Genomic DNA, 121,896 nt, shown 5'->3' with positions numbered 1-121,896 from the left:
GTCTGTAGCGAAGGATCTCGCTAACCGCTGAACCGATTGGGTTCTCCTTAACTGGGTAGCTTCTCATAGGTCCCGGGAAGGTTTCATAACTATTTTGGGGGAGGGTACCACGACCCTCCCAAGAGAAATCACCCCTATAAAAAACCACCAAAATTTTTGTTTACTTTTTCTTTTAAAATCTAAAATAAAAAATCCCCTCTCCTCAAATGCCCCTAGAGGCCTCTAGGGGCGTAGCCGCTAGTTCATTTATATTAAGATTATTCAGTTCTGACACTATACAAGTGTTAATGTCCGTTTGTTCTACCGTTTCAGTGCTTCGCTTTTATGGATGTTGTCTTCCTTGTTTATAAATGAATTAAACATTAGGAAGGAGGGGTATTTTCCCCCTATCCTAAACACCTGTGGGGATCCCTTACCATGCGGAGCTACCCAGTACCCAATAAAACCTAACTTATACTGAGCAAACAAACAAAAAACTACCCCCCCCCCATCCTCCTCTTAAATTCAGTTTTTAATAAAATAAGGGGGGAGTCGTTGCTTAACAAGACACTTAACGGGAAAACGCCAATACGTTGAATGGACATGAAATGTGAAGAAATAAATAATGAAAATTAGAACCGCGTTCTCTTTGATGTTGGACAATTTATGATTCGGTGGCAGGTTTCAAACATGCACGCAAAATTGTTCATAAATTCATTAGGTTGTCTTTTTTTTCTGTATGGTCTCAGGAGCGAAGCGAATCTATAATTCACTGAGTTTGTCCGCCAGTTTGTGAATAACGCTGTTGGGGAAATGTAATACTCGGCTGCTAATTGAGATAGACAGCAGATTTTTTTTATGATTCTTCAGCATATAATTTATTGTGATTTTCGTCTGTCCATCAGTCAAGCTTTAATAGTTATTTCTTTCATCGTATTATAAACCGCTTTCCGCGGATATAGAATGTACAATTATGGTTTTAATCTTATGATTGTACATTTTTATATTCGTAGAAAGCTGGATATAATACGATGTCTCGGGGCTAAAAAACTGGTTTTAATCTTATAATTGTACATTCTATAACCGCGGAAAGCTGTTTATAATACGATGTGAGAAATAACTATTCAATAATTTTGAAAAAAAAGTTATTCAATATTTTTCCCCTTAAAACTGAAAACTGTGCATCTGCTCCATAACTTAATTTGTCTGATGGTACATCCATGATTATTTGCGCTTCCCTACTTAAAGGGATAAGACAATCGTAAAAAAATGTTGTACATCCCAAATGATGAAACACAAAAATTAGTTCTTCTAAAGATTACAATCAAAAGTTCTCAAAGTTAACGAATAAGAAAACTTTGGGGACTAGTGGAATAACAGCTTAGTCCCGATTCTCTCCCTGCTATTTATAAATGCTGTCAACGTGTCTTCCTTGTTATTTTTTGTTGCCTTGTAAGTAAACCAATAACCTCAATTTTAATTAAGAAATTATTTAGAGAGAGGTTTTATTTGCTATTTTAAAAAGTAAATATTTTTAATTTTGTTTATTAAAGAGTTTCATATAATTCAAAACGATTTTATTTGCAAGTTTAAAAAGTAAATACTTTAAATATAATGTTTATCAAAGATTTTTATTAAATTCAATACGACTTAAGGCCTTTAGCGTAGCTTCGCTACAAAAATATGTGTAACCCCCTTCCTTATTACACTTCTACTTCGACACAGAGCTTTGTGCTATTAATATGATTCACATATATCCGCAAGATCCCGTGTTTTACAAGAGGACCGAATGCTATACCCTCTCCTCTTCAACTTTAAATACAAATAATTTAGATTAAGATAGTATTCAAAAAAAAAAAAAATGCTATCGATAAAATTTTTGTTCCTGTCTCTCTACATTTTTCAATTCATTAAGAAGAACTTAAGAAACATTATAAATTAATTATATTTTTTTATCCCCAGGAGGCCGAAGCCATAATGAAAAATAGATTATTTACCAACTAACAGACAAATAAAGTTGTTCAGCAACAGAATTAAATATTGTGGACAAGGAGGGGTTCAGTTTTATAAAAGAGGAAATTACCGCGTATTTTTATTGCAGTTGTGAGCAAAATACAAAATATCAAACTTAGTTCTTACATTTATACTTAATATATAACATAAATTAATTTAATCAAAATATTATTTAATTAGTTATTAATTAAATTATACAGATTTATTAAGATTGATGTGAAATAAAAACAGTAGAAATTCGATGATAAATAACAGTTAATAAATAACATCTAAGTGAATCTAAGAAATAACAAGGATGTCCCTATTCTAAGACTAAGAGTCTTTTACAAGAAATATTTTAACAAATCCATTTAAGTGTCTAATGTGTTTACGTATAATGATTTTTCTACAAAGCTACTTTTTCTTTATCAGAATTATATATAAAGATAATTGGTATCTAAAGGGATAAGACAATGGCCAAAAAATTGAGGTACATCACCAATGATGATACATAAAATTACCCCATTGGTAAATTATAATTAGCGATTGAAACGTCTGGTCACTGTACTTAATGAACCAATTAATCAAAATTTAATAAATAAGCCAACGACTAAGAAAACGTTATTATAAAACTTCGAGAATTAGTGAAATAAACAACCCAATGTCCCCTCCCTTCTGAAAAAGACTGAAAAATAATTATCAGTGAAAAAATTTCAGGCTAACAAAAACAAGAACAAAAATGAAGCCTGACCCGCGCAACTATTTCGACGGATTCGACACATTTTATGATCCTGACAAATATTCTGAGTTTAACAAGCAGTCTCGGAATATTTATGAGAACAACTATGCTGAAACTACCTCCAGGATGACAGGTACGACTAGGCATAAGCGTGCTGGAGGGGGGCTGTGAGTAAGGTTTAGATCCGAAGTGAGTGTCAAACCCACCTCATCCAAAACTCTTTAAAAAAAATTCTAAGCTCTAAGTATACCAATATGTATTAGGCTGACTAGAGCACTCTCATGGGAATGAAAACCGTACTAAATAATTAGCCAAAAGTGCAAGGCCCCAAACTCATCATAAGTTGGTTGAGCTCTCTGGTTGAAATTTCATTCCTGACTCGTCATGGGGTAGCAATGGGTAGGGTGTTGGCCTGGTAATCTAAAGGTTGCCGGTTTAAGCCCCGCTACGTGCAAAATTAACTCTGATGAATTGAGCCATGCTGATGAGCCCTAAAAGGGCGAAACACTGTGTCTATGAATATATATGGTTTTATATAATTTTTTTTTAAAAATGGTATCTAGCCAAGCAATAGTCCTGCTGGACAATAGCCCTACGGGATGCTCCAAACCTTTACTTAACCTAACCTAACTCAAAATAAATATTACAAGAAAACACTAGGGAAGCACTATGGCGCCTTTGTTTGTGGTGTTATAAATTTACAAATATGTATTATTTTGAATATATATACTTTTAAACATGTAAATGTACAATATGATGCCGAATAACAATATTTTTTTTTTGCAGGATTCATAACATTAATGGCACATTGGAGAGGATCTGTTTTTAAACAAATATTTCATAATATTATCTGCTTTATTGTTCCATATTTTATTATAAGGTATAAATAGTTTTTATAAGCGAAGTTTTTCAACATATTTGGTCGATATGTCCATCCGTACGTTATCGTTATTTATTCATGTTAAAATCATCCTACTACATCGAATTCAAACTTGGCATTATGATTCCCATAAGAATTAGGCAAAGTTTAGAAAGCTTAGCAACTGTATATCTATTACTAGAAACATATTGAATTTAATGTTAGAATGTGATTTACTCGGCTGTTATCCAAGATACGAGGCTTAAAGTGTTAGTGGCCTACCATTTACTTTGTAATACTCCGTCAGTCTACCTGTAATACTTTGAAGGACATCAAGCTAGGAAAACGTATTTTTCTATTGTTATTAAAGATAGAAAGCTAATTTTTACTGCTCAGATTCGTCTCACCGATGAATATCTACTCAGTTGTCTGTCTGTTTAATTGTTTAAATTAACTTGTTTTCATTTTTTTGTACTAAAATCTTGTCAAAATTAAAACGTTTCATAGCAACAAAAAATATTCTGGTAATCTAATACATAATACTATAATCTTGCTAAGTAAATATTATTCTATTTTTGTTTTTACTACGAAAGTTAGGTAACATCCGCTTTTTAACGAATGCGTATTGTTTTGACATGAAACACGTCTCCTACAATTATTTGTTTCCCCTATTCCATAACGATTATTCATCTGTTAAAGATATTTTTTTTAAAAACGAAGCTTTTCTATAATTAGGGTCAGTATGTCCGTCCGACAGTGCGTCACAGCTAGCTCTTTTAGTTAATTAGGCATGTTAGAATTGTCATGTCGATTTGAAACTTTGGATGATGATGCAAATAACAATAAATTACTATCTTTGAATCGTAGCAATTCTATACTCATTACCAGAAAGTCTGTACGTCGATTTGAGACAAACTGATTTTTAACTGTTATTTTTGATGTTATTAATCTATTAATCTGAACATTGGGCGAAGCATCTCTATAATCAAGTCCTAATAGTGTGTGTATGTAAGACAGAAGAAACTTTTAACACATATAGTCGCAAATTAGTATACAGTATACCCTTAGGAGTAAGCTTTAAAAGCACCAGATCTTTAGAAAAAAAACTTTCTGTTTTTTGATTCTTCTTTCTTATTTCTCTAATTCTCTCAATGGTTGATTGTTTAATTTGATTCACTCAGCTTCGCCATTGTAATTTCGTAATTGTCCTTGTTGCTTTTCATCCTACACTTATGAATTTAACGAAAAATAAAATATATAATATTCAATTATTTTTTTTTCGAACCAAATTAATGTTTTAGTTAACTATAGTACAAATAATATTTAATGTCTAATTTTTCAATTGTTAGATATTAACACAAAATTTAATAATCAAATCTACGATTATTTTCCATTGATTCATATCAAGCATATTGTATCAAGTAAATATTTTGCAGATAGTACAAAGTTCGCCTACACATAAATTTAATATAAATAATGAAAACTAAACCAAAGTCATTTTAAGAGCAGATGTTATGTGGTCGGTCAAGAATAAATTCATTGGAAAAATAACGAAACCTTTCATTTCATGTGTTTTTATATGTTTTAATATCTATTTTATTCGGTTATAGTCTCAGTCGTAGCAACGCCTCTTAGGGGGCGTTTTGTCGTATTTTTACAGTAGCTTTTGACAGGTTAATTTAGGTAAGTTAATTGCCCCGCATGTTCAGGCAATTTTCTCTGCAGGTGCTAGAAATAGAAATAGAAATTTATTCTTGTGTAGCATAACTGACAGACCGACGGAACATGTAAGTTATATTTACTGGATGCTCATTGGTATGTTGAATTTACAGCCGTCTATATTGAATAGCAGCCCAGAAAATCACATTTCCCCCAAAATGCATTGCGGACTCACAGCCTAGAGAAGAAAAGTAATAAAATATAAGTGTGTCCTTAAACAGTATTCAGACAATATTGCTACAAATTAAAAAACAATTTCGTTTAGACGTATAAATCTATGTTTTTTTTAAAGAAGCTATAACATTCCACAAGTGTGGATATTTGTTTGCCTGTCTGATTTTAAAGCATCGATTTTCTGGATGTTTACATATTTGTTTTATATTTTAGTTTAATATACCACTATGTTCTATGTGCAGAGAACGCCAACCAAACCCACAGGTGAGACATTTTTTGGGGGGCAAATTTGTGACAATTTTTTAAAACATTGTATGACTCAGCAGCCGCGCCTCAGCTTCAAATTTAAACACACAGGTTTAGACATCCAGCTGAATTTTAAAGTTATAATGTGAAAATTTTTCTGAGGCTTACACGCGGCTGGCGCGCGGCTGCCGAGTCCTAAAAATTTATTCCCTTTTGAATTACAACAGTTTGAAATTTACTTTTTAAGTTACCACCAGGGAGGGAAAGGATAATGGACTATAAATTATTTATTAATGTGTTAAACTTTGGGGACTTTTATTAAAGCTTGATTGGTTGAATCAAACAAGAAACAATTGGATATTCTATAGGGTTATTTTGTTCAGGATCACTGGGGATGTACATCAATCTATCGTCCATTGTCTTATCCATCATACTAATATTATACAACAATATCACATCCCTACATTTTTGCTATTTATAAGAATGTGATGATATGCAGAATTGCATGCACACCTATTTCAGGGATCTTAAGGGATAAGACAATAGACAATAAATTGATCCTCAATGATGATAAACTAAATTACAAATGTAGATACAAATTATTGGTTGAAAAGTTTAAAAAGTGATAGTTTGAATATGCTAATCAAGATTTAATAAGAGTAACAAAGTTTCTTCGCCAATTTATTGTCCATTGTCTTATCCCTTATGATTTGAATTAACCAATTTTTAAATATCACATATAATTTCTTATTTATTTATGAACTTTTTTTTTGATTTTCATTCACCAAATTTTTTAAAAAAATTTTTTCACAAAAAACACACACTTTTAAAAATGTTTTTTTGTAGATTAGCTTAACTTAAATTTCACAGAGTTAGAAGTGCATTTTTCCATAGAATGAAATAATTTTTTCGAATGTAAAAACATTATCTCTTTTTATTCAACTTTTTAGTTATAATGATTTTTGGAATAGGACAACATTGAAATATTTTGATCTTTTTGAATTATGGAAAATGTTCATTTTAATCACTCTGTTTACAGTATGACACATAAAAGAAATATTTATTTGCGCTGTTGTAGACTTTATTACTTAGCATATAAAAAATAGAATAAAAGGCTGAGATTAACTTTAATTAAAGTTGATACCTGAATTTTATAATTAACTTGATATATAGGACTAACCCTTTTATTATTTTTAGTTTCCTAATTCTCAATGTTACCTATTAGATAGTGAAAAAATAAATTTACTATTTTGTACTTTAAATAAATTGTACACTAGAACATTTTTTATCCATCTTATAAACACCTTTTCATGACTTATGACCGTTTTTAGTCTTGTTTAAACGTAAAGACATTTAGGCTACATAGTTTTTTATGTGTCATACTGTATAATAATATTAATTTTCTTAGACAAAATTTTGAGCTCTTTTGTGTGTACATGAATAAATACAGGCACAACATTTTTTTACATTATTTTTACATACACTAGTTTTTTACATTATTTTTACATACACTAGTTTTATACATAATTCAAAATATGTAAATACATATATTTTTAAATTTTGGTATTTTGTTTAAGACAAAACTTTGAGTTGTTTTGTGTGTATATGGATCGTTACAGGCATTCGATTTTTTCATAAATTTGTCACAAGCAAAGCTTTACTACATTGCAGGTTCGGTCCGTCCGTGCGTTACGGTTAATAGTTATGTGGTATGTCAGAATTTGCATTAACATTATTCCTGTAATAGATAGGTACAATTTAGAAAGCGTAGCAACTCTATATTACCAGAATGTCCGTTTTAAAAATTGGGTTGTGTGTTTAGAGGTGTCAACAACCCCCCCTTAAACTTTAAATTGGGAATTTTTGCCATCCTCTTTTTTACATCCCCTAGTAAATCGCTGTGCATGCGACTTAACCCTTACAGATCGGGGAGGGGGGGGGGGGGTGGGCTCAAAGAGCCCCCCCCTCTAGTTTTTTCAATCTCATTTTTTTTGTAGGTAAGATGGAGAGCTGTAACTTCATGACTTTTTAAGTTTAGTAATTATACGTCGGCAAGAGTTGATTTTATTAGGATATCTGGTCTGTGTCGGTCGTAGTGTCCGGTCAAAGTCGGTTGGGTAGCAAAAAAAATAGAAAAAATTCTAAATAAATCTTAATTTCTACATTATGACTTTTGTGTATAAGGTAGAAACCTAAAAATTTTTTGGTGAATACTTAGATATCAATGACCTTCTGAGAAAAGTGGTGTTATGACCGTTTGACCGCTCCCTGACCGACTTTATGACCGATTTTTGTCCGGCTTTTACTACAGACATATATCATGAATATCGTGGCTTCTATTACAGCTAGAGACCTATAATTTTTTTTGGTAAATCCTTGATCAATAGTAAACAGATAAAATTATTAATTTGCGCCGCCAACCGCCGTTTTACCGCCGTAACCGCCGAAAATGGCGGTTTCCGTTATTTGCCGTTTTTCGGCGATGATCAGAAAAAGTAATTTTTTTATTATGAAAAATAAAAATTCGTCCTAAAATTTGGTCATCCTAGCTACAAAATTGGCCGCTCTACAGCTGTTTTAAAATTTAGCGGCTGGTCGCTAAAAAGCGGCTAAGGAGCGGTCTGACTGCTATGACTAGAAAAAGTAATTTTCTCTAAAAATACACATGAACCACCAGAAAAAAATTTTACGTCTTTATCTGTACCAGGAGCCCGATCTATTAAGGTGGGAATTGGGGCCCGATCTGAAAGGGTTAAACATGATTTTTTACGGTACGGAAAAAAATCCTGATAAGATCCTATTCACAAGGTTTTAAATGTGGATTCTAATGACAAGGTAAATGTTACATGTTACAAGCATCTCTAATTAAATCTAAAATTATGTCCATATTAAGGATCCTGTATTTATACGCGGATTTGTTTTGTTAAGACTTCTAAGTCATGTTTAATACAAAAACTTTGTTTGTTAAGCTTTGCTTTTATGGATGTTGTCATCTTTGTTAGTTAGAAATGGGGCGATACACTTTTTTTTTACAAGAACGGTTATTTAAAATAGTAGCGAAATATTGACTATTTTTGTTTGGATTCCAATTAAAATATTCTTTTTTTATTTTTGCATATATAGATTTTACAAAACAAGGATGACAGCGAGCTATGAAATCATAATGTAGAACAAACGAATATGAACATGAACGTATGATATCAAAACTTATATCATACAAAAGATTGTTGTTAAAAAGAAAAAATAGCATGTTATAAATGGACTTTCTTTAACGATTATTGAGTTGCCACGCTTTAAAATTGTACCGAAATGTTATATGAATATTCAGCCAAAGTTTAAAAAGGACAATTCTGACAAGCCCAAATAAACTTAAAGAGCTAACTGTGACGTACGGAAAAACGGACATACGTAAGACCCACTTTTCTGTATACAATAATATTATGTGAGTCTGTATGTTTGTGAGCCTATGATAAATAATTTAATACCTTATTCCTATTATCCATAAATTTAGATAATTTTAAATTCTTATGAAAATAAGACTCTCATAATTTTTAATAATTTTTGAAGTACAGTTAAGTGAAGATTAATTTCGAATTGGAAAATTTTCATTTTAACAAGAATTCTCGTTTCCAATATTTTTATATATTTAATAATAATAGTCATGCTTTCCATTTTTTTATACCCACGTGTCATTTTTGTGTTTTCTCGGGGCTAAAACTCTGGTTTAGGTTTAAGTTACCATCCACAAAAAATAAAAGGAGTTAAACAGAGATTCTCTAAAAATATTGGACTACTGGTTTTTGAGATATTACTGGACAATAACCACACAGCAAATTCTCAGATTCCTATATCTTTCCTATTAGTTTGTATGCCTCTTTTTGTGAATATGACTGGTATCAACAAATATAAAATTGTAGAGTAACTTCGTTGCTAAAAAAATTACCAAATTTGAAATTGAACGCGTGTATAATTAATGTCTAAAAATCAATGATTTTGTAAGCGATCGAATTCCTCTTTCTTTCCTGGTTGGCTTCTACGTACAACAGGTTAGATTACCATTTTAGATAGATCTGGTCAAATATTTCTGGGATCGATTATCTTCAAATATTTCTGGGATCGATTATCTTCAAATATTTCTGGGATCGATTATCTTCAAATATTTCTGGGATCGATTATCTTCACATGTTCCTAGGATCGATTACCTTAAAAAATGAAAATTAAAGTCTGTGCTATTGGTCAAACGGCTGAATGTTTGTACACCACTATAACCCACTGAAGAAGGCCTACACATATTCTTAAATAGCCAGTTATCTCGTAGCGAGCATAAATGCAAGAATAGTTTTTTCTTGCATTGTATTATAACCAGCGTTCCGCGGATATAAAATGTACAATTATAAGGTTAAAGCCAATTTTTATATTCGTAGAAAACTGAAAACAATACGATGCTATCTCCCTGTGTATCATTAGCATTAGATCTTGGCTATTATAGATTATTTATATGCCTTATTATGCCGTTTAGCCGTTTGGCAGTTAGCAGTCTTTAAAGTTTATAGTTTTTTTTGAGATAAAATATCCCAGGAACCTTTTACCGTGAAATGCACCAGATTTTGGTTAATTACAGGACAGCTACACTATAACTAGGTCCCGAATGTGACTATACCAAATTTTTCTTGTTTTCGTAATTTGCCATTGTCTTATAGTTAGTGTTACTCTTTATATCGCACATCTGAAATAGGAGCTGTAGGTACAATTTTGGATTTCTTTATTAATGACGCAGTTTGGGCAGAAATTCGAACCTATGACCTATTCTTTTTCTAGGTTGTATCTCGGTGGTGGGACATGTTCACATCTCTACCCTTCCCGGACAGATTAGCCCTGAAACTTGTCAGGAAAGCCTCCTTTACAATTTCATATAAGTTGTTCTTTACTATATTTTATCTTAATATTTAAATTTATCAGTTGCGCTTGGATAAAAAAAAATATACAATGTTATCCTAATATAAAAAGTAACATGCTGTTGGTCTTAGGATCTCGCTAACCACTGGGCCAATAGGGTTTTGCTTCACAGAGAAGCTTCTTATAGGCACAGGGAAGATTTATAACTATTTTGGGGGAGGATACCTCTACTATCCCAAATCGCCCTGAAAGAGAATCCGTCCCCAAAAATTTTGCCAGATTTTTAAAGATATGAAAAGATATCTATAAAAAATAAAAATGCTTTTAAGCTTATTTTTTCCTGTCATGAAATGCTATTTATCTAGGTATTTCAAATGTCATTCTGAAATAATTAATTCTATTCAGATCACAATAATACAATAATAAATAAAGTTAAAAAAATATATATCCGATATTTACACTTGTATATAAACAATTTATTTTATTCATTTTAATATGAACTAGCGGCTACGCTCCTAGAGGCTTTGAGGGGAGGGGATAATTCGACATGCTCCAACTTTTTTTTCTCTCTTTTGGGGTATTTTTTCAGGGCCGATTTCTCTATGGAGCTTAGAGGTACCCTACCCTAAAAAGTTAAAAGCAGGAACCATTTTTAAGGTCTTTACTTATGACGCAGTGTTGAGAGCCGAGATTGGAACTCGTCACTTCCCCGACGCTCAACGAAGCTTTTCTATAATGAGGGTCGATCCGTACGTCCGTCCGTCTAGAGCGAATATATTTTTTTTTGTTAATTTAGACATGTTAGAATTATCCCATCGATTTTAAAATTTGCATGGTGATTCCTGTATTAGTTAGTTACGATTTAGAAAGCTTAGCAACTCTATAATCGTTACCAGAATGTCCGTACGTCCATTTTAATCATGTTGATTGACAACAAATTTTAATGTGATAAAATTATCCGATTCATCTGATTTTTGGAAAACTGATTCCTAAGACAGCAAAGTACAATTTTATGAGCGAAGCATCTCTATAATCAATTCCTAAAAACGTAAGTATGTCCTTAAACATTATCCTGTAGTTTTTCAACAAATTTACTTAAAATTTTGATTCGACATTTATATATTTATGTTCTGATTTTTCAGTTCTGACACTCTACAAGTGTTAATGTTCGTTTGTCGTACCGTTTTAGAGCTTCACTTTATTGATGTTGTCATCCTTGTTTTTTAAAAAATAACTACGCAAACATTCAGCTAATAAATTATATTGAACCAAATTTTTCCACTTTAGTTAAAATAATAAAATAATATCCAATTATATAATTTATTCATGTTTTCAGGAATTTGAGAAATAAGAATTCTTAAATAATTTTGAAAATAATTTGTCATAAAAGAGTGAGAGATTTTTTTTGTTTTATTAGAAATACAGATAGACATTTTACATTTATATTTTTACTGTATTACAAATTTTTATTTTTTTTAAATGACAATTATAATAATGCCTGATTATAAAAATTATATTTTTAGATTATCTAATTTCTAAATTTAAATATTACTTTTAGCCAAATTGGTCTAGTGGTTAGCAATATCCTTCGGTACAAACACACACACACACACACAGACACCTAGACATCCTGTTACTTTTTTTATGCCGTATCCCTAGATCTTTGCATATCATTTTCTATACTAATATTTGCTGGTTTAATATAATATTTGTTTTTTTTGATATTTTATAAATATTAATAAAAGGAGGATTTTTTAGCTACTGCGCAGGCAAGGTAATGTTTTCCGCATCATATTAAATACTTTTTTTACAAGTCGTTTTGGCCTAAGGAAAAGTAAAAAAATTAGGGGGGGGGGTGATTCTAGAGCTTTTTATCCAAGGGGGGGGGGGTATTATTAGGTATCCTCTCACAAAATGAAGTCGAACCTCCACTTTCATTTAAGATTTTTATTTGGACCTTTGATAAGCCTCACTGCGAAGGAGAACCATATTAGTCCAGCGCTAGTTAGTGATCTTTTAATCTAATCTGATAATCATTATTCTATCCTATTTTAAGGATTCCTTCAAGAAAAATCTGCGACGCACAGTAATGAGATACGTCAATTTGTCCACCATTCTGGTCTATAGGCTTGTTTCGAGGAAGGTAAAAAATGCATTTTTTTACTTGGATCTTAATCCATATTATCAAGCACTCTAATAAAGGGAACCTGGTAGCTGGCTAAAATAACGATTCCACCCCCTTCACGCAATTTCCTCCTCTATTATATGAACGAACTGACCAATAAGTGATGTCCATGTTAGCAGCATTATTAATGAAAATTTTTTCCTTTCATAATATCCACGATAATTATATAACCATTGGTAAAGATAGCTAAATAAAGTATACTAATTGAAAACGTAGAACTATCAATTAATAAGTTTAATAAAAACTTCATTGTTAAATAAAGTTTATTACTTAATTTTCAGGTCTATTTTTTATTCATCTAAACTAATTTTTGATTGTACAACCTTCGTCTTGACGTCATAACTGTTCATGCCATTTGATTGCGCCTGTTTAAGAGCTAATGCTTTTCCCCAAAGTTTTACTATCAATGCCACACGTCTTACATAGCTGCAGTAGGTTCTATTTTAAATGTCGTAATGAAGTCCACCCTGGAATCCTATACCTTTACTTTTTATTTAACATAAGGCTAATACCAAAAAGCTTAACATAAAGAGCAACTGCCTAATAGAAATTATATATCAGTATGTCTTCTAAACCAAAAAATATCTGGTTTTCAGCCATATTGAAAAAATCATTTGTAGCATCGTATTACAGACAACTTTCCACGAATATTAAAATAAAATCTTAAAATTAATAACAGTTTTGTAAACCCGTGTACTCGGCCAAACATGGCCTTATAAAATTAGTTTTAATTTTTCATTTTAATATCCAAGGAAAGCTGTCTATGATACGATGCGATAAATAATCATTTTAGGTGCTAGACCGGTTTCCCACCATGGAATCTCTGATCACAGCAAAGTTGTTAAACCCAAGGGAAGCTGAACGGCTGTCAAAGGTTTACATTTATTTTGAAACCATGGATCTTAAGGGATAAGATAATGGAAGATAATTAGATGTACACTCCAATTGATGATAATCAAAATTACCACACATTTGGTATAAAACTGTTGGTTGAAATGTTTGGACACAATCAACCAATCAAAATTGATGGACATTGCCATTGATGAAAAACCCTCATCTAGATTAAAATAATTGGTTCAAACGTTTGAGCACTATCAACCAATCAAAATTAATGTACATTCCCATTGATGAAAAACAAAATGACTCCTTAGGTGGATTAAAACTGTTGGTTGAAATGTTTGTACACTACCAACCAATCAAAATTGATGAACATTGCCATTGATGAAAAACCCTCATCTAGATTAAAATTGTTGGTTGAAATGTTTGGACACTACCAACCAACCAATCAAATACAATAAAAGTATATACCCAGAGTTTTCAATAGTAATCAGAAAATGTGATTATAAAACTTTGGCTGCTAAAATGTAGTTAACAGTCCAATGTCCTCACTGGACTTGTTCTTATATCATTTGTTGATTTTTGGAGTTCTAGACGTCCAAGCTTTTCCACTAATAACAAGAAGTACAAAAGGGTTAATATATAACTTCCTAGAAAATCTTTGATTTTTTCAAATGTTTTTTTTGTTTTTTTTTGTTTCCCTAAAGTGCCTCTAGAGGCCTCATGTGGCGTAGCCGCTAGTATCTTATAAAATAAGATCGTAATTTAGAATTGTTTAGAATTTACTAGAAAATAATATTTTTTGTATTTGAAACAAGAAAATAATAATGTCCGAATAATAAAATGCAATTTTTGGGAATGGTACCTCAATCCTGCCAGCCCTGGACCCCCTTCTTAAAAATAACATTTTTTCAGGGTTCGGCAGCCGCGCCTCAGCCGCTCATAAGCCTCAGTTTTAAACCTGCTGTGGGCAGAAAAAGAAATGCCAGAAAGAAGGATTGTCTGCTAAAGAGAAGTTTTATACATCCATCTGAATTTTATAGAAATAAAATGACGATTTCACTGAGGCTTACTCGCGGCTTACGCGCGGCTGCCGATCCCTGCATTTTTTACATTAAAAAATGGCAAGGGGACGGTTGGCCTACCGATCCCCCTACACTAATATGCACCTAGAGGCTTCTAGGGTCGAGCCGATACAAAACTTTATAATATGTACTAATGATTTTCATTTTTTAAAGTTAGACAGTAGGTACAGCGTTCTTTTTTTGTTACAAAATACAGACGGACGGGTGGACGAATCTAAGAGAAGCCACGCTTCTGGTAGTTATTTAATACAGAAAGTCCTTCAACTTTGTTATTAGCTTATTTTATTATTTTAATAAAATATGATATTTAGTATTTTATTTATTTGTTTAATATTATTATTTGTTTTTTTTTTTAATTCCAAATATTCTGTACATTTTTATTTAATATCTATTTACAGTAAAAAATGAAACCTTATTCCAGTTTGGCTTCAAATACCATTACTTTTCAATGGATTAAAACCAGTTCTGAGCAATAATAAAAAAAATAATAACCATTTTCCACAATACAGAAAATATTTGTTTAGGTCAGATTAATTCATGTTCTCTCTGCTTTGGTTAATCGAATATTAACATATAGATTGTCAATTCGTTGACGAGCAGGGATAGTGTAATGAAATTTGAAAAAAACATGTCCGCAGACAAAAAGAAATAATGGCTTTACACAAAAAAACGTCTAGCTGTATTTCTGCCGGTTGTAGAAATGCCATGTACCTTTATACTTGGTAACCCCGCAAGGTTAGTGCCCCTAAGGCAAAAGAAGAAAGCTAGCATCCCTAAATTTAAAATTTTCAGGTTGACCACAAAACGCCGCATGAAAGTACATGGACCCCTGTTTTGTGGGCGCTGAAACTGATTCAGAGGGCCAGGGAAGAGGGAAAGGTAGAAATACTTATTTAAAAGTAACAGGATCTCTGTCTGTCTGTACCAAAGGATCTCGCTGAACCGGTATGGTTTTCATTTATAGTATTATTTGTCAAAGGTCTTTAGAAGTTTTTCTTTTATATATTTTGAGGGATGGTACCACTAACCCTACAAAAATTAACATTAACATTTTTTTCTATTTACTTTTGAAAACAGCATTGAAAATGGGATAGGGTTGAATTCAACAGCCACCCTTCCTCCCCCCACCAAGTACCCCTCAAATGTGATAATAAAGTCAAATAAACAATTTACGTAAATATATAAGCAGCAAAGTTACTCTATAAATACAAAAGTGTCTCTTCCTTTTCCATGACTAACTACTAAGGTTCAAACATTTAGAAACTATGGCACAGGAAAAAAAGACTATCCGGGTGCTTTTTACTATGAATAATACAGATATGTATATGAAATATGGGCGTGCCAAAGGGGTATGTTAGGATATTTTTTTATTGATTACTAAAGTAAAGCTTTTTTGTTCAAAAAATTTCAAAGATATAAAAAAGAAATTGTGTACAATTTAAGGAGCTTTATAACAAATATGCCAAATTCAGCAATTTGTACATGTAACAAATATAAATTATTGTTTTGGCAATTATTTTTAGGAGTAGTAAAGCATTCATTCATAAAAATTACAATATAACTATACGTTTTTATCATAATATTGTAACTTATTTTTTCTGTGCTACTCTGTGGACAAATTATCATTATTCAGGTAAAAATAGAAGCTCCTGTGTACGCCAACTTGGTATCCAGCTTCGAGTATATTGAACTCGCTAATAGGTGAATTATGAAGCAAAGCTACTTTGCAACTAATATCTGTCTGTCTGTTTTACTGCAAGATCACTTACCACTCTAATAATACTTACAACTATGGATGATAAATCTTCCAACCTCAATTATGATAAATTATGACAGCATCCATAAAAGCGAAGCTCTGAAACGGTACGACAAACGAACATTAAAACTTGTAGAGTGTCAGAACTGAATAATCAGAATTTAAGTGTATAAAAGTGGAGAAAAAATTTTAAAAGTTAATTTGATAAAAAACTGCTTAAATACAGGATATTGTTTAAGGACATACTTACATTTTTAGGACTTGATTATAGAGATGCTTCGCATATAATATTGTACTTTGTTGTCCTAGGAATCAGTATTCCAAAAAAGAAATTTTTAGGGATTATTTTTTTGGGGGGATAAATACCCCAACTAAAATGTTACCTAGCGCACCCCCAAGGTATGGGGGGGGGGGGGGGTAATCACCTCTTTACCTCCCCTCTTGGACGTCCTTCAGTTTATGATTTTTTTTGAACAATTTTATTCTCGATTTCAACATCTAAAAATCGCCTTGTCCGTATTGCCAGCTTCTCTACTTATGAATGTTGTCATCATTTTATCACCTATATCCTTTTTTTCCCTTAAAAGTTAGTATTATAACACCAAAAAAGTTACATTTAGATAGCAATTTTTCTTTCCATTAAAAAAATTATGAAAAAAGCTTTTATTATATTTTTTTAAGAGGACATATTTTATTTTAAAATATGCTATATGATTTTTATTACTTTATGAAAACTTATATTTTTAAAAGCGAAGCTTTTTTATAATTAGGGTAACTCAATCCGTCCGTAACGGATAGCTTTTTTCTTAATTTAGAAATTTTCTATCGATTTCAAACTTTGCATGGTGATTCCTGTAGTAGTTAGGTACGGTTTAGAAAGCGTAGCAACTCTATAATCGTTACCAGAATGTCCGTACGTCCATTTTAAACATGTTGATTTTTAACCTTTTTTATGTGATAAAATCATCCAATTAATCTAATTTTTAGATTACTGATTCCTATTACAATAAGGTACAATATTTTGAGCGAAGCATCTCTATAACTGGGTCGTATATGACCCAAAAAACAGTTTCTAAGAATTATTTTATAAAATAACAAGTACTTTTCTTTGACCTTTATGAAAAAGAGAAAGTTATAAAATAACAGTAATAAAGTAGTAAAATCCGTGGAACTCGACCCTGTCTTTGTTCACTGGGCCTAAAAACATAAATAAAACAAAATCACCCAACATAACAAAGACTCGGACGAACACTCCACTTTAACATACATGAAAATCATTTAAATAAAACATTCGCTATCCAGTTTCTATATCCAGTTTTATCCAGATATGTTAAAATGGCCTAGTTAGAATAAAACGCGCTACAACCTTCTATTTTTGCGCAAACAAAATCATATTGCAATGGACAGACAAACACACTTTCTACTTTGATAAACGTTTCCATAAAACAACAAATTTACCACAAAAAGTGTATTTTTCTTCTTTGGAAAATGGATAGGTATAAAAATTATATCAATTATCAATAAAATTGTATAACAATCGAATAAAAATAGATTATCAAAATTTGTGATTTTAACATGTAAAAATAAAAATGATAACATTTTAGATATTATTGTAGATAAACCAGTAATTTTAAATTATTAGTAATGATATAGTGTATGTTAAATATTTTTTCTATAAAATGTGTGATTTTGCTAACTTTTACTATAAAATTCTCACTGTATTGTTCGGGTATATATCACAAAAAGGGTTAGCTCACCTTCCACATATTAAAAACTTTCACTGACGGTGTCTATAAATATGAGAAGACAAGGGAAGACATCATCAGTTTTCAGGGTACCACTATCTCAGGTTCAATTTCTAAATCTTGCAGCAAGCCCGTTCCTCTGTGATGTAAACTCGTACAGCAACAAAACCTGTAATGAAATAGTCTTTAATAATTAAATTGGAATTTTAGAACTGTAAATAAAATACTGAAACTTAAATGGAATTTTTTCTTTTTATTTAATCTTAGGGTTTAATCCCAATATTGTTAATAAATATGTAAAGCAGAATGTCCTCCGCTTTTGGCTTATTAAACATACGTCTGGGTTAAAACCCAGGCCAGAGGAAATAACGTCCTAACATATTGTTTAATAAACTTTGAAGGCCAGGGATAAGGGTTGGCAGTAGAACTTGAGTAGGAAAACTGATAGTTTTAGGGCGGACTGACTCTAAGTGTAAAAAGTATAAATAACTTAGTCTCAATCTGACCTAAAATTTAGGACATGGTACAAAAGGGTTAAAAAATACATTGATATTTCTGACGGGACGGTTAAATCTGCTGTATCTACGAGTAAGTGAGAGTTGTAGCTAGGTGACACTAACAAATCTAGCTCCTCGGGACCAGCGAGACGTCCCAGAAGTGGTTCCGTTACCGGTTTCATCATCACCCGATCAAAGTAAGTAACCATAGTAATAATAGAAATTTTTTTCCAGAGGGGGATATTTTGGAACTAGCTAATCTAATTGAGTAAAAAAGGCCTATTTACTTGAATAACACATTAGGCTGTTTCAAAATACGATTTTTTCACATTTTTACCTATTTTTTCTAAATAGATAAAAAAGTGAATACCTCCCCGGAATTACTATTCTATTCTCACAAAAGGACCAAAACGAGAAAATAATAGTAATGTAGGATACAAATGTAATTCATATATAAACTTACCAATAAATATTCAAAATAGAACCAGATCATTATAACAAAACGGACAGCTAAGGCAACATAAAGTAGAAAGAAGGTCAGGGCCCAGACAAAGGCAGCCTCTGGCAACATAATCGCAAAACAACACCTAAAATAAAATAAAATTATAATGACAAGCAAAGTTAGAGATCATATACAATCATTGGATGATGATCTATATATTGAAGATCATCCCTTTAACCAATATCCATTTAACCCAGAATACGCACATTCCAGCGGTAGCGAAATATATCTCCGTGCAAACGATTTTGACGGAGATATACAATATCTTGAGAGAGCTGAGTCTCGTCAAAATATAAATTCCGCTACCGCAATGTCGCTATTTAACAAATTAAAAAGCAGGACACAAAACATTACAGTACAAGCCGATGTACACAAGGAGAATAGGCCAGTAGCCCCTCCGCGTATTAAGGAAGAAAAACTAGACAAAACTAATAGACCAATCAAAGAAAATATCCCAAACGACATTGACTCATATCCAAAAGCTAGAGGCCTACCATCAGACTACACAGAATTTGAATATGACGCAACTGACGTAGATGAGAGAACTAAAATAGATAAAAAAGGCAAAAACAAAAAAAGTCACAATAAAGATCCTAGTGACCAGTCAGATACAGACAGCAGCTATAAAAGAAAAAGAACTAACAAGACAAAAAAGCAACAAACAAAATATGACACATACAGCAGTGATTCATCTGACAGTGAGTCTGAAACTGTCAGACAGACAAAAACAAAAAAGTATCACAAAAATGACAGAAGTGATACAGATGACACAACAGATAATGACAGACAAGACACAAAATACAAAAACCACGGCAAGGACCAACGTGGAAAGGACAATGACAAACGCCGCAAAAATGACAAAAATGACAAAAATGACAAAAATGACAAAAATGACAAAAATGACAAAAATGACAAAAATGATAAAAAAGATAAAAAAGGCAATAAAAAAAGAGAAAACAAACAAAGAGAGAGAAAAGGTCACGGAGATAGCAGTGACGATAGTAGCACAGACAGTGACAATGACAGAAAAAAAGACAGAAAAAATAAAAAGGATAAACATTATTGGTCTAGTAGTTCGTCAGAAAGCAGTTCGTCAAGCGATGACGAACGCTCCTATGGCTATAAAACCAAAGCTGAGAAAAATACCAACCTGTTAAAACAATTAGAACTATCAGATAGCCAAGTTCACCAACTTAAGCAGTTACTAACATCCACTAACTCAGCTGTAGATCTTAATATAAAGAAAATTATAAAACTTGTGCCTAAATCACTAGTTAAAGGACCATGTGATCATTATAGAATTAGCAAAGAGATAAAGGTGCTCGGTAAGATACCGAACACCTTTTCTGAAGCTACTAATCCTATACTCTTTGTAGGATCCTTTTCATATATAAATGACTTTAAAAGGCCTTTTACACACTCAACATACAATAATCTTCTGGCTCATTATTTCAGCCCAGAGGCCCGAAATAAAATGGACCAATTAGAAATAGATCCTAATAGCTTAAAAGGGACTGAATTTGTGACCAAAATTATCACAACAATAGGAGGTGAATTACTTACGTCTTCGGACTATGAGAAAAAGTTCCATACATACAAATTCACCCCTAAAGATGAGGATCGCCCTAATGTTTGTGCCATAAATTTGGCAGCGTGGCTAAAAAAGACTGGACAGACACCAGAGGCTCAAATGAGTAAGCTAAGGGAAAAAGTGAATAATTATCTTATCCCTAGTAACTTGCAAAGTAGTTTTATAACTGCAACTAACACCCCAGACTGCAACCTTGAAGTTATTCTAAACTGGTTTAGTGTTAACAAAATTTTCTTTGACCAAGCCATTGAAAGGAAAAGGAGAAATAAAGAAAGGCCCGAAAATAAGGCAAATATAGGTCAAATACAGGGAAAAAAGGAAAATAAGTCTAACCCAAAACCAGTTAAACAAATGCCTATAACTGAAGATAAAAAGGTGGACACAAATGAAAACCAAAATAAGCCAGTCCAAAATCAAAACTATAGGCCTCCAAGGAAAATATTCCCCCCTTGCCCTCATTGTGCAAAAGAAACACATTTGGAGGAACATTGTATGCGACATCCTGACCCAGATCAGCGCCAAAAGAATAGGGATTGGGTTGAAAAGAAAAGGATGGAAGCAGCTATAAGACTACAATTAAAATGTCTCTTATGCAATCAGGACAGCCACGCTGCCGATACTTGTCCTATTTTTAAAGGGGTGACGCCTTGCCAAGATCCATGCAAGAGGTGCGAAAAATACGGTTTATTCCGTAGACACCACCCCATAAATCACTGCAATATCCCAGAAAAAAACTAGATAGGCAGCCGAGCATCTCCCAACAAGCCCAACTTAATGTAAATAAAGTAAATATGTCCGACACTTATTGGGAAATGCCCGGCGGTTGCCGCCAAGAAAATATAAATGAAAAAAACTCACCATTAAATAATATTCAACACGTTCCACTCATGGAGCCAGATACAAACACAGAATTAACGTCTCAACCTAAAATAGATAACATAATAGAATTAAACCAATTAGAACAAGTAGGAAAAAGTCTAAATAACACGAACTTAAATTTTGAGGAATTACAAGATACTGAAATTCTAAATCAAAAAACGCATGAGATAACAAAAAATAAGGACGAAAATTCGGACATTGATGAGGAAAACTTATTAGAACCATTAAATATTCATGTAAATAAAATCGATAAGGAATTTAATGATATGTTTTCTATAACTACAAGTAACGTGTCCACCCCCAATTATAGTCGGACAAGCAGTCTCGAATCACTAATAACCCCTTCATTATATATGGATGATAATAACGTCCAAACAAATCAGTCTGATGAAAAATCAGAAGACGAACAAATAGATATAAACAAAATAGAAAACAATCCGGATAATGAATCATTAAACACAGACAATAGTAACGAGGACAATGAAGAATTGCCAAGTGACATTTTTAAATATGACATTGATGATACAGACTTACTAATGGAAAACTGTAATATGAGTCGAGCGGAAATAAAAGATGAATTAGAAAAATTCATAAACAATAGCGATGACGATATTAGTATTCTATCAGACAAAGAGGACTGTATTAATGATGACAATATAAGTACAAATAGTACAAATTCTGAAGAATATCTAACCAATTTAAGCGAAATCTTTAAAGAATTTGAAGAAAATAATAATACGGACAATATAGAAGAAAAAATAGAAAAATTAGCATACGTAGTTGCTAATATTAACTTAAATGACGAACAAACAGACAAAACCTCTGATAAAGAAACAGATATATTTACCTTATTAGAAGGTACAATAAATATTGAAGGGAATAACGCACAAACTCCAGACAATTCAGTAACCCTAAGCCAATCATTGTTCTCTGAAACACAATACATAGATCAATACAAAAAATCAGAGGAAAACATTGAAAACAATGATCCAGAAAATAATAGCATATTCAATAAAATGAAATCAAAGATTAAAAATAAACTAGAGGAAAACACACTGATTAGTACTTTGTTACTGATAATGCTTATTAACTCTCTTGGTCACTTTGCGCCATGGTTAATAATGGGTATAAGCACTATGCTATACTGTTTTAATTATGGGAAGTTAAAATTGAGTGAGTGGATAAGCACGATCAGTAACAAAGATGAGAAAATGTTTGATCTGAATAATATTGAAGAAGGCCTAAAAATCAAAACTATTCAATCAAACATTTCTGTACTCGAAAAAATCGAGGTACCCTATCTAATCAATAATCAGAGGCACATTTCGGAACTTGATTGTGGGGCAGCAGTCAACTGTATATCAGCCAACTTACTTAAACAGTTGCTCCCCACATACAAATTCCTAAAAAGTGCCAAACAATATCGCCTTAATTCGGTAGAAGGAGCCAACATAGAAGTTGAATCCTGTAAAAAAATACCATGCATATTTGACGACGTAGGTAAAGTTTTCCTTGACTTTCATATACTAAAGGAAGATAATATTAGCCTTCTAGGACGCCCGTTTATGACCAAGATGAATATTTCATTAGAAGTTAAAGGGGAAAAAATAACAATAAACCTTAACCCAGTGAAAAAAACTAAAGAAGCTAAAATACCATATTGTGTAAACATCAACAATATTAAACTCAGTCAAGGGGAGGAAAAAGAGGAAATATTTAGTATAAAAAATAAAGGTCAAGAAGAACTCTACCTACCTCATCATAGCAACCACAACAATATAAGCATTTACTATAGAATATATAAAATTGATCGCAAAAACAGCGTGACTCTCGGTGTGACCATAAAGAATGTGGGAGAGAACGATCTTGTCTTGAAAAGCGGAGATCTCTTGCTTGGATTAATCCCTTACACACCTGAAAATAAAAAAGAACCAATTAATAAAATTAAAGGTTTTAAAAAAAGTAAGATAGGATCTATAAGAAAAGTTGAGACAATGGACGAAAAAAATCAGAATAATGAGCAATCTAAAGACCTAGTAGTACAAATGAATTTTCGTTCTATAGTTTCAGCCATTTTTATTATCCTACAACACTACATAAAAAATAATATAGTAGCAAATTGTTTAACCAAACTAGTAGAAAGTTTCCCATTTGAAGTGAAACTAAAAAATTGAAAAAACCCCAGCCTAAGACTATTATATTTGAAAAGGACCAAATATATAAAAGTATTCAAACAAAACTTAAGATAAATAGTATATTTTCTGCAGATGAAAATAGCGCTCTCTGCTTAAAAGATGTAGAAGATAAGTTTATAAATAACAAAGAAGGGATTGAAATCACCGCTCCACTCCCCCCTCCGCCATTAACATTAGATGAAATTAAAGCAAAATTAGATTATATAACAAATGAGAATCATAAACAAAAAGTAGCCGAGTTATTACTAAAGTATAACTCGGGTGCTAGTCACAATTTTGATATAGGAGCTTCAAATGTAGAAATGGACTTCCCTTGCCCAAAAAACTTTAACCATAATACCAAAGTTTATAACTTAACTTTAGTAGATACCCTTCACTTAAGATATTTTATAGACCTTTGCATTAAAATGGATATAATAGAATGCTCGCCACCAGACCAACAATTTGGTTCTCCAGTATTTGTTACAGGGAGAAAAGACCGGCAAGCTCCCCCCCGCATAATAATAGATGCTAGGCAAGTTAATGAAAGTATCCCTTATAATGTAAGTAGTATAACAATGGATCCCATGCAAACGCTTAAATCTATATTACCCCATGTCCGATATGGCACTTTTGTAGACATTAAAAACGCTTTTTATAACTTAAGATTATCAGATAAAGTTTTAGAAAGTGGTGTAAGTAACATAGTGACTAGTTTTGGGTGTTTTCGTTTCAAACGTGCTATAACAGGATATGCAGGGACACCTAGTTTACTTTTACACTACATTTTATCCAATATCCATATAAATAAGATGGGTCTACAAGAAATTATTGAATTACTTCTAGTTTGGTTTGATGATCTCTCAATGTTTTCTTGGAAAGAAGAAAGCATTGAGGACCATCTCGCCAAACTAGATATACTACTTAGTAGGTTAAATAGACTAAATCTTAAACTAAATCTAGATAAATGCAAATTTATGGTAGATCTAAGCAAGGAAAAAGTAACTGTTCTTGGTTACGATATAGGAGAAGGGAAAATAGTAATCCCTGATAAGAAAAGAAAATTTATAGCTAAAATAGACAGACCAAAAAACTTAAAAGATCTGCAAAGCTTTTTAGGAAATCTTCAATACTATAGAAGCCTTTTATCCCTAACAATACATGGACATATGAATGCTTTATATAAACAAGTAAGAAACTTTAGTTGGGATGAAGAAGCCGAGTATAATTTCCAAAGCATAAAAAAGATTTTCTTAGAAGATTCCCTAAGTAATGACGCAGCCATCGATTGCGATGTTCAACTGCTCTATACCGATGCGTCTAAGAACGCAATCGGTGCAAGTTTAATAGGATATAAAATAAGGGACTTAATACCAGTTAATCTCCCCCCCTTTTTAGAAATGCCAGAAAAAATAAAGGCATATTTAAATAATTCAAATGAAATTGGTATAATACACCAAGATGAAGATTATTTATCATTGTTTCATAAAATTTCTAATTTCTTAAATATTGACAAGAATGAAGATTTTGAAAAATGGAAAACAAATTTTTCCATACATTATACAATGAATGTAGAATTGGCCTATCTTCTTGAAACAACAGAAGATAATGTAGAATTGGATAAATTACAGAAAAATAAATTATTCGTAGAAAGAATGAATACTTTGCGGGCTGGGGGATACCCGCAAGAATGTCCTTTTTATCAAATGTTCCTATTTATGTCGTTTTCGACTTTCAGCAAACGAAAAATAAAATTAACTTACCAGTCATGCAGAGACGGGAAGTTTATTGACCAAGATCTCCATCGTCGATTTTCTCAGACAGAGTCATCTGAAATAAATATAATACATTATAATGGGATATATTATTATATTGGCTCAAAAGAAGATGTTAAAATAAACGAAAAAATCTACAAGAAGGTAGACAAAAATCTAGATATAAGTGACAAAGAAATATATTCTCTAATAGAAGAATCAATGAAAAAAGGCACAAATGACATAAAAAATAGAGGGAAAATTTTAGGATTCTTCTCAAAGACAGTTGCCCCAAATGTTATGGAGCAGACAGGCATTGTCTATCTAGAAATCTTAGCAATATTTGAGGGACTTACTTTCTTTGAGACGGACATAAAGCCTGTAAAAACTTTAGTATTGACAGACAACATTGCTTGTTTTAAAATATTAAAAAATACTAAAATAGAGAATAGAAAGTCAAAATTAGATTGGATAAGTCAAAAAATATTATTTTGGGTAGGACGATATATTTCATTTTTAAGTATATCAACAAAAGAGCAACTCGCTGATTTCGTAAGTAGGCTCCTGCCTGAGCAAAAAGAAAGACTAAATTTCATAATTGACAACATAAAACCAATATACATAGGAAAAGATTTTGAAATCTACGAACCCACACCCATTGCTCGTGACCGAGAAGGGTTTGAAAATAAAAATAACCAAGTAGATATTCGAGCCATAACAAGGGGAGTGGCGGACAAAGCTATTAAAAAATATGAGGAGTTGAAAAAAACAGGGAAGGCAATTAAAGAAAAAGTGATAAGTATAATGCCTGAAAAAACGCCGACCAAAAAACCTATAAAGGTACAATACCCTACTCCACAACATATTATTACTGACATAATAAGTAATAATAAAGAAAAAAAGGTAATAAATACTCCGAAGAAAGATATTACAAATCAAATTTCTAAGAAAATTGAAAGTAAACAATTATCAGAAAAAACAGTTAGCAAAAACAATGAAATAATAATAACAGAGAATAAAACCAATGAAATTAATGATCCCTTAACCCCTGAAAGCGAAGATAAACTTTCTAAAAAATCTGAAGGAAAAAAATTAGAAAGTAACATTAAAATACCAGATAATAAATTATCAAATGCGGGAGAAAGTATGAATAAAAGCACCCTTTCCCCCAGCTTAGAAAATACTTTCAATAACAACATAATAAATTATGATGACTTGAACTCAATATTACATAGTTCAAATCAACCAGTGCTTGCAAAAAGTTTAAGATCTTTAGAACACAGATTAAATAAAAAACCAACCAGGGAAGAAAGGGAAATCATGCGAAAAGAAATAATAGAAAAATATCTAGACCAATCAGTAAAACTACAAGATAACTCTAAAGAAAACGAAAATGAATTTCCCAGTCATATAGAAGACGAGGAAGATGACAGCATTATATTAAGGCCTAACGCTAATGCAACTTTTGAAAGACTTAGAGTATTCAATAAGTCAACCTTTATAATGTTACAAATAAATGAAGGCATGAGTAACGATGTTTACCCATTTTCTTTAAAATACTATAATAATAAACTAATTTTGCCTTTTAAACTTTATGGATATATTGCAGCACTAACGCATGCTGATATGATACATAGTGGAATTCAAAAAGTATATGATAATATAAAAACAATCTACTATGTAAAACATAAGTCAAAATTATTTGAAATAATAACAGCCCAAATATCATTATGTTTCACCTGCCTGAAAAGCAAGGCAAATCATATGAAATTAGAAAAACAAACGTCAATAACAAGAGCAAATTTTTATAGAAACAATATTGTTACTATTGACATTCTAGAATTTCCAAAGCGACTAAATGAAAACAAAGATATGAAACTAGAAAATATCGCAGGAATCTTAGTTGCGATGGATGTAGCAACACAGTATCTTACTTTATACTTCCTGCCAAATCTTAAACAAAAAAGTGTTGAAATGGGCCTAGCTAATTATATTATGATTCATGGACAAGTCAGATTTATATGGTGTGATAATGGAACAAATCTAAAAAACAAGAATAATACAGAACTACTGAGACAATTAGGTGCTAGATTTTTAGATTCGGCTCCCTATAAATCCGCAAGTCGCGGAAATATAGAGAACCGTATCAAAATAATCCAAAACTTAATAAGAATAGCTAGGGCCCATGCAGGAAGTATAAAGATCAAAACTGCGTTAAGCACACAAATCCATATTGTAAATACAATGAAACTGATAGGAACCTCCCTCTCACCGTACAACTTACACTGGTTAAGTCTGTACGGTTTCGAGGGAGGGATAACTCAAACAGACGACTTATTTAAGCCTCAATTTAGCTTTGATGAAAAATCATTAGAAACAAGGTTTGAAGAATTTCAAAAACCATTCAAAAGCTTACATGACGAAACAAGAGAAGTAATTATAAAAAGACAAGAAAAGAAAATTAAGAAGTTAAATCAATATAGATATCCACATAAAATAAAAATTAACCAATTTGTGCTACTCAAAAAAGACGCACAAAAAGGACACGTATTTCATAAAAACAAACCATTATTTGACCTATATGTTTATAAAGTAAGACATGTGGGAAAAACACTTATTACAATAGAAAACATAGTATCAACGGCTATAGCGAGAGTAAATCCGACACAGTTAAAAGTGATTAAGACAGAATTGATTGGAAATTATCAACTACCCCCCAAAATAGCGAAGCACTTTAGGCTCGTCACTATTGACGACATTGAAAGATTCAATGAAGTCAGTAAAATGAACAAATATTTTAAAAGATTACCAAAAGAAACATAATTATTAAATGAGAGCTAAGAGACTAACTAAAATAAAATAAAAAACTTACCCGATCAATTTCCTCGACTTCAGATATGGAGACACAATCAAAAATTCCTCTCTCCTCAACTCCCTGCTGGGCGGCGGTAACAAGACCGGTCACCGCCACACCAGCGGCCGAGCCCGAAAAATCTAAAGCAGCATATATGGGCTCGGCACTTTCACGTCCTTCGTTCTCCATAACCACGAAATGAGAGGAAAGCGGTCCCAAATTTCTTGACTCGACACCTCTAATCCGAGCATCAGATATCTCTCTGAGGTGTTGGGGCCAGCTACTAACCTCCAGCAGAGCATCATGGTACCTAAGCGCTAAGAAACTTAATCGGCCCTTCAATAAGTCATTCTCATGAGACATGCGCTGAATAGTACCACGATGCTCTACAACAATACCACTAAGCTGATTGTTAAGACTGGAGATTTGACGTAACAAACGGCGTTTAGTTAGACAAAGGCTCATAGCACTCCAGGACAACATCACCTGAAAACAAATAAAAAATTAGAACAAACACATAAAAACATTAAAAAATATCTCCCTGTCCTAGTAAAAGAGAAAGCGAGTTAAAAAACACTCCCATGAATGTAATAAACATAAAAAGTATAAGACCAAGCGAGTACAGGAATGAAGGAATATAGAAAAATATTTAAATTAAACCAAAATAAATTATAACAAAACAATAAAATAATTTTAATATTAGGAAAGATAACTTATTAGAATAAATAAAAAAAAGATTTTTAAAAAATATTCCTACATTCCTGAAAACTAGGTACTTTGTGAGTTCAAAGACCTGAAAACCAAGCAACAAAGGGTTCAGTTAGTCAAAACCTTTTAAACATAGTGTTACAACATTTTTAGTTCTATCAATTATCAAAACTATATAGTAATAAAATAGAAGTTTCTTATGTTTAAAACTTACAGTAAAAAGACTAAGGCAAGATTTTATAATCTGAGGAAATAACGTCCGCCGCCTTGTCTTTCCTTTAAATAAAAACTTATTTCAACAAATGTAATAGACTTCTATAGTAATAATTAATGGGAAAATATTTATAACATTCAGTAATGATCAATTTTCAGAATATTGTTTTCTTAGTATGCATCCTTATCGGTGTAATTGCTTCTATTTTCTCAATAAGATGATACCTACCAGGCCTATCTCAGTTCATCTTTGCTATAATATGACTAGCGATATGACTCGCCAATATGTCGACTTGTACTTGCTATTCATCAATTATTGCATAGAAGATCTTCAGACTATGCTAATCTGGGCCACTAATAAGATCCTAAGGGCCAGATTAGCAAAGGCTATGAGACGGGCAGGGGAGTTAAAGTCACTATATGAGATAATAGGAGCACAAAAATATGAAAAACAACAACAAGCCGTAGAAAAAATGATACGCAAGGCCGAGGACACGGACGATTATTTCTACCGTGTTAAGGGCTTGTGGGAGGAGTTCGAGCGTTTCCCACCCAGAGGCTGGAACGAAAGAAACCGTTCACATAAAAAATAGTATGATTATGCCCGATTTAATGTAAATTAAAATTTCATTAAAATGTCAAATAAAATATTAAACAGTCCATTAAAACATTAGCAGACGCATTTAAGAAAATAATTGATACGAAAATTGATTTATATTGTTTGTAATCATATTTTTAAAAAAATCAGGATTAAAATATAAATATTCACCCAAAAAACCTTGTTAATATTATTTAATTTTTATATGTATTTAAAATCAAGGAAATAATAGTCATAAAAGTAGCGAAAATAAAACAATAAATAAGATTGAAAAGCAAAGGAAACAACTTGCATTAATTCATACGCGCCAACTTGCAAAAGACACACACACCTATGCTTCAACCAATAGGTTACACACACACACGCCAGCCAGCTGGAAGGAAAGTACAAGTAATACAGTTTAAACACACACATTCAGATAGACACAGTGCCACACACACACACCATAGTACAAAACAATACACACACACACACTCGCGCTAAAAAACGAAGGTGAAAGTACAAATAAAACAACACACACACGCAAACCAAGGTAGCTTAATCTCTCAAATTAACCCAAAAAAGGGGAGGTAAAAACCCCTAGACACACAAAGCGCAGAGCGCTCTAACTTCTCTCTTCAAAACACCTCGTAAAACCAATAATAAACGGTAAACTGAAGAGCAAATCATGGATTAAAAAGTCCGGTAACAACTAAACACAATACAAATAAAATTCTCTTTTCCCCAAAGGAAAACTAAGAAAACACCAAAAATAAAAAAACAAGGAAAACTATTTCCAAAATAGGTCAAAATTAAATAACGAGTACACACAAATAACAAATATTAAACTAAATAAACAAAAAACACTAATTAAAAGCATAATCGATTAATTTATTTAAAAAACAAATTAAAACAAATAAATACATTTTAAAAAAAATAGAGATTTCCAATCAAACTAGAGAACATGTCTCACAACTAGTAGTGCAGATGGAACAGTTAGTCTTCTCCTTAATTCTTCTTAAATATCCACGTAGCATTATGGTTAATGACAACATTCTTCCTTTCACAATAAACACATCCTCAAATGAATAAGGCCGATATTTCAATATCATACACAGAACATCATACAGCTCCATCCGAAGCCAAAATCTCTCATCCTCAGTACTTTTATCCGCATAAATTCCTTTTTCTATATTCGAAATCCAACTCCGCACTTCAGATTCATAGTTAGAACATAGTAAATTAAAATCAACGGTAGAACTCATAGCCAGACTTTCCAAACCAACGTTACAAATACAACTAAACCCAGACACAGATAAAACATAAAAATAATCACCTCTTTTAAAGTAACACCCCCAACCAACTAAAACAAATTTTTCAAGGACAAAACATGGCAACAACACAGCGCACAATTAGGACAACTTCAAAATCAGCTCAAATAATAATAACCAAATGAAAATAAATTTAAATTAAAACCTCACAAATTAACAAAACATAACAAATAAAAACAATTTTCCATAATCTATTGAAAAACATTAAGAACAATACAAACATATAAAATACAATCTTTATTAACAAAGTAACAAATTAATTTATAATCATATTGATAAAAAATTCTTCGCGTAGTCGTAAATATTCATCAATAATAGGTCTCATGCGAAAAACAAAGGTTTCGCGATCGTCACCATAGCTGGGATATTGGGAGAGAAAGACACTATATAGGCGTTCCAAACGTACATGAAATCCAGTAAGGAAACCTTCCCTAACTCTCATAGGCAATTCAGGATTGTTGAACCTGGTCACACTCTCGTATTTAACTTCATCCAACACTTTATCCAATAAAATCTTAATATGAGTCTGCAAATTATCGAAATTAAAATCATTTACAAGTAAGGCTTGAGAATTTGCCAGCACATCTTCTGCAAACGACATCTTTCAAACAGAATATATAAATGACTCAAACACCAAATAACCATTCATTTTTATACCAAAATAACCAGGTGCGTAAAGCTAGGAATACGAATCAAGCTCACGAGTAAACCTCATTAACCTGCCATTAACTAAATTCTATTGGATAACAAAATGATAGTGCGCTAAATAACAGCGGCAAGCCTAACATTACAACTCTTTCCAACACAAATTCTACAATATAAAATAAATCTAACCTTTATAACAATTATTAATAAATTACTACACCGTTTAAAACAAATAAAAACAATTTTCCACAATTTATTGAAAAATTAATTTGGAAACATTAAAAACAATATTTTCAAAGTCAAGGAAAACTGCCGCTGGTTTTCTCACAGATTCTGTTGGAAATTGAATCGAATCTTAGACGTATATACGCAATGTAGTCATTCGAATATTCGATAAAACCATCCCCAAAAGTATCAGGTTTAGAATCATCTGGAGTGAAACGGCTGACCCACTCAAATTCTAGGTCCAGCAACTCTCTTCTAAAATTATCGCGATCAGTTAGAGAAGCTAAATCTCCAAATTCGCCGTTTTGTAAACCCACCACAAGTTTGGCTATATTTCTAGTGAAATCGCCATAAATAACTTTTAGAGCTTCGCGGCTAGCAAATGTAGACATTTTCTCAATAAGCAACCAAACACAACTAAAATAAAACTAAACAAACCAAGCAAACATCAATTAAAATACAAAGATAAACAAATTCACGTGCAAATTAAACGCGCCAAATAACAAAGGTTTAATACACCTGGAGAAATAAAAAACACCCCTTTTTTAAACCAATTAAAATAATAACTAATCTACATAACAGCTGCGGGCAGCTAGACAATAAAAAAGGCGGCAAAATAATTAAACAAATCTTAGAAAATATCATATAAAATAAAATAAATAAAATAATTTTCACATTTATTAATGTATATTTGAAACACAAATAATTTATTTAAACATGAAAAACGCATAGTTGATGAATCTCTACATCATCTTCTACAGATTTCAACTTAGCAAGTTGAACATCCTCAGTTTCTCCCGGTAAAGGCCGACAGAGCAAGACCCTTGCGACTAAAACTTCTTGAACACCCATTAGTCTAACCACCTCCTGTCTATCAACGGTAGGGTCAGAGGTTTCAACCCTCATTTGCAAATATCTATGTGCATTCCTCATGACGTTAGTCAAATCCTCCCAAATTAATCTAACAGATTCGCTTACAGCCATTCCTTTTAATATATGCTAACAAACTGAAAGTAAAGCCAAATCCAGAAAACATTAGAACTCTGTGAGCACGCCAGATGAAAATAAGCGCGCGCAAGGATAAAAAAGCCATCCATAGAACGAAAATAAAATAGATCAGAAGTATTTTCGGGCACACAAAACAACAAATAAATAAATATTACAAAATTTATTCATAAACTATGGCAATAAATTTTATAAAACACTAATTTAAAATCATATTAGAATAAAATTCTTCACGCAGTTGAAAATATTCATCCAGAATAGGTCTGGTACTAGCGACAAAAACTTTGGCGCTCATCACCATACTTTGGTTGAAGGGCAAGAAATCTAACATACAGAGTATCCAAACGCCCAAAAAACCTAGTAACCCAGAATCCTTCCCTAACTCTCCTAGGCAACGTTGGATCATTAAATCTAGTAAAACTCTCATAACGAGCTTCATCCTGAAACTTTTCCAATAAGAAAATAAAATTCAACTTCATACTCTCAAACTGGCTATTATTCATCTCAAAAGCTTCTGCTTTCTCCTCCTCTGTTAATGACATTTTTCAACCAGAAAACAGAAATGATAAAACTATACCAATTGCAAACCATTTTATACCAAAAAATCAAGCATATAAACAAAACACTCGCACACTACTCACAAATAACAACTCTTTAACCTGTTTTAAACAAATTCCTATTGGACAAACTACAACCAAGTTTCAATCAAAGAGGAACAATAAATAGCAACCAACCAATGTCCAAATAAAACAGTAAATAACATAACAAGAAACCATGCGCACACAAAACACAAAAGAATTAAAAATAGAACTCACAAACAAACATCATAAACACAAAATAGGGAAAATGTACCCCCTATTTCTCTACATACAAAGGACAGAAGAGAAAATAAATTAAAACTAAAAATAAACTATTTCAACAATAAAAAACTAAAAATAACCCAAATCCCTCCCCACCCAAATAAAGACACTCTAAAAAACAGAAATTTTTTTAGAGGGGGATATCGTAAAAAACACAAAAGATCATAATTCCTCCAAACGAACAAATAAAAACATAAAATAAAAGGCAAAATAAAATAAAAAAGCCGAAATAAAAGGTTAATAACTGCAAAAAAGTAAGTAAAAAAAGGCACATCATACATTATAAAAAAATAAGTTATACTTGGCCAAGTGACTTTCCGAAAGGTTTTTAGGGAAATATAACTATGCCCAACACGAGTGAGGGATTTATCCTGGACAGAGGCTTACAAGTAGTTTTATAAATCCCGCAACTAGTTTACTATGCTCACTAAAAATTAAGGAAGTAGCTAGCCTGTGAAAGAGCGTACGTAGTAATCTAACCCCTTGGGTAGTTCACACCACGAAAGAACATTGCACAAATCCCAACTAGCCGAAAATAATTACTTACCAAAAAAGCAGCCAAAAACCATAGAAAAACCACACACCCCGCCAGCATTACTCCTTGATTAGCCGGCGGGACAAAAGCGGAAATCAAATCCTGCAGAACTTCGTTCACACTCGAACCGCTCATAGACTTGACAGTCAAATCCGAAACATTAGGAGGAACACCAGATCTAAAATAAATAAAATAATGAAAATAAATAAATCAAAATAAATAAAAAATAAATAAAAACATAATTCAAAATCAAAATTATAAGAAAAAACCCTAATCACAGAAAAAATATCCAATCAATCAAGAAAGAAATTAAAATAAATCAAGAAAACATTACCCGCAAATAATCTCTCTCACGGAACTAACATTACAATAAAAAAGATCCCAAGGGGAATCACTAACCCCTTGGAACATGTCATCATAGTCGTAATGATACAACATCGTCTCATTAGCCATTTTTTCACACAAAACTTAACTAAACTAAACTCACCGATTAACTGAGGAGCAGAGAAAAAACGTCCCAGATAAGACGGTTGAATATAAAAACAACACCAGATCTTCAGAAAAAAGCCCAGAGAAAACGGCTGGATATAAAAACAACATCGGATCTCAAAAGATCCATCAAACAATCTAAAATTAAAAAAGAAAATTAGAAACAAAAAACTAGACTAAAATCAATAAAAAGAGTAAAATAAAAACAAATACTTATAAACAAATACAAAGTAAAAAATTGAGAAATAAAAAGAATGTAAATATTTTTCTGTTTTGTAGAAACACTAAATAAAAATCAGGGACTAATCCACAAAATAAAGACCTAAGACATAAAAAGTTAAGAAATACTTACTTAAAATTTACATAATACGGCACCGCCCCTCCTCTACCTCTTCAGGCTCCTCCGCCACCCCAATCTCCACGTCGCCTCGCCTCTCCACGCCGCGTAGGCGGGCCAAGACATGATTAAAAAACATGTCTATGACCCACCTACATACCCTCTCTAGTTGCTTCTTCGACAAAACTGAAAATAAAATATGGCAGTTAATATATTAGTAGAGAATAAAGCCCCTGAATAAAAACAATAAATTATATATAATATCTATTAAAAACTCAGCAAAGATTAAAATATATTTTTCAGTTCTTGGACAGACATAAGAATTCAAGAAAATGGGAGACATAATTATAGGAGGGTCTTATCTTAACAGAATAAGAAATAGGTTAGTAAAAATGAATTTTGTATATTTCTTTTTAACGAATGTACAATACTTATATCTCAATACTCAAAGGCCAGAAAAAATACAACAGAAAAAAGATTTCTTTACAAATTTTAAGAAAAATCTGACCAAGGACTCAAAAGTATACATTAATTTAACTGGTAATAGTCTTTACGAAAATAGAACACGAGATAAACATTGTAATCCCATGACCAATTCTGCATTTGATGAGTCAAAACAAAGTAGATATTATACAGATATGACCTCGCTAATCAATTTCATTATTAATCAATATAAAGCCATAGGCGTATCTGGAGAAGAACTATCGGAAAAAATCATCATCTTGCCCACCCTGCCTCGTTTTATTTTCACGTGCTGTCAAAACCAAACACACATTAGACAAGATCATAAACTAACTCAGGATGAAATTAACACACAACAAATTAAAATACAAAAAGAATTCACAATAAAAGGAGTCAAAATAGTGAATGTAATAAGCATAAAACACATATTGAATTATTTCATTACAAGACTAAAACTGAAAGACATTTTCGTTAACGACATGGATCTAATTAAGAAATTGACAAAGAAAAACTTTGAGTTCTCATTTAAAAATCTTTGTACGAACAAAAAGGCTCAGCGTATAATTCTTAAATATATCCTAGACGGAAACGATAATGGTTTACATCTAAAAAGAGAATACAACCATATTTGGGCTGATTATCTTTTTAGATTAACTCAAAAAGATTTTAATCCACACCAAACTGCTACACAACACTTAAAAAAACTTTATGATGACAATAAAAACTAAAATTTTGTAAGCTGAAAGTTCTAAATAGATGTTTCCTTAAAATAAAACAATTAAAAATCATTTTAGGAATGTATTCCCTCCTACTTGTGATAACAATTTTGACGAGAGGAAATGAAGCCTTACAGGATAATCAAAAAAGGTATCTTTCCCAAAGTCATTACCTCCCAGTCCTAAAATATAACTCCTACTATGCCGATAATGTCACCCTTAGCCTAGATATTCTTGGGGGAAATTTGCTAAAGAAAATATTCTCAGAACAAGTAAATGTAGGATGGGCTAGGAAACTGGAAATATTCTTTGGACAAACAAACAGGGAGGCACCTGAGGCAGTAAGGGATATAGCTATAGGATATTTAAACTTGGACAAAACATTGAACAGGATAGAAGAAGGAACAGTAAAATGTCACTTAGCAAATTTAGAAAATCTAATAATAGAATTAGACGATATGATAACTAATACACAAGGAACATCTAATGAACAATCAGCTCGCAAAAAACGACAAACAAATAATGATCTTTCTAGCACAGACACACCTATGCATTTTCCTACTAAAAGACCTCGACCCGATAACGACAATCAAAATGACCCTGTTACAAAAAAGCCACGCATGGAATATCCCCTTTTGCCAATGCTCCGAGTCTATGACATTATTTATGACCAAGAAATTCCCACTTTATACAGGGATAGATCAATAGAGGATCAAAGGATAATTAGTATCCAGATCTATAGCTCAATCGACCAGGTAAGGGAAAAAGGACAACTAGGAAATCTTATTCATAAAGCAAACTGGGACATACCCACGAATTACAGGAAAAAAATACTTAAAGCAAAGGTAATAAAAAAGGTATGTGAAGTATTGGGAATGACTGCCATGCCAGATGACACCTTTAAAGAATGGTTCACGGATAGGTATGGTGGAACTAGACGACCCCCTGCAATTAACAACCAACAGGGAAACATGGATAATGATAACTCAAATAATGTACAGGATGAGGAAAACAATTTAGATTTAAATAATTTACAGAATAATAATGACCCCCCAATAGAAAACAGTAGCGAAAATATGGATCAAGTAAATAATGTCACACCCACACAACAGGTAAATAATTATGACCAAGGACTAGATCAACCTAATGAAAATGTGGAAAATGTCCCTAATGGATTAGAAAATCTTAACAATCAGGTAAAAAATGAAAATACTGATACACCCACCTCTGATACACCAGGTAATGCAGGTAATATAGGAGACACAATTACACCTCCCAGTACAGTAGGAACCCAAGCCCCCCAAAACAGGTTAACAGACCAAAGTAATTTGTTACAGGTAAAACAAGAAGACCACACTGGTAATTGCTATAATCCAGAACATATTAACCTAGAACAAAACTTAAGGGAGGCCAAGGGAGCCATAGTCATTTTAACAGAAGAAAATAAAAAGATAGAAACTTTAACAGATCAGGTAACAGAAATACAGAGTCAATTAAATTATGCCACGCCCTTTATTACTAAAAGCCAGGACCTGGAAAGCAACCTACAGACAGTCATAAGCGCTAGGGATGGATATAAACAGCAGGTAACTAGTAAAGATAATGATTTAAAATTAGTTAACGAAGAGTTAGAAATAATAAAAAGACAAAGAGATACTTTCGAATCTCAGGTAACAGAAAAAGATAATGAGATAGCAAGAATCGGTAATTTAAAAGTCAGTTTAGAGAACAGACTGGAAACAGAAACAACAGGTAAGCAAAATTCAGAGAAAGAAAGAGACGAAGCTCAATCCCAGGTTATAGAACTAAGAGGTAAAATAAATAGTTTAGAAAATCTAAAAAATAAAGCAGAAACTGATCTGGCCGCAGAAACATTTAAACTAGAAGTAGCAAATAGGAATTATGAAGGTTTGAATGGTAATTATAATGCACTAAGTAGAGGGAAATATGAAGCAGATAAACAAATTAAAATTCATGAATCAGCTATAAGTAGGCTAGAAGAACAAATATCATGGTTTGAATTTGATGTATCTCACTATAAGGGTGAAATAGAAGATAAGGATAAAGAGATAGCATTACTAAAAAGACAAAAGAATAAGTTGAGAGAAAATCTAGATAAATTGACTAACAAATATGATAGACTGAAACTAGAAAAAGAGATAGCTGAAAAGAAAAGAGAAGAATTAGACGACAGAATTACAGAAATGGAAAGAGAGAAAAATAAAGAAAATGATATTAATAAAGAAATAGAAAGATTGAGAGAAAGAGTAGATGAACTAAAAAACTGTGAAAAAAAGAGTAAAAGTGAATTGGACATTAAAGAGAGAGAATATGACAATTTGTCTAAACAAAAAGACGAAATGGAAGAGAAATTTAAAAAAGATATAGAGGATTTAAGGACAAAACTAGAAAAGGAAATACAGAAAGTCACAGAAAATCTTACAAATACACTGAAAGACTTACGAGAGAGTAGGGACGCAGTAAAAGAACTAGAAAATGAGGAATCCAAAAATAAAGACATTATAAGACAAACTGAGAAAGACAGAGATAAATATAAAAACGATTTAGAAGCTAAAACATTAGAATTGGAGGGTAAAATGGAAGAATTACAAGCCTTAACTATTCGCTTTGAAAAAATAAATGAAGAAAACACAGCTTCAAGTTTAGAAAATGTAAGGTTACTAGCCGAAGTAAGTAGCAAAGAGGAAATAATAAGCCATCTGGTGAGTAAAAGACAAACTAGCGACGCGCTTAGTGGCATGAACGTCCAAGTAGATAACGGACAAGGCAACCAAAACCAGGTAAGATCTGAAGAAAACAATAATTCAGATAAAGATGTACAAATAGCTGGGCTTAAAAAATTATTGGAAGATATGATTGAAGCACAAGGTGAAAGTACCCAGGAGGTAAAAAATTTAAGGGACAAAATAGCAGAATTAGAAAAAGCTCAACAACAACAAGGTAAAGAAACAGATGAATTTTTAGACGCAATGACTGACATCCAACGAGGAGTAAGTATGTATCAATTCATAAAATTCAAAAAAGGGTTAAGTATAACAGAACAAGAGTTCACCCTAAAGGTAAAAAGAATTTATGAAGTGCTTAATAGTCAAAGCGATACGGAACTTAAGAAAAAACTAAATCTGAGAATTACCCAAGAATTAAATTTGTTAAATAACTATTTAATGAACATAATCCCTTTAGGCGACGACGCTACACAAATCAACCCTGCTTTATTTCACGGTTGCCAGGACCTTATCGGTCCACATGAGATTAAAAGTGCAATTTTCTATAAAGAAAGGCTTTTACTATTTAAAGAGGACAAAGGTTATGGATATCGCTATGAAGCCATGAAATTCGGCGTCATGCCGCTTTGGCAGTTGAAAAAGAATAGAGTATTTTTCTCCCCAACTTTTCCCCCTAACATGGTCTGCCCTAAAACTACTACTATAGCAAGCTCTATATACTGCTTGTGGCCTGAACTAAAATACGAATCAATGGATTGCATTGATGACATGGACCGTACTTGTGATTATCATTTTTATTTCTTTGGAGGAAGTAGGACTGAACTAACGAACCAAATGTACTACGAATGCAATGAAATGTGCAGTATTTATAGTAAGGACAAGGCATTAATTGCAAATTTTATCATAACAGCGGAAATCTTGGCAGAGCATTTTATCCTTACCAGGAGTTTCTCTGATATTTTTGGAATGATCTATGATTTTGTGATTACTTATGGTTGGAGTATTTTTATCTGGATGAGCTTTGGGGGCTTTAATGCTATCATAATTGCTTACTCGTGCTTTAGCAACTTCTTTGTGGGGGCAGATAAAAAACTTAGGTGGTGTCCTTGCTCAGCAAGAGACTTAAAAAATTTTGCAAACTGCTTAATCTGCCGACCACAGGAAGCTGCTACTAGCACCGAGTATCAATTAGTAGCAATAAATAGCCCCCAAAGCCTGTCTTAGGAAAAACACTGCAAACTTAAAAAACTACAAAATCATAGGCATGGTGTGCAAACAATAACGAAAAAACTTTGCGCAATTTTAAATAAATTGGAAGTGACTTTGTGAAATGTTTAACACACTCAATGCACAACAACCAAAAAATACATGAAAGCTCCTGAAAAGTCTAAAATGCTACATTCAGATATTATAAAGAAACCTGAGCTAAAAATATTAACAAATATTTCGAACAAACTAAACTTCAGCCGTAGTAATAAAAAAGAGAACAAAATAACATATCTAATTAAATCTATTATTTTAGATGGAATGCTCCACAAGTGAAGGGATACAGGACCCACCAATAACAATTGTACCCTCTGGACAGAGAATTAATAACTCTCTCAAAGAGTGTGAGAGTCCACCTTCTGGAGAAAAAACCTTATACTGGAAGTTTGATTATAATATCCCAAAACCAAAAGTATACTTTCCTACTAATAAGGATAAAGAAAGAAATTATACATCAAAATACTTATTAAATTTTGTATCTCAGGATAATGAGTTAAAGGACAATCTATCCCCAGGCAATTTCGGGCCGGCGAATAAGCTAAAAGGGAACTCCAACTCTATCCACAAATACTACGGCGAAGAGATACGGTTCAACTGGACAGATGTCCACAGCTCAGATCCTTTAGAATATTTGAATACTGACAGGGATATATACTTACAAGAAAAGAATAATGAAACCTATTTGCACAAAACTCTAATAAACAAAATTGAAATTTGCCAGGCAGACCTTGAAAGGCTGGATAGTAGTGGGATATTTGAAGGGAAACTCTCAGGGGAAATAATAAATGCCTTTCTGATTGAAATAATTTCTGGAAAAAACATTGCTATGCCATCCACATATTTTGGAAACAAAATAAAAGATCCCCGTTTTAACCACGATAACATAATGAGGAAAAAGGTAGTAGAACATTGGTTAAATAAAACAAACAAGGCCATCATTCCTCTACATCAACAAGAACACTGGACATTATGTGTAGTAGAAAGAAAGAATAACACCATCTACCACTACAACTCCCTTATCAACTGTACCAGCAACCAAGAAGAAATGTTAGAAGATATAGCAAAATATCTAGAACACATAGGATACATCAAAGATGCTCAAATAGTACAACTAACAAACATACCACAACAAAACAACAATTTTGATTGTGGCGTTTTTACCTGTGTATATGGATATTACGCAGCGATTGAAAAAGAAATTGATTTTGGGCAAGAACACATGGAATACTTCAGAATGAGAATCATCAAAGAACTAATGAAGTCCGACAAACCTAGAATCTACAACAAAACAACAGTTACCTGGGCATATGCCGAAGGTGGTAAAGAAGCCTATATCACCTATGACAATATTCCCAAGGAAGAAATTCAAGACTGCATGTTTGAAGAAGAGGAAACCTACATACCTGAACCCGATGAATACCTAAACAACCCACACCAAAACATAGAAAGCATATGCAAATTTCTGGAAAATATGCCAACAGAAGCCAAAAAGCAAAGGCTAATCAACAACTATAGGCAAAAATATAAAGAAGAATTACAACAACTCCAAGGACAAACTGAAATACCTTACGTAGATTACAATGAAAAAGGAAATTTTGAAACAATAAACATGAAAAAAGACCTATCTAGAAGCTTGATCTTAAACGAAGTACTGCACATCTTAAAATTACAACACAATATAACAATTCAAAAAAGTTGGGAAATACTTGAAGAAAACCTGCGAAGAAATCCTACAATCCTGAGAAAATGGTTAGCAATTAAGACACCAATCGGAATCAAAACCAGCCCTACAAATTTCCAAGTTGGGAGTAACAGAAACATGAAAAAATTGCTGTCAATAGCTAAGAAAATCAAAAACAAGGACAAAATATCCATACTCCCACACACCCGACAAAGGAAAAATAAAAGAAAAAGTCTATACAAAAGAATAAGAGAAAATAGACAAAAGAAGAACAACAAACAAACAGAAATGCATTTACAGGTATAAATTTCTCAAATTTTATTATTTTTTTTAATAAAAAAGCTTTATTCTTTTCTTGAAATAATTATGAGGCATAAAATAAATAAAAGGTCTGTGGAAAAAATAACATCATTTTACGCAACTTAAAATTAAAAAAGCGAAACTACTCTATAACCAAAATCGTTTTTTCTATCCAAAACAAAGTACTACTAAAAGATTGCTCTAATTAACTAAAGATTTGGAAAGAAAAAACGATTCTTTTGTCTATAATAAAGTATGTCTAAAATAAAGTATGGAAAAAACTGGAAAACAAAAATCAGGTATTGTTTAGCAGTTTTAACCAAAATAAAGTAAACTATTTGAATTATTTTGCTTGTAATCATATTAATAAAGGTACTATAACGCTATAAAAAGTGAAAAACTTACCCATCTTAAGAGCGAATAGGATGAGGAGCACACCACTAAGCCCGACTAACAGGCTGGGCGTGTCAATAACCACGCTGCTGGCTCCGGCTCCCTCCACACCGCACGATGTGACTTGTGCCACCCAAGACAGTCCTTGTGCGTGTAAGCTCTTTAACCGGGTCTGAAAAACAAAAAGATGTAGTGAAAAAGATAGCGAAAAAACAAAAAGTGCCTAAATAAATGTAGTAGTGATTTTATAAGTATATGATATATTGTATAATAACCTATTAATTATTAATGAAAACTAACGATGTCAAAATATTTAATAGATGAGATAGTAAATAACCGCAAATATTAAGTAATAATAAGTAAAGCCTAAATCTGTAAATATTTGAGTTATTAATATGCATAATTTATATTTAAGTAAAATGTAATAGTAAACAACCAATAAGACACTTAATACTTAACGTAACCATAATAGTTAAACAAAATACTAGAATTATAGCTAATATAAATTGACTTAAAAGTTTACCTTCAACATGATTACTTTAACCTCCATAGATAAATCGCCATCCCCCAGTGTAGACTCTAAGTACTGGGGGGCGAATATATTCAACACGTTCCACTCTTGAAGAGTGATGCCCAAGGTCGCTAAGACTCCCAAGGGCAACTCCATCTTGAGTGGAACGTGGAACAAACAATAACAAATTTCTGATAATAACTGAAATGAAAACAAGGCATATTATAAGAGGCCATGAAAAATACATTATAACAAATTTATATTATGAATATGATTTTCACCAATATTATTTCAATTTTATATATGATAATTAATCAGAGATCAATTTTTAATATTTTCACTAATAATATGCCTTAAAATAGAATTCTTACTAAAATAATGTGCTCACGGTAAATGCGTATAATGTAAACTGGGCCGACAAGCCCATGTGGGAGAAAGCTACGAAGTATAACAAAATACGCGGCATTCCAGTAAACAATATGCGCATCTACGGTATAAAAGACGACCTTAATAAAATCGTCTTCGTAATTGGAATAAGTAAAAAGGAGCATTTTTAAATTAATGAATTTTTGTAAATATTATGTAACATGAGAAAAACCAAAAAAAGTATTAAAACGAAATAAAAACACTTTTCAGTATTTTACCCTCTTAAGTAAAGATTAAAACCACCTTTTGAATTTAAGCCTGAAAATCACTAGGTTACGCAATCTTTTCCTGAAGGAGGGGAGGATGGGTCGTATATGACCCAAAAAACAGTTTCTAAGAATTATTTTATAAAATAACAAGTACTTTTCTTTGACCTTTATGAAAAAGAGAAAGTTATAAAATAACAGTAATAAAGTAGTAAAATCCGTGGAACTCGACCCTGTCTTTGTTCACTGGGCCTAAAAACATAAATAAAACAAAATCACCCAACATAACAAAGACTCGGACGAACACTCCACTTTAACATACATGAAAATCATTTAAATAAAACATTCGCTATCCAGTTTCTATATCCAGTTTTATCCAGATATGTTAAAATGGCCTAGTTAGAATAAAACGCGCTACAACCTTCTATTTTTGCGCAAACAAAATCATATTGCAATGGACAGACAAACACACTTTCTACTTTGATAAACGTTTCCATAAAACAACAAATTTACCACAAAAAGTGTATTTTTCTTCTTTGGAAAATGGATAGGTATAAAAATTATATCAATTATCAATAAAATTGTATAACAATCGAATAAAAATAGATTATCAAAATTTGTGATTTTAACATGTAAAAATAAAAATGATAACATTTTAGATATTATTGTAGATAAACCAGTAATTTTAAATTATTAGTAATGATATAGTGTATGTTAAATATTTTTTCTATAAAATGTGTGATTTTGCTAACTTTTACTATAAAATTCTCACTGTATTGTTCGGGTATATATCACAAAAAGGGTTAGCTCACCTTCCACATATTAAAAACTTTCACTGACGGTGTCTATAAATATGAGAAGACAAGGGAAGACATCATCAGTTTTCAGGGTACCACTATCTCAGGTTCAATTTCTAAATCTTGCAGCAAGCCCGTTCCTCTGTGATGTAAACTCGTACAGCAACAAAACCTGTAATGAAATAGTCTTTAATAATTAAATTGGAATTTTAGAACTGTAAATAAAATACTGAAACTTAAATGGAATTTTTTCTTTTTATTTAATCTTAGGGTTTAATCCCAATATTGTTAATAAATATGTAAAGCAGAATGTCCTCCGCTTTTGGCTTATTAAACATACGTCTGGGTTAAAACCCAGGCCAGAGGAAATAACGTCCTAACATATTGTTTAATAAACTTTGAAGGCCAGGGATAAGGGTTGGCAGTAGAACTTGAGTAGGAAAACTGATAGTTTTAGGGCGGACTGACTCTAAGTGTAAAAAGTATAAATAACTTAGTCTCAATCTGACCTAAAATTTAGGACATGGTACAAAAGGGTTAAAAAATACATTGATATTTCTGACGGGACGGTTAAATCTGCTGTATCTACGAGTAAGTGAGAGTTGTAGCTAGGTGACACTAACAAATCTAGCTCCTCGGGACCAGCGAGACGTCCCATAACAAAGTCCTAAAAACGTCAGTATGTCCTTAAACAGAATTCTGTATTTAAGAAGTTTTGCAACAAATTTACGTATAATTTTGTCAAAACTTATATATTCATATTTTGTATATTCAGTTCTGACACTCTACAAGAAATAATGCTCGTCTGTCATACCGTTTCAGAGCTTCGCTTTTATGGATGTTGTCATCCTTGTTTTTGATAATATTACATAAAATTATTCAAATCTATTCTATCACCAGTGTTATGTTCATTCTTCTGTCTGTCTGTCCGTCAATCATAATTAGATGCACACACACACACTCATAGAAGTAAGTTTCCAATAGAAACTAGACTAGCATTATCGGTTCTTTCCCTCAAAGAGACTGTCGAGCACTAAACCTCTCCCCTTAATCTAAAGAAAGGTATTTTATTCACTGCAGTGGGGGAGGGGGGGGGGGGTCTAAACCAGCCGTGTCTATATCTGATGTGATCTAAGCCTACGGGGCTACAAAGTACCAAATATAATTTAACTTAACCTAACCTAAAGTAATAAAAAACAAACGAATATATACCCCTTCTTTTTTTTATTTTCTGTGTTCAAAAGGGCATTTTTAGTGAAATCGCAGTAATATCTCTATATTAATTTACTAGAGTTGTTTACAGCTGTCCTTGCAGTACGAAAGGGGTAGTTTCACGAAATCCATTTGAACTTAATTTAGCGAACCGCATATTTATTTCTAGTTAATGGGTTTAACTATATTTATATGGCATATATTTGAAAGAATTTCAATTTTCTACCACGTAGTTTTGAAAATATAAAGACTTGAAAATCTTCTTTTTGTGATATATGCAATTTAAAAACACGATTTTAAGTCTTGATATTTTAAAAACTACGTGGTAGAAAATTGAAATTCTTTCAAATATATGCCATATAAATGTAGTTTAACCAATTAACCAGGAAAAAATATGCGGTTCACTAAATTAAAATAAAATAAAATTTTTAGGCGAATTTTAAACTATGGTTGGGTGGAATTTCCGCTTGCTTACACACAGGTATAAATAATAATTGCAAATGAACATAGTGTCTCAAAAAAAGCCATGTGACGTCATAAAAATGAGAAATTTTCCATCTCTTTTTTTATGGATTTATTTTCCCATTCTCCTCTCATCCCTCTTTTTTATGACGTCACATGACTGATTTTTGAGACACTTTGTCCAGTTCCATAATCCTTGTATAAAAGTAACACGATGCTTGACTGTCCAGTGAAGGTTTATAACAATTTTGGGGAAGAGTAACACCACCCACCTATTAGAAATAACTCCTAGAAACAAATTCTGTTTTATTTGTTTTATTTAAAACTGAAGTAGAGGGTTGACTCCCTCGAATGCCTGTGAAGGCTTCAAGGGTCGTAACCACTAGTTGTTAATCCTATTCAGCTTATTAGTAAGCTTTTTTGTCTGTAGCGAAGGATCTCGCTAACTGCTGAAATGTTATGGTTCTCCTTTACATTTAAGCTTCTTATAGGTACAGAAAATAAATAGCTTAAACTATACAAAATTATGTATTTTCATAAATGATATTTTCACTTTAAAAAGTAATGGTCCTATCCTCTGGTACTAGTGGTTACGCCCCTAGAGACCCCTAATGGAAATTATGGTGGATGGGTGGGGGGTTGGGGGGGGGGGGGGGGGTGAGGGTTTGGTAAACTTAGACAATGACATCCTGTTACTTTTATAAAAGGATTGACAATTTAGGTTGCAACGATGTCTGTATATTGCTACTTTTTTGTTGCCTTGTTTGGCCGACAATTTCTGGACCCCCACGGGGCTATGAACCAGAACTCTAGCTTCAATGAGTCCACCCTGGCTTACACAAGTGAAATTCCCTTCAATCAACATACCCCGGATATGATAGGTATGGAATTTGATTTTTATTCATTAGTTATTTAGTTGAAAAATTTTGATTAGTCCTGATAGACTTGCTTTGCTTCTAAAGTTAATTATATTTTTTTTGTCTTTAACGTTGTCTTGTAGCTAGGTAACGTTTATTGGTCAGTAGAATCTTCACTTCAAACTTTAGCAAACAAACTCTCATAACAGCCGAGATAAAGATTTAGAGCATTTCTTATGTAGACCGACGGATCCAGACAGCTATAAAGTAGATTTTTCAGAGAAATCTTAACCAAAATAGCCGAGTTGTAACTCTTTTTTTCAGAGCATGACCGACAGAACGACCGACTAAAAGTGAGTTCTATAGGGGATTTCCGTTGTTAGTAATCCACACAAAAAAAATTCTGCCTTCTATCTTAATAACCAGTCTAATAATTTACTCCACATTTTTAGCCTAATAGACTGACTTACAAAGTGAGTTATAGAGTAGATTTGCTAAAAATAATTCGCTACTGAAAATAAATACCTTTTAAATAGCGAAGCTACTGTTAATTCGCAATATCCGAGTGTCCGTATGAAACCTTTAATGGAAGCATAATTTTCTCTGCTCTTATTTAAGATAGTCCTATAAATTCATTAATTTTTCAAATAATGTAAATATTAAGCTTTTTTCAACCTTGTTCATTTTCTTTTTAGAAGATGATTAAAGTCCCTCCTCAAATTATGACGTCATACTATAGAATAACCAATGAACGGCCAGCATAAATTTTACGATTGGTCAATTACAGTGTATACTGGCCTCTCATTGGCTATTCTATCGTATGACGTCATAATCTGAGGAGGGACTTAAATCATCTTCTTCTTTTTGTTTAGTTCCAATTTTCACAATTTTGGAGTTCATTTGCTACATGGGATGGATCAAGGTAGAGTATTTTAGATATATATTAAATTTTTTAGAAAATGTAATACGTATATTATAGATTCAAATTTCTATTAAAAAGCACAGTTTTTTTTCATTTTCTTTTTAGAACTTCTTATCAAATATACTTTTTTACACCCTAATTTATTAATTGTTTTTTTGAGAATGTCATATGAAATTTTATAATTCATATAATTTAGCAATGTAGAGCTCTTATATGAAAAGAAACACCTTAAAGAACATTTGGCATAACTAATAAAATTAAAATTGAATGAAATCTTTGCCAAATAAAATGCATTACCTGCGAGCGACCGTTGCTCAACACGTAGCACATCCGCTAGTCATCGGGAATGTGATAGGTTCGAATCATGGTCCAACACCGCGTCATAACTAAAGACATCAAAAATGGTTCCTACTGCTTCTATGTAAGAGGCGCGACATGAATAGTAAAGTTAGAGTAGGGAGAATACCTTGGCCCAAAACAGGCGCAACTCATTACCATGCACAGTTAGGACTTCTCAGACAAAGGTCGTACAATTAAAGGGTTGGTTGTCTGATGGGTGTTCGTTACCCTAGGCGATTGAGCGCGTTACACTGCAATTCCAAATGCAGAGTATGCCCAAAGGTGACGTGGAGAGGACAAGTACCCGAAGCGTTACCAACCCCATGTCATCAATGATCTTCATATAAAATGCATAATATTATCAGGTTGCTGCAAATTTATTGAATCCTTTTGGAGATGATGACAATGATATCAATATCAACTATCTTATTGATAGAAATCTACAGGTTACAATAATTACTTGTTGCACCAGATTTTCAAGTACTTTGATAAAGTGATACTCTAGGCTGGCTTAAATAACGATACACCCTCATCCACCCCCTTTTCCAACACCCTCCCCGATTGGATGAACAAACTGACCAATAAATGAGGCCACTCTACTGGAATATTTGTGACTGCATAAATGCCATGGACTTTTTCAACCACTCTTTTTCCCCCTTACCTTACTTTAATAAATTATGTACCTTCTAATTGCACTCATATGTTGAACATATAAAGCATCATGTCCACGCAAGAAAACCCAGCTCAATTGACAATGACTCGAAGTGAAACAATTACCTACTTGACAAAGTCAGCCTAACGATGTAAACGTTATTCATCGCATCGTATTATAGACAGTTTTCTACAAGCATTAAAAGGAAGAATTATAAGATTAAAACCAGATAAAACCCGTAGGCTTGAGCTAACAAAACTGGGCTTAAAAATATGATTTTGATTTTAATATTCATAGAAAACTTGCCATAATAATAATACAATACACAATTTTTCAGTATGAATTTGAATCGGTTCTAATCCATCCGAAATTGATCAGTTTCGAAGTTATACTAAAAATATATTTTTAGGTTTCCTATATGATTGTTGATGATGCTGATACTGACATGGAGATGACTGATGATCCTTTCCTTGAGGCTGGCATTGATATCCCAGAACAGCTTCCAGGTAAAGCATATTCAATGAAATATTATTGATGATCCAATAATTGAGGCTAGTGTTGATGTTCCTGAACAGCGTCTAGCTATGGTTATTATTCCTTGAGGCTGATTTTGATATTCCAGAACAGCTTCCAGGTATAATTGTTATTAATGGAGATAACTGATGATTAATTTCGTGAGGATTGTTTTGAGATGGCAGAACATCTCTCAGGTATAGTCAATATACATGAATATAACAGTTTTAATTAGGCTGGAATTGAAATATTTCAAAGTATTTTTTACAGTAAAGTATTTTTTCATAGATATATGTGTCAATTTTTTGGATATTGACTTTGATTATATAGAATATCCTACAGGTATTGTTGTCTCTCATTTATTTGACTAAGTATCCTTTCATTGATGCTTGCATTAACACAGTAGAACAGCCTCTAGGTAAAGTTGTTAATCATGGAGATGCCAGAAAATCCTGCAAGGCTTGCAGTAACATAGCAGAACAGCTGCCAGATAGAGATGTTTATCATGAATGTGGCTTTTATTATTCATAAAGATAGCAATCCTTCCACTAATGCTTGCATTAACATAGCAGAACAGCCTCCGGGTAAAGTTGTTATTCGTGGAGATGATAATCCTTCCAATTATGCTTACATTATTATAACAGAAAAGCATCCAGGTAAAGTTGTTATTCATGGAGATGATAATCCTTTCACTGATTGTTGCATAATATTAGCAGTACAGCCTCCAGTTAAAGTTGTTATTCATGGAGATGATAATCCTTTCACTGATGCTTACATAATATTAGCAGTACAGCCTCCAGGTAAAGTTGTTATTCATGGAGATGATAATCCTTCCTCTGATGCTTCCACTAACATAGTAGAACTTCCTTTAATAATATGTAGTTCTGAAGATTGTCTTAAAAATGCCCTCTCTATATTTTTTTTATTTGAATAATGATCTTTGTTTTGTTAGGATACAGAAGCAGATCAAATTCAACGCGCAGCAATATTGGAAAGAAAATCACATCTGCCCTCAGTAGATCAACTTCAAGGGTAACTCTAAATCTTCATTCTAGAGACCTTTATAGTTATTTGTCGCATTGTATTATAGACAGCTTTCTGCGGATATTGAAATAAAAAAAACTATAAACTCATGACTTCAGCCATTCTGAGCTAACAAAACTGGTATTGCTACATACTGCAAGCATAGAGATAAGAGAAAAGAAACACTAATTTTGAGCAACATAAAATTAGAAATTACAATTTTCTGCTCAAGAAATTCTAATGTAATGTTGTCATCCTTGTTATATTTAGGCCAAAATTCGGGAAGATTCAGATGGATTGTCAAGATTAGGATCTACTAGAACGGTACAGGTTAGACGCCTCTAGAAGTATTTAAGGTGGGGGGGGGGGTGATTGTGACCCTCCCCCTCAATTTTCCAATTTTGAAGTTAAAAAGAAAAAGTATAAAAATTAGGGGGGGAGGTGATAGTTTTTGTTCTAAGTTTTAGTTGGGTAAGTCTTTTTGGAGGGTAAATATACCCTCCTTTAAAATAGTTGTAAACCTTTACAGGACGTATAAGAAGCTTCACTGTAAAGGATAACCATATCGATTCAGCGGTTTGCGAAGTCCTTCACTACAGACAAATAAGCCATCTAAATAGGATTAAGAAACATAGATCAGTTCATGATTGGGAGGAAAGATGTAAATATCATTTTTGTATTTTGCACATATTATCTTTCAGATGCCAAAGCCATATTCTCGACAGAATAGTGTTGTCTCCATAGCCAATCATTACACACCATCTCCAGCTGTTCAACAGGTACAATACTTTTATTTATAAAGTAGTATGGTGTGTGTCTGTCTGCTACAAATGTTTCTGGCTTTAAAGTCGTAGGATATCTTTCTGTTGTCGTTTGCCATAATGTAGAATTAAAATTTAAAGTTACATCCTAAAGAATCCTGAAGGTCGGTGGTTATTTTTTGAAATAAATTAAAAAATAATATATTGGGAGAGGGGAAGGTTAGTTTTTTCTATACCTAAACCCTACGGGGCAACTAAGTATCCAAAATTACCCAATCTAACGTAAAATAATAAACAAGTAAACAGAAACAAACAAATTAGGGTTGATTTTCTATGCTCGACAAGGCACTTCGAGGTAAATTACCACCGGTCATTTACATCCCCATCTAAATGAAAAAAACTATATTATACATAATTAACACAGCAATAAAAAAGATGTTGACAAATCGAGATTCTAAGTGTTTTTAATTGTTTTGATGCTTATATTTAAATTTTTCTCAAAAATTATTTTTTTTTATTTTTTGTTCATTTGTAGAGAAACGGTAATATGTCAGTATTATCTGAAGAATCAGACCTGACACATCACAGTAATAGTTCAGAAACAACTGCCAGGATAGGTAAAACCAATTTATTTGAAGGTGTGGGGGGTAATCTTTATATCATACAGGCAAGGACGTCTAAGTTTTTGAATTTTTTTTTTTTTGGGGGGGGGGGTAAAAATTCAAACTTCAAAATTTTGGGGGTACAGCACCTCCAAATTTATTTTGGGGGGGAATCACCCCTTTACCTCCCCCATTGAACGTCCTTGAACCATTTATTTATTGTTATTCTTATGGGCATTAAAGTCCTTGTTTTATGTTAAACAAATAAAGGAAATTTCCTTTTTACCTGAAATTGACGCATTGAGAAAAAAAGATAACAATAAAAATCCGGTATTTTTTCTTATTTGCCCCTCTGTGTTTTGCAGGAAGGGAGGGGACATTGGATTTAATTAACACTGGTACCAAAGGTTATCTTATTTGTTAGATCAAAAACTTTAGGAACTTTTATTGAATTTGATTGGTTGGTTCCAAACTTATAATGTCCAAGCATTTCAACCCATAATTCTAATCTAAAGAAGGGGTAATTTATTTTATTAATACTGGGGATGAACATCCATTTATCATCTATTGTCTTATCCCTTAAAATCTCTGTGGTAGGATCACATTATTTTGTTTTAGCTGAAGAATTGGGCCACAAGCTGGATATACAAGATCCATGGATGAATAAGAAAGGTTGGACATTTTCTCTTTGTATGTAGTTTAGCTACTCTATAATTAAAAAAGTGTATTTACGCTAATCCGTCTTAATAACAAGGTCAGAAAGAGCTGAGACAATTTGCAATCCAATTATTATAGTTAGATAGAAAGATCTAGTTAAAAAAAGGATGACTACATCCATAAAAGTGAAGCTCTGAAATGGAAGGTCAAACGAACATTAACACTTGTAGAGTGGTGTCAGAACTGAATAAGTGGAATATTTATGCAAATATAAGTCAAAACAAAATTGTAAGTAAATTTGTTGCGAAACTGTTTAAATACTAACATTTTAGGGCTTCATTATAGAGATGCCTAACTTATAAAAATTGTACCTTGTTGTAAAAGGAATCAGTATTCCAAAAATCTGATGAATCGGATAATTCTAACATATAAAAATTTGTTGTCAAAATTAAGTTGCTGCGATTTGTAAGTCGTACCTAACTTATAGGAATCTCATGTCAAGTTTGGAATAGATAGAACAATTCAAACCTACCTTAATTAAAGAAAATAGCTAACCTTTATGGACGGACGGACCAATCCTATTTATAGAAAAGCTTCGCTTTTAAAATTAAAACTAGAAATTTAAAAGTAGGTGATTTATTTCTAAATTCTAAATTCTAGTTATCCTTGGGAAAATGTCAAAAATTATCATAAGACAAGCGTTAATTTAGTTGAAGTTATAGCTTGAAAAATTAATCCGATTAATAACACATGTTTAGTATGTGAGAATACCAATGATAAGTTTTAGTTAAGATTAAAATCATTTATTAAGTAAGTAATCTTTCAGGTGAATTTAACGTAGCATTTGATGATGAGACCAAGGCTAACTCAAGAAAAGGTAATATCAGATAAAATTAAAAAATTATTTCATTTTATTAAATCTCTTTATGGTGCCTATAAAAAGATAACGCCATATAATATAGATGACCAATGATAGGCCAATACATAACCTAAATTACCAATAGAAGGCCATTATACATTTTAATTGACAAATGGTAGGCTAGTATGACGTTATTTTTGATAATCACTATAAAAAAAACATTTATTTTATTATACACTAGCGGCTTCGCCCCTAGCCTCTAGGGGCTTCGCCCTATGAAGTAATGGGAAGTCAACCCTCCTAAATAGAAATATTCAAAAAAATTATTCTTTGTTTAATTACTCTGTGGTAAAATTAAACCCAGGTTGTGCGTTTTATGCACAAAAATTTTAATTTGTACAAATTAAACCCAGGATGTGCGTTTTATGCACAAAAATTTTAATTTGTACAAATTAAACCCAGGTTGTGCGTTTTATGCACAAAAATTTTAATTTGTACAAATTAAACCCAGGTTGTTTGCCGTATACACAAAAATTTCAATTCGTAAAAATTAAACCTAGGTTGTTTGCATACACAAAAATTAAAATAAAAAAAAAAAATATTTAAATTTTTTTTGGGGGGGGGGATTCATGGGGGCTTCGCCCCATGTTGCATTTGGGTTCCCACACCCCAATTACTGGTTTTTGTTTACAAAAATTTTTAAAAAATAAAAATTTTGGAAGTGGGGATGTTTTCATTTTTTGGGGGGTTGGGGTGTCCCACCCCCCAAGAAAATAGCTTAAAACCACCAGAGGACCAGTAGGTATATTCCCAGAAGGGTAGAGCCCAATTTGATCAGCAGTTACAAAAAATATAAAAAAAAATTTTTGGTGGGTGGTTTTTTTTTTATTTTTGGGGGGGTTGGGGGTGTCCCACCCCCTAAGAAAATAGCCTAAAACCACCACAGGACCAGTAGGTATATTCCCTGAAGAGTAGAATCCGATCGGTTCAGTGGTTACCGAGATCTTAAGGGACAGACGGACAGACAGACGGACAGACGGTCAGACGGACAGACATCAAGCTACTTTGTATTATAGATTGATATACACTGTTAAAAATAATTTTTTATTTAGTATCAATTGATACTCTGGAGAGTATTGGACCCGTAAGTACGCTACTACTATATAATTAATATATAACACTATGTAATACTATATAACACAATAATTATTACTATACAGAACCCATACATTTTTTTAGTATCGATTGATACGCTCTAGGGTACTATAGAATACGCTGTAGAAAAGTTTATAAAAGAGATAAAATCAACCTTATTCGACGTTCACTCAAAGCCCAAAAATAATGGACTTAAAAGTGTATTAAACTGTATATAAGACATTTGCGAATATATTGATACCATTAATTTGCCTCTTAGATAGAAAAAATTATGTTTTTTTAATATTTTTCTCTTGCTACAAATCAAATTTCAAATTTAAGTCACCAAAAATGCTAAACTAATTTTTGCTCTAGAAGAATCAATTTTTGGAGTTAGAAAGTGCTTAATACCTCATTTTAATCGCCTGGCATTGCTTTATAATATACAGGTAATGACTTGGTTTTTTATGGAACAGCTGACTAATAAATCGAGGTTTTGTGATAAACCCACTTTAGTTGTTGCTCCATAAATGATATTTTTTTTCCCAATTTTTTTGGCTGTAAAGAAGCTTTATATATTCATATAACATCCACCTAAATTTGACTTTTGATATTTTATTTATAACATCACCAGAGGGAATTGAATTTTGGAAAAAAATATCAATTTATATTTTACACTGCTATGCATTGTTCTTGTTCTTGTTTCTAAAAAAAATTATATTATAAAAAAGAGAATTATTTAACGCTTCTATAGGTATGTTTATCATTTTTCTAGGCTAAATATATCTATAATTAGACCATTTTAAAGTTAGACATCTAACATTTTAACACAATTATTGAATCGGTCTGTATTATTAAGCTGGTAACTCTTAAAACAGCTGCATTTCATTATCCTATTATATAAAGTAGTATCTTTTTTGTCTTCAGCTTAAGATTTTGACAATTACAGTACCTATTGAGTTCTGTGTTTTATGGATGCTTCTTATAGGACCCTGGATAGTTTTGGAATTTTGAAAAAAATATCAATTTATATTTTACACTGCTATGCATTGTTCTCATTCTTGTTTCTAAAAAATATTTTTATAATTAAAAAGAGAATTATTTAATGCTTCTATAGGTATGTTAATCATTTTTCTAGTCTAAATATAACTATAATTTCAGCATTTTTTAAACATCATTATATTCAAGTTATTGTAATTTTTAAATAAAATATCAATATCAAGAACTATTGGAACAATTTTTACCATGCAAAACAAGGTGTTATAAAGTGTAGGATCCCTCACAATATCTATCTGTCTGTCTATAATGCATTACACATGTAATGCTAATAGAGAGGATGCTATAAGAGTGCTCTTATAATGTGAACTTCTCATAATTGAATGGGCTTCCTGAAACCAGAGACCATAAAGTTGGCCTAGTCACTACAAGGTGGAGTGCAGGAGTATCTAGGGGGAGGTGCTTGTAAAAGGGTAATTTTTTTAGAGATGGGGGTAATCAACCCCCTTAATATATTATGGGGGGTATAAACCCAGCCTTTTAAATTTTTTTTAATAGGAGTAAAGAAAATCCTTAAAACTTACAAATCTAGGAATCAAACTAGCACCCCAACCAATAATCGGTTCCATGCCAAATGTAGGAGTGCAAAAACATTGGAGGGACAAATGCATGAGTCCCAAACGTCAGAGTGGAACAAACGCAGGAGTGGGACAAACGCAGGAGTGGGACAAAAGTTGAAGTGGACAAACGCAGGATTTTTGGGACAAACGCCGGAGTGAACAAACACAGGAGTCCCAAACTTTTTTTTCAATTTTGAATTTTTTTTATACAAACACAGCCCCCCCTACCTTTGTCCTGTTACTTTTCTTAGTTAGGTTAGGTTAGGATATAGGCTAGGGGGCTGAGCGCTGCAGCCATAGTCATTATTTTGTCATTAGGTTTTATTTAAGCAATGTCCACTCCAATGTTTTCCACTCCGATGTTTGTCCACCTTGATGTTTGTCCACTCTGACGTTTGTCCCATTCTTACGTTTGGCCACTCCGATGTTTGGGACTCCTGCATTTGTCCACTCCGACATTTGGGACTCTTATGTTTGAGGTAGAACCCCAATAAGTAAATCTCAATAAAACTTCATAAAATTATGCAAAATATCAAAGTATTCAATCCCTGAATTTCAACCATCTATCTTGAATAGGAGTAGAGAAAATCATGAAAAATTGAAATGTAGGAATCGATATAGCCCACCCAAGTTATTGGCAAATCCTAATGAAACTTGATGAAAATATGGAGTATTGATAGAGAGAGAGAATATTCAATCCATGAAAATTTCAGCCTTCTATCTTTTATAGAAGCTGAGAAAATCTTGTTTTCCCCTTTCTGTCTCAGACAGACCTACCAATGGACAGACATACAGATTAATGGACAGACAATGGACGGACAAATATTTTGAATTATAGAGTAGCTTCACTACTAAAAAACTAAATAGGATAATTGTTGTACACAAATTGATTTCGGTATGTTTTAAATGAGCTTACATAATCAAGGACGTCCAAGCTTTTTGATTTGGGGGGGAAGGGGGGGGGGAAATTGAAATATCTAAATTTGGGCATCCCCATTTTTATTTTGTGGGGTAATCTTTATATAATAGAGGCAAGGACGTCAAAGCTTTTTATATTTTTTTTTTTTGGGGGGGGGGAGAGGGGAAGATTAAAAATTAAAAATTTAAAAATTATGGGGTTGCCCCAAATTAATTAATAACCCTTAACCCCCTACCCCCCCCCCCCCCCCCACCGGGACATCCCTTTACATAAAGTAATGATTATAAAGTTGCTAAGTACCTTACTGCTACAAAAATCATCTTCCAACATTTAAGATTAATTCTAACACGCCTGAATTAACAATAAGAGCTAACCATGGCGTGGATATACACATCCTAATTGTAAAAATGTTTTGTTTTTTAAAATTGTAAATCAATTATTCAGGAATCGTTTTACTTTGTTTGTTTACTAGCAGCTGCGCTCCAAGCATCTAGGAGCTCTGTAATTAAAGGAGTAAGGAAATTAGTAAAATAGCCTTATACTTTACCAAAATCTTAAGCTACAGACAAAAAAGCTTTATATAATATGTATTAATTTGTAAAACTGCAAATGATAAAATATGACCTATTTTTTTCTCTTTAATAATTCTCTTTAAACACCTCCCCCTTTTTATATAAAGATGCTAATTCCCCCCCAACCCCAAGAGGATATAAGCAGTAAAAAACCCCGCAGGGGGCACAATTTTCTAACACTTCTTTCTTATTTAGTCTTTTAAAATGATTCAAAATGCATTGACATATATATGTATATTTTTTTTAACTCTTATTTTATACATCTTAATTGGAACTGATGATCTATTTTTATAGAGAAACATATGTATTCCATCAATAAAAAGTTAAAAAATTAAGTGTGTTTATACATATAATAATTACTATATATAATAGGATAATGAAATGCAGCTGTTTTAAGAGTTGCAAGCTTAATAATACAGACTGATTCAATAATTGTGTTAATATGTTATAATTTCTAACTTTAAAATGGTCTAATTATAGTTATATTTAGCCAAGAAAAATGATAAACATACCTATAGAAGCGTTAAATAATTCTCTTTTTTATAATATAAATTTTTTTTTAGAAACAAGAACAAGAACAATGCATAGCAGTGTAAAATATAAATTGATATTTTTTTCCAAAATTCAATTCCCTCAGGTGATGTTATAAATAAAATATCAAAAGTCAAATTTAGGTGGATGTTATATCTATAATACAAAGTAGCTTGATGTCTGTCCGTCTGTCCGTCTGTCTGTCCGTCTGTCTGTCTGTCCCTTAAGATCTCGGTAACCACTGAACCGATCGGATTCTACTCTTCAGGGAATATACCTACTGGTCCTGTGGTGGTTTTAGGCTATTTTCTTGGGGGGTGGGACACCCCCAACCCCCCCAAAAATAAAAAAAAATCCAACCCCCAAATTTTTTTTTTTTACATTTTTTGTAAAATCTCAGTAACTGCTGATCAAATTGGGCTCTACCCTTCTGGGAATATACCTACTGGTCCTCTGGTGGTTTTGAGCTATTTTCTTGGGGGGTGGGACATCCCAACCCCCCCGAAAATAAAAAAATCCCGACTCCCAATATTTTTTATTTTTTTATTTTTTTTTAAACAAAAACCAGTAATTGGGGTGGGGGAACCCCACTGCAACATGGGGCGAAGCCCCCATGAATCCCCCCCCCAAAAAAAAAAAATCAAAATATTTTTTTTTAATTTTAATTTTTGTGTATGCAAACAACCTAGGTCTAATTTTTACAAATTGAAATTTTTGTGTATACGGCAAACAACCTGGGTTTAATTTGTACAAATTAAAATTTTTGTGCCTAAAGCTCACAACCTGGGTTTAATTTTACCACAGAGTAATTAAACAAAGAATAATTTTTTGAATATTTCTATTAAGGAGGGTTGACTTCCCAAAACTATATAGGGCGAAGCCCCTAGAGGCTAGGGGCGAAGCCGCTAGTGAATATATAAAGCTTCTTTACAGCCAAAAAAATTGGGGAAAAAAATATCATTTATGGAGCAACAACAAAAGTGGGTTTATCACAAAACCTCGATTTATTAGTCAGCTGTTCCATAAAAAACCAAGTCATTACCTGTATATTAAAAAGCAATGCCAGGCGATTAAAATGAGGTATTAAGCACTTTCTAACTCCAAAAATTGATTCCTCTAGAGCAAAAATTAATTTAGCATTTTTGGTGACTTAAATTTGAAATTTGATTTGTAGCAAGAGAAAAATATTTAAAAAACATACTTTTTTCTATCTAAGAGGCAAATTAATGGTATCAATATATTCGCAAATGTCTTATATACAGTTTAATACACTTTTAAGTCCATTATTTTCGGGCTTTGAGTGAACGTCGAATAAGGTTGATTTTATCTCAAAAATAGTAATATTTTATACATTGTAGGGTATCGGAAAATACACTGTAGAAATGTTTCTTGATTTAGTACTATTTCATACGCTGTAGCGTATCAGACAATACGCAAGAGAATGGTTTATTAAAATAGTAACTATTCATACGTTCTAGGGTACGAATCTGTACTGTAAAGAATAATTGAAACAGACACCATTCGTGCACACCTCTCATGGAAGTGTTTCTGCTTGGTCGTTTTAGACAAAGATGAAAAGTTACTATTTATGCTCAGATTTATAATTTTGTTTTTTGTAATTATGACTGACCATAGTTTTTATTTTTAAGGATAATGTTTAGTCCTAAACATCTATAAAGTAATTTTTTTACTAAATTTACATTTAAATTAATGTTTTATGGCTCTGCTTGGTATGTTTGTTGATATAACAAAATGTATATGTACATATAATAATCATATATTATAAACTGATCTTTCATACAAAGTAAAACAGTTTCATACTCTACAAAGTATCAACAATTATGATAGAGGGTAACAACAATTGCGAAGGAGGGTAATGAAAAATTACTTCTACCGTACTGAATTTTATTCCCAAGAGCGTATTGGATAATACTCTACAGACAAATACATTATTTAGTACTACATGTTACTTCACAGAACATTACCTAATACTCAATACAGCATTGAAAACTTCCTTGTATCGTAATGAGGTTTTTTTCCTAGTACGTACGGATTGATACTATACATTAATGTGAAGAATATATAGTATTACCTGATGCTAAAAAAAAAAATTATTTTTATTTTTTAACAGTGTATCAGATCATAATTAGAAATAATCTATCTTTGCGATTGTAAAAAGCCATAAATTGCAGAAAATTAAGAAACTTTATTCTTCTATTACCCTAATTTTTATGTCTTCTTGAAATGGACATACAGTTTTCACTTCTTCCGCCAATTGAAAATTTTCTTTAATGCTTTCTCGTCATTTGTATGACCCTTGTACCCTCCAAAACTGTCGAAGTTAATCTGCTAAGATAGTAGGTTGTAAGTGTGTCTATTTGATTTGTATGCCTTTTATTGAATTGGCCGTGATCTTTTTTCCTTTCAAAAGGCATCAGTTTTCATTAAAACTAATCTTGTTATATTTGTTTCCAGGTGAATTGAACGTGGCATTTGAAGACGAAGCAAACGTTCGACTTTAAAATTGAAAACAAGGACGATAACGATCAATAGAGAGAGAGAGAGAGAGAGAGAGAGAGAGAGAGAGAGAGAGAGAGAGAGAGAGAGAGAGAGAGAGAGAGAGAGAGAGAGAGAGAGAGAGAGAGAGAGAGAGAGAGAGAGAGAGAGAGAGAGAGAGAGAGAGAGAGAGAGAGAGAGAAAGAGAGAGAAAAGAGAGAGAGAGAGAGAGAAAGATAGAGAGAGAGAGACAGAGAGAGACAGAGAGAGACAGAGAGAGAGAGAGAGAGAAAGAGAGAGAGAAAGAGAGAGAGAGAGAGAGAGAGAGAAGAGAGAGAAAAGAGAGAGAGAGAGAGAGAGAAAGATAGAGAGAGAGAGACAGAGAGAGACAGAGAGAGATAGAGAGACAGAGATAGATAGATAGAGACAGAGAGAGATAGATAGAGACAGAGAGAGAGAGAGAGAGAGAGAGAGAGAGAGAGAGAGAGAAAGAGAGAGAGAAAAAGAGAGAGAGAGAGAGAGAGAAAGAGAGAGAAAAGAGAGAGAGAGAGAGAGAGAAAGATAGAGAGAGAGAGACAGAGAGACAGAGATAGATAGATAGAGACAGAGAGAGATAGATAGAGACAGAGAGAGAGAGAGAGAGAGAGAGAGAGATAGAGAGATAGATAGAGAGAGAGAGAGAGAGAGAGAGAGAGAGAGAGAAAGAGAAAGAGAGAGAAAGAGAGAGAAAGAGAGAGAAAAGGAGAGAGAGAGATGATACATTTCTGTTATAAACAACAGAGAAAAATTTACAGAAAACTATTACATATTACAGACATAAACGAAGTAGAGTAGCTATGCTAAAAAACTGTAGTACAGAGGTTATAGCATCTGAAAAAAAATCTATGCAGTGCAGGGTTATAGGGATGAGACAATGGGCAATTAATTCAAATTTAGATTTGTATAGAAAAATTACAAAAATTAATTGTTTTTATTCAGAAGCAATATCCTTTCTATTTTTATCAAACATATATTTATATATCTATAATACAAAGTAACTTGATGTCTGTCCGTCTGTCCGTCTGTCTGTCCCTTAAGATCTCGGTAGCCGCTGAACCGATTGGATTCTACTCTTCAGGGTATATACCTATTGGTCCTGTGGTGGTTTTAAGCTATTTTCTTGGGGGGTGGGACACCCCCAACCCCCCCCAAAACAAAAAAAATCCCCCCCATTTTTTTTTTTTTTTTTTTTTTTTTTTTTGTAGAAGAATTCTTTTGTAGAAATATTCTTTTGTAGAAGAATTCTATTGTAGAAGATTTCTTTTGTAGAAAATTTCTTTTGTAGACGATTTCTTTAGTTCTTCTTATTTTTTTTTTAAAATTTTTTTGTTGTCATCTCTTGGGGCATTTCCCTAGAGGCTAGGGGCGAAGCCGCTAGTATTATATATAATTGTTAAAAGCAAAGCTTTTCTATAATTACGGTCGGGCCGTCCGGCCGTAACGATCAGCTCTTGTCGTTAATTTAGACATGTTAGAATTGTCCAATCGAATATTAATTTTGAATGATGATTCCTATAACAAATAAGTACGCTTTAGGAAGTGTAGCAACTCTATCAACGTTAACAGAAAGTCCGTAAAAACATCATGATTTTAACTTTTTTGACAACCTTTTTTTGAATGTAATAATTATCCTATTCATCTGATTTTTGAAAAAAATATTATTAGGACAACAATAAAATTACAATATTATTTTATTGTATCCTGTATTTACGCAATATTGCAACTAATATGTATATGTAGTATTTTGTCTACACTTACAAATTAATGTTCTGTTTATTAAGTTTTGACACTCTACAAGTGTTAATGTTCGTTTGTCTTCCCTTCTGATTTCGCTGTTATGGATGTTGTCATCCTTGTTATAATAAATTTTGGGTAAAAATCATATAACGCTTATTTCAACATATTCGTCTCAAATTATACCAATATCACTACTTATTATTATATTATCATATGCATAATTTTGTGATAAATTTTGTTATATTTCTAAATTTTATGAATAAAAAGTTACAAATGCATTGATATTTTTTTGAATTTATTATCAAAACTATTTTTACAACGCCTTTTTTTTTACAATTCTCAAAGCCCCGTATGCGTAAAGTTAGAAAAAGCTAGAAAATAGCCTAAAACAATCCTAGGAATAAATAGTCTAACACCAACTTGTAACTTATGAAAAACTTGCCTAAAGTTGAAATTTAAATTAGTTCAGTGGTTATCGAAATCATTAAAAAGACTTTAAAGAGTTAAAGATTCACGCAAACTTTATTTAATAATATTTATCTCTTTATTATTTCTACTAGCGGCTACGTCCATAAAAATGCCTCTAGGGGCCCAACTAGTGGGTGAAGAGGTATATAAAAAGCTTTCTTAAAAAGCACCACTCAATCAGTAATTTCAGAGATCCTTTGCTTAAATCATAAACATAGCCTAAAACCTAATAAGACCTTAATTTAGAATAGCAAAAAAAAACAACCATAAGCAGAAGATCTATATCATTTTATAGTGAAGGAGATCTTAATGGATGTTATGGGATGTATGAAGGTAGTAACTCAGTCGATTAGGGAGGGGACATTGGACTGAAAATTACACTATACCTCTGTACTACGTTAAACTTACTAAAAAAGGTAGACTCCCATTTGTTTACATAAGAATGCTTTACTAACTATACATGAAATAAGCGTAAATTTTATTTATACATACAAAAAAATATTTATCAATTAGGGATAATTATCTTGGAATAATAATTTAGAATTGATTCTCTTGAACTGTACTTCTCTGGCATAATTTTCCAACCTGTCATTCTCTAAAACCAGTAATCTGAAGGAAAAAATGCATTTTAAAGGATTTTTTCTAAACTGGAATAGGGTAGTCTGTAATCAAAAATGTGTCAAAGGAGTGGGGGGGGGGGGAGGGGGTTAAAGGGGTGTTTCCCTCCCCCCCCCCCAAATTTTGGAGTGTAGTAGACAAACCCATGTTTTGGAATTAATGTATTAACCCCCAAACCTTTGAAAACCTACAAACCCCTACTCCCCCCCCCCAAAAAAAAAATTAATTAAAAGCTTGGAAGACTTTGTCCGTAATGGGCAATTTTGCTAATATTGGCATATTAAACTTGGCATGGTGATTCCTGTAACAGTAAGGTACATAAAAAAACAATTCAGAGCTGGATCTTTAAATCATTTTAGTGGTGAGCCAGATCGGGGTGAGCCAACTTTCCACCAATGAGAGCACAACATTTTATGAAATGCCGCGCTGTGATTGGCTGAAATCGGCTCACCCCGATGTGGCTCACCACTAAAATGATTCAAAGATCCAGCTCTGGGGGGTTATCAGTGCTCAATAGGCACTTTCAGGGAAAGCACTGATCAATATTAAAATTTGTAGAGAAGCATGACATTAGTAAACCTTACTTGCATATATCTTCTGTGGAGCTAGTTTCTAGATAGGATTTGATTCCAGTCTTGTTATGAGCATACAAATATTTCATTATTATCCGTCTTGCTCCACATTTCTCCTGGTTACAAAAATAATCAACATTTTTAGACGCTAACATTTTCTATAATTAGGGTTATCTCTTTTCGTTAATCTAGTATATACTTATTGTCCTATCGATTTCAAACTTTAAATCATGATTCCTGAAACAATAATGTACAATTTAGAAAGCGTATAAACTCGTAATAGTTTCGAGAAAGTCCAAAACATGTTAATTTTTTATGTGTTGAGCCACGGTCACGGGTCCTCTTTAATAGCATATACTCTAGAAGCGTTAGTGTATAACGCATTATAGACAGACAGTGTGAGTGATCCTTAGATTTATAGAACACACTATGCGTGTCTAAAATACCTTAAATATTTCATTTTCTGCATGCAATTTCTCTATTTCTCTTCTCATCCGTTCTTTGCCAAATTCTTCTACTTTTTTCGCAAATTTTTGTTGGAAATAATTATACATCTGGATATCTTGGGCCAAAAACTTTTCTATTAAATTTTTATTCTACACAAAATTGTTTTAATTATATCATTAATAGTTATTTATCGCGTCGTATTATAGACAACTTTTCGCGGTTATCAAAATTAAAATAAGATTTATTAGCTTCGAGAGCCGGATTCCGGGTCTAACAAAACTGTAATTATTTTTATGGTTTATATTTTGATATTCGTGGAAAATTGTCTGCAATACGATGCAATACATAATTTTTAAGTATGGCTGTGAACCGGTTCCAATCTAGTGGATATTAATCGGGTTTGAAGCAGGGGCGTCCAAGCTTTTTATTTTTGGGGGGGGTAAAAATTTTTTAAGGAGGGGGTAATTCGGTTTTGGGGGGGTGTAAAATGGCGCGCGAAGCGCGCCGCAAATTTTTTTTCCCCCCCCCAAAATTTTTACCCTGGGGGTAAAATTTGCTTATGGGGGGGGGGTAATTACCCCCCCTGAAATCTGTTGGCAGGGGTAAAATTTGTTTACCCCCCCCAAAATTTACCCCCGGGGTAAAATTAAATGTTATCAAAAATTTAGTATTAAAAATGCGCGCGAAGCGCGCAAAAATTTTTTTTGTTAGAGATTTTCTATTTTGGGGGGGGTATTTACCCCCCCAAAATTGTTTGGGGGGGGGTAAATACCCCCTCCTAAATGGTTGGGGGTGCCTACGGCACCCCCAGGGTAGGGGTAAATTTTAAATGGGGGGGGGGGGGGGGGGGTAAAATGAAATAAATTTTTTTTTGGGGGGGGGGGTAATCGCCCCATTACCCCCCCCCCCCGTGGACGCCTATGGTTTGAAGCCATAATGGAAATATAATTTTCCTTACTTAATACACAGTATCTAAAGAAACAGTAATCTATTTACAGATACGAACTAAAACAAGGATGACAACATCCATAAAATCGAAGCATTTACTCTTGTAGAGTGTCAGAACGGAATATACAAATAATAAATGAATAAATTTTGACGTAATTAATTATACGTAAATTTGTTGCAAAACTTCTTAAATACAGAATACTGTTTAAGGACATACTGATATTTATAAGACTTGATTATACCGACCCTAAATATAGAAAAGCTTCGCTTTTAACCGACCCTAATTATAGAAAAGCTTCGCTTTTAAAAACCTGTATGCGACCTAAGACTAAAGATGCCAATAAAAGTTTTTTACCTTCTTTATGTAAGGATTATTTTTTTTCATGTAGAAAACCTAGAGATTTTATAGCCTCATTGCTAAGATTCGTTTTTGGTTTAAATCTTTCGTTTAATTTGAGATAAACAATATCACTAAAATAAAAAATAGGATGATAACATTCAAAAGTAGGTTTAAAATGTAAAGCAATTTTTTTTGCAAACGTCATTATATTTCTCTTCCAGCGTTTTTTATTCAAATGCATTGTTGATTTTGGACTAAAATTAAAAAATAAGAAAGGATGGGTATTTTTTTCTTTGTTTGTTTATTGCTGTTAGGTTAGGTTATAATGGGTACTGAGTATTTCCCCCCGCGGGGATTAGATTGGAAAAAAAAACATAACATTATTTATTGATTTTTTTAACAGATTCTTTTTGGAAAAGCATCTCATTAAACTAGTAATTATTTTGATTACCCTTACATTCTATCTTTTATTTTCTTCATTTCCTCACAGAAGTTCCAATCTTGTGCATTATATTCGGACATACATACTTTCAAGCTCATCGAAAAATCATTTACCTAGTTTCTAGACATAAAGCTTCTTTTAATAAAATCAAAGATTCATCAAACCTATAAAATTACAGATTTTAAATTCAAATTTTTTGTCTAAATAAATAGATATTTAGAGCTCGTAGTATTGCATAGTGGGGACAATAAATAATATAAAATACTAATATTTGATTATTTACAGGCCTATTTTAATGATTAATATTTAGATGGACTATTTTTAAAAATTTCAGAAACCTTTTAAACATTACAATACTCATAGAAATTATTTCTCTAGATGGGCTGTCAGACACAAAAATCCGTCCGACATAAAAAGGAATTTATAGCAGATGAAAATCATTGTTTATATTTAGTAACAATTTCACAAATTATTTAAACAAGCATAACTTTTTTAAAAAGTTATAAGATCCTGAAAGCTAGCTTATCTATTAATCTAACAAGTTTAAACTATTTGTAACTGACTTTTTATACATGACTACATAACTGCCGTTTTATTGAAAATGTGTACAAATTCTAACCAAAAATATGACCGAACTGTTCCTTCACTATGTTCTTATTGGTAAAGATTACTGATTACGGATCTAAATATACTCTATCTATTAATTAGAGATTCTAAAAGTAAATTTTTTTCTCAAATTATGTATGTATAAATTGCATTTTATATTACATTAAGAAAATCAAATTGGCTTAAATTAGAGAATAGTCATATATCCATCGTATTATACGATGCTATACATGATTTTTTAGTATGACTAAGAACCGGTTGTAATCATGCGGATATTTATCAGTTTCAGAGCCTTACTAGAACAACTTTAAAACAGAAAATATAAATACCTTTCAAAAAGCAGAATCAAATCAAAGTTTTTTTCTATTTCGTTAATTTTAAGCTGAACCAATGTAGAATTATCCATTTCTTTCACATCCAATCCAAAATCAAATAACATATGATTTCTTATAAATGCCTAAAAGTAAAATAACAATATCTATAGAGAGCAAAGATTTTTGGGGAATAGACCCTTTCGTAACATCGCCCCATATGGGGCGATCCGTCGTATTTTTAAAATGGCTTTTTACAGGTTATTTAAGGTTAGGTTAGGTGATTGCCCCACAGGGTTAGGTAATTGCCCCCGCAGGGTTAGAGCCCCCCGCAGGGGCTAGAAATAGGAGAAAAGCTACAGTGAAAAATACGAAGAATCGTCCCATAAGGTGCGATGTTACGAAGGGACTATACCCGTTTTTAGTAATGTCTAAATAAATTTACCTTACAAAGTGTCTAAAAAAATAGCCATGTGACGTCATAAAAATGAGATATTATCCATCTCTTTTTTAGGGGTTTTCTTTCCACTTCTCCTCTCATCTCCCTCATTTTTATGACGTCACACGACGGATTTTTGAGACACTTTGTAAAGTTGCCTAAATAAAAATGTAAAATTCATATTTGTTTGTTGGTTAACTTTTATATTTTGAATTTAAGTGTAATCTTAAGGGTTAGGGGCTTTTGAGGGAAGGTGCCCGGGGGTTTGTTAATTGTTTTATCAAGAATAAAAAATCATTTTAGAGGGTAGCACTTTTCAGAGACGATTTCTCTTGAAAAGATGGATGTACCCTCCCCAAAAATAGTTATAAACCTTCCCACTTTTAATCAGAATTACTCGTATTGGCGATTATATATTAGGTTACAAGCTACTGACATAAACTATAATTTTGTTCTGTCTATGCTCCACTGTACATTGGAATAATTAAGAGAAGACATTAAGACCAACAAATGAGACATGTATAGTAACCTTGTAAACCAAACTTACCTTACTATAATCTCCTTTGATTATATCTTGAATAAAATCTTTGAATGGTGTATTGTTAATGCCCAGTGTCTCTGTATATTCCCATATGGATCTGAATAGAAAATTAAATATAGAACATTATTCCTATATAAATGTAAAATGATGTATATCTGTCTTCTGTGTGTCTGTGTTTAGAATAAGTTTTCCCCAACCGCTGGACCAATTTGGTTCACCTTTACAGTGAAGCTTCTTTAGGTCCAGGGAAGGTTTATAACTACTTTGGAGGAATGAATCCCCTGCTAAGAGAAATTCCCCTTCCCTCAATGGCCCTTGTACTTAACCATAAAGTAACAGGATGTATATTCTTTCCCAGTCAAATGCTTAGTAAGATTTCATTCCCGGCTGGACCGATCATTCCACATTTACAGGAAAGTTTGTTATTTTGGTTGAGGCAAGTATTAGGAATGGATTTATTATTACTTATATCTTAGACCAAATTATCATGTACTCAAATAAAGTGAAACTTGTAGCTGGCTAAAATAACGACCTCCCCCCCCCCCCCAATCATTCGTTTACCCAATCCCCTCAAATCTTACGAGATGAACGTACTGAAAATTAAATAAAAAAAATTCCCCTGTCATAATGTCCACTTATATTCTATTCCAACTAAATTCAAACATACCCAAAGTATCAGACTATTTAACTAGGTTCCATAAGAAATCATAACAGACCTGAATTGTTCTAGTGGATTTCTTATCACTGTGAAATAGACAGCACCTTCGCCTAGGAGGCTTGATATCTCTTTCTATATAAAAAGAAAAAAATAAACTTACTAGAAAAATTATATGCATATTATTTCTTACAAATTATTATTTGTTGTTGTTGTTTTTAATAATTTATTTCCAAGAAACAAATTAAACATGATTAATATTTGATATAATTATCATAATATGATAATACAATAGCAATATAGTATCTAATTAATACGAAAAATTTGTACATTATTTTTACTAAGCAATATAAATTCAACAAATTTATCAATGAAGTTACAATCAATTCCTGTGTTAGTAAGCATTTTTGACGCAAATTGTGCAATAAAAAGTGTTTGAGCAAAACAATTAAAATCATCATATTTCAATAAATGTTCATCCTTGCTTATTTTTAATGCCCTATCTTTGGCTACAAGTGTTAACATGCTAATTTGAATATACTCGTCATTTTGGTATACAGGAAAATGTATATTAAACAGATAGAAGTTTTCTTTCAAAAAAATAAAATCTGGCTTGCCATCATTGTAATAATGGTCTAGAAATAGAGCAAGACAATGCATAAAATATCTAGGGAAGTAGCATTCCATAATTGAGTGATCAGTATCTGCTTTTTTATTACATTTTAAACAAAGATTATTATCCAATAGATTCATTTCATACAGTTTATTTCTACTTATAAGGGTACGATTAAATTGCTCAAACAGGAAACTTTTATAATATAATACAATAGGTAGCGACAGAATTTTATTAAAGCTGTTTTTGAAAACCTCAAAGTCGGGATTGTATTTTTTATCCATTTTTCTAGTTTTATATGATGGGGGAACAAATTGATCTTGCAATAATTCTTTGTTTGTTTTTTTAAAATGAAAGGTATATAATCACTCAAAGCGCCTTATTGAGCACAAATAACCTCAACGTACTTTTGAAAATATTTAAAATAAGGGGTGGAGGGTTGATATTTCGTTTCTTTGTTTATTATTTTAGGTCAGGTTAGGTAAGGTTTTATTGGGTACTGGGTAGCCCCGCAAGGTTAGGGTGTCTTAGAGGAAATAAGCATATTAAAAAAAGTACCCCCCTGCCCACATTCAATCTATTTAAAATAAGAGAGGGGTTAATTGCTCGACAAGGCACTTTGATGGAAAACGGTGAATACTGACCTGATCCCATCTGGCATGGAGACAGAATATCTGGAAGTCCATACCTGCCCTCTCCCAGAGTGAGTCCGCCAGCATATTTCTAGATTATATACTACAATGAAAGGGGCGACCTAGCTCAGTTGTAAAGCACTTAATTACAATGGTGAGAATTCGAGTTCAAGTCCCAATATGACAATTCAAACTTCACAGTCGCAATACATTCACGCAACTTCCTATTTGTTGTGTAAGAAGGAAGATAATTAAGTAGTTTAGTAACTATACAATATTTGTATGCGAATAAGGAGAATAGGCGGTTAATGAGATCTTAAGCTACAGATACACAGACCAACATTCTGTTACTTTTCAATAATGATTAAAGAATATGTTTGTTGGCTGTGTCTCATAAATTTTAATGGTTGAATTGTCAAACTAGGAAAAGGTCTATACATTCATGCCATCTGATTTATAATGAAACAAGGATGAAAACATCCATTAAAGTAAAGCTCTTAAATCAGAAGGGCAAACAAACAATTACTCTTTTAGAGTGTCAGAACTTAAAATGCAGAACATTAATTTGTAAGTTTAATTCAAATTGTATATAAATCTATTGCAAAAATTTGTAAATATAGGATATAGTTACAGGACATACTTTTATTTTTTTGATAATGGAGATGCTTTGTTTATGATTTTAGTGTACATTGTTGTCCAAGGAATCATTATTCAAAAAATCAAATAGTTAAAAAGTCAAAATTTTTAAAAATGTTTTAGATAGACGTACGGACTTTCTGGTGACGATTATAAATTGCTAAATCGTGGCAAACTATTATAGGAATCATCACTCAATGTTGACAAATTTAAAATGTGTAAATTAATTACAAGAGCTATCCATCCATTACGGACCTATCCTAATTATAGAAAAGCTATAATTTAATACCTGTTAAACTTGTCTTCAGAATAAAAATCCTTTTCTTCATCATCTGGGAGAACCACATTAAGATTATTATTGAAAGCATGTCTCATTATTATATTTTGAATTGTAGAACTTGCACACTAAAACAATGAAAAATATACAATATATGATAGAAAAAATACTAAAGTTTTGTTATACTTGAAGAAAGCGTAAACGCAAAACCTATTTTTTCTTTGGGGGGGGGGGGGGGGGCAATCTAGGGTTGGGCCGGATATCCGGCCTGAAATTTGCCGGATATCGAGCCATTAAAATATCTGGCCAAACCCTAGTGCAATCTACATTTTAGTGTATGACATGATAATAATTCATCTGATTCACTTTTTGAGAATGACTCCAATTTTTTTTTATGGTGGGTTGAATCCAATATATTTGACTAAATATTTTTGGAAGGTAATACCACTTTACCCCCCCCCCCCCCTTAGACGCCCTAGTAAAAGTACCTTGTGAGTTCTTAAATATCCAATTTTCTTGACTTTCTTACATGATTTGTTATGGCCTAAGCCATGTGATTGATTAGTTCCTTCACTGTTTGTAAATGAAGTCATTAAGAGGTTACTTTTTTCATTTCTCAAACTAAAAAAAAGAAGATTTGGTATAACATTTTTGTAACTTTTTACAAATAGTGGGTTAGAAAAAAAAACAAGGATGACAACATCCATAAGTAGCGAAGCATAAACAATTAAATGAGAATTTAGATATTAGTTGACAAAAGCATGCATATTAGGAAAAAATCACGAAACCTTTTCAACATTTGTTAATTTCTTAATATTTATTTATATTTCAGTACTATGACTAACAGACTGACGGTCAAAGTAAATTACATACTGGATGCTCAGAACAACGGGAAATTTAATTTTGATATTTTTAACTACAAAAATTTAAAAAAAAACGGACCATAAACACCAAAGATATGAAGAAAAATGTGAAAAATATAAAAATAGCCAAAAACCTGCAAAAAGGCAGTCTGACCGCCATTGATGTGTTCTTGAAACGAAAGGAAATTTAATTTTGATATCTATAACTGAAAAACTTTGGAAATTGGGCCATAAACAACAAAGGTATGGAGAAAAATGTGAAAAATAAAAAATAGCCTAAAACCTGCTTAAAGGCAGTCTGACCGTCATAGTTGTTTTCTTGAAACGACAGGAAATTTAATTTTGATTCTATAACTGAAAAATTTTTGGAAATCGGACCATAAATACCAAAGATATGGAGAAAAATGTGAAAAATACAAAAATAGCCTAAAACCTGCTAAAAAGCGGTCCTATCGACATTGATGTTTTATAGTTAATTGTGCTCCTTGATAATGGGAATGTTGTCAAAAAATTTCAGCCTTTTATCTTTTATAGGAGCCGAGAAAATCACGTTTCCCCCAAACTAAGACGGACAGACGGACAGACGGACAGACGGACATACGGACAGACGGACAGACGGACAGACGGACATTTCAAATTATAGAGTAGCTTCGCTACTAATAATACGTATAAAATTTTTCTTTGTAGCATCTCATAGGTAATTGGTCAGTTTTGGGGAAGGGTACAACCTTTCAAGAGAAAACTACCCCAGAAAAAATTATCCTTCCCCCCCCCCCCCCCCCCCCCCCAATATTTTACTTTTCCTCTTAAAAGATAAATTTTATAATAGGGGGGGGGGTCTTGTCCCGCTGCCTTCCCCCCCCCCTCCCACTTCAAGGGCCTAAAGAGGCTTTTAGGAGCATAGCTGCTAGTAACTACTGACATATCATTAGTTACTAATTAGTGTACGTCTGTATGTTTTTTTCAATCAGACGAACATACATTTAACTATAATTATAGAGTAGCTGCGTCTGAAATGAAAATAATCTAAAAATTTAGTTTCAACAATATTTTTATTTACTTACTTTAAACATAAAAGAAATATAAAACCCACACAGAAGCACAACATTTTATCTTTTCTTTTCATTTTAACCTAAAATATATCACATGCATATAACTTTTTAAAAACTTCCAACCTTTCAAAAAATAGCCTGAAACCTGTCCTGGACCAAATACTAGCTCTTCTGGTCCAGCTGTATTTGAGATCTTATTGGACATACCTTAAATTACAGGATATGATAATGAGGAAAAAGCTGTTGAAAGTTATGATAACAAGGATGAAAACATTCATAAAAATAAACAAACAAACGAACGAATCCTTATACTAAAGTAACTGGATGTTTGTCTGTGTGTACCAAAAGGATCTCGCTAACCGCTGAACCGATCGGGTTCTCCTTAACAGGGTAGATTCTTATATGTCCCGGGAAGGTTTTTAACTAGTTGGGGGGAGGGTACCACCACTCTCCCAAGAAGAATCACAAAAAATCGAAATTCTTTTACGTTCTCGAATTTAAAAGAGAGTTCAACGCAAACATAAACGTCAAACGCAACATAGACACATTTAAAAAAAAACATTTAAAGTGCCACTAGAGGCCTCTAGGGGGGCGTAGCCGCTAGTAACAAATATAGAGTAACAACGCATATACTAATAATTATTAAGTTTTTAGATATTTCTCTTTGGGGAGTAGAGATACCCTCCCCCTAATTTAGTAATAAATCTTCCCTAACGATAATGGTAGTTTAGCGGTAGGCGAGATCCTTTGCTACAGACATACACATAGATATCCTATTACTTTCATATAAAGATAGTTGATTTTTGTTTCACATGAATGAATTTATAATATACGTGGATATTATGACAGAGGAAAAATTGTTGTAATTCAGCTTGCTGACATGGACATCACTTATTAGTCTGATTGTTCATCCAGTAGGAGGGGGAGGGCATCGTTCTTAGCCAGCTTCAAGTTTCACTTTATTAGAGTACAGTCCATCATCTGGTGTAAGATCAAAGTAATAATAAATCCATTTTCACATGTGATGTTATAAGTCACAATTTTTCTTACTTTTCATGTATAATAAAAACCATGTAAATAAAAAAATTATTTATTATTTAATATATAATTCTATTATGGCTTCGAAACCGATTAATATTCGCTGAATTATAACCGGTTCTGTGCCATACTGAAAATCATGTATAGCATCGTATGACAGAAATTTTCCACGAATATTAAAATAAAAATCTTAAAATCAATGCCTCGGGGCTAACAAATTTGGTTTTATTTTTATAATTTTTCATTTTAATACCCGCGGAAAGCTGTCTATAATACGATGCAATAAATAACTATTCTTAATATTATCTCACTTAAAAACGTACATGTGATGTTTTTAGACACAATAACTGTTACCTACTTACTACTAAACCACATATTTTCCACACTATTTCTGCTTGGTGAAAGTTTTTTGTGTGTGTGGGGGAAACTACCAACGTAATAATCGATTATACGGCTGAAAAAAGTTGCAAATCATTGTAGCGCGACTTTTTAAAAGTAAAGCATTTCTACATATGTGGTCGGTCATATTCCTTGTAACGGATAGCTTTTATCATTTATTTAGTCGTGTTGGAATTGTCCTATCGATTTCAAACTTTGCATGATAATTCCTCTAACAAGAAAGCGTAGCAACTCTATAATCGTTACCAGAAATTCCGCACGTCCATTTAAAAGATGTTATTTTTAATCTTTTTTTGACAACAATTTCTAAAAGATACAACCAATGATTTTTGTAATAATGATTTCTAGGACAACATGGTACAATATTATAAGCGAAGCATTTCTAAAACAAATTCCAAAAATGTAAGTATGACCTGTATTTAACCACGTTTGCAACAAATTTATATAAATTTTATTAATTTTTAGCAGTCTAAGTGTTAATGTTTGTTTGTCATACTCTGTTTAATCTAAGTCTGATATAAAACGCATCGTGTCTAAGAATAGATATCTAAAACGCCATAACGTGACGTCACTAATACAAAATTATAAAACAAATAAGCGAAGCTTTTCTATTGTTCTGTCTTTAGATAACGAATTAGGTAAGGTAGAATTGTCATATCGAATTAAAACTTGGCATGAGGATTCCTGTGATAGTTTGGTATTATTTAGATGACGTGTTCATTAAAAAAAACTTTTAGATCAAATTATTAAGCATCTTGTATTTCCTAAAATTTGGATCGGATTTATATGAAATTCTGCTTAAACTTCCTGAATATATATTTTTAGTAGCGAGGCTACTCTATAATTCACTTTGTCCGTCCGTCAGTCAGTCAGTCAGTCAGTCAGTCAGTCAGTCCGTCAGTCCGTAACGCTATGGGGGAAATGGGATTTACTCAGCTCCTATAAAAGATAGAATGCTGAAATTTTTTGACAACATTCCCATTATTAAGGAGCACAATTGACTATAAAACATCATTTGCGGTCGGACCGATTTTTAGCAGGTTTTAGGCTATTTTTATATTTTTCACATTTTTCTCCATATCTTTAGTGTTTATGGTCCGATTTTCAAAATTTTTTCAGTTACAGATATCAAAATTAAATTTCCTGTCGTTTAAAGAAACAATCATGAAGGCCATACTGCCTTTTTAGCATGTTTTAGGCTATTTTTATATTTTTCACATTTTTCTCCATATCTTCAGTGTATGGTCCGATTTTCAAAATTTTTTCAGTTATAGATATCAAAATTAAATTTCCCGTCTTTAAAGGAACTAACCATGACGGCCAGACTGCCTTTTTGGCAGGTTTTAGGCTATTTATAAATATATTTAACACTTTTTTCTATATCTTCAGTGTATATGGTCCGATTTTTAAAGTTTTTAAGGATTTAAAAATTAAATTTTTGTCGTTTTAAGAAAACAACCATGGCGGCCAGACTGCCTTTTATCAGGTTTTTGGCTATTTTTATATGTTTTACATATTTCCCAAGATCTTTGTTTATTTTGATCCAATTTTCAAACTTTTATGGAATATCAGTATCAAAATAATTTTTCCCATTGTTATGAGCATCATTAATATAATTTACTTTGAACCATCGACATCATACAAAATAAAACAAGGTTTCATATTTATTTTATCCAATAAATCTATTCTTGATTTTAGTAAAAACCTTTTAAATCTACCTGTACGTATTCCCATCTACGATTTTTTGTGCTTCGCTAATTATGGATGTTGTCATCCTTGTTTAATATTTAATTGATTGTTATTTTATATTTGACTAACGGCTGCGCTACTAGAATGTAGGGAAATATATCCTGAAAAGATACTTAAAAACTAAATCTAAAAGTAATATAACCTAAAACCATCCGAGAGCCTGAGTAAAACTTCCCTACAATGGAGAACTTAATCGGTAAAGTAATTATGAAAATCTTATGCTACAGACAAAAATCTTTACCAAATTATATAATAGGATGTTAGTTTGTCTGTCTGATTTGAGTAGCTTGGCTTCTATGGATGTTGTCACCCTTGTTTAGTTAGATTTTCCACTGAAGAAAAGTGTATAAAAGATATTTTCTTTTTTGAGAAGAATAGTTTTCATTTCATCTTCAAGTTTGTCTGTTGTCTAAGGTTTAATTGTTATTTCTCGTTTCTTATTATAAACAGCTTTCTGCGGATATAAAATGTACAATTATAAGATTAAACCCAGTTTTTTTTAGCCCCGAGATGACGAAGGCACGGGCTAAGAGAACCGGGTGAGAACCGGTTCTAATCCACCGGATATTAATCGGTTTCGAATGAGTACGAGAAAATATCTTACAAAAAATTAATATCTCAGGAAAATAAAAGTAATAGGATGTTTGTTTTCTCTTAGTACCAAAGGATCTCGCTAACTGCTGAAACAATATTGTTCTCCTTTACAGCGAAGCTTCTAATAAGTTATTTTTTGGGGGGAAGGTAAGTATAAGACCATCCTCCTAAAAAATCACCTCTAGAAAATATGACCCCACCCCCTTAATATTAAAAGTTGGAGAGTGGGGGGAAGGGAGAAGTTAACCGCTTTAAGTACAAAATTCTAAAAATCAAGTGAATTTGAAAATTTTATCACATAACAATATTTAATCAAAAAGTATGGACATAATGACTTTCCAGTGAGTTCTATAGAGTTGCTACGCTTGCAAAAATTGTACCTATCTCTTACAGGAATCATAATGTCAAGTAAGGATTCCGATAGGACAATTCTAATATGCCTAAATTAGTTCTATAAGAGCTGAGCTGGATCTTTAAAAGCGTAGCCGTTGCCGTAGTCGTGGTCAGAGTTACAGCCACCAACCTAATAGCGATCTTTAAACCATATTAACCACGCGTTGCCGTGGCCACAAAAAAAAATGCGATCTTTAAATCATATTGGCAACGCGTGGTCGTAGTCGTAGCGTGGTTAACCACGCTAAAAGTGACCACAGTCCGTTAGTGTGGCTAAAGCGTTGCTAAAGCCACAGCCATGACTACGGCCACGGCTACAGCCACGCCAACGGCTACACATTTAAAGATCCAGCTCTGGTGATACGGACGGACGGACGGCGCGACCTTATATGTAGAAAAGCTTCGCTTTTAATATAAATATCCGTAATGGCTGGAAAAACAATATTGAAAGGATTTTCATTACATTATATATTCTGAGAGTGTAATAAAATAGAATAGAATGTTGATTTTAGCCAGATATTGGAATGGGTGTATTATTACATGGATCTTACACCAGATTTTAATGTTCTCTAATAAAGTCAAACTTGTAACAGGCTAAAATAACGATACCCCCTTTACTTTTTGCCCTCGCGTTCACTCAATGAATGGACTGACTATTAAATGTGTTCCTTGTGAGCAACTTAAATTGACGAAAAATTTTCCCCTGTCATAATATCCATGTATATTCTATATCCATAGAAATTGGAGAAATAATAATAATTTTGAATGAGAACAAAAAAGGGAATTTTGTAGGTAGAACAGATCTATAGTATAGATGTATATACAGACAACAACCTCCCTTCCTTTTTCAAAGACCTCTTTCATCTGCTTTTAAATTATTTTCTGCTACTTGGCTGTGTTAATATAAGCGAGACCATTGGTTGATTTTCAATGACTCAATAGAAAGGTTACACAAAGTGGTTGCGATGGGGAGATACATTTATTTAACCCCTTTTCCCTCTAGTGTTTTACTCTAATGTAGGTATTAAGAATCCCTATATACATAGTAACTGGATCTTTGGGTTCTTTCTGTGTATATCGAAGGATATCTGTAACAGCAGGCTGATATGATTCTCCTTTACAGGGTAGCTTCTTATAGGTCCTGGGAATATTGTTGGGGAGGGGCTCTTGCAATTCAAGGCCTCTACGGGTTATAGTTATATAAGATTAAAATTAAGTTAAAATTTTACTTGATTTTTTGTTTTTATATTTTACTTGTTGAGCTCAAACAACACTCGAACCCCCCCCCCCCCCCCGGTCTTTTCCCATGCCTAACACCTGCGGGGGTTGCTAATTCTACCCAGTACCCAACATGGCCTTTACTAACCTGCCCTAAAGTAATAAACAAACAAAACTACCCCTCCATTATTGACAGTGTGACGTCATAAAAATATGTCTAAATCCATCTCTTTTTTAGGGGTTTCCTTTCCCACTTCTCCTGTTTAGACGTATTTTTATGACATCACACATGACACTTTCCAGCGTTTCCCTTTCTTTCTATTTAAAAAAAAAATAAGGGTTGGGGGCTTTCAGAGCTCAACAAAGAACTTTGTGAGAAAATTCCATCTAGAATTATTGGATATTTATTGTCACATCTGTCAAAGACACATTAATACGTCATTCCAGAATCTTGGTTTAGTCTCGTAATTTTTAAAAAATCAATATATTAAACACTAACGTCTAAAACAGAGGCGTGCAGAGGTTTTTGCTAGGGGGCGCACCCTAATATTTTGACACCTCTGAGCTTTAGGGGGGTTATATTGCAGATAACAAGAGAGGTGTTGGATATACCTCCCCCTCCCTCCCTGGTTTCCGTTCATTTACTCAAAAGCCCCACAAGTGACCCTTTATTTATTGTTAAATTTGCGCGCGAAGCACAAATATATTTTTTAACCTCCCCCTTGAGATTCGGGAATTTCTTTACCTTGACACTCCCTTGCTTGTATTATAGGGGTGTATCGGGGGTAGTGTAAACCCTTGTTAAGTGGGGTGTAGAAGGGTGTAGATGACTCGACGCCGAGAGGGTTGTATCCATCCATAGGCGTCCAAGGGGGGGGGTAATGGGCCATTTGGCACCCACAAACGATTTTGGGGGTGCCGTAGGCACCCCCAAAATTTTGTGAACAATACCCCCCCCAAAAAAAAATTACCCCTACCTTGGGGGTGCCGTAGGCACCCCCAACGATTTTGGGGGGGGTATTTACCCCCCCCAAACCATTTTGGGGGGGGGGTAATTACCCCCCCCCCAAAATAAATGTTCTTTAAAAAAAAATTTTGGGGGGGGGTATTTACCCCCCCCAAATTGAATGTTCTTTTAAAAAAAAATTTACTGATAGTTTATTTTAGGATAGGTTATATTGGTTTAGGTGATTGCCCCACATGGTTAAGCAATTGGCCCCCCGCAGGGGCTAGAAATAGGAGAGAAGCTTGTGTGAAAAAAACGAAGAAACGCCCCTTAAAGAGCGTTGCCACAAAAGGGACTATACCCCAATATAGTCCAACCAGTTAAAACAGTTCTTAACCATGATAACAAAAAATTTAATAGTTTGATCATGTTTTATTTGCTTGGGCCTTTATAAGGACTAAAACCATCCCGGGGATCTATGATGTAATTGTAAAGCACTGAAGATTCCATAAAATAGATACCTAACTAAATTAAATATTTCATTAAATAATGAAAAAGAATTTCTATAGGCGATTTCTTTTGGGAGGATGTCAGGGTGTCTCAAAACTAGTTATAAAACTTACCAGGACCTATAAGACGCTTCACTTTAAAGTATAATCATATTGGTTCATTGGTTAGTGAGTTAATTATTGTATTTTTATGTTCTAAAGAATGAGATACTACTATATATTTGAATAGTAGTGGCGCCCTTAGCATCTAAGAACTCGTGTTTTCTAAAGGGTAAAAAGGGAGGAGAAAAATAGCCTAAAACCACTCAAAGGATTGACCTATAATAGTGTGGAACCATCATGGGATCTATGTGAAGCTTTCCTAAAAAGGAGAACTCAGTATTAAAAGTAATGAAATCTGAAGCTATAGTCAAATAAACCTTACTTACTACTTTATGTTATAGGATAGTACTTATTAACTTAATAGATTAGGTAGGTGCTTTTTTTACATAATTAAATTACCCCCCCCAAAAATTTTACCCCCGGGGTAAATTAGTTTGGGGGGGGTAATTACCCCCCCCAACAGATTTGGGGGGAGTATTTACCCCCCCAACAGACTTTAGGGGGAGTATTTACCCCCCCCAATCAAATTTTACCCCCGGGGTAAAAATTTTGGGGGGGGTTAAAAAAAATTTCGGCGCGCTTCGCGCGCCATTTTACCCCCCCCAAACACGAATTACCCCCCCCCCTAAAATTTTTTACCCCCCCCCAAAAAAAAAGCTTGGACGCCCCTGTATCCATCCCCCCTAATTTTTCAGGGGGCTGATGATACCCCCCCCTCTTCTCCACGCCTTTGGTCTTAAAGCTTTGTTCCTTAAGCTGAGTTAGGATTCAGATGCACGAGGAGATTGGAAGTAAGAATCCTTTAGCAATCCTCGATTGATAAGCTTCGCGCACAGCTGAGTGTATTCTATGCTACATTACAAGCTGACCCGCAATTTTCGTGGAAGCTACTCAATTATTACATTACATTATTAGAGTTTTGGCAGGTGTTCCATATTAAGCCACCCTAATTAATGGCACTCTCATATGAATGAGGAGCATGGACGAGGAAAAGCACGATTACAGTTGCTTGATAGGAAGGATCCTAACTTCCTACAATTCTCCTGCCTTACAACCTAAGGGCATCTCAGGGAAGGTTGCGTGATTATACTCTGACAGATTGCAACAGCATTTCTCATCCAAGTGCAATATCTATAAAGGGACTTGAACTCGGATTTTCCCAACCACAGCGTAGTGCGCTAATCACTACTCTATGGGACAACCCCCCCCCCCCTGAGCGGCGCATACGAATTTGTCCATGGAAAGGTTAAAGAATATCAAAACCCCAATCAGTTTAACGCTTCCTCGAAAAGTGCATGGATTCTCAAGTAATTCTACAAATTTATTTGAGAGTTGTGAATTGCATTCCTCTTAACATGCTGATGCTATGATGTCAAAATTTAAAAAAAAATAGTAGAGAATCTTAAACAGATTTTCATTTTCAATTTTTTTCTGTTTTCCTAATATTTTTTCAAACATATTAGAAATTAATGGAAAAGTAAGCTGCACAGAAAACATTACAATTATTTAGATACAATAATGAAATTAAATTTAAGGACTAGAGAAAAACAAAAAAATATTAAGAATAAAAATTTTTTCTTTTACTTTGATTAGGTTAATTCCTGCACAATAGCCAAATCTTGTCTATAAATTCTTGTTTCGATAAAAAGTCAAAACTGACCAAGTTATATTTGCTTGATTCACTTCACTAAGAGATGCGATTAATAATGAGTATTTTTTATTGGAAATATATTTCGGAATGTTAAAATAGACTTTTTCCTTTTAAATTGGGTTGAGAAAGATTTCTAACTGAATGTTTTTTTTTCGATAAAAGTTTTAAATTTTTTTTGCAGGACCTTTTTTACTTTGTTTTCCTATGCTATGCGTGGTTTTCAGCTGTCTTTGGGGGGCAACACATCGTAAAATTGACGATCTCTCCATTTGCCCCCCAAATATTATTTGATATTTATTTCACTTCTTGGTTATACCTTATACCTGGGTTAGCTGCAGACATCTTTTTCTAACATCTAATTTGACTTTTCTTATAAAAAAAGCAAATTGACTTTTTATCAGTTCAGCTATTCTACTCTTTGCTTGTTGGTATATAACCTTTCTCAGCAATGGATTACCATTTCTGGGATCTAACACCAAATTTTTATGTTCTCTAATATGGTAAAACATGCAGTGGGTTAAAACAACGATAACCTCCATCCAACCCTTTTACCCCACCCCACCCCTTCCTGCTGGATGAAAGAAAAGAGCAATAAATGATTAGGACAATAGCAACCTAAAATGACGACAATTTTCCAATGTCATAATACTCACATACATTCTACATCAATTATAGAGAGTGTTAGAGAAATAATTGAAAGGAAAACACAAAGTTAAAAAAATGAGAAAAAGAAAGATGATATAATAGTCCAATCAGTAGAAAATTATATTTAAGCCCTACATAGAGAATAAATAAAAACAATTTATTTATTCTGAGGCGATGCTGAAAGAAAGATTATTCCAAATAGAAAATTTAGGAAATTAAAAAAAGTTTCTTTTCTATATTAGAATAAGGATTTATGTAGTACATTTAACAACTTAAAGCAACCTGGAACTGACATAGCAATATTATTGATTTTTTTTCTTAGCTTTCCTACATATTTTAAAAACTTACTATTTAGTCCTACATCCCTGAGAGTTTAGAACCCTGGATTTTTTGGTGATGTAATAAGTAAAAGGTTTTGAGAATGTCGCAGTCAAAATGCATGTTATTTTAAAACCACTAAGGCCCCATGTAAAAAAGTTGACCTAGTTTGAGTTAGGCCAGGTAAGGCTTAGGCTAAATGAGAATAACGGTGGATGAGACTAAGGGTGCCTTAGACTAGCTGAGTGACATTAAGGTGGATGAGGCTAAGAATTATCAAGGGTGAGTGATACTGATGGTGAATTATGTTAATTGTGGCTTAGGCTAAGAGAGACAAACGGCTGATGAGACTAAGGGTGGCTTAGTCCTTGTGAAACTAACGGCATATAAGACTAAGTGGCTTAGGGTGAATAAGACTGATGGTGTCTGTGGCTTGATTAAAATTTGATTACTTAGCCTTCAATTGGCCGCGGCAGATCATGGCTTAGACTAAGTATATATTAAAGTGGCTGATTCTTTCATTCGAGTAACTCAAAGTGGCTTGTGTTTGTGTAAGCTTCACGGCTTACATTGTAAGCATTCTATAAAATTAAACAGCGCGCCTGAATATGAGCTCTAAAAATGACCACTATTTGAATCCATAAGTCGGCAAGAAGGTCAATTCTTTGTATTTCTTAAATTTTTGTGTTTAAATGTATGAATACCTATTAATGTTGAGAGAGTGGTAAGAGCAATATATCTTTCTATATATTTAGAAAAAGCAGATATTCTTGGATGTATGTTTTTGCAGCAAGGCTACTCTATAATTTCTAATATCTGGTTGTCTGTCCATATATCTGAAACGTTTTTTGTTTGCTTTTGAAGATAGAGGTCTTAATTTTACAGGGTTGATTTGCTTGACAAATAAGTATCTACACTGTGTCTCAATTAGTTTAGCCTTCTGTTTGTGTGATCTTTTATAAGTTTTAATAGCTATGGATGTTGTTATTCTTGGCATTATGTCACATTTTTCACATTTTTTTCACATTTTTCACATATGGAAATAAAACCTCATTATGAACTTATCATATTTGGTCACATGTCATCCTTGTTAATGTTATATATTTTGAGTATATGAAAAAAGGCATATTAAAACAATATTATACACATTAGAGTAACTCAGGATTGGGTCAGGTTCAAGAACAGAAAACGGACTCAAAAAAAGCTTTGGAAACTTTTTTCTCGCAGTTTTAAAAAATGCCTTTTTTGGGCTTTGTGAACAAACCAATTAAAAAAGTAATTAAATAAAGATCCAAAACTGATAAAATATCCTTTCATATTCTATGGTAAGGTTTTTTTACTTGAACATGACCCAAGCTGAGGAGGACCTCCGATATACATCTTTATACACACATACTAGAGTTAGAAGAATAGGATAAGAAGCTTATTCTGGATTTTATGTGGTTTAGTTTGTACCAGACTTCCTAACAGAAATGGTGTACTACAGGGTGTGTGTGTGTGTGTGTGCGAGTGTCTGTACAGTGGCGAAGCTACTCTACAAGTACCAGTTTCTATTGGATATTTTATTGTAAATGTAAATTGGGGATCTTTAGGGATAAATAATGGAAGATGAATTGATGTACACTCCCAATTGTGATAAATAAACCCCCCTCTTGAAGAATTAAGGAATCCATCATATTACATCAAGAATATTTTAAATCTTTTATAATTATTTATTTATTATACTTAGAATCCTAACAATCTTAAGCCTCAATTTATTTAAAGGCCTTTTCTTCTTAATGCATAACTATTCTTTTCTAATCTATTTTTGGTTTGTTATTACTGCGCTACTTTCAAATTAACTTGAATGCTTAAAGCATCTATTTGTGGGAACCCAATTACTTTTATTGAAAGTAAATATCATAATAGTTTTCTATTAAGATAAAAACAATATTTCTTTTCCTATCATTGATAAATAGTACTCATTTCTTAATATTTCTAGTAGCGATGTTACTCTATAATTCTAAAAGTTTGGCTGCTGTAAGACACAAAGTAAAGGAACGTAAATTTCTCAGCTTCTATTCAAGATACACTACTGAAACAATATTTCCATTTTTATGAAGCATAATAAACTTTAAAACATTTATGACGGTCGGACTACTTTTAAGCAGCTTTTTAGTGCTTTTGTATGTTCACATATTTCCCAATATATATATTGTGGTTTTGGTCTGATTTACGAAGCCTATTATCAAAATAAAATTTCCAGTTGAACTGAGCATCAAGTATGTAAATTACTTTGACCGTCAGTCCATTCAAAATGACAATATAAAAAGATATTAAATCTATTCTTGACAAATTTCATGACAAATAATCTTTAAATCTCCTTGTCCCTATTCTTATCCATGATTTATTTGTGCCTCGCTACTTATGGATGTTGTCATGCTTGTTATATTTCTGTTTCCTATTGTATGCTGTGTGATATTGATAAATCCTTAGCATCTCTATAAGTATCATCTTCCCTCAAAAATTACACTCAATAAATCCTTCCATCAGAAAATAATATTTTTGATCAGAAGAGAAGGGGTTTGCATCCATCCCCTGCACACTCTTTGACAGGGATCTACAACCCCCTTAAACGGCCATGGGAGTGTAAAGTTAAAAAAGTAACACCCCTTGTTATTTATGAATCATTTTATAGACTATATATGCTGGCAATTGTATAAAATAATTCCAAGGATTTATTTTTGTTATAAACTTATAACTTTATACTTCTAATCTAGATAGGAAAAGTTTCTGCGCTGTTGAAATATGTCAACCTTAAACCAAATATTCTAGATATTAAATTCCTAAACTTGAAATAGAATATTCTAAAATCTTTACTCTTAAGGAGCACAACTACTTTATAACTAGAATTTATACATATGACTGTATGTTCTATACCTAAAAGTAAGATGCAGCAATTTTATCTAATATTTCGAATTCATTTTATTGGGGTACTTAAAGGACGCCTGCAAGAAATAACACGCTTTAACTGCTAAAAGACTGCCACAAGAAGACCCAATACCCCAAATTATAAGCCTTCAGCTTCAATAACAAAAAAGTTCTAGGCATTTCAAAATAGCATTTTATGTACAATGGAATTTTTGAAAGATTTCCAATGCTCATAAAAGAAAAAACAATATTAAATTACGTTGCCTAGACATAAAATTATAACCTTATCTTTGTCAGAAACTTAGATTAACTGTAACTGATTACATTTTTACAATAAAAACACCACATTTCATAGTCAAAATCTATGAAAAAAATTCGATTTAAATTACATTTTCAAACGAAAATCATAGCGGAAACAAAGGGGTAAACTAATACAAGCTTAGCTGTGATTGGTTGTTAAGCTGATTCAGCCTTCTGATTGGCTACAGTACATTCGGTACAACGCAAGTAAAACTTAATTTTTTTTAATGATTTTGACTATAAAAATGGGTATTTTTATTGTAAAAATATAATTAGTTACTGGAAACCTAAATTTATGACAAAAATAAGCTTATAATTTTGTTTCTAGGCCACGTAGTTTAATTTTAAAGTTTTCAACATGAGCATTGCAATTCTTTCAAAATTTCCATTGTACATAAAATGTCATTTTAAAATGCCTAGAACTTTTTTGTTATAGAAGCTGAAGGCTTCAAATTTGGGTTATTTGGTCTACTTGTGGCAGTCTTTCAGCAGTTAAAGCGTGGTATTTCTTGCAGGCTTCCTTTAAAGGCCTTTTCTCTGCTGTATGAAACTATAATACCTGAATTGTTGTAAAAGTTATATTATCTTTTCAATATTTTACTCATCAGCAAAATTTGCACCTTGTGGTTAAAGGTTTAAAACCTTGCAAATTTAAAATCCATATGTCATCCATGATATTATCATACATGTTTGTTTACTTTTATAGAATTTAGGCACAATTTTTTGTTTTCACAGGTTTTTTTCAAGGTTAGGTACTAAGTGGTTTCAATTATTAATTGATTGTTATTATTATACACACACAAGCACACACCTTATTAATAGACATTTTACCTGTTTTTATCAGCATGTGTGCTTGTCACCATGACCTCTGCATTAAATCCTTACATAGGTTTAATGAGCTCACATCAGGGTAATTCAAATAGCAGGTACGTAACAGTATTAAATTATTGTAGGTAACAATATGGTACCTATTATATTTTTCAGGAAGTGTATTATAGTTCTTAATTTATGATATATAATCCTTTGATTTAATAACTGGATTGAATCCCTATTAGAGATTAATAAATTCAAGGTAGTGATCTAAGAAGGTATTTTTTTTAGCTTTTTAGATTGTAAGGAGAGTATGTATTTATGAAATTCCCTCTTGCCTTTGAGTAGTGCTCATTGCCAATACTAAATAGGTACCTATTTGAATTCTCCAGAAAGATCACAGGTATTAACTTTAATAAATCAGATAATATTTCACTGTATAGAAGTAATATATCTCAAAAAAGGTAGCTCTTATAGCAGGTAAGTATATAGCAACTGATTTTTTACAGAAACTAGAGGTAGCAAACAAATTTAAGTGGGCAATAGATTTATATCAGGATTAAAATCATTTATGGGATACACAGGTAATTCTTTAACCCTTATCGCATCTTACCAATATAAAGGTATAGCTTTGGACATTTCATGCCTAGGTATCGATAATCTGGGAAATTGTCAATAGGTAGTTAATTTAATCTCCTGGAATCTCTTCTAAATCTAAACAAAAATTACTGAAGCTATTAGTATCCAATATTATTATGTTAAGGAGGCCATGGGAAAGCAATATTGTGTACCGACCCAGAGGATTGACAAATAATGGTCCCTACAACAAGTAATTTTTTTTTTCTTCTTATTTTTATCCATAATCATAGTTTTAAAGGCATTTTTTGTTAATTGATAATGCAATACTCTTAAAAAAACAAAGAAAGTAAATAGTTTTGTGTATGCAATTCTCATTTTGCATAGCATTATATTACAGACAATCTTCCACAAATACCAGTTTTGTTAGCCCGTGACTTCGGCACCAGGCGCTAACAAAACTGTGTTCAATATTTAGATTTTTTAGAGTATATAAATTTGCAATCTAAAAGATTTACTTTTATCCATGTTACAGACCATGGAACAATGCAGGTAGAAGTTCCTCATCAGAGGAATCAGGTGGGGATGAAGGAAAGGGTCAACATACATTTATAGGAAAGTAATCAATAACAAGAGCATATTTGGTCATAACACCTTATTATACCTAAAAATTTTTTTCTTTGGATAAAAATTTTCTTCCTGCACATTAGATTTCAAATCAATATAATGATTCTTTATTTAAAATTATTCCTAATGTATGTTGAAAATAAGCAGATGAGAATAAGCCATGTGTTGGCCTGTGTTACACAATGAAACTTCTGAAGATGGCAGAGGAAAAGGCTCAGGAAGAGGCTATGGCTGAGCAGGCTAGGCGCAAGGTACAGTATTGTTCTTGTTACAATCATAATTATTTTCTGCCTAGCTGTGTTTAGTGCCCAAGGAAAATGGGGATAGGTAGGCCAAAAGCCGTGGCATATATCCCCATTTTGTTAGGGCACTATAGACAGCTACCTTTTCTGCCTAGTATAAATTATTACATTGTTCTCACTTAAATCCTTTGCCTCTAAAAATTTGAATTTAGTTAATACCTTGGGGAGTGAAAAACCACTGCCCTAAAAAATTCATAGCAAAAAATAAGGGAAATCAACTCCCTATGTCAAACCCCCGTGAGGAAACCGCCCCCTCCCCAAAAACAATACAAATAGTAAAAGAGGAGGGGAGGGGGAAGCTAGAGGCGAAGACAACAGTATTTTATAATGTATGAGCGGAAAGTTCGTTATCTAAAGCCCAAATTGCTGACAGCTAACACTTGAACCCAAATTGCAAACTTTTGTTTTGTAGCCCCAATCACATATCTTAGAGAAAAGTTTTACAAAGTATGTCCACTAAGATCTCGAAAATGTCTGCACTGATAGTGTAACAATTGTCAGGAAAGTTTAGTATTAGTCAAATAAAAACAGAAATTATTATGTGGGATTAACAGGGAGCTAAAAGGATAAGACAATTACCTATAAATTGATGTATATCCCCAATTATGATACACAATTTATCCCTTCACTGGATTACACATAATGGTCCAAATGTTTGGACTCTGAACTTAATGAACCAACCAATCAAAATTCAACAAAAGTCCCCAAAGTTGGTAAGCCAATAAATAAAGCGTTGGGGATTATTTTAGTAAACAGCCAAATGTCCCCTCCCTCCTTGTGGTTGAAGACACAAAAGGTTAGGGGTGAAGCCACTAGTTTACATTACAAGTAACCTTATCATTTTCTTTATTTCAGAGGTTTGACGGATATCTGTATGATTTCTACTAAATATCATATCATTGTATATTTTAATAATATTATTAATGAACATACATGTTCAAATTGTCACATATCATATTTTATCTAATTCTTACTACTTTGTCAATGTTATAAAAATAATATTTGGTAAATTTTATTACCTTAGTATGACTCAGCCAGAATTATGTCCAGTAAAAGCGAATCTTTTCCTATAACTTATAACTTTCAGCATAAAAATATGTTTATGTTTATTTCACTAAAGCAAGGTTCGGCCCGTCGACTGCAAATTGTATACAAAATTGCGGCTCATCAGCAGCTTTTGATTTTCGACATACCTATATGACGGCTCCGAATTTGGATTTTGGACATTTATGGCGGCTTTATCTAGAATACGGCTACAGTGAAGAGACCTTTAATCAAAAGCATTCAATTTACCACCCACATTTAGACCATAGACTCAGACCATAAACGCTTACAAGACAAATACTGACAAACAGACCAGCTAAAGTGATTAGTAGAGCATCTTCGTTACTAAAAGTACACACAATTTTTTTCATTAATGCATTAATGAATATTTTTTGTGTTAAATTGATCAAATTATTAATGGCTTTCATTCTCAAGCTAAAATATTTATTTTCTGAATTATTCCAATATGGATTCGAAACCGATTAATATCCGTTGGATTAGAAACAGTTCTAAGCCAAACAAAAAAAGAAAAATGGTAGAACAGTTTTTATTGCATCGTATTATAGGCAGCTTTCTGGGGATATTGAAATGAAAAAATGTAACATCAAAAACATTTTTGTTAGCCCCGAGGTTAACTGGTATTAATTTTAGGATTTTTATTTCAATATTCGTGGAAAATTGTCTGTAATATTATGCTGTACATGACTTTTTCATAATGGGTGAGAACTGTTTCTAATCCACCGGATATTAATCTGTTTCTAAGCCATACTGGAAAGGTTAATATAATTTGACTGATATCTAAATCTCAATTTTAGTAGCGCGCCAAGCTACTCTATAATTTAATTTGTCTGTCTGTCCGTCAGTCTGCAAGTGCGTCCGTCGGTCAATAACAACCGTTTTTCTATCATTTTTCTCGTATATCAATCTTCTTCTTTCACATTCTCGCTCCATGAGCATGATTTTTTTGTGCTTCGCTACTTATGGATGTTGTCATTTATTTTTTTAACATCATTTTAAACATGGTTTTGAAAGTATGAACTTAAAATTACTTTTTTGCTTCATGTTTGAAACTATTCTTAATTTCTAAAAATATTGAAAAATTAAACATAAATGTTAATAAAAAATTCTACTTGTTTATGATATATTTAACATATAAGTCTGTGCACAGATTCTTAATTTATCAATTATATCTTATTGTATCTAAATAAAAAAATATTTAAAAATTATTATCTTTTTATATTTGATGTAAACAAGGACAGTTATGATCATAAGTTGGGCAGAACTTATTAGCTTAAAAATGGAAAAAAAGGAAACAGTACACTATAATCCCTTGTATAAAAGTAACAGATTGTCTAAATGTCTGTGTATCACAGGGGATCTAGATAACCGCTCGACCATTATGGTTCTCCTTTACAATGAATCTTCTCATAGGTCCACTGAAGATTTTATATTTATTTTGGGGCAGGAAATCCTCATACTACAAAGAGTATGTTTTAAGGTGTGTGTTGAGGTCCATAATCCGAAGCTACACCAAGCCCCCTATTATCTAGACTTACCTATATTTTAAATTAACAATATTTAGTCATTTGAAAAAGACATTAAGAATAAAGATATTAGATTAAAACCTTAAATTCTAACTGTTTTTGTTGTTTATGTTTGGAAATTAATGGTTACTGGTACTCCAATAGATACTGTATTTCATAAATAAAAAATTTTAATTAAGGTAATAATATTTTTAAATGAAAATTATGTAAGACTTTTTAAATAGTACTCTATATAGGAGTTATAAGATTTTTTTACCGTGCTTTCCCACAAAGTCCTTATTGAACAGTGTCTGCAGTGAAACATCCCTTACTTATATTTAAAATAAATTTTTCGCTATGCCAAACCGCTGCAGGGACCTCAACCCTGCAGGGTTACCCACTAACCAATAAAAACCTAACATAACCTAAAGAAATAAACAAAGAAACAAAAACCCACCCACTCCCTTATTTTCAATTTATTTCCAAAATAATTGAAAATGGGTGGTTCAGTGTTCAACAGGGAACTTTGAGGGTGAACACCTTTATTTTTCCTTGGAGAACTAGTCGTGACTGGACTGATCCAGGTATTGCCTGCCTGCGCTCCTCCTACGGATATTCTTGCCCTTATTCCAGAGAAAAGACTATTTGTTCCAGGTTATCATAATGGTATTACAGTTAGGATGTGTGTCGGTAAATTCGACTGTATATAATTCTGTAATAATCACTAGCGGTTTCGCCCCTAGCATCTATGGGCTTTGTTTTCAAAGGGTTAGAAAAAAGGGCTGAAAAAAGCATAAAACTATTCTAAGACTTAAATTTAAAAAAAATATGAAGCTTCCTTAAAAGGAAAAACTCAATCAGTTAAGAAGGTCAAAATATTAAGCTACAGACAACAATCCTTACTACTTTATGTTATAGATTCCAAGAATGACTTGGTAGACTCATATAAGTCTTTATAGTGTTTATGTTATCTGAGAAATCTTCAAAACTAATAATTTATTGTATTAGCAACAAATATTTCTATTTATTTTCCAGTATAACATCTAAATTGATTAATATTTGCTGTATTTAAACCTGTTCTGAGCAATCCTGAAAAATAATGCATCATATCATAGTCAATTGTCTACAAATAATGAATCATAAAATTCATACCAGAATTGACCGTGCCTGTAGCCCGTCGGGGCCAACAAAACAGAATTTGATCTTATAGTTTTTCATTTAATTATCAGTGGAAAACTGTCTATGATGCTATAAATAAATGAAGGTTACAATTTTGTATGTGGGAGTTTACCATTAAAATGATGTCACAAAAAATTGTTTGTTATATAAATAATTTCTCTTATAAAAGTACACTGATTTATTTAAGTCAAGTCGAAAATGGGAATAATGGTAATTTATTATGATTTTATGTGTCGTTGTCGAAAATATATACTTATCGCCATTGATAATAAAATTATTGGTTGGAAAGTTCTGTCAATGCTAGTTTGAAACCAACCAATCAAAATCATCCAAAAATCCAAGTGCCCAACGAATAAGTTATATAACGCGGTTATAAAACTTTACTAGTGTAATTTACAATCCAAAGCAGACACCAAAGCTGTTTTTTGAGGGGGGGTGGGGGGTAAATGAGCGATTTTAAACATCCCTTTACCCCCCCCCCCCCTCCTAAGGAACCCTAGAGGCCTCTAAGGGTGTAAAGACGGCGTTGCTACAAAAGACCTACTCTACAAAAGACATACCCCTACAAAAGACCTACTCGTCGGTTCTACAAAAGACCAACGCCTACAAAAGACCTACTCTACAAAAAATCGTAATGCTAGAAGGTCATGGCCGCAGAGCTCGGCCCCCTGGCCTGCCTAGCCGCGGGCGCTCGGCCCCCTTGCCTATAACCTAACCTAACCTAACTTATATGTAATAATGTATGAATGTTTATCGTACATTAACTTAATTATATCTTAGAATTTCGTTGATTTACAAAAAGTGGTTGGTAGATTTTTTTCAAATTTTAATATTTTGTTTTACAATATTTAGGTAAGGTTAGGTTAGGTTATAGGCAAGGGGGCCGAGCGCCCGCGGCTAGGCAGGCCAGGGGGCCGAGCGCTGCGGCCATGTATTGATTATGTATTACTTTATTAATAAATTTGATGTTTATATAACAATATATATTCGTAGGTCTTTTGTAGAGTAGGTCTTATGTAGGGGTAGGTATTTTGTAGAGTAGGTCTTATGTAGGGGTAGGTATTTTGTAGAATAGGTCTTATGTAGGGGTAGGTCTTTTGTAGAGTAGGTCTTATGTAGGGGTAGGTATTTTGTAGAGTAGGTCTTATGTAGGGGTAGGTCTTTTGTAGAGAATGTCTTTTGTAGCAACGCCGTAAAGACTAGTAAGGCGATTTCATGAGAAGAATAAAACTCTTTCTTACCGACATGATCCTTATAAATTGGTAGATAATTGGCTTAACTAATTACTACACCTACATTTAGATTTCTAATACCACTTCAATTTTTAAGAGGAACACAAATATCTAATTTAATTAAAAATCCTTGAATTAATCTAGAATTAATCTTTTTGAGAAAGCAAAATATTACAAAATAAAATATTTTGTAGGTGTGTTAGATAGATTTAGAACAAATTATGTGGTAAGTTTCTTATTAAATTCTGACAGAATATAATTCATCACATGTCAAGAAACAAGGACGATCACGTTGAAAAAGAGCGAATAATTTATACAATAATTGTCATTCTTGTTTTTATAGGAAGCTTTGGCGTTTCTGCAATTCAATTCAGGTTTTGTCCTGTATAAATCTGGGTGAGTGTATTTACAATGGAGCTTCTCATACGTCTAGGGAAGGTTCAAAGCTATTTTTGAGGTGGGTACCACCAATCTCCCGAAAGTATTTGATTTTTTTTCTCTAAAAATTCTATTCTTAATTCTAACAAATACTCATTAAATCTCCTTGTCCGTATTTCTATCAATAATATTTTGTGCTTCGCTAAAGGAAAATTTCCCCACAACCCCCTTCCCCTTTTCCTCCACTTATTACCCACCCCTCTTCAATTACATAAAAAAACAAGATATATCCACATCTTCTTTCAAAGGTTTCGTGATTTTTGTAAAATTGATTGTTATATAGAATAGCTAGGCCTGATTGCATCAGTGACAAAGATACATACAACGTGTATAAAGTTTCTTAGTTATTGTTAAGTATTCCTAAATGTAGTAATGTTAAATAAGGCTTTAGGGAAGCTTTAAGGCATTCTTATGATGTTTACTAGGGGTTCCTATTTTAATTTTAGTTAGGTTAATTTTATATCAAGGAAAAGCAGTTTCAGGTTATTTTTTAAAACAGCCAATTGTTTTTCTAGCTTTAAAAAAAATAAATATTACTATCTTTTTAAATTTTCATCACAGTTCCTCGTAAATCCCGTCACATACATCCTATCTGTGTTATACATAATACGTACCAATTAATCCTCGACTAAGGCCTCTTTAAAGATATTATTTGATTTCTATAATTATAAAGAAAGGTTAGCTAAAATATTTTATAGAGTGTGAGGTAAATACAATCCTTATACTAAAGTAACAGGATGTCTGTGTGTTTGTACCGAAGGATCTCGCTAACCGATGAACCGATCGGGTTCTCCTTAACAAGGTAGCTTCTCATAAGTCCCAGGAAGGTTTTTTACTATTTTGGGGGAGGGTACCACCACCCTCCCAAGAGAAATGACATAGAAATCAAAATTTTTTAAAATTTAGGGGAGACTTCAACGTCAAATAAAGAGGTATCGTACATAAAAATTTAACTTTAACAAACAAAAACATTTAAAGTGCCACTAGAGGCCTCTAGGGGCGTAGCCGCTATTAATCATAAAAAGAGGTAAGATGTTAGATGTCTTAAAGATTTAGAGGCCTCTACAGGCACTTAAGAAAAAGGGGGAGGAGTCGATCCTCAACTGTATATTTTAGCTTTTCTAAAGTAGAAGAGAGAGAGGATTATTATTTTTTCAATGAGCGAATATAAGTTTTAACTGTAAGATATAGTATGACGACATTTTAAAGCACTTCATCTAAATTCTAATATTTTTATTAAGCAGTTACATATAATTACGTCCTTTTCGTACATTGGTAGGTCCGATTTAATTAAGGATATTGTCTGTATCATAATTTTTATTTTTTGGATCTGAAGCCGATTGAACAGGTTCCCACCCATACATTAAAAAATATGTATATTAACAGATAATTTCGGCCCTTCGAGGACATCAAAAGTGATATCTTATAATTTTTAATTTGATATTCGTGGAAAGCTGTTTATAATACGATGCGATTTATAACTTATAAAGAATACTGTATAATCAAATTTAAAAACTAATATTTTATTTTCTTAAACTGTTTAACAAGAATGACAACATCCATAAGTAACAAATTAATGATGGAAAACGTACATAGTTATTTATAGAGCAAATGTTCAGTGGTCATGAAAGAAAAAGAAAGATAGTGATTTTTTAACAAACTTTAATAATCACAAAACATTTGTATCTATAAAATAAATATATATATTGAAATACAAATATATATGCATCAAAGTAGCATGACTTATAGCCTTACAGGCCATGTAAGTTGTTTAGTGCCCTGTGGTAAGAGCTATCTTAACAAAAAAAACAGATTTGCCGAGAAAATGACATATTCCCATAGCGTTGCGGATGGAATGACGGAAAATAAAACAGCAGACAGTTGAAGTTGCTTTTTCGTTAATAACAAATCTGCTAAATTTAGAACGATAGGTTTCGTGATTTATATAAAAATTTTCATTTAAAGAGGTTTTGTGATTATCCTAAAACTTATTAACTTTAATAATATGGTACATCTATAATACAAAGTAGAACGATGTCTGTCTGTCTGTCTATCTGTCTGGAGCTTTAGATGAAGTAAGTGACCCTATACTATCCTTCTTTAATCTTTATCTAAGGGTAAGATTTGTTTCCAATAATTGTTTCATCCTTGTTTTATATTATAGAAGCGGCTTCACCCCTAGAGTACTCTAGGTTCACTTGAGGAGGGGACAGTTGAATTCAATCACCAATTTTTTTTTATTTTAGATTTTTAAAGAAAAAGAAAAAGCTACCCTGTAAAGAAGAGCCCTATCATTTCAGCGGTTAGCGAGATCCTTTAGTACAGACAGATAAACAAACATACAAACATCCTGTTACTTTATTATAAAATTTTCATTTCACTGATTTCACCGGCCACCAAGGAATAAAAAGTAAAATTTACTTCTCCTTTCAGCTTTCTCTGTGTTGTAGAACTTTTCATTTTTATTACTTTTTTTTACTCCTCTTTATTGCATAACATCAGGGATATGTTATCTAAAGTTTATTTGATTTTGGGGGGATAGGACTTTGTGTTTGCTGATTTTTTCTGTTCAGAGGCACATTACGTTCCCTCTCCATTAATTTTCATTTCCTATTTTTTCCAAAATGAGGAGGGGGGGGGGGAGTTTCAATGGCTAAAAATAGATTTGAGGGATTCCATAACCCTTTAATAAATATTATTGAAATTTAAAAGCTTAGATAAATCTGGTTTTCAAGACCTAATTAAATTTTAATTTATTATTTACTAAGTATATTTGCGATTACTTTTATTTAATGAAATCTTCCAATTTTTAACATGTACAAAACGGCCTGACTAATTGCTTCAAGATCCATGTCAGATCTATATAGGAAATAAATGTCTATAAACGAGCTCAAGTTTTCCAAGGAATATATGATTACAACTGTGTGTGCGAATGGGGCGTTTGTCCATATTTAGGTATGGAGACCGCTCTTCTATGAGTACTACTAAAACCTAATTTTAATGCAATACACATAGACATTCTCATCGTCGGTTCGCTTGTTTAGAATGCTTAACCCTCTATTCCCACAAGTATAATACGAATTTGGTTGAGCTGGTGGAAGCTCAACAAAAGACCCACGCGAAGTATTATGTTGCTTTAACCTAAGAATAAATGGTTGGTTTTGATATTCGATCAGAATCATATAAGTATATTAAGTATTAAGGAAGGAAAATGTTTTTATAAAGTGTATTTATATCACAAGTGCATAAGTTAAGTATGGAAATATTTACAGGATAAGTGTTAAAATTATAAGTAGAGTAGGACAGAAATATGCCCTAAGTCCCAAGCAGTGAATTGTGCTAAGTGTTAGAGTTCTAACATAAGGCCTGAGCTCAATTCATGCTAAGTACTAAGGGGCCTAAATTTAAACTACAATGCATGCCAAACAACTAAGTCATTACCTTTTAAAGCCAGAAAGAGAAGTTGATGGTAGGAGAGTTAGTAAATAACTGAATAAATTCAAGAGGTACATGCTATAACATTAGCTCTGGACCAGGATTTTAGTGTTTGTCTGTGCAATTAAATATCTGTGTGTTAATATGTGACGTAAATCAGGCATGGTTGTAGGCATACATATATGTACTGGTTATTTATATGATTACATTAACTATAAACATAATATCTTTAATAAGCATATACTATTAGCAAATCACATACAGATTACCATGAATAGGCTGTCGTTACCTGTATATGGTGTCATATAGGTAGAGACAGGCCTATGAATGCATAAATTGATACAAATAATGCCTTGGGCCTAGCTAAAGTAATTGTGTCTTGCCCCTGAGTGCTACTAGTTAATTGCAGGGCACGTGTCAATCAAAGGTTCATAATATGATCTATAAAGTGTTGATTTTATATCAAGCATAGATAGATAGTTGTGGATGCGAAGCATTTCTGTAAAAGTCTCATATGTACGTTCAAAGAATTTGAAAATTGAGGATCGCATCTCCAATGGGGGTAAGTTGTTAAAAAAGAAAAAAGAGAAAAAGAAAAAGTTTAGTAGTCCCAGTATATAGGCATATATAGTAAACTATAATGTATTCCAAGCTAAGTTAAATACGCTTTCCATTAAGAAAGTATGCTTTGCGTATTTTCATAGCTGGGTATACAAGATGATAAACCTCCCAAATAGAATACATTCTTTTCTTGAGGGGTTTAGTTTTATCTAATATTGTCACATCAATAAATGTTTTTGCGTTGGTTGTTCTGGATAGTTCAGCTTCTTCTGATGATGAACTAGGTGGTGAAGTGCTCTCGTTCGAAGTGTAGGTTGAGGTTGGGGGTGAGGTAGATATGTAGCCAAGGGCGTCCACTTGTGCTACCTCGTTTCCATTCTCGTCCAAGGTGATTGAGTGATTTTCCAGGTCATAGTAGAGTTGGTTGAGGTCATTGGTAGAGAGGGATAGTGTGCTGCTGGAGCTAGTGTCACTATCGGTCTCCACTCTACTATCTTCTCTGGTAGTCAGGGCTGTATTTAACAAGAAATTCCTGATAGTGATGGACAGGTTCTCTGAGAATCCATCGTACTCTGGTGTGGTGATGATGTTGTTGTTCTCGTCTATAGTGTCAAGGTGTTGACAGGAACACAACCGCAATCCGTCCAAGGTAGGGTGGTGGTAGGGCTCCAATACTCCATGATCATCTAGGTTATCTCCAGGCTGGTCCATGGTAGATCCTAAAAAGAGTTAGTGCGCGTGCTCCAACCGGTTCCTTGGGGTATCCTGGCTATGGTAATCTAAACAAAAGAAGTTTTAATAATCTTTTATTAATCCTTTTATCCCTGGGATATTCTAGAAATTCTTTCGTTACAGATAGACCTATAATGGATTGGTTAGTTATCTCTATTTCTGTTAAATATAACTGTTTCCTGAATATAAACAATATTTTATATAAAAATGTATAAGTACAATTAGTATTTACATATCGTATTATTTTCTTTGGTTACATTACTCGTATGTATGTAAAAATATAAGATTTTACTAACAATAGTTGGTAACCCTTTGTTTGTATATTTTGTATATGTACATATGGTTTACACCATTGTTGGCATTAACTGTATTTATGTTATTTTTGACATGAATAAATTTTAATCATTTTAAAGACTAATATCTTACATTACGTCGTTGTCAAGTGTACCTTATAGACTTAATATCTACAAAATATATCGTTTGACGTCCGTAATTAAATTTTACGTAACAATAAGTTGTCAACCCTTTGTTTATGTTTGGGCGGTCAAAAGTGATAGGGGTTGGATTTGAGCGAGGTTATAAAAAGCTGGCGGCCCAGTAATTATGCTCATTTATATAATAATTGTCTTTGCGAGCGGAGCTTGCGTTCGAGTGTTTAATTTTACCGCTAAATTCCAAGAGAATTTATATAAAAGTGATAAAATATAGTAACCCGTTTGTTTTATATGAATGTTTTTATGTTATAGATTGTTGATATGCCCATTATTGCATTCGTTAGCCGCTATTTAAGACTCAAGAATCTTATTTTCTTCGTCGATAAAGCCTTTATCACTGTATTTTTAAACGAAAGTGGGTTAGAAGCAATATGGGTACATCTTCAATATATGACAATCTTGTTTTATATAATATTTGTAGTTTTGATAGGACATATCTGAGTCATCAGGTAAATTGATGTACCTTGTTTTGTTTACGTTTTCCGTCTGCAAAAGTTAAATTCGTTCATCGTAAACAAAACTTATATTGACACAGATATGTTCCATCATTCTATTCGTTTTAACTTTTGATTACAGCGTTCCCCTTTTTATAATCAAAACTTATTGAGTCCTGATTCAACTCTTCTAAAACAATTTTACTATAGGTTTTAAAATAAGATTTTCTTTTTACTTAATTCAATTATAATGACGCTAATTGATAGGTTATTTACGTTACGAGTAACTCAACCATATTTATTTTAAAATGGTCGCTTGCAAAAATTATATTTAGCTAGCTTTATCTAAAGTGTTTTTTTTTTAAAACATCATTGAAGATATTCAGATTTAGCTAGTACATAAGTTTTTAATTGCTTGATACATCATAATGAATATGTTTTTGATAGCTCAGCGATAGCTATTTTTAAGCGTTGAATCATGTAAAATTAATTACATATTCTTTAACTTAATTGAATCTAATAAAACAAAGTTTTAATGTTTGAATAGCTTAACGATAGCTATTTTTAAGCGTTGAATCATGTAAGATTAATTACATATTCTTTAACTTAATTGAATCTAATAAAACAAAGTTTTAATGTTTGAATAGCTTAACGATAGCTATTTTTAAGCGTTGAATCATGTAAGATTAATTACATATTCTTTAACTTAAAAAATTTTACTTTTAGATGATAAATCAAAGTTTAATGGTTAGAAGGTTCAACCATAGTTGCTTAAAATACAAAAAAAAAACATTCGTGTGTACAGTCTTTTTCATAAAATCAACTTTACTATATTGCCTTTCAGAATCACTAGTCCTCTATTTTAAATTTACATTCGCTCATAATGTATGTGCCTGACAGCCTGGACGCGCATCAGAATATTAAGGAAAGATTCGAGGAATCAATGAGGGCGGCTGCGGCCACTCTTGCCAATTCCTTGTTTCTTGAAAACTCCTTAGACGACTCGAGTTCAGTGTACAGCGACCAGTCTGGGATGCCAAGCCTTGCTGATGTCGATGACTATGGGAGTACAAGTACTGTAGAGTCCGAAAGGGATCAAGGGGAGATGTTTGGCAACGAGCATCTCTCACTGATGCTTAGTAGAACGATACAAATCATCTGGTCTCTCCCCAATTCGGTGATGCAGAACTCCTGCGGTGACATTGGTGACGATGTTGCCGGAGGTGATTCTGGGTCTGCCGAGTTGGGGAGAGACCAGAAGACGAGTCTGGACACATTCAACATGGATGGCTTAATTAACATGTTGTTGGGTTTAGGCTTGTTTTCATGTGCTCTCATAGTGGTCTTCTTCGGTGCTGTAGGGCTTGAGACTCTAACACGTATTGACAACACCTCAGACAGGTCGCTGGCTCGCTGGATAAGAGATGTATGTACGCACCTCCGAAACATAGGCGTCAGGACCATTGAGCTTCTTCACTGCAGTAACAGGACCAACAGGACTAGATCTGGGGCTATGTCGCCAACTGCGGAGCCGTCGGACACCATGTATGAAGCCGCGTCCTCTGAGATTGATGATATTCTGTCAGATACACAGGTGAGTTGTCTTCTGTTGTATATTCTTTTTTTTTTTTTGTTTTGTATAATTTTTTTTCTAGCCACCCGTTTTGTCTAATAAAGCATCATGTTGTTGCAGGGTTGTTCTGTCCTATTCTCACTTCCTCAACGTTGACTTTCGGCTCTTCCATATATATCGCTCACCGTTTGTCGTCGTTTTATGTCGCCAGAGAAATCCGCTCGGTTACCGCAATTAAGTTGAGATACCAGTTAACATTTACTAAAATCTTAAGTAGCAACCTAATATTATTTCCCTCTGGGAAGGTTAAGAGTTTGCTCGTGCCGTACGTTTCTCATTGGGGGTTTAAATGTTAGATCAAGACTTTAATGTTTTCCTTTTGTTTTAGGCTCACTCTGCTAGTCCATCGACTCCAGCAGAAGTAAGGTCCAGAATTGGCCTGTTTGCCGTACACTGTTTGTCTGCCACTGAGGATCGGGTTACTGGAAGAAATGTGCCTGCGGGCTTGGAAACCTCGACGGGAAGTCCTGGCTTCCGTCCGTTGATCGTTGATCAAACAGAGCGTTTACATGTAAGTATCCATGCTTTAGTTTTCTATTAATTTTCAGAAAGAGGCTGTATATTTGTACACGTATCTAGAGGTATTTGCAACTAAAATTCTTTTATTGGTAGAATATTAATCTTAAAATGTATGGTTGCATAAGCATTTTTGAATCTAAGATTTTAATTCTAGTATAAAGTGGGTTGAATTGCTACCTAATCATATAGCTTTACAGGATTTTAGGCATTCTCATTTCCTGATTTTCCTAGACTCGTTGTTGGCGTTGGGATTAAACTAATAAGATCTATTATATTTTAGGCGACCAACTCCATCCCCCTGGCACAGTTTTACACCAATATGGGGAGGTGTAATCGAGTCAGCTCTGAGAGGACAGCTGAGGGATCCAGCGACAGCTCTTCCTTGAGCTCTATTATGTGCTTAAGTCGCATTGAATCTCCTTCTGCAGCTGATTTGTCTGTGGTAAGTTTGATAAGCTCTTATAATATTTCTTCGTTGCAAAAATTACGTAACTTAGACTAGGCTGTTTAGCTCAGATAGCTATGCTTTTAGACAATAACTTTACTTTAACTATGGTGTAATTTCTTCCTAATAGTTAATAGCAAGATTCTAGATAAAGTATTAGTAAAAATTAACTCACAAACATATATGGATTAGCGTTGATAAATTTTCTTGTGAACATTTATTAACATGATTGTCTAATAATGTCCCTTTTCTTAATTTTAGGATGCGGCCAGTTTAGTCCCACTGGTTGACGATATCGAGGACCCCGATCTCCCGCCCATTAGATTTAATGCGGTGACTGATGAGATCGAGTACCCCACTCCACTGCGGGTCCTCAGTTTAGAACGTCTGCGCCGCTCCATGCGTACTCCAACGCCTGCTATCTTGGAAGAGATAACATCAGCGGAGAGTAGCTTCAATTCAGCTACGCATTCCTCAGATAATAACAGGACAGAGGATTCCGGCGTCGAGGGAGTCCCTCGACGTCGGGGTCCCACGTTCCCTAGACGTACGCCGTAAAGTGGCGCTGTTAGCTTGGTTGAAAATATGACATACAAATTTTAAGACAATGACCAGTTTTAGACAACATGTGACTAAATTTACAGATTTTCTATTCTTATGTAACTAGTCAAAATAGTAATCACTATGAAGTAAAGACTTTTGTTATTAGACATTATGACTTTTTTTATACTGTACAAAGCCAAACATTAATTTACACTTCTGCCATTATATTATGTATATATATGTTTAGTCTGTAAGGATATTTAGTATGTAAGGAAATGATTATAAGGTTGTATTTTCTTTATGCCCATAATTTAAAACTTCATTCAATTCTTAATTACTTTCTTCGTAAGCGAACTAATCCTTTTTCTTTCTCAATAGTATATTAACAACTGTAATTACAGCCTTATGTCGCAGTTTATTCATTCTTGTTAGCTTGTAAGGGTCATGTATATATAGATATTTAATCGAACTCGCAACTCAGTACCTTTTCTCTAAATTTCATTTATATCCATCCCTGTGCATTAATCGTGAATTTTAATTGTGCTGTGATATAGAGAGGACTTGTAAATAGCATATATGTTTTTTTTTTTTGTAACCAATATCTAAGTAGACCGAAAGACTGACGTTTAGACAAAATCATTTACATACGCTTATTCAAGTATTTTTAAGAAAACTCATGTAAAGACTGTTTGTAACTCAAGTAATTAAAATAATATCATTGATTGGATGATCTCATTAAGGAAGTTTTATTTAATTAGTAAGGCTTAGAATAAATAGCGTTTCCCTTTTAAATTTTCAATACAATAGTCATAAAGTTTAAAGTCTCAAGGTAAAATGTTCTTATGTCCCTTTAGATTTAAAACTAAGTCTTATTTCCAACAAGTAGAGTTAAATGTTTGGCTCCCGTTAGCTTGTTATTAGGCTATGTGCTTTTTATATGTATAAATTCAACATTTATGTATAAACCCAACATTTAGCAATCTCGAGGTTTTATTATGTGCCATTATACAGCTTATGTCCAAATTATATTAACTAAGATGTTAAATTGTCAGAAAACTTCTTACTATCATAATGTTTTTCAAATACTGTAAAAATAAAAGTTTATGTTCTGTTTTCAAAATTGATTTAATTTTAAGTTTTCACCAAAGAAAAATATTTGTCAAAATTTTTATACCTTTCTAAAGATTATTTACTTTTGTTAAAATAAATATAGAGATTTTAAGTAGCATATACACTGTTATTTACTGATTTAGTATTTGTTGTGTACAACTCCCGTTTACGTAGCTACTCTTTAAGTATTATTGTCTGTTCCTTAATTTAGTTAGATACATAATTAAAGTTTATTTTTGCAAGGTGCTTAGTTTAGCTTACATTCACTTGGTTTATGATAACTTGTATAAATAACAAAATTTCTTGTTATGTTCTTTTTGATATCTCTACTATGATTTATGCGATTAATTTCCTATCGTTTTCAATAATTACATAGAGATATATGAGAATATAAGTATTTTACATCAATACACATATGTACAAGAGGTTTTATCATATGCAAAACTTTTATATCGTTAGGATACGTCCGTATGTCATTGTTAGAAATCAGATTATAAAAATCAGTTGTAATCTAGTTTACTCTTCGTGGATAGTGGGGAGAGTACAATGTCCAGAAATAAGAAGGACTGTGTCTCTCAGATTCTCTATTTGGCGTGCTACTGCCCGTAATTCGTCTGTTATAGTCTGTCGGTTTCTATACTCTTGCTGTCTATACCGTATAACCAAACGGTTGTATGCGTCTCTATAAGTGTTTCTAAGTATACGACAGTGCAAGTATCGTACAATACGACTAGGTTGGCTGATTCCACAACTAATTTTAAACGCTAACATTTCTTTAATCATCGTAAGCAAGTTATAACAATATTCTACTAGGTTTGCGAAGGTCTCATGTAGAATCCGTTGTGATCTAGGCATAGGCTTTCGGAATCTAGCTTGCATTTTATAACTTTTGTAAAATATTCTGTTAAGACTTACGTGTTATGTGATAACTGTAGTACTTCACAAGGTTGGTGATTTCCTCACTTGTGGATATGTTATAGTAAACTGACTCAATTTCAGGATAAAATTTAAGTTATCGTTATTGTTTACTACTACTAAAATTCTGAGTGGGCGTTTCCTGTCCGAAGTTATAATTAAAGTTTTTGACATATTTTTTGTATGTAGAGTGGTTATAGTTTCTAATAACTAATCAACTCATCATAATTCAAGGCGTATATATATAGGTTGCCTATTAGTACTGTTATGTTTGTACACTTTGTACAATTTGTATTAAATGTTTTAAATAGTTTTTGTGTGTATGTCAGGGTGCGTATTTGACATTCGTAACATTCGTATTTTTGTACAATCTGTATCAATCGTTTGACTCTGTTTGCCTATACAGAATCAAAACTCTCTATATGCAATTTTTTATGTAAGTGTTTTTGAAGGGATCGACTCTTTAGTCGACGTATATTGCATATAGTTGGTCTCCCCTGCTGAAGAGAAAAGATGTATATTTTACCACTGAATATATAACCTTGAGTGGGAAAATTTACATGAATATGATAACTTAGTTATCAGATTAGAATAACATATTATCATATTGTTCACAAGTTTACAGGGTAAATGGAAATGTAAATTATGGTTGTGAACTTGTGCCATTCCGAAATCTGACATGTCTATCATTTATTTTCCTAAGTCGTCGACCTCCGGTAATAAATACGGAATCGAGTGTCATGTCCTCGTCGGCACTTGAGTCCTCTATGTCCGAATCAGAGTCTAATGGTTTCTTATTTTGTGACGCTTCTTTTCGTGTTTCTAAGGGTGAGTGTGCGCGTATTCCTGGTTGTGGATCTTTTGAATTAACCGGAAATATAAGCGGAAGTGTGTCATTTTTAACTAATGTGGCTATCTCTTGATTTGTGAGTTTATTATAAGGCTTTGTGATAATATCCCTTATTTCCTCTGGGAGGGTGTCAAAATGTTCGTCAATTGGCTTGAACTTTTTGATTTCGTTGAAAGAGTATTTAAATATTTCAGTCTTCTTGTCAGAAATTCTTTCAAGCGTGCAACTGTTAGGGCTTACATCTAAAACTCTATAGGGTGAAATATGATAGATAGGTCTAAGATTGGGGTTAACACCAGGTGTAATAGTGTTATTTCTAACCAAGACAAGATCTCCTATATCAAATTGTTTGTGTATGCGGGTTTTGTTAATATACTTTAGTCTTGCCTCCCTTCCCTTTTTAATAGCTTTTGCTGAAATGTCCAAGTTTTCTTGTATACCGTCTGAGAGGTCTTGCACATAAGCTTCTGTGCGTGCTATTTCAGGGTGATATTCATCCGGTTTTATTGCTCCAAAGAACAATTTAGACAGGGAGCTACGTGTTCCGAATAATAATTCCATGGGTGAAAATCCAGTTTTTGGTATTTTAGTGCAATTATATTGTCGGACTATTAACGGTAGTAGATATAACCATGAGGTTGTTGAGTCTTGCGCTAAAATTTTAATGATTGGCCATTTTATTACTTTGTTGCTAGCTTCCACCAATCCTTTAGAGGGTGAAAAGTACGCAGTAGAATACAAAACTCGGATGCCAATAGAAGCAAAGAATATCAAATTTTGCTTTTCTAAAAATGATTTTGCATTGTCACACAATATTTGTCTGGGGGAGAAATTAGGATAGAAATAAAACATGAATTTGTCTATAAATTCACGGGATGTGAGTGATTTCATGGGATATGCAAGAATCATTCCTGTTAGTTGGCAGACTATAGTGAGGATATGATTATAACTACGATAGGGGGGTAAGGATTGTATGTAGTCAATACTTACACATTCAAAAGGTCTTGAAATTGTACTATAAGTTCCTACTTGTTCTAGTTTTGTAGATGAATTTTGAAGTTGACAATTTAAACAAGATCTAGTGTAATTTCTAACATATTTCTTAAGATTAGGGTGGAAGAAATTTTGCATATTTAAAAGCATTTTAATTTCTCCACTATGTACTAACAAAAGATGAGTATAGCATACTAATACTGGTAGTAGTTTGGTTGGGAGATAAACTTTTAAATCTCCTTTTATTTTTGTAAACAGAATTGTGTCTTTAAGTTCGTAGTTCTGTCTTTTATAAGTGTAGGTGTTTGATTTAGAGGTTAGACAACGTGTGTAAATATCAGAGTATTCCTCTTTTTGGTTTGCAATTATATTTTCTATGCTAATCCTTTCTTTTAGGATTTCCAAAGGTCTTAGTACTTTGCCTATAACTCTATGTTCTGCGGCAAGTGAATTTATGGTAATTTTGGGTTTTTGTTGCTTTGGCTGTGGGGGTTGTTCATCATAACCCAAATAGTCGGGGTTATCCATAATGAACTGTGTCCATTCTTCAAACTTTATATTGGGGTAAGTTATCTTCAAACCCAGATTTAACAAATTTAGGTAGGGCTACCTTTTTAATGCTTGGTAAAGTAGCCTTATATGCCCTTGTTAAGAAATCTGCCAAATTGTCTTCTCCTCTCAAGAAAGACATTGTTAGCTTTGGTATTAGAGTTAACAGAGTGGTATTCCACCTTTTCAACTTATTAACGGCTGTTAATGCTTTAGGATTGAAGAGATAGTAAGCACACTTTGCGTCTGTTAACAAAGTACATTCACAGCTTGGACCTATTAGAGTTCTAAACGAGTTTGCTGCATAAATAATTCCTAGGATTTCAATGTCTATGATATGTAATCTTGACTCAGCAACGGTAATTTTCTTTGAGGTGTATGCGATAATTTCAAACATAGACGCTAAAGATTTTAAATTAAAGCTATTGGTTGATGAGACCATTGCGGGTCTTACTATGTGTTGCTCTTTGTGTCCATATAGTAAAAATACAAAAGGGGGTTTTGTTTTGTCTGAACAGTGTTGAGTGACAGGTTTGGCACCCTCTATATTTGTGATGACTATCACAGGACGGTACATAGCTACACTAAGAGCTTCAAATATGAGTTGTTGCGGATCTAGATATACATATCCATGCTCTAGTTTGCGAATAAATTCTAAGAATTTATCCCTATCATTATTAAATACAAATTGAATATACTTTTGTCTCAACATCGTAGAGCGTATAATTTTTTGATGCTCTTTGCAAGATAGTGGTCAAAGGTGTTTGAACTTTATTTAGTTCTAGAAGCAATTGTAAAGATATCCCGAGACTATTGTGTACAGTGTCTTCAGGATAGCCCAAAGTTTTACTAGCCAAATATTCAAACTCAGGTGGTCCATCTTCAGACATACGCTTTGCATAATCCTTAATGTTTTCACCTTCGTTCTGCAAAGGTAGGGGTAAAATTGGTAACCTATTATCATAAATAACATGGTGTACAGGGTCATCGAAGTTTAGCCCAGGGGGTAGGGTTTTAGCCTGTAATTCTGGTGTCACTATTTGCGCTAAGACTGCCGAATATGAGCCAGTTGAAGTGCCGGCTGCGTCTGATAAGATAATCTTAGGTGCCGATAAGTTAACTAATTTGCTAAAAATTGGTCCTGAAGCTAAAGCTTTCTTAATGTCTTCGAATGCTTGTCTTTGTTCTGGAGTTGGGACAAAAGTTTTACCTATTCTAGTAGAAGTAAGTGAAGTTAGAATATGTGTAGGAGCCATAATATCAAATCTTAAATGTTTATGCATACTTTGTAGTACTCCCATAAAAGATCTCATTATAGTAATATCAGTAGGCATGGGAATATTTAGAAGTTTTTGTACTCGCCTTTGATCTACACAGCAATAATTATGTGAAATGAAGAACCCAAAGAAATTTACCCTACTTTTAAAAAGTTGTGATTTCTTTAAACTAATCTTTCCTTTATGCGTGTGTATTCTCCCCATAACTTTCTTCAAAATCTTAAAATGTATATTCAATGATTCTGATCTAGTTTTAGCTAGTTCAGTTGAGACAATGAAATCATCGTAAATGTGTTGGACTTCTGGGATAGGTGAGTATACCATCTTGGCTAAATCACCGTCCATTACAACATTACCATTATCATCATAAACCAATTCCCAGTGTAATATCTTTTCCATAAAGCGTGATAGACTTTCAGGTGAAGTCTTAATGCCAGTTGGTAAGGATGCGTGTCTAAAAGCTCCTAATGGGGTTGCAAACAATGTTAGGTCTCTGCAAGAAGGTTCTAGCGTTATACTATGAAAGGCGTTAGCCATGTCACTACTACTATGCACAAATTTATCCCTTAATGACTGAATCAAATTTTCTGCTGTGGGTAGCAGTGCAGGTTCAGATTGCAGACAAGGATTCAATTGTTGAAAATTTACAATTAAACGAGGACAGCTCCCCTGATCCGACTTTGGAATCAGATAAGCTGGGCTTGCATAGTTGTTATAGGAATCCCCATCCAAATTAGCTCTTTCAATGGTCCCGTTCTTTAACAGAAACTCTAAGATAGATTGCATTTGCATTTTCTCTACGGGTGATAAATAATATAATTTCTTATGCTGGGGTAAAGTTTGACCAGGTTTTAGTCTAATTGTATAATTGCCCAGATATTTACTCATGTTACCTCTATCAGTAGAATGTGTAGATATGATATCAGGGTAAGATTTTAGGAGTATGTCTTCTATATAATGTCTTACCTCTGGTGGATAGTCTGACAGCACCACAAGATCCTCTGGTTTAACAAACTGGTCCTTAGGCACACTGTAGCCAGTAGGTTCTGTTACGTAGTCCATGAGGTTATCAGATTCAGCTATATGTTTTAAGCCAAGTTCAATAATGTCATCACTACTTTCAAAAAGTTTATTCTTTTCAGGATCTGGTGTAGTTAGAATTTCATCAATATTAGATCGGTAATCAGATAAGGCTACTCCTGGTATTGGAGTGTCATTGTTTATAGCTGTAGGATTCGGTATATATCCATCAGCTAAAGGGAAAGATCGTTCTACCAGATTGATGGCGCTGTATTTTGGTAGCTATAAGAGTTGAACTGAGTGGTTTCTGGTGTCTAGTGAGATCTGATTGATGGCTGGAGCCGTAGCTTTCTCTGCGTGTTGCTCCAGGGCTTGTACAATCTCATCTAGCTCAGTTGTCACAGATACATTGTGTAAGAATGACTGTGTGAAATCAAAGTCTGTGGTGATTTCCTTGACTACAAATTGGTTGCTGGGTTCCAAGTATCCGGTGATAACAGTGTTAGTGATTGCATGTTCAGTGACATTTGTTATCATTGCTCTTCCACTAAGTTGTCCTCGGTTGTTGACAGTCAGTTGCGTTTGTCCAGGCTGAATTTTGAGTCCTCCATTTCTATCATTAGCAATGTGGTCATCGCTGAGAATGACTTTTGTTCCAGGAGCTAAGTTGAAGAAATGGTTGATGTTCATTTCTATAGTCTGAGTTTCATTAGGCTCAATTTTGTCTATTGTCCCTGTGCAGAGTTGTAACTCATAATCAGAACAGAACAGGCTATCTAGTACTCTCCCAGGATGGAACATAGAGTATAGATATGGTGCTGGCGGGTGGTTATCCGCAACGAAAGTCAACCCTAATTGGAGATCTCTAATGCCATTCATTCCGATGATCATAGGTGTGACATTCTTGTGTTCCTCAGGTACAATCATAAATGGTACTGGTCTATAGATGCCTGAGAATTGTGTGAGACGAATCATGAGAGTTATTTCTCCAGCTACTGGGATTTTGTGTCCAGAATAGCTGACAAGAACCATGTCACTCTTTTCCAGATGGTTCTTAACCTCATTTTGTTGTACTCCAAATAACATACCAAAATAGCTGGTTGACATGATATTTCTGTCTGCTGCTGAGTCAAACAAAGCTGTCATGTATACATCGTAGTTTCCATTTGACATACAGCCGGAACAGTTCAGGTACATTTTCCTATTTTCATCCATGATAGCTGCAGAACTATCTACCGCTAAAATCTTGGGGTCATTAGGATCCATTCGAACGGTGATAGCGTTAACCCTACTTGTTCTGCCACGCTCTTTGGATTGTCCATTGGCTTTGGCGTCAACCCATTCTTCATATGCCTGTTTAAACACACCACCAGGTCTTACTTTACCACTATGGTACAGTTCCATCATCGCTGGTCGTCCAGGGCATAGGTGTTGAGCGTGGTATAGGTCTTTGCCATACTTCTTGTGACAGCTTGGGCAGTATCCGGATGTTAGTGCTGTTTGATATTGTCGTCCTTGGTCATCGCACAGTAGTCTGCATCCATCTGATATTTTGTGTGAATTTTGACCACATGCACCACAGTAGCGCTTATTGGATGTTCCATAGGAGATATGATAATCTTGTTTGGTGTTCTTTTGTGGTTGTCTATCTCTATTATCCCTGTTTTCTCTGTTGTAGGTTTTAGGATAGGCTGGTTTAGCAGTAACTTCTCTAACTGTTGGCCTTTTATAATAGCTCGACGTAGCGGCAACTTTAGCAGGCTGTTTGTCTCTGCTCATTCTTGTATCCCTGTCATGTGAGTAGTTGGTGTTGTTTGTCTTTTTATGAAGCGATAAGTCTCCATTGTAACTGGCTGATACACCATTCTGCTGTAGGTCCAGATCTAGGTCTTCAGTTCTAGGATACATGGAAGCGGTCAACTCATGATATGTAGGGGATCTTCCAAGATCATGTGTGAGATTGTGATGGTTTTCAGATGCTATATTGCGGCTATTTGTTGGTAAGCTACGTTTGAGTGCCTCCACTGCAGTTATGTTGAATACATTCTGTCTTTCCTTCTTGTCTGTATAATGAACAGCGGCTCTGCTGGCAAGATTCTGAATTGTACTGACAAGCTTAGGGAATGACATGGCTTTGGTTCCCTTAAAGGCTATCAGCTTAGCTTGAGCTTCCTGTGGGCTGATGAGTATATCATACTGTAGCAGTAAGCTATTGTAGACACTTTCAATAGATAGTCCAAGATTGAAACTCTGCTGGATGGTAGTATATGCTTCGCCAGTTGTGGTTCTAAGCATAAAGGTTTCAAATTCTGATCTTGAGAGGTTACATAACTCCTGAGCAGTGTTCATCTCTGATAGGTAATCAGTAATGTAGGGTGGTTTGCCGTCTCCTTTGAAGCAATGCTTGAGAGGGAAGGTTCCATTGGCTAACTTAAGCTTTTGATCGTTGCTTAGGGTGCTCTTGCTTGCATAGCTGCTTGGTGGTTTAATTCCAGTTTGGTTGGTGAAGTTACTGAAGTGTCGTTGAGTGCGTTTGTCATTCTCCTCCTGTACAATACGCTGGGCTTCTAACTCAACTTCACGTCTTTGTTCCTCTTTGTATTCCCTCATACTCTGTGTGTAGTTGGTACAGAAGTTCCTCATCATTTCTGAGTCCACACGTAGGTTGGGGTTACAAAGTCTTATTGTATCCAGGAATTGTGGGAACAGGAAATTTCCCAGAGGATCTGATAGTGTTGCTCTAACATATCGATCTCTGATCAGTGCGTCTGGTGAGTCCTCGCGCATGGGTATGGATCTTACAGATTCCCTGTCTGGTTCTGGCGTCTTGGTTCTCTCACCATTCTGTTCTGGTTCCTCCTGGTTGGGCATTGGTTCCTCTCTTCGTGTATCATCTCCTGCAGAAGCTGCATCAGCTGACGGAGTTCTTCTTCCAGGCGTCGTCGAGCGTCCTCGACGTGGAGTGTTCGCCTTTTCAGCGTTGTCATCTTTCTTACTTTTATTAAATAATGGCATTACAGCTAGCTTAAAGCTTTTAAACTTTCTATGAGTTCTTTAAAGAAGCTTATGAGATGTTGTACTATTTTAGGATTTAAATAGCAGAGGTACAAGAAGAAACCGACTAATGCGCTTAACGTTAAAACAATCAGGAATTGTTTACAATAACAAATTTTTCTTTTAAAATTGTTAAATATAGATGAGTATGTATTGTCTACTTCACCTACAGTTGTTTCTACGTCCTGAATGCTTGCGTGTGAGCTTGGAATCTTATTCTGGAGTGTGCGCTAATGCACTCTTATCCTTAATTAAGCTCAACTGTAGAAACACTTTTACTTAGATTTATTCTAAATTTGCTTATAAAGCTAATGTGTGTTGGTTAGCTATACAAATTAGCTATAAAGTTAGATAGAATGTTAAAGTTTGCAGCGAAGTTAATTTGGGTATGCTAATATACTGTCACAAATTAACTGTTATTTGCTTAGGCGTCGACTTTTCCTAGCAAATGTTATTGTTGAGAAAAACAGCAATTTATAATCCTTGTTGAATTCTTACTTCACTCTAAGGATATGTAGCTTACAATCTGCTTATTCCTGTAAGTCTGTATGAATATAACTTACTAAGGTTCACTCCCAAAGGATCGTCTATATTCTAATAGTATTGCAACAGTTTTGCCTGAATATCAAAGATCTCGCACCCAATACTTATAGTTGTATTAGGGTATGCCTACCAATCCTACTAAGTATTATTCGCGAATTATTATGGGGCTTCACTTGTGATTTCAATCCTTATAACTATATTATTGAGACTCAATTTAGATTGTCCTATATATATGAATATAATCAGTTTGTTTTCAAGGTTATTATAGACCGGATGTGCTCCACTTAATTAGTGAGAACACAATATTCTATGTGTCTTACTGAAGTGTGATATCCTACGCAAGGTGATCAATCTATACGCTGGAAGTTGTCAATCAAACTCTTTAAAGTAGACTACAAGGTTGGTGTTATTGCTTGGTCAAATATTATTGAAAATCAAATTAGCTGAATTAGTGCACTTTTTTTCTAAAAAGGTAACAATTTTAGATTATAACGATTATGAACTATATGTACACACTTTATTTTACTTGGTTATAGATTTTATACTAATAATCCTAAGTAAAATTAAATTTTTCTCAATGGTATAAAAAGAAAATATTCTTTCTTTGTTTTAATCCGGATGTTTATAAAGACAGTAGAGTACTTCCAATATTACTTGCTACTTCTTTTAGAGACGTCCCAAGACTCCCAAGATAGGCTGCTGCAACCTTTTGCTGCGTTTGGTTACTAGAACTTTGTCTCTTATAAGTGTGCTTTTAAATTACATATAGGGCTTAGGTTGTTGACTATACTTTTAAATCACTAATATTCACTATCACTAATGATTGATGGTTTATAACTCTTCTCAAGTTGTCTGTTGAATTCTGGCGGCACATGAAATAGAAATTTTAGCATTAGCAAAGCAAGTAAAAATTTAGTTTTCATGTCCTACTTATTGTTGAGTGAACTGTTTATTGTATTTATGTATGTGTTTGTAAGGAACATACAAACAAAAAGATTTTCTAAGTTAAGATTGAATTAAAAACTTTCTAAGTCAAAATAAAATAGAATCACTCTAAGTCCAAAGTTGGAAAATTTTGACTAAGTCCAAAAAGTTTCTAATGAAATTATTCTAAGTACAAAATCAATAAATTTTGGCTTAGGAAAAAAAAATCTAAAATTATCTTAAGTACAAAAAGTTAGCAAATTTTGACTAAGTCAAAAAAAAATTTTCTTATTGAAATTATACTAAGTACAAAATTAGTGAATTTTGACTAAGTCCAAAATCTTTCAATGAAATTATGCTAAGTACAAAAATAGTGAAATTTTCTTGAGACAAAAGAAATAGAATTACTCTAAGTCCAGACGTGGAATATTTTGTCCGAGATGAAATTTCCTAACAGTTCATTCACAAAGCTACTTTAGAGATTGCCTATAAGTCAAAAGAAATAGAATCACTCTAAGTCCACTATTGGAATATTTTGACTAAATGCAAATCTCGCTAAGTTAAGGATTTTAAAATTATAAAGTATTAGAGTGTTAGAATTATCCTTCACCAAAAGAAGTAGAATCTCTCTAAGTCCATAATTGGAATATTTTGGCTAATACAAAAATACTCTAAGATAAAATTTTCTTTTAAGTGTGGAAAATGAAATTTGTTAATCTAGTTGGAAAAATCGTAATTATTACAAGTCCGAATTTTGGTAAATTTCCAACCAAGTTCCCAATTTCATAAAAATTACTATAAGTCCAGAAATTCGAGATTCTCTCTGTAACAAAAGAAATAGAAACGGTGCTAAGTCCAAAAGTGGAATATTTTGCTCAGAGTCTCAGGAAGTCTCTGGAGTTATTTCTCTGATTGCATACAGCAATTTGTCTATACTTATATCATTCCAACCGATCGATGTTGAGAATATCTTTGAGACTTTGAAATATTTTGTTTAACTCAAAAATTTTGGAGGCTATAGTTATTTTGATACATCCGCGTATAAATCAGAATTGCATTAAGAATATAAGTCCTAGGCATGTATAAGTAAGTGCAAATCTCAGAAAATCGGTTCTAACGGCACCAAAGTATTAGTACAGTTTAACTTGAGTATAAATGCTACAAGTTTGTAATAATCTTTTGGCCCTTTACTACGACTCAAGAGTACTAACTGCTTTCGGCATATTGTTTCAGAAACATGGCTCCAAAGACAATATGTATCCCAACTAACAGCGTTTCCCGTGTTCTATAGGATTTGCTCCTAAGTTTTCATTTAATAAGGCAGTTCAAAATGGTCCTTTACAAATAGTATTTTGATAGCTTATAAATGAAAAGTTACTCCATGCTTGATTCTTAATAAGTTCTGGTTTAAGTATCAAAGATTCAAGTATTTCAACACTTAGAGAATTTTCGAATAAGTAAAAATCATACTAAGTCCGAAGATTTATATATATACTCCGCCACCTAGCACAACTCCTAAGTTTCAAAATTCTGACTAAGTCCAAAAAATCAAAATTTTGCACATAGCTCAATCATAGATTATTCCAACCCAAGTGTTTTACTAAAGAGAGGCGGACATGGAGGTGCCGGTGTGCTGGTATTCTCTAGGGCCTCTAGAGTGTCAACCAGTGCGAGTGTCCTTATAGGGCGGCGACCAATGGCCACAAATATGCTAGCATTCTCTAGGGCCTCTAGAGTGTCAGCTAGTGCAACTGCTCGTACACGAGGCTCTCAATTGCATTTGTGTCGTGCCTTTCAGTCCCTATCTCTTCAAACGCCTCATAGTCCTAACCTTGCTCTCAAATAGTATCACAGGTTTTGGTAAATCCGATTTTGCCATAACTACAATTATTCGATTTTGGTAAAAATACCTGCCTTAGGCGGTTCGGGTACGTTAAGGAAAAAAAAGAAAAAAAATTTATGAAGTAAAATTTTTCCAAGATACAATTGGTAAGTTGCACCATTGTGTGTGCGAATGGGGCGTTTGTCCATATTTAGGTATGGAGACCGCTCTTCTATGAGTACTACTAAAACCTAATTTTAATGCAATACACATAGACATTCTCATCGTCGGTTCGCTTGTTTAGAATGCTTAACCCTCTATTCCCACAAGTATAATACGAATTTGGTTGAGCTGGTGGAAGCTCAACAAAAGACCCACGCGAAGTATTATGTTGCTTTAACCTAAGAATAAATGGTTGGTTTTGATATTCGATCAGAATCATATAAGTATATTAAGTATTAAGGAAGGAAAATGTTTTTATAAAGTGTATTTATATCACAAGTGCATAAGTTAAGTATGGAAATATTTACAGGATAAGTGTTAAAATTATAAGTAGAGTAGGACAGAAATATGCCCTAAGTCCCAAGCAGTGAATTGTGCTAAGTGTTAGAGTTCTAACATAAGGCCTGAGCTCAATTCATGCTAAGTACTAAGGGGCCTAAATTTAAACTACAATGCATGCCAAACAACTAAGTCATTACCTTTTAAAGCCAGAAAGAGAAGTTGCTGGTAGGAGAGTTAGTAAATAACTGAATAAATTCAAGAGGTACATGCTATAACATTAGCTCTGGACCAGGATTTTAGTGTTTGTCTGTGCAATTAAATATCTGTGTGTTAATATGTGACGTAAATCAGGCATGGTTGTAGGCATACATATATGTACTGGTTATTTATATGATTACATTAACTATAAACATAATATCTTTAATAAGCATATACTATTAGCAAATCACATACAGATTACCATGAATAGGCTGTCGTTACCTGTATATGGTGTCATATAGGTAGAGACAGGCCTATGAATGCATAAATTGATACAAATAATGCCTTGGGCCTAGCTAAAGTAATTGTGTCTTGCCCCTGAGTGCTACTAGTTAATTGCAGGGCACGTGTCAATCAAAGGTTCATAATATGATCTATAAAGTGTTGATTTTATATCAAGCATAGATAGATAGTTGTGGATGCGAAGCATTTCTGTAAAAGTCTCATATGTACGTTCAAAGAATTTGAAAATTGAGGATCGCATCTCCACAACTCATAGTGCTCCAATAATCCATAATAAACTCTCATCCTTTATAAAATCTTTATATTCCCACAGTAAGCTAACATAAAGATATTCTTTTTAGAAATTTTTTTATTAGATTTTTTTGCAACTTACGAGTATTACTTTTTTTCATTCTAGTAATAATTTAAAATATACCTAAAACCCCTTTCCCCCCCCCCCCCCCAAAAAAAAATATAGTATGTTATTTGATTCCGTACGTCCCTGGTTAAAAGCATTTCTGATTTACGAACGGTTGGAAATATTAGCTATAAATACCCTAATTCAAGAAAATCTTCGTTATTAATAAATACCCTAATTATAGAAAATCTTCGCTTGAAAAAATAGCCATGCTTTTGCTACTCTGAAAGATCTCATATTTTTGTGGCAGAAAGGTTGAAGGCGGTTTCTGAATTCTATTATTTACACAAAATCACATCACAGTGGCGATTATTAATTTGTTAAAATCTTACTGTGTGATCAAAGCCATTTGACAAAATTAAAACAATTTTGAGAAATTTTGTATAATTTTTAAGTTTTGACCATCTTATGACACAATCTGAATGCCTATCCAATCGATATATATTACTTAGATCTTGCAACATATTTTTATGTACTCTGAAAAAGTGATGTTCGTAGCTAGCTAAAATAACGATACCCCCCATACACCCAAGATACCCCATCCCCTTCTACTGGATGAACGAACTGGAAAATATATTAGCAAGCTAAATTGACAACAAATTTTTCCCTGTCCACCGTACCTGGGAACAGGTTATAACTGCAAGCCAAGACTTTTTTATTAGCGAATATACTCTAAAATTCACTGTGTCTGTCCGTTCATCAGTCAGTCAGGTCGTAACGCTTTGGGATAAATGTAATTTTCTTGGCGAATATTGAATATAGACAGCTAAAACTCATAGTGAAGATTTCTCTTACATATGTGCATCTAATCTATACATTGTTGTGTCCGTCTATTTTTTGGTCATGCTTTAAAAGGCATAAACATTACTAATCAATACAGTAAGTATACTTTATTGATGTGTTTCATAAATAGATTTTAATAAACTTAAAATATATTCAAGATTGGGACATAATTCTCTTGTTACTAAATAGTGTGAGACAAGCCTAGAAATCTCCCCGCGGAGTTTGTTTAGAGTTTATGAAGTGTGCAAGATTTGTACTGCAGTCAAGTGCCTGCTTTCACATAGAATAATATTATAGAACTGCAGTCAAGTGCCTGCTTTCACATAGAATAATATTATAGAACTGCAGTCAAGTGCCTGCTTTCACATAGAATAATATTATAGAACTGCAGTCAAGTGCCTGCTTTCACAGAGAATAATATTATAGAACTACAGTCAAGTGCCTGCTGTAACATAGAATAATATTATAGAACTACAGTCAAGAGCCTGCTGTAACATAGAATAATATTATAGAACTACAGTCAAGTGCCTGCTGTAACATAGAATAATATTATAGAACTACAGTCAAGTGCCTGCTTTCACAGAGAATAATATCATAGAACTACAGTCAAGTGCATGCTGTAAAATAGAATAATATTATAGAACTACAGTCAAGTGCCTGCTTTCACAGAGAATGTAATATAGAACTACAGTCAAGTGCCTGCTGTAACAAAGAATAATATTTTAGAACTACAGTCAAGTGCTTGCTTTCACATAGAATAATATTATAGAACTACAGTCAAGTGCCTGCTGTAACATAGAATAATATTATAGAACTACAGTCAAGTGCCTGCTGTAACATAGAATAATATTATAGAACTACAGTCAAGTGCCTGCTTTCACAGAGAATAATATCATAGAACTACAGTCAAGTGCATGCTGTAAAATAGAATAATATTATAGAACTACAGTCAAGTGCCTGCTTTCACAGAGAATGTATTATAGAACTACAGTCAAGTGCCTGCTGTAACAAAGAATAATATTTTAGAACTACAGTCAAGTGCTTGCTTTCACATAGAACAATGTGATAGTACTACAGTTAAGTGCCTGCTTTCACATAGAATAATATTATAGAACTACAGTCAAGTGTGTGGTTTTACATAGAATAATATTTTAGAACTACAGTCAAGTGCCTAATTTCACATAGAATAATATTTTAGAACTACAGTCAAGTGCCTGCTGTAACATAGAATAATATCTTAGAACTACAGTCAAGTGCTTGCATTCACATAGAATAATGTGATAGTACTACAGTTAAGTGTCTGCTTTCACATAAAATAATATTATATAACTAAAGTCAAGTTTGTGGTTTTACATAGAATAATATTTTAGACTACAGTCAAGTGCCTGCTTTCACCTAGAATAATATTTTAGAACTACAGTCAAATCCAAAATCTGACATTAAAAATACCATAGAACTGCTTTTAAGTGTGCCGTTTGGTATAAAAAGATACTATACTATAAATAGAACTAAAGCTTCTGCATTCAAGTTCAAGGTTTTGACATAGAAGTGTATTAGAATTTTACTCCAGACAAGTACTTTGTTTGACATAGAATGAATACAATAGAACCGCAGCTAATCACGTAGTTTGACATAGAATGATATTAAAGAACTACAATCTAGTGGGAGGGTTTTCATACATATAAAAAATATAATAGAACTGCAGTCAAATGCGGGGAATGGGATTGACATTTATTTAAATTTATAAGAAGTGTATAAATGTGTTTGATTTAACATAGAAAAATACTATAGAACTGTATCAAAGTATAAAAATGAATAAAAACCAATGAATATTATCGTAATTGATTGTCTAATACAAAGTATTCTATGTGCAAAGGAAATATAACTAGCGCTGTATATTATGGCATTCTCAGGGAGAAAAGGAATTAAAAAAGCGCAATTAATCTACAACCCCTTCTTTCTCTCAATTTCGGTGGTTTCCTTCAAAGTGCTTGTTGTGTATTGAAAACTACCCTACCCTATAAAAGTCGTATATTTTTTCCTGAGGGTGCCATAATCCAGCGAAGCTTCTCAGTACCCAATTCAACCTAACCTAAGCTGCCTTAAAGTAAAACTAACGAACATTCTACCATACCTCTTATTTTTAATGATTTAATTGGGGAAGGTTCAGTGCTAAACAGGCACTTATAGGAGTACTCCAAAATTTCAAATTTAGAAATTGTGGTGAAATTTTTCAAATGTATTGTCCTGTTACCCTGAGTATACTATTGTGTGTTGTATTAAACCTTTTCAATTCATTATGTTTTTACAAAACAGATGATATGATTATGATATCATTTAGTAACAATAAATCACAGTTTAATTTTTCATATAAGTTAATACATTTTAATAACATTAATTTTATTTTAAGACAAAATCAAGGTAGCTAGCACAGGGCCTTTAAAGTCAAACTTGACGACTGTCATTCGACCCAATTTTCATTCATTCATAAATACCCTACAAAAACACACATTTGCTAAAATTTAGTATTCAGGATGGTAGGGACACATTTCTATTGAACCTTAGATAGATAGATAGATAGATAGATAGATAGATAGATAGATATATAGATAGATAGATAGATAGATAGATAGATAGATAGATAGATAGATAGATAGATATATAGATAGATAGATAGATAGATAGATAGATAGATAAATAGATAGATAGATAGATAAATAGATAGATAGATAGATAGATAGATAGATAGATAGATAGATAGATAGATAGATATATAGATAGATAGATAGATAGATAGATAGATAGATAGATAGATAGATAGATAGATAGATATATAGATAGATAGATAGATAGATAGATAGATAGATAAATAGATAGATAGATAGATAAATAGATAGATAGATAGATAGATAGATAGATAGATAGATAGATAGATAGATAGATAGATAGATAGATAGATAGATAGATAGATAGATAGGTAGATAGATAGATAGATAGATAGATAGATAGATAGATAGATAGATAGATAGATAGATAGATAGATAGATAGGTAGATAGATAGATAGATAGATAGATAGATAGATAGATAGATAGATAGATAGATAGATAGATAGATAGATAGATAGATAGATAGATAGATAGATAGATAGATAGATATAGAGACAGATAGACAGATAAATAGATAGATAGATAGATAGATAGATAGATAGATAGATATATAGATAGATAGATAGATAGATAGATAGATAGATAAATAGATAGATAAATAGATAGATAGATAGATAGATAGATAGATATATAGATAGATAGATAGATAGATAGATAGATAGATAGATAGATAGATAGATAGATAGATAGATAGATAGATAGATAGATAGATAGATAGATAGATAGATAGATAGATAGATAGATAGATAGATAGATAGATAGATAGATAGATAGATAGGTAGATAGATAGATAGATAGATAGATAGATAGATAGATAGATAGATAGATAGATAGATAGATAGATAGATAAATAGATAGATAGATAGATAGATAGATAGATAGATAGATAGATAGATAGATAGATAAATAGATAGATAGATAGATAGATAAATAGATAGATAGATAGATAGATAGATAGATAGATAGATAGATAGATAGATAGATAGATAGATCGATAGATAGATAGATAGATAGATAGATAGATAGATAGATAGATAGATAGATAGATAGATAGATAGATAGATAGATAGATAGATAGATAGATAGATAGATAGATAGATAGATAGATAGATAGATAGATAGATGGATAGATTTATAGATAGATAGATAGATAGATAGATTGATTGATGGATAGTGGATAGATAGACTAATGGGTATATAAATAGATAAATATTAAATAAAAAAAATCCTAAGAAAAAATATAGATACTTTATAATACAGCCTTGCGGTTGCGCCTCTAGCGCTTGAAGCTACATGTCTTTGGTTTAAGGAGAAGGACCAATAGCCTAAAACTGACAAAAGCTTTACTGAAAAGCACAATTTAGAGGGAGAGCCTTATTATAATATATTATAGGACATCATATTTTAAAAATCACGCAACCTAGCCTATCCT

General features: G+C 33.0%; 6 protein-coding genes across 8 annotated transcripts; 3 read left to right on the top strand and 3 right to left on the bottom strand.

Annotated features, from left to right (window-relative positions):
• The first annotated feature begins 2,692 nt into the window (after positions 1-2,692).
• LOC145329710 (bestrophin-4-like) lies at positions 2,693-61,106 on the top strand. 3 transcript variants are annotated; one of them, XM_080174074.1, is made up of 23 exons: positions 2,693-2,843; positions 3,497-3,590; positions 5,676-5,726; positions 7,286-7,327; positions 9,709-9,754; positions 10,527-10,597; positions 12,363-12,378; positions 12,661-12,747; positions 13,583-13,663; positions 15,504-15,590; positions 16,345-16,412; positions 46,538-46,586; positions 47,289-47,448; positions 48,297-48,346; positions 49,051-49,131; positions 49,747-49,843; positions 50,803-50,882; positions 51,144-51,197; positions 51,575-51,652; positions 52,170-52,251; positions 52,855-52,908; positions 53,720-53,770; positions 61,000-61,106. In XM_080174074.1, the coding sequence occupies exons 1-23, from the start codon at positions 2,711-2,713 to the stop codon at positions 61,044-61,046; spliced, it is 1,659 nt and encodes a 552-aa protein (XP_080030200.1). In that variant the 5' UTR covers positions 2,693-2,710; the 3' UTR covers positions 61,047-61,106. The 3 variants fall into 3 exon arrangements, with proteins under 3 accessions (XP_080030200.1, XP_080030198.1, XP_080030199.1); XM_080174072.1 differs by having other exon boundaries at positions 51,144-51,203; XM_080174073.1 differs by lacking the exon at positions 7,286-7,327 and adding an exon at positions 7,117-7,158 and having other exon boundaries at positions 51,144-51,203.
• LOC145330346 (uncharacterized) lies at positions 25,641-35,408 on the bottom strand. The gene is made up of 4 exons (XM_080174979.1): positions 35,050-35,408; positions 34,575-34,740; positions 28,482-28,949; positions 25,641-25,685 (listed from the first exon to the last, which is right to left on the bottom strand). The coding sequence occupies exons 1-4, from the start codon at positions 35,160-35,162 to the stop codon at positions 25,641-25,643; spliced, it is 792 nt and encodes a 263-aa protein (XP_080031105.1). The 5' UTR covers positions 35,163-35,408.
• Positions 34,749-43,691, bottom strand: LOC145329689 (uncharacterized). Its single transcript, XM_080174049.1, has 4 exons — positions 43,477-43,691; positions 42,966-43,125; positions 35,404-35,574; positions 34,749-35,189 (listed from the first exon to the last, which is right to left on the bottom strand). Exons 1-3 carry the CDS (start codon positions 43,618-43,620, stop codon positions 35,411-35,413), a joined length of 468 nt encoding a protein of 155 aa, XP_080030175.1. The 5' UTR covers positions 43,621-43,691; the 3' UTR covers positions 34,749-35,189; positions 35,404-35,410.
• LOC145330344 (uncharacterized) lies at positions 37,442-41,361 on the top strand. Its single transcript, XM_080174978.1, has 3 exons — positions 37,442-40,195; positions 40,836-40,963; positions 41,301-41,361. Exons 1-3 carry the CDS (start codon positions 37,442-37,444, stop codon positions 41,359-41,361), a joined length of 2,943 nt encoding a protein of 980 aa, XP_080031104.1.
• Positions 61,107-63,773: 2,667 nt separating the features above from the next.
• On the bottom strand, positions 63,774-73,332 carry LOC145330730 (galactosylceramide sulfotransferase-like). Its single transcript, XM_080175396.1, has 12 exons — positions 73,269-73,332; positions 71,830-71,962; positions 71,354-71,469; positions 70,441-70,519; positions 69,245-69,318; positions 68,535-68,625; positions 67,567-67,694; positions 66,745-66,795; positions 66,244-66,320; positions 64,901-65,034; positions 64,467-64,570; positions 63,774-63,873 (listed from the first exon to the last, which is right to left on the bottom strand). The coding sequence occupies exons 1-12, from the start codon at positions 73,328-73,330 to the stop codon at positions 63,774-63,776; spliced, it is 1,149 nt and encodes a 382-aa protein (XP_080031522.1). The 5' UTR covers positions 73,331-73,332.
• A 10,927-nt stretch (positions 73,333-84,259) lies between these two features.
• Positions 84,260-90,613, top strand: LOC145329688 (uncharacterized). The gene is made up of 6 exons (XM_080174048.1): positions 84,260-84,305; positions 86,851-86,954; positions 87,602-87,667; positions 87,950-88,005; positions 88,189-88,292; positions 89,199-90,613. The coding sequence occupies exons 1-6, from the start codon at positions 84,291-84,293 to the stop codon at positions 89,229-89,231; spliced, it is 378 nt and encodes a 125-aa protein (XP_080030174.1). The 5' UTR covers positions 84,260-84,290; the 3' UTR covers positions 89,232-90,613.
• The last annotated feature ends 31,283 nt before the right edge of the window (positions 90,614-121,896 follow it).

This window comes from Acartia tonsa, chromosome 10, assembly GCF_053477335.1.
Source record: "Acartia tonsa isolate MP-2025a chromosome 10, ASM5347733v1, whole genome shotgun sequence".
In the NCBI taxonomy this organism is placed as follows: domain Eukaryota; kingdom Metazoa; phylum Arthropoda; class Copepoda; order Calanoida; family Acartiidae; genus Acartia; species Acartia tonsa.
The sequence above is the reverse complement of the archived record's forward strand: the minus strand, read 5'-3'. Positions and strand labels throughout refer to the sequence as shown.

Excerpts from the sequence above, each read along its gene's own strand:
- LOC145330344 (XM_080174978.1), top strand. The coding sequence starts at position 37,442 with ATGACTGCCATGCCAGATGACACCTTTAAAGAATGGTTCACGGATAGG. Across the intron at positions 40,196-40,835 it reads GTATTTATAGTAAGGACAAG|ATGGAATGCTCCACAAGTGA; the intron begins GCATTAATTGCA and ends CTATTATTTTAG. Across the intron at positions 40,964-41,300 it reads GAAAAAACCTTATACTGGAA|GCAGACCTTGAAAGGCTGGA; the intron begins GTTTGATTATAA and ends GAAATTTGCCAG.
- LOC145330730 (XM_080175396.1), bottom strand. The coding sequence starts at position 73,330 with ATGAAAAGAAAAGATAAAATGTTGTGCTTCTGTGTGGGTTTTATATTT. Across the intron at positions 64,571-64,900 it reads CAGAAAATGAAATATTTAAG|GAGAAATGTGGAGCAAGACG; the intron begins GTATTTTAGACA and ends TTTTGTAACCAG. Across the intron at positions 63,874-64,466 it reads TCCACAGAAGATATATGCAA|ATTACTGGTTTTAGAGAATG; the intron begins GTAAGGTTTACT and ends TTTTTCCTTCAG.
- LOC145329689 (XM_080174049.1), bottom strand. The coding sequence starts at position 43,620 with ATGGAGTTGCCCTTGGGAGTCTTAGCGACCTTGGGCATCACTCTTCAA. Across the intron at positions 43,126-43,476 it reads TTAAAGTAATCATGTTGAAG|ACCCGGTTAAAGAGCTTACA; the intron begins GTAAACTTTTAA and ends TTTGTTTTTCAG. Across the intron at positions 35,575-42,965 it reads CCTATTCGCTCTTAAGATGG|TTTTGTCGAAGAAGCAACTA; the intron begins GTAAGTTTTTCA and ends TTTTATTTTCAG.
- LOC145329688 (XM_080174048.1), top strand. Across the intron at positions 86,955-87,601 it reads CAGGGTAATTCAAATAGCAG|GAGGCCATGGGAAAGCAATA; the intron begins GTACGTAACAGT and ends TATTATGTTAAG. Across the intron at positions 88,293-89,198 it reads CTGAGCAGGCTAGGCGCAAG|AGGTTTGACGGATATCTGTA; the intron begins GTACAGTATTGT and ends TCTTTATTTCAG.
- LOC145330346 (XM_080174979.1), bottom strand. The coding sequence starts at position 35,162 with ATGTTGTTTTTATATCCAGCCGTTTTCTCTGGGCTTTTTTCTGAAGAT. Across the intron at positions 34,741-35,049 it reads CTCTGCTCCTCAGTTAATCG|ATCTGGTGTTCCTCCTAATG; the intron begins GTGAGTTTAGTT and ends TATTTATTTTAG. Across the intron at positions 25,686-28,481 it reads AAGTCGAGGAAATTGATCGG|ATGACTCTGTCTGAGAAAAT; the intron begins GTAAGTTTTTTA and ends TATTTATTTCAG.
- LOC145329710 (XM_080174072.1), top strand. The coding sequence starts at position 2,711 with ATGAAGCCTGACCCGCGCAACTATTTCGACGGATTCGACACATTTTAT. Across the intron at positions 9,755-10,526 it reads TTGGCTTCTACGTACAACAG|GTTGTATCTCGGTGGTGGGA; the intron begins GTTAGATTACCA and ends TTCTTTTTCTAG. Across the intron at positions 46,587-47,288 it reads TTCCGCTTGCTTACACACAG|GTTGCAACGATGTCTGTATA; the intron begins GTATAAATAATA and ends TTGACAATTTAG.